Below are 144,179 nucleotides of genomic sequence, written 5' to 3'. Positions count from 1 at the left end.
CAAAAATCAACAGTTACACATAAAACCAACAGAAATCCTTGATAGAATGCATCACCATTCCCTCACAGTAGAGCTCCAATAGCACTACGGATGGCTGACTTTGACATTTTTTTTTTACTTTGACATTTTGATGAACAAGGTAGAGCCAATGAAATCCATAGTACAAACCACCCTTACATAAATGTTAATATGACATAGAAAAAAAAGTATTGAAAGAATTCCTCTTAACTCTTATTGCTAAATAGCTAAAATGATCACACTGCTGTATAGAATATTGGTCAAAAACTTTCAAAATGGGGGGCGCCTGGGTGGCTCAGTCATTAAGCGTCTGCCTTCGGCTCAGGTCATGATCCCAGGGTCCTGGGATCGAGCCCCACATCGGGCTCCCTGCTTGGCGGGAAGCCTGCTTCTCCCTCTCCCACTCCCCCTGCTTGTGTTCCCTCTCTCACTGTGTCTCTCTTTCTGTCAAATAAATAAATAAAATCTTTAAAAAAAAAAAAAACTTTCAAAATGGGAAATTAGTGTTCTTGATGATAAAATCAACTCTCAAGTATCATTCCAATAGAAGGAGAAACAAAATGATAGTCCAAATCAGTAGTAGTTATTCCCAATTCCCATTCATCTTGATTTGTTCTCATAGAGCATTGGTTTTCAGCAGATTTATTTCCTTAATAATTTCCTCTATCTTCATATTAATATTGGTTTACATTGGCTTTAGCTGCTTAATGCTATTATAGTTGCTTATCCTGTTAGTTTGCTGAGATCTTGGCACCTAAAACTTTTCCAGATTCACTTGCTGATGACTATATAAAGTTCAGGATCAATGATTTTCAATGGTTCTTACATGAGTGAATACAAATACTGATTAAAGACTGGTAATGGAATTTTACAGTCTTGCCTGTGGATCTCACAACAATTTACCAAGGATCATTATATGATCTTATAATGTTGAGGGCAAGTGATTGTGTCCACATTTGCACATGGAGCTGTGAAACTCAGGGCCCATTTCTCTTATTGCGTTATGCCCCACCAAGCTAATGATAACCCTGGGAACTCTTGAGAAATCAGCAGGGGGCCAGTGGAAGCTCTGCACTGTAGGGGGTTAGGGGTTAAGCGATTTTCTGGAGGTGGAGACTGCCATTCAGTTGTCCCACCAGGAATCACACAGCAGATTTGTTACTTCCAGATATTAGCTCCTTGCAGTTGAATAAATGGATATTCTTTTAGGTCCAACCAATAGTTCACATTTTGGAGCTGTTGACTGAGATCCTACCCATTCTAAGACTCCACTCTACTGTTGGTCAGGTAGAGACAAGGAGAGCAGGATTGATTTCACCCACTGATTCAGTAAGACAAAACTTGAGATTCTGCCTCCCTCTCACAATAACTAAGGCAGAACTCTGCCTCTAACCTTTTGGTTGCTTTCTCTTTAATAACACGATGTTTTCTAAGTATAAAAACAATTATCAGCACAGAAATCTTGAAAATAGGCAAAAGCACAAAGATAGGAACATTTAAATCATCTGTAATTCCAGCCCCCAAAAGTAAGCAGTTAACATTCTTTAAGTATTTTCTTCCAGTCTTTTTTCTATATAGTTTACATATAAATAATGTAACACACGTAACGGAACAGAAGCTATACCATATGTGTGATATACATTGTTTTGGCTTTTGCATTTAACAATACATCATGAATAATTTTGCAGGTAAATAAATATTCTTTACCACATGATTTCCAAAAGTTTCACAGTAGTTACCATGAATCATAACTTAATTTACAAATCATTTCACCACTGAAATTTAGGTCAATTCCAAGTTTTCATTATTATAAATAATGCAGCTAAATACTTTTGCATGAAAGTTGTTATACACATATATCTCTGATTGTTTTCTTTGGATCCCATTGAATTAATGGATTAAAGGCCATGAACATTTTTAAAGTCTTTGATACACATTACTTAGTGTGTCACCACCCCTTTTAAAAGACTGTACCCCATTACGCTGTGATTAGCAAAGCATAAGTGTTCCCAAAATGTTCTATTGTCATCTCCCCCCCACACACACACACTCAAGTTTGCTCTTAAATTCCTTTTAAGGTGATTTTTTTCTGGATAGAAATATGGCCAGGGGGTGGTAAGAGATATTTAGAACACAGTGCAATTTCCACCAAAGCCCCAAGCCCTTTAAGGCAAGCAACACTGAATTTGAGTTTTTATTTAGGGAACTTTGGGAAAATCAACAGTATGGGACGGAGAGTCCACCCATGATTTTGCTCCACTCCCAAACAAAAGGGGCTCCGAGACCAGGGCTTGCCCCATGGTTTCCTACATTCAAGAAACAACCAAACACAAATTTGTTCTGCTTTATATAAAGAATCGAGTCAAATGAATCATCTCTCTACAACTAACTTGAAATACTTTTTTCTCCCTGCTCCTAAAGAGGACAGCTTTCTTATTCTTCAACCTGAGTAAATGCTTCAATGTTTCTATTTTTCTCAAACTGTCATGAAAAAGATTCATTATTCCTCGCACATATACTTCTACAATTTGCTGTGAAAGTCAATATTTATTGCACTTTTTTTCTGCATTTCTTAATGGAACATGTGTGTGATTATTGAATAAACATGAATGTATTGAGTTTTGCAACACTTCTTCTCCAGTAATTTGTTGGGATTTTTTCACTCTTCTAACTCAAAACAGATTTATTTTTCTAATAAGATTTTGCAAGTTCTTCGTCCACGGTATCCACTAGATTTATTTCATTTTCAAAATATAAACTGCTGCACCTGGGCAGCAATTTTTTTTGATCACTCCAAATGGTTTGTAATGGTTTCTAGCATAGAGCAACGGTATGCATACTCACCAGATGTACCTCAGCTCATGCATTACTTTTTGGTTCAATATTTTTTGGTCTGTTTATCCCATCTCAGCCTCCCTGACCGCATTCTCAGGCTTTATTTCATCCTCATTTGCCCATCATGCAAGAGAACATTGCAGCTGAATAAAGAATCTTTTGAAAGGTTTCACATGGAGATGGAAGATCTAATAAATTTCTGTTGAGAAAGTTTATTATTGTTGATGTAATTATTATTTAGCATGGATGAAGTATTCCTATGATACCCTCAGCTCTAAAGAACCTTTATGTGATATTGTCTTCTCTCCTAAGGCATCCTGGGGGTATTCCTCAATCATTTTCTCTACGTGAATCCAGTGGCCCAATAATTAGGAATTAGAGACTGTTAAAAGGAAACTTCAATTCTAAATTTTTTAAACAGTGCCATGATTAGGCTAATATGTTTATAATCTGGCTTTTTCTAATGAGCTTAAAATATTTCATGAATAAGCAACAAGACTTTCTTCAATGTCCAAGTTTATAAGATCTTACTGACCCAAAAAATACCCACCAGACACCTTCTTATATTTCATTGTAATAAAGTGAATCCATAGTAGCAAATGCAGGCATTTACAATACACAAGGCCTTGAAAATTTACAAATTAGTCAATACGTTCATTTTTGTTAATGTTTTTCTTACTGACATAATGGTGTTTTTAAGCCTGGAAATTTGGTTGATGGTTAAATAGTCTTTTCACAGAGATATCAATATTTGTAGAACTTTTGATATTATTAGTAAGCCACCTAAAAAACACACAGGTTTTAGAAATCAATCCACATTATATAGTCCTCTATGCTAAGTACGTGCCTAAGTTTATTATTTCCAACCATGACCTTTGCCCTGGTATCAGAATAATGACTCCCATGATAGCCACCCACTTGACATCACCACTTGGATGATTGATAGGCAACTCAAACTTAATAATCTATTCAAAAAATACCTAAGATGTATCAAAAAATACCTCAGATCAATCTCTTCTCTAGTCTTTCATCTCAGCAAATGACAAAACCACCTGCTCCAACTAAAACCCTCAGGGCCATTTTTATTGTTCTGCCCCTCTCTCCAACATCTAATTCAACACCAAGTCCTGTTGGAACTAACTTTAAAATATATGCCAAGTTGGTAGCCTCTTTTCCACTGGCACCATTCTCGTCCCAGGCATCATCACACCTCATCCAAAATTCAGGAGCCTCTCCATGCATTTCTCTTCATTTCCACTCTTGATCCACTATAATCAGTTCACTACAGAGCAAATCATAAGCCAGCATATGATACTCCCCTGCTCAACCCCACACAGGCTTCTCGTTCCACCCAGAATAGAGCCCACATTCTACCATGGCCTGCAAGGCCCTACATGAACAAGCTCTGCCCCCATCTCTAACCCATCTCTTGCCACATCCCCTCGCTTTCTATGATCTTGACTCTCTCATCTTTTGTTCCCCAAACATGCCAAGCATATTCCTCTCCTGGATCTTGTTCTTTTCTGCTTCTCTGCATGGAACTCTCTCCTCTCCCTCATCTTTGCATGACTGATGTCTTCTCATCAGTTAGGTCTCAACACAAATATCATGTCCTTAGAGAGGTTACCCTGGACCACCACCATTCTGTCTCTCTCTCATCACCCTGCCTTATTTCCTTCCCAGAAACTATATCTCTTTAAAATTATCTTCTTGATTTGTCTATTTTTCAATAGCTTAGGCCCCCCACTAGAATAGGAGCCCCATAGGAGAAGAGAGCTTCTCTCTCAGACACCACTGTATCAACAATGTAAATCTTTATGTGGTAGATGTTCAATAAATACTCATTGAAAGAATGAGTTTCTCAATCAATAAGAAAGCCAAACTCATTGCATGCCATTCAAAGTCCTTCACAACTGGCTCTAACCTGTTATGGTAGTCTATCTCCCAATACACTACATACAAGCCATTTCAGACTAGTCACTGTTTCTTAAACACGCAACGAACATCATGACCCAGTGCTTTTTATTAGACTGTTAATTAATTCCCAAACATTCTTCCTTTCCATGCCCCCACACCTCCTCCCACTTGCACTGTGTTAAATTCTACTCAGTGCTCAAGCCCCAATTCAATTGTCTCCTTCTCCACTAAGATACTACAGTTTTCTCTGCTGGATCCACAACAATTTGTCTCTCCATCAGAGGGTCTATAACACAGCCCTCCTTTCATAATTAGATGTTTCTATCTCTTGCTTCCCTAAGATATGCTAAATTCTTTGAAAGCAGAAATTTAGTCATCTCCACTTTCTTCATAATACATAGTCTAGTCCCTGGTAGGGGTTCCATAAATGTTTTTTTTTTCTTTTTTTTCTTTTTTTTTTTTTTGTATTGAACTGAACTGAATTGAACCAAACTAGACTAAGAGAAACATATGATCCCCCAAATTAAACTATGTGCCGCCAATCAGGATCTTTTAACTCTCAGCTGATTGTGAAATAAATAGCTCTCTAATTTAATGAAGGAGGTGGTAGAGTTCTGTATGATGAGGAATTGTCTCTGAGTTCGCTCTGCCTATTGGAAAGAGAGGCATGGTCAGGAATCATCAAACTTGTGTTTTCAGTATCTCTGTTTTAAATCACCAGCTGCTTGTTTAGCCTTTATCCCAATGTTTGGCAGAAACTGGGTTGCTTCTCTCACACATGTTTTTCCTTCAGACTGTTGATATTGGGCTGTATCCTATATGATAACAAAATACCAGACTTCTTGGGTCATTAGTTTAATGCAGCTGTGGTTGGTTGAAGTTCATGAAAGTCACCACTTGTCATTTGTTTGTATCACTGCCCTAGTGAATTTAGGGCTTTTCTTTGCTAGAGTTAGAAACAATATCCCTAGACCCATAATACCCCTTCACTTCTTGTTAACTGGAATGAGAATGGGAATAATGTGGGCAAGGCATCCCATGCATGTTCAGCAAAGACTCTGTAGCAACTTAGTAGACAGCTCAGGAGGTGAGAGACTTATAGTTCTTTCTTGAATTAATCCACTCTTGTTCCATTAGAGTCAGAGAAAAGCCCATAGTGTAGCAGCCTGGGACATTGTCTTCTTAGACATAGCTGGCTAGAGAAAATATGTTCCCAGAGAACACAAAAGAATCTTAAGTATACCAGAAGGAAAGTGGTTGTATCCAGGCATTTCTGCAGCTCTAAAAAGCAGGGTCAAGGCCTGGCTGAAGAAGGCAACAGTACAGCACAAGTGTGAAAAATGCAATCGGTTTGGGATAGCCCAACACCAGCTAGCTTATAACTAAGGAACATCTCCTCCTTGACTTTGGTCCATAAGTCTCCAGCTACATAAGGGACATCCATTCCTGAGATGCCCCCAAAAGACAGAGAAGTCACTATTCTAGAGGAAATACAAGGCCTAATCAATGGCTGAGAGTTGACCAAAAAAGCTCTGGTTCCGCATGGCCCACGAAACTTACAGCATGAGGAAACAAAGGAAGGCTAGTTCAAGACTAGCTGACGGTGCCTTCAACTCAACTTGATTTGGTTCAGTTCGATTCAATTTTTAGGGTTAGAGAATAATGGGAAGAGGAAAGTAAGAACATTCAAGGCTGAACAGCTCATTGCTCTATAGAGTGATATGGTTACTAAAAGCTTTGCCAATGCTTTGCCACCTAATGGGGTCTCCCCTATCTGATCCTGATTTGAAGGTCAGTCTGGCTGTGCTCAGTCCCCTTCCTTCCTTTCTATGTCCTGATAGGCCAGGATACATAAACACAGTTGATCATTTTAAATATGCTATATAAATTAAACATTGGAACGGATTATAGAGGTCACCACCCATCATCACACAACTAGTCAGCTACTGACTTTTCTCTATTTTTCTCCATTGCAATGAAATTTGAAATGTGTTTCCATGACTTTATGTCAGTGAAGATCTGATGTTTGGGAATTTACCTCACTTCAAACAAAACAAAGCAGCTCCACTGAGATGTTATTCCAGAGGTCCTTATGAGAAACTCCTCCCACCATCTACCCTGGTGTCTGAGAAGGAAAAGGCAAGAGGGCACCCCCTCTCTTAAGACACATTAGCTTAGGGGTGCCTGGGTGGTGCAGTTGGTTTAGCATCCAGCTCTTGGTTTTAACTCAGGTCGTGACCTCAGGGTCCTGAAATTGAGCCCCACCTCAGGCTCAGCTGGGAGTCTGCTTGAGATTCTCTCTCACTCTCCCTCTGCCCCTCCCGCTCATGCTCTCTCTCTCTAACATAAATAAACAAATCTTTTTTAAAAAGACACGTTAGCTTACACTAATGGGTAAAATGGGCCCTCTGTGTGTGTGTGTAGTGCATATGCATATGTATGTGCACATGTGTGTTTGAGTGTATGTGGGAAGGTATGTGGGGGTTATTTATTTAAAGGACTACCTGCTGGGTTGCAAGCTTCATAGAGAAAAAAGTAAATAAGAAATAATGAATAGTAATGAAATGTGTTGAAATAGGACCTTATCATCCATCCTGCCAAGCTCTGAGAAAAATTTGAAAGCATGTTTTGCCAAGAATAATTTACAGGGGAGATATTCAGTCCTTCAGACACTATATTATTGAGACAAATGCTAGATGCTGATCTCTTGTAATTATTTTCTGTCAGAAGGATTTAATATCGGTTTCTCATTATATGGAGTAAAACAATTATATGGAATTCCACCAGACTCCATCAAGGTTCCCTAAAAACAGCAGGATGATCATTTGCATGAATGCAAATATCTCCTAGAAATTCCCCCTGAAGTAAAAGTCTACTTCATCCCAAAAAGACAAAACAGCTTATTTTAAATGAGAGAAGAAATATATACTTAGGCCCAGGATAGATTGCATAATAAGAAATATTAAGAAGACAAACAAGACCCCTTGGGTTTTTGAATCAAATATTATGAAAGTAGCATAGAGTTTGCTGCCAGGTTTAGTTCCTATAAAACATCAAAATTATATTGGGAGAAAGCAGGTGTAGGTAAATGGGTCACATGCATTTGGATCCTATAATTACAATGTTCAGACCAAGAGAGCAATATGTACCTGCACTTTGGTTGGTTAGTCACACCTGGAACTAGGTTCAGTTCTGGAGGCTACATTTTGAGGGAGAACATGTACATAAACCAGAAAGGCTCCAGAGTGGTGATTCAGGAATTCTTTTATGAGAAGCAGAGTTGGGGGGACTGGGACTATAAATCTGGGGGGAAAAAAAGAATAGGGAAGGGAGGAAATATGAAGGCCAAATTTTCAAATTTTTAAAGTTTTTCATTTTGCATTTTTTCTATTTTCCCAAGTACACTCTGAGCTATCTATATATCTTCTACTTAAAATGTTCTTCCTCCGTCTCCTGACTATTGATTCCTCCAGATCCCACTCAGCATCACCTTCTCCAGATAATCTTCCAGGAGTCCCTTTTCCCTTTCTCTTCCTGCCACAAGCAGAGGGCTAAAAAGTCTTCCTCTCTGCACCCTATCATGAGCCAGAAAAACGCTTTCATGTTACATTAAAATTTTGCATCCCAATGTCTCTCTCTCTTCTCTCACCCATTAAGCTGTGGGCAGGAAGTGGATCCTACTTTTCTTTCATTGTTAATCACCCTTTGCTAAGTATCTGCTATGTCCTAAATATTGCACTTAGAAAAAGGAATATAAAGACAAAAGACTTAGACTGACCTGGTAGAATGTAAAACAAGAAAGACAGATGCAAATATTAGGAGGAAGACAAGGACATCTTCTTTCACATATTCTCTTCAATGTTGTACTGGAGTTGCCAGCCAGTGCAATAAGGCAAGGAAAAGAAATAAAAGGAATTTAGGTCGTAAGGATAAAAGTAAAATTATATTTGTTTACTGATGACATGATAGTTTATGTAGAAAATCCAAGAGAATTTAGACCTAATAAATAAGTTTGGCAAGGTTGTATCTTACAAAATTCACATATAAAACTAATTGTACTTCTACATAGTAGGAACAATGGCAAATTGACATTTAAAAATAAATATCAACTATAATAGCATCAAAAATATAAAATAAATAGGAAAAATCTTCACAAAAATATGAATGACTTGTACACTGAAAACTAAAAAATACTTCTGAGAGAAATTAAAGATTTTTTAAAAGAAAAATAAAACTAAAAAGATTATATCAAATGTTGGCAAGGATGTGGAGCAGCTAGAATACTGACACACTGGTGGTGAGAATGCAAAATGGTAGCATTGCTTTGGAAGACAGATTGGCAGTTTTTTCAAAAGTTAAACATACACCTACCATATAATCCAACAATTCTATTCCTACATATGTATCAAAGGGACATGAGAGCATATGTCCATCCCAAGACTTGAACATTAATGTTCATAGAACTTTACTTGTAATAGGCAAAAACTGGAAACAACCCAAATGTCCATAAATAAGGTATGATCTATCCATACATTGAATTACTACTCAGCAATAAAAAAGAATGAGCTATCAATAGTCTCTACAACACAGATAAATCTCAAAACAGTTCAAATTGGGGGAGTAATTATAAGGAGAACAAGAAAGCTTTGGGGGGTGGTAGGTATGTTTGTTATCTTGATTTGGGTGATGATTTCACAGATATAAACAAAAATTATCATACACTTTAAATATGTGCAGTTTATTCTTTGTCAGCTATCCCTCAAAAAAATTCTTTTAAAAACAAACTGAGTAACAATAGTTTTAGGAAGTTAAATTTTCAGTGGGCCCAGAACATAGCAGAGGCCCAAGATGTGTTGTTGAAGCATTGAAAGCATGGGAGTAGTCTTTATCTTCTATTAGAGGATTAGCTTAATCCTCTGTTACTTTAAAGTACAAAATAAGGCCAAGAAGGAAGATTTTAGCTTAATATTCTAATATTAGTTCTAATATTAGTTACCTAATAATGGAACAATCATCTCAATTAGGAAAATGAAGATGAAGATGGTTATCAGAGTGATTATAAGTCTGAATGTGGAGTAAAGAAGACTCGAGTTCAAATTCTGGTTTTGCTTCTTACTGTGTGACCTCTTGAGTAAGCGACCTAAATTTTCTAAGCCTTGGTTTTCTCATCTAGAAATCAGAGACAATAATAGCACCTACATCATAGATCTGTTAGGAATAGTCATGAGACAAAGCAGATACAATATATTATTGAACTGACTGTTGCACTAGGTGGAAGGTTGAGCCAGTTAATTACAAGTTGCCAAATAATTTATAGAAATGGGGTTGACGTTGGTACTTCATTCAGGGCATACAGACACTTATTCAGAAGTACTGGTCAGAGTACCTCTGATGGAGGTGATGGGGTGAGAAGGAAGCTCAAGTAAACTCAAGGGCGAGTCTTCTCCTCATTTCTGTTTAACCTGTAATCACCCTAAGGGTTTACTCCATGAACACTAGCAGCACCGACCTCTTCCTTGCTCTAACATTTATAGCCCATGCTACAAACTCAGGTCCCCACAGATCTTACACACCCCTCCTCCAAGGCATAATGATAAAGTCTAGAAAGCCCAATCACTTTGCTTGTAAGGATCTGAATTTTAGGATGTGCCTAACAGACAAGTATATCCCAAATTCATGTGTGCAGAAACTTTTTCCCCACAAAAAAAAGACTACTTTTATATTACTGCTATAACTCACTGTGGCAACAAACAGACCAAAAGGGATTTTAAGGCACCTATTTTGATGACACTCTTTATTAATGGGTTTCTCTTTGTTGAGCTTCCAGTTATCAATGTTTACATAAAATCGTGATTCATGAAAATGAATTCAGCGATTATAGAACTGCCTTTTTGAAGGCTCTAATTGACCATACAAGCTGTGAAAAAATGTGTAATAGGCATGGTTGCTTAGTGTTTCCTCCACTTTATAAGCCAGGAAAAGGAATAATTTCCTTGTCCTAGTCCACGTAGAGAGTGCTGGAAGTCAAAGGAACTCCGGAGCTTCTGATTGCCGATCTCATATATGATTTCCCAGGGCCCAGTGGTTCTCACGTGTGTGGCCAGTTAGCTTTTTGCTCACCTGATGCTGGGTTAAAATTGAGGACTGCCTCATTCCAGGCCCAGCCTTTTCCTTCTTTAGACTGATGATCTTACAACTACAGACACATGATGCTTACTTATCAGGAGGACATGGGTTTATTTTTCTATTTTTGAATCAGCAGGTCTTCTCCGAGGATGTGCAATCACAAATCTGGCAGGCTGTTTCATTCCACAAACTGCAAGAAGGCTACAGGAAGTATTTCCATTCTGAATCGTATAGAATTTATGATTTGCATGCACCTTCTGAGTCAAAATCAAACATTTGCCCTGTATTGGCCCGAGTTTAATTAAAATGATGAGAATGTGTGATAGGCATTTGGTCTAAGGCAAAAAGGATGCACAGTATTGAAATTTGGAACAAACATTTTTTAAAAATGAGAAATGCATGGTTGGCAGTGATAAGAAATGCCAAGACTATGTATTACACGGGATCATGGATTGAAAATAGAAAATATCCTAAAAATTCTGGCACACTGTGAAACTGTCATAGGAAGGTTTGGATAGGATTACATGCTTTATGGATAATGTCCCTGTAACTAATACTATAGATGTTTATAATCTTTTCTATAGTCTTTTTGTGGCTCACCATGTATAGTTGATGGGCTGTTCATCAGTCCTGGCAGATTTTCCCATTTAACCACCCAGGGGAGAGGCAAGAGGATTTTTATCTTGAAGGGTTAAGCTCTGCAAAATTGATGATCATCCAAACACACTGATGACAACAAAGTCAGCATGAAACAAAATCTAAATAGCCAAGCACAGAAAGTGGATAACTAATCATCTGAATTGAGGATTATGAAAATTGACCACTGTTCCCATTGCAAAAATTCTAATGTGACTGTGATATTTAAGAGTTTTACTATTATAATCTAAGTTCTATTTAAATAAATACACACATATATTGTTTGCTAAACAGATTTGTAAGTACATATTTCTTGGACTCCTGAAGTAGTTGAATTAAGAAAAATCTGAGCTATGGATACTCTCTCCTTTTACAGGACACCTTTAAGCTTAATAGTTTGCTAATTAAATACTAAAATTCCTAAATAAATTACTTAAAATTATCACATTGTGAAGACACACTATCTTAATAAGTTAAATCAGCCTCACAGAAGAGATCTCAAACCATTCTATAAACACTGAATAGAGCTGTTCCCATAGATGAGTAATCTAAAGTTTGGTCTAATTAGGATCAATCATTTTGCCCAATTTTCACCCCAAAAATGGGTGATTAAATGGCCTCCTATACCATCTCCATGGGACTCAAATTCCCAACTTGAATGTTATCTTGAAAGTCTGCAAGTCTGGCCTTAAACCCTATAAACCTCAACCCAAAGAGGAGTAAGAGAAAATAGGGTAGACAAATGGCAGATGGGTTGCACACTCCTCCTTGAGAAATAGCTCTTGAAAAATGGAACTAGTTGAATTTCCATTTAAACTGTAAAGAGAGATCCATGCTCTGCCTTGCTATCTCTAATAATGATGTTTGTCTTCCAAATGCATCTACCCAAGTTTCAGTGTTTAGTTTTAAAATAGTACCAGAGTCTGTTTCTGCATCCTCAGGGAGCTCAATAACAATGTAAGAAAAAGCTTTTCATTCAAGCCTGACCTCTTTCTTCTATTTACTCCATACACTTAAAAAACAGAATCTTGGATTTTAGAAACTGCCAAATTTGCAGTCCTACTTTGCCAACATGGTTGTATCTTACATAACAATATCAAGGAAGAAGTGATGACAAAAGATCACCAAATACCCCACACATGAAATTGGGGTACAAGTCAGCAATTTGATCAAAACTCCACATCAGTTCAAAGGTACACAAAGGGAAGGATGACTGCCTTAAGTTCAACAGAGCGAACATCTGTTCCAAACATCCTCTCCTGGGGGAGTTAGACTCTTCTAAACAACTTTATATGCCAAATACATTTTATGAAAAGAATGTGTGGCTGAAGACCTCACGGAATCAAAACTCACACTTGTCAAGATTGAGCTTTCGTATGAATAAGTATAAAAGATACAAAAATATTCAACCCTTGTGGCTTCTTTTTGCTTTGAGACCGAATTTTAAAACATCCCCCTTTCCCCTCTCCCCCCTCATACATATGCAATCAAAATCATAGATACACAATAATAGTATTTATCACATCTAAATTCACTACCATATTATTTTTTTCAGCACTTTTTGAGACTAGCGTCTACCACCACCATTTAATGAATGCTCAGTTGATGCTCATATAAGAGTTAAAGAAAAATGTTAACTTATTCATTCATTTACAGTATTTATTGAGCACCAGCTATGAATCAGACATGCTCTAGGCAGGAGATTTTAAATTATAATAATGGTGAATGTTAAAATCCCCCTATCTGTCGTCATCAGAATCACTCACAGAGCTTGCTAAGAAGGTAAAAAACATAAGATGACAAGGAAGAGTCAATGACTCTGTATCCCAAGTTCAAGTGAGGTTACCAGGTGGCAATAACATCACACAGTTTATAAATCACTCAGCTCCCCCAGCTTTGAAATTATAGAATCATTTCTTAAGGCTTTTAACTTTTTTGGAATTCATATTATTTTTATTTCTGTGCATAAAGTCATTCATATTTTATATAATGCTATTGCAAATTTGGATGATTAAAATTTGCATGCTATGCAATCATGCTGGTTTGCCGGCTCTGCTCGTTGGTTGAGTTGTCTTCCAAATGTCACTGGATAACCATCTTAACTCTTTAATTAGGGAATCTAATCTGATATTTGTGTTTATATTTTGACATAAAATCAAAGAACTATAAATGCTGGGGCACTACACAGCCAAAAATTTGAATGAAAAAGTGATCTATGAGAGTACAGAAACTCACATTTTCCTTTTTAGTTATGTTTTATTCTATTGACCCTGTGTTTTTAAAGTTACAGTCTTCCAAAAAAATTCTTAAGCAAAAAAATTAACTTGTTTTCCAATATTTTAGTTATTACAGGCCCAGAAAACCATCAATAAGAACTAGATCATATCACAATAACAAGGACACTGAATGTATGAATGTATGTATATAACTTTCATTCAATCTCATTTCTGCTAAGCATACAATATCCATTAGGCTTTTTGACTTACATTAACAGGGCTTCAAACTCCTTTACTCCATTTGGGGGTCCCCAGGATCCCAGCACAGGTTCATGCAAAAAAATCTCTAGGTGGGAATGTGGTTGAGCAATTTTTTTTTTTTCTTCACTATAGAGCATTCTGCCTTGAAGAAAAATTGATGATGTTTGCAATAACTACCATCCCACAATTTAAGTAGGTGATTTCAAGCACCATGCTGTTTTACGTTCTCACCTGTTTCATACAGTTTCTGTGGTTTTCCCTTGTGAAATATCACCTTATGACATGGAGGGGCCCATTATAATAGGAGGATGTGAGCTTGGGATTAAAGAGGGAAATGCCCCACGCCATGTCTGAGGATCACACTAACCACCTGTAACAGAACAGGGTTCATCAAGATGAAAGTAAATGAGAAAGATTGACATGTGACTTTTGATTATAAATTCTTTTGTAACTATTTTTTGATTATAATCTCTTTTGTAATAAGAGTTTGGGATTTATTCTTTTTGGAGTTCTTGGAAGGAGAATCTAAAGCTTCCCTTCCCTTAGCCTGTGTAAAGAAACAAGTTTTGAAGTCTTTATTAATTGATTCTAATGCTTGAGCTTGTTTTCTGCCTGGTAACCAGCAAGCCCATTAATGACCCTGCACTGTCTTTTAAGAAAAATATATTGGAGAGTCTAAGGTAAGCATAATAGACACTTCTAGATGCTGATTGTAGGCATCTCAACACATGGTAAATGGAAGGAGAAATAAAAGCAGAAATATATTTTAATTGCAAAGTTTGCACATCACAAACCCTTAGGCTAAACATTGCTCCAAAATGAGTGGTAATACAATCAGAGAAGAGAAACCCCAAAACTTATAAGAATTGCCCTTTACCCACAGAACAAGTTTGGTGGAATTTCTGAAACACCTGCTCACACCCAGTCCTCCGGTTTCAGAATTTTCATGTTCTTAGCGCAGAGCTTGCTGCCACCAGGAAAACTTTAGTAAGTGACAAAGTCCTGTTCCTCCTCCTGATCCTCCTCCTAATCCTCCTTTTCCCCCTGAGCATCATTTTTGCCATTTCTGAAGCCTTCAGAATCAGAAATAGAGAATGTTCAGGATAAAAGTCCAATGCTCTTGGCACACTCCCACTCTGCCTTAGGTCATAGTGAATCAGGTACTGGAACTCTGAGCTTTTAAAGGAAGGCACTATTTAAATGCGGAATTTTGTAGATCTCCATTCCTGCTTCAAACTGGTACTTTCTCAGTCTAAATAAAGCTCTTCTGCCCTCTCATTCTCAGTGGATCACGTGTCTGCCTTCTCTTTGCCCCATCCTTCTCTCTTCCCACTTTACCTTCTCTACCCAGACCCGAATTTGGGGTCTTGCCTGAATTAAAGCTAAAGCCTGGGAATTTCCACAAGAACACCTAAGTTTCTTCTTGTAAAAGTGTGGAAAGGCCACCCCATGATGCTCTAGGCAGATGGCAAAGTTGCTATGGAAACCACCCAACTCCCTCTTTTTCAATTTCCAAATTCTGAGTTTTCTCTGAAATTAGTTGCCTCTAAAGCCTTTCCCAAGCATGAGCATGGATGTGGCTCTCAATTAACAGTGTTGCCTGCCTCAAATTGGTTAAGGAGTCTTTTCAGATTTAGAAACCAGATCAAAGGCACGGTGCTGGCAACCAGAGGATCAGGAGTTGTCATACCCCAATTTGCTGGGGAGAAAACTCCAGGTTTTACATCTGTGTTTTGCAGAATACCAAATGTGCTCTTGGCTCTTTGTAAATAAGACTAATTTTGCCTTCCAAATTACAGGCTGGGCAGATGTGTTAACCAGGCCCTGAGGTGCATTTGTCAACAGGTTTAAAACTCTAAGCACTGGGCTTTTCTGTAGGAAATCCCAAAGGGCGTGACCAAGCAAACTTGGAAGGGCTGTGCAGCTACTTGGACTCAAACTTCACCTGTTCTTCACTATCTAGTTGTAAATTGCTTCATTAAAACAACAACAACAACAACACACAAGATACATTAAACATTAGGGCTTTCCAGGCATATGAGGACATTTTCTCAAGTCTGGTTTTTTGGTTTTCTACTTTCCCTTTAGCCTGCCCTTCCTCCTGAGCCACGTTGACAAGCATCTCCCAGGTTGGAGCCATGGACAACAGCAGTTTAAGACCCTACGGTCTCATGGGGAGGCAGTTGCCTCCTGGACAATTCTTCTACCCCAGAATATACCTCCCACACCTGTTACTTCTGATGCCTCAAACTCTAAGGCCTCATTTCTTTTTTCCTTTTTTGAACTTTTGATTTCTTTTCAAATAACTCAAATATATTTGTTTCCAGGAGGGGTAACATTTTTGTTTATGTGTGAAGTTTTCTCAGACCCTTATCAGGAAACAGGTTTTGAAAAGAAGACAGAGAATGTGACTGGGTATGAGAAAGGGAGTCAGGAAGAGGGAGTGAGAAAAGGGGAGGGAGGGAAAGAAGAAGGAAAAAGAAAAGAGCCTGGGAGCAGTTGGAAGGAGGGGAAAGAGATGCCATGGGTTCTAGAAAGAGGAAACTGGGGAGGTACAAGTGGTAAGTCTCACCTACTTCCCAGAGGAGACTAGGATAACATCTTCTACCTCCTCTTCCCAAACATTTATTACTGAGAGAAATTTTCCAGACCCAAAGATCTTGAGTCCAGTCTGAGCATTTAGATTCACAAGTCAACTTTCCCTGAATTGCTGAAAATGAGTCAGGTCCACAATTATCTCCAGGCAGAAAGTAAAGATTCTATTGGATCCTTTTAAAATATAACTTAAGTAAAACTCCCTGAGTCATTTCTCTCTTGTCTTAGTGTTTTATTTTTAAGGTCATATAAATATTTCCTTTGAAAACAGTTGCCCTCAAGAAGCCCATGCTGACTGCTGAAGACTGATGCAGACCGAGAGCGGCCATGCTCTGTTCTATCCCCTTCCCACTGATTCCACCCTGAGGGTCCTGCTCCGGGGTTGAGAATCAGGTAGCCTCTCCAAGGATGCTCAGCATGGAAGGGTGATACAATCTGAAGTAAAAATACCTGATTTTAACCCTTGTCCTGAGAGTCGTTCAGAAGACTACTCATAGAAGTTCTTCTTATCTGATCCTTCCAAAATATTCCTTCTCAGAAAAGAAAACAGACTGTAGTTGGCTTCAGTTTGGTGCCAAATAGCAAAGACTTCCAAGGACATAGGCTGGTCCCTGAGGTCCTACAGAAACAGTAACATGTGCCTGGCTGTGGGGTGAGGGTCCCTTGTGCTGTGATCATAACAGAATTATTACAAACATGCAAATTTCTGTTTTCAAATCTTTCCTCAGACGTGATGCAAAAATATCAAGATATTCACCAAAGTATTACAAGTCGCAGTTTGAAGCATCAATCTGTCCACTACGACAACACAGGTTTGGTGTTTTCAAGTGCTGTAAGAACATTAGCAATAGTTTCTCAGGGAACAGCTCAGCTTCCAAAGCAGCAGGAATTACTATGGCATTGAGACAGTAATAATATTCCTCATTCCTGCTAATGCAAAGCAGTGAGGCCTGAGCCCTTCTGTTTTACGCTGCACACTGATTTGGAAGCAAATATTTTTCCAACAACATCACCAAATTGAAAGCATTTTGAAAAATCTGAAGGCTTCACAGAATACTGTTTTAGAAAAACCAACTCTCATGGATCTGTCAGTGACATAAGCCATCCCCTTCAGTTTAGCTTGAAAATGAGAACTTGCTGTGTCAAGCATCTCTAAATTATATATATTTGCTGATGTAAACAAAGCACAGGCATTCCAAGAGACAATAAAAGGGTGGGGGAGTGAGGGTAGCAAAAAAAGATCTATTTTTTCATTCATCTCTTCTTACTCATCAATAAAAACAATGACATGTATTCCAGCTTTTCACACTGTTTGGGTACATTTATTTGTTCATAAGGCATCCAGGCACAATTATGAATCTGAAATGTTCAATCAGGTATACATTTTTAAAGTTATAATTCACCCCATACCCAGACAGTTACTAAGGCTGATTGCAGACTACACTCTGTGCATGATCCTGGGACAGGTTTAAAGTTATTCATGAAATGAGGTTACCCCTCTATTAGAGAAAACCAATCATTAAAATATCTGAATTACAAGACATTATTCCTTTTAAAAAAAATTGCTTGCGGCATCTTTCTCTTTTCTTCCTGAGTTTGTCGATCTGAGCCAGGCATCAGAATCACTCATGGTCATCCTGAATGTCTCGACCTTGTCATTTATCAATATTTAAGGGAAAGTTGTAAAATAAATTATAACTGCCTAAACACTACGCTTTTCTACCTCAAGCTCTCTGATGAAACACTCCAATACCTAAAAACCCCTCAATTTGTCACATTGATTTCTTCCCCAATCCTTATGTTTTTATTTTCTTCTGGAACATTCCAAATATATACAAAAGTAGGGTGAGTATATACTGCACTCCTGTGTACCTTTCACCCATTCCCAATGACTAGCCATGCTTAGTCTATCTTGTTTCTTCTGAATCCTCTTCAGCGTCTCCCCAGCACACAGGCTAGATTATTTGGGGGCTAATCCCAAACATCGTATCATTTCTTCAGTAAATATTTCAGTGTTGTCACATTAAGTTTTACATTTTATTTACATTTTAATGAGTCCCTGATATTTTTAAGTATTAATCAGGTGACTTCACATCTTACAACGTATGCTAATTTTCATTCTATCAACACATATAAGTGGTAGAATTGGCCCATCTATTTTAAACAAATTATCATGGAAATAGTCTATAAGCATCATCATTTTTAATCATCATGGAGCTTTTGCACAGCTATGTATCTGAGTTTACAAGCTCGCACTTTGTCAGTCACTTCCACACTATTATTTTGAGCATGTTAGTACTTGCCATTTATTTATTTAGAATATTTTTATATTATAATGAGTTTCTCACATTCTTGTTGTCTTTCCTGCTCTGAGGCATTGATCTATGAAAGCCCCTTCATTCCAGGGAATAATTATTCCATCTTATAGGAGGGAGCGATGCCCAGTTCATGGGTCTTCTTTCCAGGTGGCATTTAAGGAACGAAAGTGTCGAGGTCAAAAGAAATCATCAAGAAAAGCATCCCAATACCTTGGGGATTCTTATAGAGGAGAACAAGCTCCTCATGGTGGAATCAGTAAGAAAGTAAAAATTGTATCATGAGGTTAAGTAGACAAGATGAATTGAAAAGCCAAGCTTTTTCACTCTGAGTGAAGAACTGCACTCCTAAGGTTCACCTCAATTGGAAGGTGAAGGTTCACCTCTATTGGAAAACGAAGTCTCACATTAAAAGGCTCAACCAGAGTATAAAAGGGGAAAACAAATTCCCTGGTGCCAATAAGAAGTCACTCTGTGTTAGAGTCTCCTTGCTACCCCAAAGTAAAAGAAAAATTTTCAAGACATTCCATAATAGGTCAAAATAACATTCTGTGTTCTGCACACCATATTCCAACTCAAGCAAAATGTCTACGGATTTTTTTTTTCTAATTTCAAAGCCTTTTGATTAAAGTATACCAGAAGGGCACTGACAGAGCAGGCTGTTTCTGTTCTTCTGCGGAAGGTTTCAATGGCCGCCGTATACTCTCTAAATCTATTTACTTCAAGGCTGGAATGAAACAAACATGACAGATGGTTTTAAAAAAAAATCAAAGGGGAAGTTCTTGGAACACATCCTTCAAAATAAAATTTTGTTTCTTTTTTTTTTTTTTTTTGAGCAGCTGAAATGATTTTTCAGAACATCTGATGAGCGATTTTAATACTTCAACTTTCTCCTCCATGAAGTAAGCCCATTCATTTGGAGACTTCTGTTCTTTTGTTTTATTTCTGTGAGTGTCTTTCTCTGATAGGACATAAAGTCTGAAAACGACAATATGCTAAATGAATGGACCCAGAGTATATTTGGCTACACAAGGGCTGCTGGAGCATACTTTGAATTTTGACAGGAGAACAGAATGCTTAATGGAAGAAATCTTCAGGAAATAAAAGGGAAAGGTAATGAGCCACCATGTCTGTTATTGCTCATGTACGAGGGGCCAAGCAAATTGCCTTCACTCATTGCAAGGACAGTAACTAGAAGGCTGATCCATTCTCCCAAAGGCCAGCAAGCTTGGTGGTCAGAAAAATGCCAGACAGGTCAGGAGAGGGCTGGGGGCTTGACGGAGGGTGAGGAGGGGGACTGCTTCCTCCCACCCATGACCAGAAGAGCACTGACTTCACCCCTGGGATGGTCTCACTTACAAAGCCGAAATTTAACTTTAGGAAGCGTGGGAAGCCAACCATCCATCATTAGCCCAGTCTGTCAAAGTAAGTAATAGCCCTTGCTTGGTTTTGGTATGGACTGGATGTGAGGAGAGAAAGGAATCAAATATGACTCCCAGGTCTCTGGGGGAGTGGTCGCTGGGGGTGGTGCCTTGAATCATTGACTTTCAAAGGCACATCTCAACACATGAAGAATGAATGAATGATGAATGATGAATTTAGAAACCATGCACATCTTCTTCTCGTAGCTAGAAACTGGAGGACTCAGAGCTCCACAGAAAAGCAGCATGAGAATATTATCTTAAAACACAGACTATAGGGGCACCTGGGTGGCTCAGTCAGTTGAGCACCCAACTCTTGCTTTAGGCTCGGTCCTGAGATCGAGCCCCTCATCAGGCTCCACGCTCAACTAGGAGTCTGCTTGAGAGGCTCTCCCTCTCCCTCACCCCTCCTCCTGCTTGTGTGCTCTCTTTCTCTAAAATAAATAAATAAATCTCTAAAAAATATATTTTTAATTAAAAAATAAAACAGACTTTGAAGTGAGAGAAACCCATAAAAGATCTGCTTCACCACTTCCTGGCTGTTACCTACAATGAGGCAGCACAGCCTTTCTGAGTTCTGTTTCTTTCTTGTCCTCAAACATTGATCATCGAATATAGGTCTCAGGATTTTAAGAGACTCAAAAGAGGTAATGTGTAGAAAACCTCTATCATAGAAATAGGCCCTTAATACAGCTTTCCCTTTACTCAGGCCCTATAGTACTAGCCCAATAGAGGGATCCTATGGGGTCACAAAGACCAGCCCTGACCATAACCCCTACCTAAGAAAACAGGGCATTATGTTAAGTGAAGTGAGCCAGCCACAGAAGGACAAATACTGATCTGTATTTGTACTGATTTCACTATGTGAAGTATCTAGCACAGTCAAATTCATAGAAGCAGAAAGTAGAATGATGGTTGCCAGGGCCTGGGCGGGGAACATGGAGGGTTGCTATCAATGTGTACAGAGCTTTGGTCATGCAAGATGAAAAAGCTCTAGAGATCTGCAATATTACAATATGCGTATGGTTAACAATACTGTACTATGCGCTGAAAAATTTGTTGAGGGTAGGTTTCAGATTATGTGTTTTTTATCGGAAAGGAAGGAAGGAAAAGAAAGAGAGAAAGAAAGAAAGAGGAAGGAAGGAAGGAAGGAAGGAAGGAAGGAAGGAAGGAAGGAAGGAAGGAAGGAAGGAAGAAAAGACAAGAAAAGAAGAAAACAGTGCTGCCAAACCCCTGTCAGGTCCCCCCACGGTCCCAGCCTTTAATAGCAATGCTACAAGAACTGCCCCAGGAAGCTCACTAATAGTTATTCCAGTTACAAGCCTACAAAGATAATAACAATGCAAAGGCAAAGTGATAAGCACTAAATGCTAAACAAATAATAACAGAAAATAGTTTGAGTTACAAGAGTAATTACTTCCATCAAAGCAGTAAGAAGATGAGGAAGGACAAGAAGCAGCTAGCTTTGACCAAATGCTCGAAGCCAGGCCCTATCCAAAGTGTTTTTAGGGGCGTCTGGGTGGCTCAGTCATTGAGCATCTGCCTTCGGCTCAGATCATGATCCCAGGGTCCTGGGATCGAGCCCCACATCAGGCTCCCTGCTGAGCAGGGAGCCTGCTTCTCCCTCCCCCACTCCCCCTGCTTGTGTTCCCTCTCATGCTGTCTCTCTCTCTGTCAAATAAATAAATAAAATCTTAAAAAAAAAACAAAACAAAGTGTTTTTAGAAAGTACTGTTATATGAAAAAGGAAAATCTAGAAATAGAGCAATATGTCCCAGCCCTTAGGACAGTTCCTGGCCCAAACAGTGTTTCATAAACATTTGGTGAATGAGTGCAAAATCCAAATTTCACAGAACCACACCTATTACAAGTTTTACTTATTTAGCCAACATGTTCATGACATATTTACAAAGCTTACAATGAAGACATTTGGTTTCGTAATTCCAATTCACAATATCTTCCTTAAAAAATTATTGTACACACACACACACACACACACATACACACACACACATCCTACACAGGGCACAGGGAGATATGAACAAGGATGTTCATCACAACATTGTCATGACAATGGCTGAATAAATTGTGGTATACTTGTACTATGGAATACTACACAGCACTGAAAAGGAGTGAGCTAATCTTTTAGAAAACAAGAAGGATCACCTTTGGATCCCTAATTCTAAGTTGGCAGTGCCACTTCTTCAGAAGAGTCTTCCCTAAGACCCCTGGACTAAGTATGATCTAGATGGACAGCCCCCTAAACTTCTCTATGGTACCCCTCATGGTCATAACTGGTCAATCCATTGTCAATGGCCAGCACCCTGCACAGAGCCTGGCTCACAGTAAGTGCAAAGTCATCATTTGTTAAAATACTGAATGAATAATAACACAACAATGGCATATAACATTAATGAGAGCTTACCATGAGCCAGTTTTAAGAATTATAACAGTATTAACTCATTTCATGTTTGCAGCACCCTCATGAAGTATAAAACACTATGTTCATATCTTATATTGGAGAAGATAAAGAGGTCAAGAAAATGCTTGAAAAAATAGAAATAGAACAAAGCCTACTAATCCATACATCTGGGATGAGACCCAGTAAAATTGGCCTTTCTAACACTGGGCTTTAACCAACTAAGATCATCAGACCTCTACCCTCCTAGAATATATCACCTCCTTTAACAAACTGAAACACAAGGAAATATTCATTCCCTCTGAGCAAGATGGTGCCCTCTATAATTAGAATTTTCTAGTAATAAATAATAATGCCATTGATCCAGAAAGCAAGTTGAAAAGCAAACAAAAACAAAAACAAAAACAAAACACATAGTCTGGCAATATTGCAAAATTGCACATGGGATCATATTGCCACACCATGCAAGGTAAAGGAACGTGAAGGACCACCCTGAAGAGGAAGGCAGATAAAGTCCAGCCCTCTGCCGGGAATGATATAGGTCTGGCCATGACCATGGAGCACAGTCTTGTCCTTGGGAGAGCCCCAGCTTCAAAGAACACATCTTCCCTCCACCCCTGGGTTAATAAGGATTATTCTCCAGCTGAGAGAAAACAATCTGGTCACTTTGGTGAAGCTGATTTAGACAAGGTTTCTAGTCCGAGAAGCACATGACATTAGGGGAAGTGCAAGAAATAACAGAAATAGAAGGAAAGTTGAAGCACTCGTTGGACAACATGGTAGAGGAAACCAGACATAAAGAACACATAAACTGGTGGCATCACTAAGGAAACCTTAATAAAGAATGAGGTTAAATGTAAAATGTGGCCAGAAGGACCTGGAAATAGCAAGATGATGTCTCTCTTCCATCATAGTTTCTTCCAAGCTTTGTAACCTGGGTTAGTAGCTGCACGTTCTTAAAATCATGGTATACGCTACAGCTTTCTACCAGAAATTGATGTGCCAAACAATTTCTCCTTAAGGAGTGATTAGGTCATTAGTCTTCTCATTCTAGTAATTAGTATAAAGCTGAGAAAATCTTCAAGATAACTCAGGGATTTCTTTAAGCACTTTGGCTACTAGCTATATAGCAAACAAAAATTGTTTTAGAGAGAAATTTCTGAGTATTTTATGTCTTAATTATTATTTGGCATTATATATACACACAACACAGAAGTAATTGGATAGTAAGATTCAGATTATGAAATCTGGGATCTTTTCCTCTCTTCCTCCCATAATTTTTTTCAGCTTTCCTGGAGTATACTTGATGAATAGAAATTGTCTCCCATAAATGATGTACATGAAAACAGCGTTTGCTTACTAATGATTTTTTAAATTTTGTCTGGTCATAAGGTAACAGTAATTCTCAATTTTTGTGTCAGTCACCCTGATAGGATGTCAATTACTTCAAGAGCTATCTCAAAATTCTCAAAACTATATTATTGTTCTTTCATTTTGGGTACTTTTCTTCCATCTGTTTAGTACTTCAGTAAAGAGAGTTGAGGCTGCAGCAAGAAGTGTCAGAATAAAATGGACAGTTTCAGAGTGTGATCACTCAAGACTGGTAATCATAATGTCAAGGACCCATTATAGCTGACTCGTCGATTTAAATTAATTGAAAGCAAGGTCCTTGATATGTTATTCCTTCCACAGCACGCTTAGCACTGCATTTCATTGATTCTTTCAACAAATATTTATTGAGTAACTTCGATGTGTAAGACTTCTACTTGACACTTTGGGGCGGGAGGGTAAGGAGGAGGCAGAAAACAAAATTAAATAAGACACAGAGCTGACCTTTTGGAATTTACGCTCTAATAAGGGACATAAGCCCAATATATAAATACAACGAAGAGAAAACGTGCAAGAGAGCAATATGCCTATGGCTCTGATGTGGAGGAAAGATGACCTTCAGCAAGGCTGGTGTTGGGAGTCAACTCGGGGATTTCTTAGAAGATATAGGTTCGAACGAAGCCTTAAAATGTAGCTGGAACTTTGGTAAGCAGAGTTAGGAATAGAAGGGAATTCATTCCAGAAAGAAGCTCATTTGAGGGAAAACAGGATTATGTCAAGTATTATAGAAAGTCCCAACTCAAAAGTCTCTTATTAACTACTCATCTCTTTGAAAACCACAGGTCTCTTAACAGACCCAAAAATGTTATCTTGTGCATTAGTTGTGAGACTATCTACTTACTGATTCCTTCTGGGTGATTAAAATGAAATTTCAAGGCTCCAGATACCACCCCCCCCCCCCAGACAGCGCTCCCCTGGTTAGTGTTCCTTCAGGCTTTCCTTCACAAAATAAAGCTAATGCATTTGAGTTACCAGAATCTTCTTCATATCACTTTAAAAATGCAGAGTAAACATTATGTTGGCTCCTTTCTGCAGTCAATTAATGTATCCTTCTTGCCAATGTCATAAATATAACTTTTTTCAGCTGATTCTTCTCTTATTGCATACACATGCTATTGATAATTACTCGTTTTTAAGTTCTTAACCACTTGTGCATGGAAATACATCTGAGGTTTAAATGTTAGGACTATTACATTACTAAATGTCTTACTTTATAAGTGAATAGGCCATCACAAACACTATTCGATGCACTAAAATTGTACTCACCAAAGGACTCCATTTACCATACTGAGATCCTAAAACAATCAGGCGTTCTTGTAAGAAAGTTAATACAACAGCTTCCGTGCCCTCTCTGTAAATCACTTTCCTTCAGCTTCTGTATGACAGCAGCTGAGGAAATTCTCTGGTTTTATTTTCTAAGCATAGATAAAACAACAATGATTCAATTAAAGATGCTCGATCTTGAAAATGAATTTGCAGGAGGTCGTGTTTGGGTCTAGAGTAAATAATTATGGCATTCTTCGATGGAACTCTGAGGGGTCATGGGAGTAGGGAGGACCAGAACGAGCAACGGAATAAATCAGGGTAGAGACATAAGGTCCCCATATTAAAACACTTATGCCTGTCTCTGCTCCTGCTTATGGCAATGAGCGGTGGCCTGCTTGTCTCGGTATAGCGCAACCATGTATTTCCTGCTAGACCCCCAAGGAAAGAGGAAAATACAGTTGGTTTTTTAAGTGTGAGTATTGCATCTTTTAAAAGAGCACTTGAGGTTTCGAGCTTAATGGGCTGTTATTCCATAAATTTGTGGGTGACATTTGAGAACATCTCTTCCACTTCCTCTGCTGAGATCAGCACCTAGAGCCCTTGACTTTAAAACGAGGTGGGGTGCGTTTCCGTCTGCTATCACCCTGGAGTGAATGTTCCAGTTGGCATGCATGCCTGATTGTTTTTATGAAATGCACTGCAGTGACAGCTAAAGCAAATTGCCCATAATAAAAATTAAAACAGTAATAATAATTCCAGGATTCTGACTCCTTGCACTTTTAATGAGCCCACGTGTCCATTTCTTAAACCTGAATTGTGTCAGGTACTTTCAGACCCACATGGCCTCGCAGGTTTTCACTGGGAAACAGTTTGTTTATTTGGCCTCGTCTTTATAACAGTAGTACTCAGCTTTATGAATAAGGAGAGGCCAATGGATTACACCACAAGAAATAAGCTCAAATTTAGATTTAGACTTAGATTTAGATTTAGATTTAGATTTATTGGGAGGGCCTGAATGCATTTTTTAAAGTATGAATTATACAATTTTGAAGGAATTGACTACTAATTATATTATTTTTAGCTGTAAATTTGTAAATTATTACAAAGTAAAGATTCTCTGATAATAAATGCACGTTTGTATTTTGCATAATTTTCCCATTAGTTACTCAAATGCAAGGATGCTCTTAGATGACTGCTACATTATTACTCTCAAATAGACTCGAGCCTGGGGTCACTCACTTAGTAAACTCCTTGTACAGTGATCAGGCAAAGTTGACTACCAGTCTTCGTCTAAATTACTAACCTTAATTTAACAACAATGATGCTGTCTTAATAGCAAATTTGCTTTGGCTCAGGAAGACATTTCAGTGAAGTACTTAACCACACACATAACCTGCCTTACTCTTAAAAATGGCATCAGAACTGTTTTAGCCCAGCACTGTCCCACAGAGATAGAATGTGAGTCACATAAGCCATCTTAAATTTTCCCAACATCCACACTGAGAAAAGTATAAAGAAACAGGTAAAATTGATTTTAATAATATAGTTTCCCTAACCCAACGCTTCCAAAATATTATCATTTCAACATACAATCAATACAAATACTACTGAGATGTTTCGTGTCCTCTTCACCAGACTCCAGGTTCGAAATCCACTCGGCGTTTGCCATTTGCAGCCCATCTTAGTCTGGATGAGCCACACGTCCAGTGCTCGGAGGTCCCTGGCAGCTGGTGGCTGCCGTACAGAACAGCACGGTTCTAAGTAATTACAGTACTTTTCACAGCTGTCCCGTAACACTACTTCTATTTGGATTTCTAGCTTGGCACGTAAAACTCTAAAATCACCATCCGAAGAAACAAAAAAGAAGGAAAATAAGGGAAGAAAGATGACTTGGCTCCAGTTTCCTAACCTGACTGCTAGGGGCGTCATGGCCTGGCCCCTGACCCCCATGCCACCTCATGCCACCTCCCACCCTCCCCCTCCCCCTTCCTGAGAGCTCGGCAGTCCAGCCAAAGAGCAATCCTTTCAGAGCTCCCCAGTGCCAGAACCACCTGGACTGTGTCCGCTGAAGCCATCCCATGGCCCATCACTTCCCTTTCCACGTGACATTGATCCACTTGAGGCTCTGCACACTTACAGCTTTTTAAACTGTCTTCCCTGCTAGACTTTCAGCTCCACCATGGCAGGAACTGTGCCTTTTTTTTTTCTTTCTTTTTTTTTTAAATCATTGCCTTCCAGTTTCTAGCGCACCGCTTGGTTCGCTAAAAATTCGGACTAAATTTTGTTCAATGAATAATGAATGAATGGATGGTGGAGAAAGAAACAAACATTGGAACTCAAGATAAGATAACAATGACTTCTTGCAGAGTCAATCACTGTGTCATGCTGGACACGGTGCGTGGATCCCGACATCTCCTAATGTACACAGGTGCCATGAACTGCTTGGTTTAACCTGCATCCTGCTGTTAAGTGGTCCCATTGGATTCTGCGGGCTTCTAGTCCTACACTAGCTAAATGACTGATTCCTTCTAGAACTAGACAAGAGGACAGGCACATTTGAACTTATAGAATATCAGACTCCTTAGGATTCTTTGGGAGGAAAAGGGTCTGTATCTGTTCAACTCACTGCTTCCTGAGGGTATTTAAAATGTAATGCAGTGAAAAGCAGCACATCAAATTGGGGTTTTATTTTTGTGGTCGAAGGCCTTTACTTTCTATCCCATACCTATCTCATATCCACCAGTTACAGAGATTTCTACTCTGTTAGTCAAATCACCAAGTTTGCTATTCCCCAAATGCATCCCAAGCTTCCCCGCTTCTGTGCCTTTGCTCCTCATGCATCCTCCTTCCGGAAGGATTTTCCCCAACATCCATCTGTCCAACCCTTCTCATTCAATGCCAGCCAGAGTTCACATCTTCTTAAGAAAGTTTTCTCTGATTTCCCCAATTAAAAGCTATTCGTTTCTCTCCCAGACTCCCTATAGTACTTTATGTCATTACAGAGGTCCCAATCACATTCTGATTTGAGTTATATAATGACTCACTTTTGTTATCTCCCATGCTGGAATTTATTAGAAGGTAAACTAAGGCATTTTAGGGGCACCTGAGTGGCTCAGTTGGTTAAGTGTTGGACTCTTGGTTTCAGCTCAGGTCGTGACCTCAGAGTCCTCAGATGGAGCCCAAGTCAGGCTCCGCTTGGGGCATGGAGCCTGTTAAGATTCTCTCTCTCTCTCTCGGGGCGCCTGGGTGGTTCAGTCGTTAGGGGTCTGCCTTCAGCTCAGGTCATGGTCCCAGGGTCCTGGGATCGAGCCCCACATCAGGCTCCCTCTTCAGCAGGAAGCCTGTTTCTCCCTCTCCCACTCCCCCTGCTTGTGTTTCCTCTCTCGCTGTATCTCTCTCTGTCAAATAAATAATTAAAATCTTTAAAAAAAAAAAAAAATCTCTCTCTCTCTCCCTCTGTCCCTCCCCCTCACCCCACTCTTTCTCTCAAAAAAAAGAAAAAGATAAACTGAGGCTTTATAAAATCCTAATTTTATTTGAGCAAAAATTTATTTGAGCAAAGGTTTATTTTGAACAAAAATTGATTCAAATCAAACAGCACAAAACTGGAAGTGGTTAGACGCGCTCTCCAGGAGGAGGCAGGGGAAGTAGTACGGGAACAAAGAGAGGAGATTATCTGATTGGCTGCTGTTTAAAGCCTCGTTGGCGGTTTGTGATTGGTGGTTGTCAGGTTTCAATTTCAGTACTTCGAGGCATGTAGGGGCTTAGATTTGGTTTGCATAGGTAGGCAGCTGTCGTACTGGAGCCGCCTCAGTGTCACGGCCTCTTATTTAAGCAGTTTAACGATTTATAACTTCTGGAGAATGAGGCTAGGATGCTCGCACTGGTACATATCCTCCCAGAGCCCAGCACAGTGTCTCACCCGCAACATTATTCCATAAACATCTGCTGAAGAAAGAAGTGCATCAAAGTGTCTTCCAGTCCAGAAAGTAGAACCATATATTGTTATAAAAGTTCTCAACAGTTTTCTAGCAAGAACCAAAGGCTAATCCTAAACTTAAACTTTAGGTCAATCTAGCTTTAAAAATATCTGGTCATAATCCTGGTGTATATTGTTTTCCAAAAGAAAAAAGATGGACTTTTTCCCCCCCATCCTTTACTGCCTTAATGAGCGCCCTAATAAGTACGTGATTGTTCAAGTTCTGCAATTGAGTAGCTGCATCATCTTGGATCAGATTGAGCCCCTTTCGGACTAGTTTCCTTATTTGCCAAATTAAAGAATTGCATTAACTAACCTCTGCTGTCTCTTTCAGCTTGAAAACCCCAGCGACTTATTTTTTTAAGAGCACTCTTTTTTTGCCTTGATTAAAATAGGATGGGTGGATATAATTCAGGATTTCAGTATGAATGCAATACCCAGGGAGGATGAAGAAAAATAAGCATCCAAATTCACCACTAGTTTTAGGCATTCACAGAAGCAAGCAGCAATATCAATCATGAAATGTAGGCATAAAGCTGAATTCTCTGTTGATTCATCTGGGCAAAGTTTTTCTTTTAAACTATATGGGTACAATATCAAGACTTTGAAGGTCAGAGAGCTTCTGGCTTTGTTGCCTATTGATTCATCTTACACCATTCCACTCAAGAGATGGTTTTCGATGCATCAGGAGAATTCTTTCTTACATAAATCTCTCCATCGTGTTATCTTTTGGAAAATTCAGAATATAGTGAGAATGGTAACATACACAATAGGGCATCGCCAAAGATTAGAACCAAAATTTAAGTGTTGATTCATTTTGAAGGAGTTTTTTGTTTTTTGGGGTTTTTTTGGAGGGGAGAAGTGCTTTGTGGTTGCTTTTGTTTTTTTTAAAGGAACCTAGTCTGAATACCTCTTGTTTGCAGCTGAACATTATTTAATATTCACTATACACCTTCTGCAAACAATGTGCAAGGCAGAGCCCTCGCTTTTTTGGAAATCAGAGAGAATTCAGGGAGGAGAGAGAGAGATAGGATCTACATCATGTAAATAAAATGATCTCTAATGAAAACATTTTCCTTGAGGCGTGAACAAGTGTATTAACTACCAATTCTGTGATATAGCAATCAATCCCTTTCCAGCCCTGAAACCCTCTGGTATAACAGCCCTATAAAGACTGCTGGATTTAAGATTTAAGAGTTCTTCCTTCCTTGGCCCCACAGCACTGATTGCAAGCTGTACCCCCAAACCTATAACCCTACATCCCTTTCATAAGGGTTCCTGGATCTACCGTGTAGGAGTCCAGACACAGCCAAAAGATAGGCCCTTGTTACTGCACCCATTTATGTCACTATTTTTCTTATCAGAAAGAACAAGAGTCCTTTTTGCCTTCCTTCTCAACACGGTCCCTGCTGGTCAAATATATTGCTTATATGTGGATCTTGTCAAACCCTTTGGGGATTATCATTATTATCAGTCATGATGTTAATGGGCTGTCATCGTTGGCTGAAGTTGACTTATTCTAGATGCTTTGTTTACTCAGCTAACAAAAAGGCAGCTTGGAATTAAAAACGGAAACGTGCCAAGCAATTAATCCATAACTTGGTTGGAAGGCTTTGGGGATTTTCTAACATTTCTTTTATTGAATTTTTGTTTAAGTGCAGTATCCTTTTTTCCTCTGAAATTTCATTCTGGAGTTTTTTATTACATGCCATTTCTGCAGGAGGCACATTGAGCCATTGGGACCTTCTGGGTAAATACCACGTGTTTTAAAATATTTATCAATAATGAGGCTACTTGCTCACACATCTCCTGAAAATGCCAGGCTGTGAAGCCAGTTCATCGCACAGGTTTCAAAAAGATATCAAAACGTTCATGCTCATAAACATTTTTGTTACAAGGCACTTGTCTTTTGGATAGCATACCAAAACCACAATTAAAAAAAAAAACAAAACAAAAACACCCTGCAATTAGAAGGATGAAATAGAACTAAATCAGTTGACATAGAATTAACTATACTGTAAATATCAATATAGAAATTACTTAAATGTTAGCAGTCCAACAGGCAGTATGGAAAGACCTCTATGGATAGATAGTAGGAGTCATTTATTAAGCACCTGCTCTAGGTGCGCTTCTTAATTTTCTTAAGAAAATGCCACTCTATCTTTTGGCTTGGTTGGTTGATTGCCAGAACATAGGAATCTATCCTTAACCAGCTGCACACACACACAAAATCTCACTGGATGATTTTTCCAGAGCCTATCACCTTGAACTCTTTGCTGTCCAAAGAGTCATATCAAAAGCTTGGTTGTGAAAAATAATATTCCTAGTATATTGCCTGAAGAATATAAATTCTATCGATTTCTCTAGATAATCTACATTTGCCCTCAGTTCAAACCAACCCATCAGAAAACTGCATGCTTGGATTGCATTGATTTGCATCCTAAAATAGTTTTATTAAATTTTGCTTTGGCTCGATGCCAAAGTTTGCTTTGACAGCACAAATAGAATCATCAGTGAAACAATGGAACAAGGGGATAACAGAACAAAATTCACCGCTGTATTTATGGTATTTACTGAGGTTGGTGTCGAAGATGGTATCTTACTATGTCATATTGTGCCCTCCTTTGGGTCTCGGAAAAGCTGTGCTTCCGGTCAACTGTGTTTTGCTTTGTATTTTTGTGTGTGTTTGTTTTTTAAACTTAGGAACACTATGTCACTTTTTAAGGGATCATTTTCCTTTGAGTGTTAGGATGTTCAGAGCCCAAAAATGTGGCTCAATTCTCACAAATACACAAGTCGCACTATAAACATGTCATGGATTTTGTACACTAACTCCCCCCTTAGATTTATTCTATTTTGTTTTCATATTCTCCCTTTGCCCTGATGTTCTCATTTATTTACCTTTGTATTTTTATAAATCACCTTTTGTGTTTTTCTTAGCCTTCTTAAATCAATTTTAGGGGAAAGATGAATTTATACATCAATCTATAACACTGGTTCCATGCTAGGTCAGAACCAGACATGCTATAAGCCCAATGACTCAGTAAAAATTAGAATAGAGGAGAAAATAAAAGTCCAAGAATTAGCATACAAGGCAATAGAATGAACTCTGAGGACTGACAGAATGCATTCCTCAGTCGAACGCTTAAACTGGGCGGAGTCTATGGCTTCAGCTACATGGTCAGCACCTCATTCCAGGGGGCTGCGAAGAACACCGGATTCCAAGTGCATGTCAAGGACAAGCTAGAGAGGCAGGATGTGTGGGGGATTGGCGGAGAGGCATCCTCTATACCTGCATTCACTTACCTAAATCCTAATCTTGCATGTGTCCTCTGCACTGCTAGTTTGCTGGTTCAGAGTGAATCAAACTGAGAGCGACCTCAAGTCCAAATTTTCACCCTTTCTGCTCTTAGCTCAGACCCGGCAGCAGACATTACCAGTGCTCTACTCCCATGCCTTAGTCAGCCACTCTTCTAATATAGCCACACCATCCCACTACGGCACCTGCAGTTCTGCCAGAGAGATGCACCTGGGCTGGGCTAGAACTTGGAAACTTTCTTCTTTCTTCTTCAAGAACTTGGCAAAAACATGTTTGATGTTAATAGCTATCGCTTTTTTTACAAATGTTTTTCAAATATATTTATCTTTCAAATGGGATAGCTTTAATGTTTATTACAAAAAGTAATGTGTGCTCATCACAAATAATTCCAGAATATGACAAAAAATGACAAAACTATAATCTATCACACAGACATTAGTATCTTTAATAGGTTGGTGGACATCAGCTAAGATTTTTCTCCTTGTACACAAACTTACATGTTTTTGTGATTCACCTATTTATTTTATTTTTAAAATCACTTTATTGAAAACTTACATGTCTTCCTATAAAGGTGAATTCTTATATCTATACAAACTGCTTCATGAAGTATCTTTTTACTTTGTGGACACCTTTCCATATGATTAAAGATAGATCTACCCAAGCATTGCAACGGCTCCATGGTATTCCATTATATGGATATAATATATTTTAAGTCAATTCCCTATTGATAGTCATTTGGGTTTATACTTCCTGCAATTGAAATTATTGTCTTTGTTTCATATATTTTATAACTTTCATAGGAAAAATTTTATAATTAAAGTCAGTAGATGATAGAGTACCCTTGCCTGATTATCATTCATAATGACTGCATAATTTACATCCCCAAAACAGTAGATTGTTCATTATCTGACACTTTCACCAATAATGCGATTGATCTTTTCTTCATCTTGTACAATATGATATCTCAATATTTTCTTTCATATTTCTTAACTAATTTGGGGGGGTCTTAGAATAAATTTTTGTGTAGATTTCCTGTTTATATCCCTTTTCCCATTTTCTTATTGGAGTATTCATCTTTTTCTTATTGAATTGACAGACTTCAATATGATTTAAAGATAATCCCTCTAACATGTATGCTTCAAATATATTTCTTACCCTGTCCTTTTTTTGTAAATGGTATTTTTGATCATATAAGAGTTTTCTTCTTGTATTTTAGTTTTGTTTTGTTTTGACCATATGTGGTCTGACTTCTCAATCTTTTCTTTTTACTATTTCTATCCAAGGTATCAGGTGTATGAAGGCCTTTTCCATCTCAATATTACAGAAATATTGCCTTAAATTTTATTCTGGTTACTTATGGCTTCACTTTTTATATTGCAAATCTTTAACCAGAACTTAATTTAGGTGAAATATGTGAACTACAAATTTAAATTTAACCTTTTAGATCACTTAGTTTTCATAAGGTGAAATTTTAGAAATTTTAATAATTTAATAATTGGTCAAATGTTCTAACGTCAATTATTTAAATCATTATTTCCCCATTGATTTGAAATATCATCTTTATGATATGATAGCTTTTATATATAACTTAGTCTGTTTCTGGACTATTTATTATGGTTTATTAAACATAGATCTTAATGATTTTATTCCTGACTCCCTTTTCATTTCATCTTAAAATCATTCATTACACCTAAATTATTAGATAAATTTTTTAAAGACTATTGGGTCACCTGAAGAACTCTTACTTCTTATCTGTTACAAGCATTTCTTTTGATTCAAACAAGTCCAGCACCATCTCCTCTCAGTTTTACTGAGGCAAATATGACATAGCCCCTGTCAAGTTCTAGTAAAGGTGCCAAATCACAATGTTTTTCATCAAATATAGGAGTCATTATTTCCCAAGCCTTTCCTTGTTTGCTTTACAACTGTTTCTTATGTCTGGCCTTCTCTTTTGGTTTTTCTTTCCTTCATTTTTCCTACTTATCTGCCTGAGCCTAAACCCACCACCATCACCCCACGAATATCTACATTCTCGATACTTCCCTCTTTCCCTACCTAGCTCCCCCTCTGCTGCCCCTCTTCCATAACCCACCCCCCACAGCCCTTGTTAAATGCAAATGATGCAAGAGACATTTAGGAAAGATTCAGACTCCCTTCACCTACATCAGGAGTACATAGGACCTTAGCAAAGACCTAGTTCTGCTCTCCCATTTTACAAACGAGAACTCTTGAGTTCCAGCTATAACAAAATTCTGCTTGCTCTGACCTATTAGATACTGGAAGCCAGGTCTCCTTGCTCTCAGACCAAGATTCTGAGTCCCACTCTCAACTGTCTCTCCATAAAGAGGTAGGATGACTGGAGTTACCATCCCTGGAATCGAAGCCCTCTATTTTGGACCTTGAAGGCCAATGAGCACATGGAGTCAACACATCACTGTATTTAAGAAGGTAGGACACCTCCATTAGATTCCCTTCACACAGTCAACTTAGTGACTGTCCCTTATGGATGGAAGAAACAGCAGGGGTCACCCTTAAACATGAGAGTTAGACAGAGACACCTATGTAACTGCAGGATATCATTACAATAACATTAGCTACCAATTACGTAATGCATTATGCATCAGGTGTATCACATGCACTATCCCATTTAATTCTCCCAATAGTCCTGGATAGCAGGGTCTCATTAGCTTTATTTCACAAGAAGGAAGGGACAGCTCAGGGAGGTTTAGAAATCTGCCCCAGATCCCATGAAGAGGGAGCTGTAGAGCTGGCTTTGGGTTCTAGCCAGTAGGAATGCAAACCACTCCCTACCATACCTCAAAGGTATAGCAGGATGGTCAAGCCTCCAATCTTTATCATCAGCCTGCCTGAATCCAAATCTCAATTTTACTACTTACTTTACTATGTAAACATTGGTGGGTATCTTAATCATGCTAAACCCTAGTTTCTCCATCTGTAAAATGGGATAAAAAATATCTCTCCCTCTTATGATTGTCATGAAAATTGAATGAGGTAAGAAAGCAAAACACTTAATGCCTGCTAAGCAATGGAAAAACATTGGCCGTATCGGAGAGTGTTTCTGACACTTGGATACTAACAGTCCAAGAGCGGCAAGAAGCCTTCAAGAGCACACCTACACACCACTGGTTCTCAAACTTATTAGTAGGTAGGATTAGTTTTCTCATGTAGCAAGCATCAGACTCAACAGAAAATGATCTGCTGTAGAAGCCACACTCTCACATGTCCTGCTGGAAGGATGAAGTATCTGGGATTCAGCATAGCTATGAGACCCATGGTAGTTTTGTTGGCTGTGATGGCAAATTTGGCATCTTGAACAAGCACTCAGGTGAACCCCTGAGCACAGGGGAAAACTGTCATGCCCTGAGCAAAAATTATTTTTTCTGACTTAGAGTCTCTGTAGAAGAAAAAAAAAAGAAGAAGAAGAAGAAGTGTTAAGCCAAATCTCCTTGAAGAGGCCTCTGGGCCCTTCTGGTTCTAAAAAGAACTCAGAAGGAGTCTTTAGGCCAATCGCTACAATTTTCTGATCTGTCTATTGCTGATTGCCCAGGTAGTTTGAATTTGCATCATTAACGCTCCCCAGGATACATTGTCATCTTAGAATGCAGAGAGGAGAAATCATACATGTGCATTCTAACAATACAATCATAGAAGCAATTTATTTTGAACATTACTTTGGAGTGAGGCCTTTATGCAACCAGAGATTTAATAAATACATGGATATGAGACTGCATTTTTCACTTAGGTTCATCAAACACAGAGAGATTTCCCATTATGGAGAGAGAGAGTTTGGAATCAGGCTGAGGTTTTCCTTGCAGAGATTAAAAAGACAGATGGCAAGGTGCTGTGCTCAGGGAAAAGGCTTTTATAATCAAAGAATTAGAATTTATTCCTCAAGCTGGCATTTAGGTTCAGCCTCTATGCATAGGGTCAACTCATATGCTACCAAAAGACTCCATTATTTCAATTTCCTGTGGACTATCAAGCCAACATTACCAATTCTGTGAGTCTCAGGATAGACACACTTCAGGAAATTAAAATATCTATTTCAATGGTGTTTAATTCCATTTCACAGATGTATGCATATGGATACACATACAGTCAATAAATGGCACTTCCATCATAATGACAATAGTTCCTATTGATTTTGTCTTTGAGCTTTCTATACATTACTACATTGAACCATCTTGATAGCCCTATGGGGTGTGTCATCCAGATGCTAGCTGGTCATTTGTCTACTTGTGCTGCTCTGTTTTAGCCCTAAGGCAATCTGGATACAAAACCAGCTCTTTCACTGGTTTCCACAAAACATCCAATCATATCAAGTATTCTATAGTTTTATTTTTGTAATTATTCAAGAATCACAGGATCTTGACAAGGAATCTCAATCCACAATACTGTCTCTTATAAAAATCAGGGAGGTTGACATTCCCTCTTCCTGGGTTGGTAGAATTTTCTAAGGATTCATTTGGTGTGATTAACGAAAGTAATATGAGATTCTCTGAAAACGTGACCTATTATTTGGAGACAATCATTTCCATTTTGAGAAACACATGCATTAAGTGAGACTATATCACAAGGAAAATCCCCACGGGAAATGAGTAGCATTTTGCAGTTTCAACGATCTGTTCGTTAAGTGCCCATTGTGCACCATGCTCTGTGTCACTGGAGAAAGAAACTCTCCCTGGCCACAAGACATTCCAGATCTTGTTGGGGAGATATTATGAATATACACAAAATGTTCAGGAGTTAAACAACAACAAAACAAGTTTGTCTCAAGTTGAGACAAATGCAAATGGACGTGCTAAAAGGTCATTAACCAGAGCTGAAAAATCAGAAGAGGAGGAATTCATACAACAGAAATGAGTAAGTGCAGGCCTTGGAGGTAGGTGGAGTTAGGATGGGCAAAGAGAGGCGAGGGAGGAGAGGCAACCCACCCGGGCAGACAGTGGGGGGTCAAGCAAACCTGCTGTTCATATCAAAGACCCAAAAAGTGGGAAAACTTGGGAACCTTGTAAGATCCAAGAAAAACAAACCAGTCGATTCATCATTAGGGTTCCTTCCAGCTCTTCCAAAGCCCTGGAATCAAAGATTCTAAATCCCATGTAAATTCACTTGTCCATATTCTCTTACCTCAAATTTCCTCTGCTCAGCTGTGCTTTTTGGTAAATTGTTCAAAGGTGGCAAGGACACTAGAAGAGATGGTCTCTGGCTAGAGCTAAAAAAACCATCCTTCACACCCTGAATGATGCCACAGTGAGCTAAAGCGTGTAAAGAGCTTTCGAAAATGAGCACACTACATGATCACAACATCAGTCAGTCAAAGTATACTGGGACATACTTTCTGCCAAACTCCTATAATAACACTAAAAAGCACCTTAACATGCTAATTTATCTTTCAGATGCTATAAGGAGAAATTGAAAGAATTGTGCCTTCTTTACACATGGTCAACTCTTCTCAAAAAAGGAATAAAAGGGATGTTTAAGGTACTTGTTGTAGGTTAAATGGTGTCCACTCAAAAAAAGATATCTTGAAGTCCAAACTCCCTTGTCTTAGTCATTTGGGGGCTGCTATAACAATGCCATAGACTGGGGGCTGAGAAACAGCTGAAACTTATTTCTCACAGTTCTGGAAGCTAAGTCCGAGATCGGGGTGCTGGCAGATTCGCAGATTCGGTGTCTGGTATGAGCAGCTTTCTGATTCTTAGATGTTTGTCTCTCAATGTGTCCTCGCATGGTGGAGAGGGGAGAGAATTCTCTGGTGTCTCTTCTCTAAGGGCACAAATCCCATTCATGAGAGCTCCAGCCTCAGGATGTAATCACATCCCAAAAGCCCCTCCTCAGATACCATCACAGTGGAATTAGGTTCAATATATGAACTTGGAGGGGGGGGTGAGAGTGAGGGGGACAAAAAGATGCAGTCTAGAACAGTCCAGTACCTCAGGATGCAAGCTGATTTGGAAATAGAGTCTTCACAGAAGTAATAAAGTTAAGATGAGGTCATTAGGGTGGGCCCTAATCCATAGGGATACGACTGGTGTCCTTATAAAAAGAAGAAATTTGGGCACAGCGACAGACATACACAGAGAGACAATGATGGGAAGACACGAAAGGATAGGATGGCCATGTAACTGGAATGATGCATCTACAAGCCAAGGAACACTGTAGGCTACCAGAAGCCAGGAGAGTGACCTGGAAGATCCTTCCCGAGTGCCTTCAGAGGGAGCAAGTCACTGCCGACACCCTGATTTGGGGCTTCTGGCCCCCAGAACTGTGAGACAATAAATCTCTGTTCTTTTAAGCTACCCAGTATGTGGTACTTTGTTACAGTAGCCCTAGGAAACTAATACAGCACTCTTTTAAATTCCTTTCTGAAATCATTTTATAAACGGTAAAGGATAGTAGGCAAATATGCATGAATCGATCTTTAGCCATTTTAATGCTAGGAATCCTTCTTTTTAGGGAATATTCCAATAACCAAAGATGCTGTTTTTTCCATCACTGGGTTAAATTCCACTCTTGTTCCAAACTGCAAGGAACATTTCCTTATTTTTACCTCCTATTACTGTTGGAGAGGGAAAAAAACAAAACAAACAGGGTTCTTCTGTAAGTCATTATACTCTGAAGATATTTAGTATCAGGCTGATTACTGAATAAAAAGATCTGGTTACCATCACATCTAATCCACCAGAACTGAATTATCTCCATTGCATGGCTTTCTTGTCCGTTTCCTCTAATTTCCCCCATTCAACTACCTTTGACTGCATTCCAGTTTCTACCAAAGGCTGCTGAAGCTCCAGCTATTTTCCTTAGATTATATAATTTTCCAGAAAATTCAGAAGTTGATCTGCTTCACAATGTATTCATTTTTCCTCTAAATAAGAGTATTATTTTCTATCTCTAAGAAAGTGAGCTTTGTAATATTTCCTCTCCAATTTAAAAAGAAGCATTAGCCAGCTTGCACTGAATATTAAAGAAAAAAAAACCTGAATGCTACTCTGATTCTCACTAGAGTGAAATATTTTCTCCATGTAACCAGAAATAATGATGGAAAATCTTTTCCTTTTACACAATATTTGAGCATAATTGGTAAAAGCCTTTAATTATGGAGAAAGTCTTATAAGAACTGGTCTTTCTCTCAGCAAAAACTCTAATCCATTCAGATTTATGTGACTCTATCAGCTGAAGTCTTTCTGTTGAGTTAATAATATAAAATGATTTTTAAAAGTCTGCATATAGTATCTCTCATGAATGTCTCCAGCCATTTTCCCTGTTCATCATAAAATTTAGATGTAATAATACTTTGCACCTTAGTGCTGTGTTATGGAAATACTACGCTACAAGTAATTTACAACAGTACTCTACAAATTGAGTCTAAGCTTGCTCATCAACATAACAGAATTGATGAGATAAATTAGCTTAAATAATCAAGCATTATAAAAAATAAATTATTCAATACAAGATAATCTTTAAGGTAAATCTTTCCCTTTTTTCATAATTAATAAGGAAAGTTAACTTTGAACAGTGCTTAACATAACCTATAAGGTCTGCGACACTTAGTTGAAGGAGCTGGGTGGGAATTATTGGACAAATCATAGGACTGAATCTTGATTCTTATATAATTTCCTGTAAGGTCTTGGGCAAATAATCTCATCTCTCTTTACTTTCATTCCAAGTTATAAAATAGAATAATAATATCTACCTAATAGAATTCTTAAGATGATCCAATAATATAACATGCAAAAATATAATACTGTTGATTTCTCAGGCTTTATAAGAATCAAAGTGTTTGTGCACACACACATCAAAGTTGTGATGCCGGTTATTTACAATGAGAAGTTTCACAGGCATACATACTGAATACACTGATGCATATCAATACGTTTCCTACAAAATCGTGGCACTCTAATCCAACCTTCCCACCAAGGCAGGAATAGTCCCTACAAAACCCTCCAAGGTTGGTCACCATGCTACGGTTGTAAACAGCTCCAGTGTTGGGAAGCCCATTTCTTGTTAGAACAGCTCCAGCTACAAGAAAGTTATTTTGTTGTATGCTTTCTAATTTTCATGGTCTAGATCTATGCTCTAGTTCTATATAGAAAAGGTCTGATGTCTCTTCTACATAACAGCTCTTTGGTTATTTATAGAGAAATATCTCCCCCCACACACACACATAATAAATAACAGATACCATTGGATCCTTCATGTGGAACCCAGTGTAGGTGGTGTATTTATGTTGCTCACAGATGCAAGAACTGAGGCTCAGAGAGGGTAGGTAACTTGTCGAAGGCCTCACAGCTAATAATAAAAGAGCCAGGCTTCCAAAGTCTGCCAAATTCCACAGCCATGCTCTTAACTGCTATACCTTCTTCAAGCCAAACATACTTTAAGTCCAGTTCCTTTAGTCCTTCCTCAAATGGAACATGTTCCAGACCTTTCTTCAATCCTGTTCCATTTACAAAACTCTCTTAATACTTTTGCTAAAATGTATCAACTTCAAAATGAACCACATACAGTGATCAACACCCATGTCAACCATTCTAGACAATCTTACTATAGCACCCTGGGAGGTTGGTTTTCCCACTCTTGCAAAAGATAATTTCATACTTTCTCCTTTCTAAAACCACCCATACCTCCTCTCCACCGATGGTCATGCCTCATAGGCCTCTGAGAAACTAAATGCCAACCTGGAGCTCCTCACAGTCCCATCAGTTAACATAAGAGCTCCACTTGCAAAAGTGTCCACACCCTCTCATATTCCTTCTGTCACATCTCTGCCCCACCTCCCTGGCCGGCCCTTGCATTCTGCCTTCTCATGAACCACCCTCCTGGAATGTAATCTTCTTTGCCATGTACGTTGTTCTCCCTCCATCTAAAGATTCATCCCCATCAGAACACCAACAACCTCTAATACTGCCCACTTAAAAGAAAAAAGGAAAGAAAGAAAGAAGGAAGCAGAGAGGGGAGGGGAAGTCCGGTCTCAACCCTACTACTCCATTTCCCACATTTCAAAAGTGATATCCTCATTTCCTCCTGTCCTATCTGCCCATGCCACACTCCAACCAGCTTCAGTCCACAGCATGCCCTGTTAAGTACTCCTACTACTCCATTCTTATTTTCCACACTTTTCTCCCCGGTTCACTTTGCCTCAGTCATGTATGTCTTCCCTAGGTCTTCCAAAACCTTGTCATGCTTGTTGCCATGTTACAACTTCATCTCATGATTCAAGTATCAGCCTAAATGTCATCTTCTCAGAAAGGTCCCCCTTCGCTCCCTAACCCAGGCATATTCCATCACAATCTCCCAATTTCATTTTCTTCATGGAATGTATTATTCTCTGAAATTATCATATTTATTTGTCTCTTTGTTTATTCAGTCTTTTCCCACTAAAATGGGAGTCACAATTTTATTTGTTCACCATCGTATTCCCCAATGACTACAACAATACCTAGCCTATAGTACACACTTAGTAATTGAACGAGTGAATGAAATCAACAAATTAACCAACAATATTTTATAATGCAACAATTGTAACCACGACCGTTGTTTCAGATTTGATAGTCATTTTTTTCAATTATCATTCATTTCTTTAAATTAAATGTAATTTAACTCAGGACAAACTTATTAAGCTTCTTACTATGTACAAAGCACTGTGGTAGATGTTTTGTGTGACATGATAATAAAATACTGTCACAGTCTCTGCCCCTGTTGGGAATGGACAAGGAAAGAGCTATCCAGTAATAGTGGGGATATGAAAAGCTTACCCTCACGGAATTAATAATTTTGAGTGTTCTGAAGCTACAGACAGGTGATGCGACAACCATAATAAACAGAAAAGCTATTAGAAAGATACAAAATACTACAGAATTTCAAAGGACATTGAAAGAAATTCCTCTTGGGGGAAATTTGGGTAAACTTTTTGAGCTAAACTTAGGATACATTTGTCTTTCGACAACTGCTTATTCTAAGAGGAGCGAAAACACAACAAAGACTCACAGGTATGAATGACACTGTTACTTGCAGGGTGGACTATTTTCCTGACCCTTTCTCAGTGACCACCAGTGATCTGACCCTATGTGTAGGGTCTACAACAGCCTGAAATTCCATGATCTTGCACAGACCATTTCCAGGTTCCAAGTTCTCCTCAGAACTTAATTCAGATCCTAGAGATGTTCATACCTGGTTCTATTTTGAGGGGGACTCAGGAAGGATCTTCTCACTCAGGAACACTAGGTTCAGATAAACACACTCAGTCACACTCTGAGACAAATCTAAGGAGGAAGCTTTCAGAAGCATTTTTGAAGAGTTAAAACCACTGTGTTAATGTAAGGTGTCATTGCTGTTAAAGAAGTAAACCAGTTTATGGAACATTCTCATTGAATGGCTCCAATATCAGTGATTTGGGATAAGTGAGTCCAAAGAGATGAAGCATAGTTAATGTAATTACACATCCATTTCTTGTGATGTATGACTATATGAAGCATTACTAATCCCCAAACAGATACCTGCCGGGAAGACTATCGAAAACAGCTGTTTGGTCCACAAGAAATGAACCAAGTTAATCCAAAGTACTGCGGGCATTCAACTGGCGGATTCCCAGAGTCAGACCCTGTCCACTAAGCCCAGGATTTATAAGGAATTAAAGAGGATTCCATCACAAGGTACATTTGTTTCAGGCATAAATCACCCTGCCAACTCATTTATTATTGTAATAACCTCTCTCAGCATTTCTATTATTGGAGAGGACTTCTTTTCAAATGAAAAATGGCGTACCTGATTACTTGCATGGGAGTTGGCGTCATACTCATTTTGGCTTCTTGTTTGAGGCAGCGAGAGGGCCAAGGAAAGGCCTTTACATCCTTGCACGCATATCGATTACAGTTAATGGAGTTCATAGGTTTATTATGTGTGGGGAGTTAAAAACCAAGCACTGTAACAACGGGAGCTGTACCAATCCCACTGGTTTACCCAGGAAAGCTTCAAGATTTCAAGCACTAAAAATAGTTAAAACTATTTCCGAAACTGTTTACATTCAGCAAGGATAATTATATGAGCCGGTAACTCCTTCCCATCATATTAGAATACTTTAATAACCTATATTTTATTTATATCTAGTTGCTGAGTTTATTAGTGCTTATTATAGGATATGTTCTTAATTTTATGTTTTACAAAACAATTTGAATAATCGGAATTACTTTTGTGGATCTTTTTCCACTTGCAACAAGATGAGTGAATTATAAAAAGCCATTTTCTAAACATGCTAACAGGTGCAGGAAAGATTGACAGAGTGATACGAGAAAGTATTCTTAATGTAGGCTTTCCAAGATTTTAAATGGAATTTCTTTAATGAGTGCATATCATTTTTAACGGGCCAGGTTTACTACTCAGGTGATGCTGAACACAGGATATAACAGTATATTTCGTTTAACAATAATCAAAATCAAAGTTACATGACATATAGATGTGTGTATAAAATGAGAACCAATTAGAATCAGAGATTAGTTATCTAAGAAAGATAAATAAAAGCAAACACTAGCAGAAAATGTAAAACAGTAGAAACTAACAATTTTGGATTATTGAAGGACAGAAACTTCAGACTACAGGTGTAGATAAAAAAGAGAGAGAGAAAAAAAAAACCTGGCTCCACAGAGGCAGAACGAAGTGATGACTTATAAGCTTTCTTTGTGCCTGTAACCACGGCCCTGTCATCAGATGACTTATTATTTCAGCCAACTCTTCCTAAGCACTTACTCTGTGTGCTGGGGATATAAACAGGAAGAAGGCACAAGTTCCTACCAATGAGAAGCTCCTCTCAAATATATAACCTCTCTCTACTTGACTGGGATGTGCCATGGTTATTTTTAAAATCATTGTATATGAATCACCAGAATTCCTTCTGATTTTCCTTCACAGTCTTTCACACCAATATATATATATATATATATATATATATATTACCTGAGTTAGGTTCTCAGAACTGAACTCTGATTCGAGGCCTCTAGGAAGTAAGTCGCCTTTAAGAAATTCTGAACATAAATTGAATTACCAAGAATTCTATTCATTGAAAAACACATTATATTGCAACATGTCCTTTTCAAATAGAGTGAAACTTGCTTATATTAAATTTCTAGGAACCAGAGGAAAAAATTTGATATAGGATGGAATTTGATATACTCTAGAAATATTACATGTGCGTGTAATAGACCTGGATTTCCAATTTGATTGCTATATACAGGGATTCAATATAGTTGGGTTCAATATTATAGAGTTTCATTGAATTTGCATTTGTGTTTTTCAGGACATATATGGTATGTGTTTCCTCACGGCAAAAATCAGATTGATTCCTGAGTCCAGGAAAGCTACACATTCATGGAAACAGGAATTCTGAGAGGAATTTGACAAAATGAAAGTTGTGTAAGCCATCTAGGTTAGCTGCTTTGCACTTTCATATTAATTTAATTGGCTGGAGTTTAGACTATTGAATTCTGGAATGGCAGGCATCTTTCTCTTTCCCAGCTCTATAATTCTCTGGCCTGTAACTTCTCTATTCCCTTCTTTCATTTAACATTTTAATATTCATCTGAATGGAAGTGTTCAAAAGAAGGAATCACCAAAAGGTTTCAACATGTGAAGAAATTTTCTATTCCTAAAAGTGTCTCAAGTCTTGGAAAAATAAAAAAACTAACAAAAAAAAATAGTGACTGTTATAAAACTGACATAAATTAATATTTGCATAAAATACACCACCCCCCTTAAATTATACTGAAAATTATTAGCATTTTTGCAGAAATTTTTATTGTTCCCTGGTTTTTTCTTTGTTTGTTTTAATGTTGAACCTGAACACCATCCTTCTAGAGATTCACACTTGGGTGGGAGGAACTGGGATTTAGAAATCTTTTTCTAAAAGATTTCTAAAAGTCTCCCTATGGAAGACTCTAACCCAAAGGACGCCACGGAATCAATGCTCTTCACTGAAGAAGTTAATGGGTGAACAAAGTATTCCATTGAGAAACCCTTGGGTACTTTGACATACTACTTTTACATGAAAGAACCAAAAGCTAAGATCATAGAGTTTGTCACCACACAGCTCTATAATCATTTCTAAATTCTACTGATTTCGCCCTATGTTCCAAGTAAGCAAATGTAATGAAATAAATAGAAACATATGCTTTGAGTACCATAACAGATTGGCTTCCCAACAGATTAGGAATGCTGAGCTGTTTGCTATTACAAACACAGGTCATACATACATACAAAATAATACTAGCCTCTTTCACCTGAAATATTTTACATAATTGCCTCAAAAGTCATTTTCATCATCCAGAAAGTGCATATTTATAGCTAGCTAAGCTCTTCTTTATACATAAGTTTGTGTTAGGGACCCAGCAGTTTATAGAGGGAGACTCTGCTTTCTTAGGCTCTCCATACTTAGTTTATACCACAAAAGAATCTCTTTATGAGGGAAGTCAAATCAATTGTTGACTTAAATGCCTGGTTATTTCACTGAAATGACAAGGCACCTGTGCAAAACCATTGATCCAGTAGCATCATATAACCCCAGCTTCAGGTACATCCAAAGGAGGCAAAATTGACATATCTAAAGGAGATATTGTTGAATGAATACACACAACATATGAAAATGAATTAAATAGTTGAATAAATAACTCAGAGTTAATGCAAGCTTTACACATCGGCTCCATGAGAAGCGCTCCTGTAACTGCCCGCTCTCTCTCTTTCGTCCCACCACACGCACACGCACACACGCGCACGCACACACGCATGCACGCGCCAGCTGCAATGACTGAAATGCTGCCTTTGGAGATGCATTCTTTTTTTTTTTTTTTTTTTTTTTTTGGTTGCCCAGATATCTTGTTTCTAACAGCAAGTTCTTCTGGGAAGGCGTTCATACATTCACCTGCTAACAGACATTTGTGCTTTCCTGTGAATTCTCCACGCCCTTGACCCTAGAGGCATCTAGCTGATTGCTGCAATCTGAAGGTAGGGAAACAGGAAGAGAAAGGAGGAGTAAGGGGAAGGGAAGGAAAATGGGCCCCCTTGAAGAAGGGCGAGGCTGGCAGGCACCGGGCGTTTGTGCGAGAGAGGATGGCCGGCGACAGTAAGCACCCAGAAGAGAAACCAGCACCCAGAAGAGAAGATCTGCATTTCCTTTTCAATTTCCCCTCCAGTTTGTCCTGCTGCTCTGGGGGGAGCAAGCCCCACTGGCCAGAGCTTCCAAATGTCTATGTGGGGGCCCTTGGGGTTGTAACTCTGCAGAAAGAGACATCTAAGGGGCTCATCTGGAAGCAGATCTATATAGCAAGTACACTGTTCTTACTCCAGATACAAATACTTATAATGACTTGGCAATTATTAGAGGCCAAAGGGCCCCCAATCTTCCCCTCTGCCGCTGGCACTGACCATAGGAAGTAGCAAAGGGACTCTGTTTCCAGGAAGTACCAGAAAGAGGGGAACTTTGTAGCTGCTTGGTCATTGTCCTCCAATTCTAAAGCCATTTGCCCATGTGGCTTTGGACACCCATAGATTCAGTCGCCTCTGTGCAGGCAGGCTGTGCTCCGCGAGCATATTGGGTCCAATGCCTGGCTGATAGACTTTTTCTTTAGAGAGGGAGAGAGAGAGAGAGAGACATGGGTGGAGGGGTAGAGAGAGAGAGAGAGAATCTTAAGCAGCCTCCACACCCAGTGTGGAGCCCAACATGGAGCTCGATCTCACAACCCTGAGATCATGACCTGAGCCAAAACCAAGAGTCAGACGCTTAACCGAATGAGCCACCCAGGTGCCCCTTGGCTAATGGACTTCTCTCCTGCTCTTGACCACTCTATCTTTCAGACCCGATTAAAATACTCAGAGCCTGTGGAGTGTAATATCTCAGATGAAGGCACCATCTTGAGCCCCTTCCTCCACAGCACTGATAACTCCAACTTGGACCTTTCAAAGGAACTGAAAAATCTGTCATTTGTCAAGCATGCAGTCATGCATGAATCTAAATTTGGGTTGATTTTCTGCTTCTCTAAGGAAGGTGTAGGATTTTATGAAATAATGTATTTATAAATTAACATTCTCTTGACCATAATGACATTGACTTTTTTACAGCCCCTCCCTCACCCAAATACAACTGTTGCTATCACAGAGCAGAGGCTGATTTAAGGAGCAATTGTAAATCAGCTTTTTCTGAATACAAAAATTGGACAGACTCTCCTGAAATTTCCTCATGTAATCACTGCTAATATTAACCCCTTTATTTTTTCTTTAAGTATGTAAGAATGTAAAGAAAACTGCTTAAAATACTTGAGAACAGGGGCTCCTGGGTGGCTCAGTTGGTTAAGCAGCTGCCTTCGGCTCAGGTCATGATCTCGGGGTCCTGGGATTGAGTCCCACATTGGGCTCCTTGTTCAGCGGGGAGCCTGCCTCTCCCTCTCCCTCTGCTGCTCCCCCTGCTTGTGCTCTCTCTCTCTCTCAAATAAATAAATCTTTAAAAAAATTAAAATACTTGAGAACAAATTCTTTTTAATATCCTACAGCAATTCAGAAGTATACATTCACTTCAAGTTTTGCTACTATCAGAGCAAGTTTGATCAGTCTTCTGCATTCAGAGAGTCCTTTAATGATGGCTACTTAACACAATTTTTTAGCCCGGTTTTGTGGTGTTTAAAAATAATTAAATGGCATTTGGCAATCAGCCTGGTGGTGATTTCCTTCTGAACAGGCTAAATTAAAGTGGGAGAGGCAGAAGCAGCCCCTCTGCAGAGAGTCACACTTCCAGAACCACCTTTCTTTCCTCCATGCGTGGCCCTCACTTTCCCTCGTGGCTGACACAGGACCATCATGGGCCAACAGCAGGAGAGGCTCTGGGCAGAGGGTGTGCATAAGAAGCTCCAGCCTCACAGTAACTTCAGGCTTCTGTCCTACATCCAAAGCCTCAAATCCGAGTTCTAGACCTGGATCACTTGTTGCCAAGACTCTGGTCTGGGCACCTCACTAAACTGACTCCAAGTCTGCCTTGACTCGGACCTTGGTCTTGACCTCTATTCAGTAGCTTCTAGCCTCCTTTCTCGGGGGTTCTTTCCTCCTTCATCCTGATGCTCCCAGAACCAGCCACACCCAGCAGTACAGAGCCCCCAAGTGAAATACACTAAAGTCCATTAAGAATCACCTAAAATGTCAACACAATTTGAAAGCAGCTATTAACAGTGCATATGTGAAGTTGGTGGTACTTGTGATAAGCAGGAAAAACAACAATGAATACTAATGTCTTATATTTGTATAGCACCTTAGAGTTTCCAAAGTGCTGTCATAACACTCTTGAGATAGGCAAAAGGGGTATTATTTTCCCATTTTGCACATGAAAACATTTGAGTTCAGAAGGGCTAAAGGGATGAGACAAAACAAGAACTCAATTCCTGGACCCACAAAGTCACCGTTCTCTGCACTATACAGGATGCCCTCTGGAAACCCATTGGAAGGTACTTGAAAGATAATCAGACTGGGGCGCCTGGGTGGCGCAGTCAAGCGTCCAACTCTTGGTTTTGGCTCAGATCGTGATCCCAGGGTCGTGATCTCAGGGTCCTGAGATGGAGCCCCATGCTCATGATGGAGTCTGCTTAAGAATCTCTCTCCCTCTCCCTCTGCCACTTCCCCTCCCTTTCTCTCTCACAAATAAATAAATAAATCTTAAAAAAAAAAAAAAAAAAGAAAGATAATCAGACTTTGGGAATTTGCCTTTATAATGCTATCAATTTCTCCAATGTGGTCATGGGTCACCTACCTCAGCAAGAAGGACCACTCGTCATATAGACATATTCCCAAGCCTTGCCCCAGAAGCAGGGGCAGGATTTGCATTTTAACTAGCACCCCCCATGTAGCGCTGACACACCCACCCTACACGAAGCAGAGTGTATGAAAGAGCCAGTCCGCACCTGGACAGGTCTTTTACTGAGCGCTACAGAGAAGCATGGTCAGCGTGCACTCTTATTATGAGGAAAGCCAGTGAATCAGGATGGCAGGATGGCATCGAGGGCCACTCATCAACCTTTGAAGCCAAGTAGTATGAGAGCTTTACCCATGAACAAAACCCCTCAGGGGTTAAGAGCATGGACACCAGAAACAAACTTCATAGGTTCCAACCCCAATCCCACCACTTATAAGTGACCATGGACAAGTCACTTAACCTCTCTGTGCCTCAGGGTTCTTGTCTGTAAAATAGGGATAATAGAGTTACTATTATACTTTATGGGATTGTGAGATTCAATGAATTTAGTTGAAGGAAAGACTTCAGAACAGTGCCTAGCACCAAATAATTGTTGAATGAGTATTGGATATTAATAATGGAAAGGCTTCTTTGAGATAAGAGAAAATACATATATTGGTCCCTGCCCCTGGTTCTTGCACAGAGTTCCTAAAACTCTTGTAAATTCCTAAGTGGTAAGAGCACTAGGAGCATCTTTTGTTCTAATGAGGTGACTCCTGGATGGCTTCTGGATTAGGGATGATCACCAGAAAGCCCAAGCCATGATTAGAAGCTTGAAATTTTCAGTCCCGCCCCTTATCCTCCAGAGGTGGGAGAGGGGTTGGAAATGGAGTTAACCATAGATCATGCCTACGTGAGGGAGCCTCCATAAAATCCTAAAAGTACAAGTTTTGGAGAGCTTCCAGGCTGGGGAACACATCCAAACCTGGAGGATAATAACACACCCCAACTCCTGCACTCAGGACCCTCCCAGAGCTTGCCCTGTGTATCTCTTCATCTGGCTGTTGATTCATATTCTTTATTGTATCCTTTAATAAACTGGTAAATATAAATAAATATTTCCCTGAGTTCTGTGAGCTACTCTAGCAAATTAATCAAACCTAAGGAGGGGATGGAGGGAACCTCTGATTTATAGCTGATCGGTCAGAAGCACAGGTGACAAACTGGCCCTGGAGCCTGAAGTGTGTGTGTGTGTGTATGTGTGTGTGTGTGTGTGTGTGTGTGTGTGTGTGTTGGGGGGTGAGGTGGGAGAGGGGCTGAGCTCTTTACCTGTGGGATCCAACATTATCTCCTGGTAGATTCCATCAGAACTGAATTAAATTGTAGGACACCCCCCTGCTGTCACGGAGAATTGCTTGTTACAGGGAAAGCCATTCCCACATTTGGTGACCAGAAGTGAAGTGTTCTCTGTGAAAGGAAAAGAGATACACAAGACAAAGAAAGACATGATAGAGAAGAATTGTGTTTTCCCCTACACAGGAAGAAGGAAGATTGAGTTTTCCCCGTTTACAGCTGGTGTCAGTGAGATTTGCTAGATTGGTCCTGGCTCATAGCAACATGTGGTTTGGGAAGAGAATGGATGAAGGGATGAGGAGGATGAAGGACATTTGATTCCTGGGTGGCCAGACGGTCACCCATTCCACCCATGGTATGGAGCAGCTGCTCCACAAAAGTGTTACCCTGATCTATCATGGTAAATGCTACAGTGAAGGGGGGTCCCTTTCACATGGGCACCCCATATAACCTTGTTACAGAACCAAAGGACAGTTTGGGAAACCTTATCAAATGTCTCAGCTTCCCCTCATGGGCCTTACAGATGCTAGTAAAAAATTAGCTTCATTAACAAGAGAATAGGGAAAGGCAGAGGAGAGAAGAGAGAGTGGTTTTAGGAGGGTGGAAATTTTTAAGGTTATTAAGGAATAAGGTGAACAAAGCAATTACTAATGGGGCAAGACAAAGGGGAAGCAGAAAGGCAAGAGTCATGGGACTCATCAAGCAGAGTGGAAATTTTTATATGGTTATGAAGAAATGGGATGACTAAAATGGACATCGAAGGGTTAAAACAAAGGTCTTAGGACTGCACTACCAAAGGTTGTGTGGGCCAAAACTACCCTGACTGGTCTCCCAACGTTAAAGGGCCCCAAACAGTCCCTTTATCCCAGTTGGGAGAAGTTTTAAAAACCTGAAGGCAAGGATTACAATGAGGAATCTGGCCAACAACTTGTGTCTGTGGCATTGGTTAAGCAAATTCAACAAAAGGGCCAGGGTCCCTTGACTCAGCCCCTCACTGGGGACCCAAAGCCTTTCCCACAAAAGTGGGTAAAACGATCAGGGGGTGCAAAAGAGAAGTTTCCAGGACCCTCTGATACAGGAGCCCCATGCACTGTGATACCAAAACCCACTGGTGAAGCTCTGACTCAGGCTACAACTAGATTGAGAGAATATAAAAACGTAAAGATTGATAGGATTGGGAAAGCTAGAATGTGTAAGCAGGCTTTATGGGAGGTGGTTGTGTCTCCCTTCCTGGAATGTTTTATGGGAAAGGGTATCATGTGTGAGTATACAGGGGACACACAGAGAAGAAACCCACAGTAAAGAAGAACTGGGATTTCCCTGTATCGGAAGGGAAAAAAACAACTTTTGCTTCTTAGCTTCCTTTCCTGATTATATAGATCCTTGAAGGGACACACATTGCTAATAGCCAACCGAGGGGTTCAGACTGATGGGATTTCCAGCACCTGGCACGATATCCACAATTAAATACTTGCTGGGGTAAGATTCAATACATACTCAATGTATATAAAATGGAACACGTCCAACATTTTACCTGGATGGACAATTTAGAAATGAACTAGATGGAATCAAGCATCTGTTCTTCAGTCCTACAGCCCCACCCAATTTCCGAGGTCCTTAAAGTATGTCCTGAGAGGCAAGCTATATTTTGTGAATTTTGTTTTGTTTTAATAAGCTAAATTCTAGCTGAGATCAGTACCATTAGCCTTTCTGGAGGCAAAATAGGGGCTCCCCCTGCTGAGCTGTGATTATCCTGTGCAAACAGGCACTTCAGCAAACTTATCCCCCCACCACTGTCTTCTCTCTCCCCCACCCAACAGCAGGCAATATTCACAATCTACCTCTGCTGTTTATATCTTCCTAATTCAACTTCCCTCAGACATGTTAGACAGCAACCCAATAAAGAAGATTCTCTAGAGTTAGTATTCACTTTCTAATGAACAATTGAATTGCTGATATGGAAAAAGATGTTTGATAAGTTTTGAGTGCTTCTCGACTTTAATGCACACATGAGTCTACCTGACATTATTGTAGTCATTACACTCTTTGAAAAACAAAGAGAAACTATCATTCTGCACATGGTAAAAATGGCAGCCATTTGGAGCCACCCATGAAGATGTTAAGGCTGAGCTCTTAGAGAGTGGTAGATAGTTCCAGCATGGGCAGGAAAGAGCAAGTTTCCCTAAAAGAAAACACATTGACAACAAGGGAACAGGTTGCTTCTATTGTCAATGCCCTAATGACTTTCCTAAATTAGCTTTTTATGGGAACCCTTTCTGCATGCTTGATGACGCTCAGACCACCCAAGTTAATTTGATACAAATGTAATTTAAGAGATTCCATGTGTGTCTTAAAGAAGGTTTTGGGTATGTGGGGTTTGAGTTGTTTCTCCCTCTCTCTCTCTCTCTTCTTGTTTCTTTTTTTTTTTTAAACTTGATACAAGTTCCTTACCATATACATGCTTTTTAAAATGAGGATTTTCTGCTTGGTTATTACTCACAATCCAAGATAACATGTAAAGTAAATGAATTATACAATATCCATTAACATCACATATAGATCAAGAAGTTGGTTCTTCCATTGAAGCATGTGGACATAATTTCAACCGGAGTCCATAGGAGTAACAGATTAGGGATATTAGTGAGTAGGTGATGTACTTAAACTTCATATCTTGGGCCAAGAAAAATAAAAATGTCTTATTTTACGGAAAGCTAAAAGCAGAGAAAGAATTTGAGTTGTTCAATTGCAACCTAGAACATTTAATCAGAAATTCTGTAAAAGAAGAACTTGTAGGGTGATTCTTGATTTATTTGATTTATTTTTATCCATCATTTTTAATTGGCAGTCTTTTATTTTCTTACGTGTAATATCAAACTCCTAGCATAAAAATTTACAAGGCTAAAATTAGTCTAACTTTGCCTAACATGCCACAAGTCGAGATTTGCTTCTATATTTTAAACATCCATAGAGAGAAAGGAGAACGAAGGCTTTGGAGTCAGATATTTCTAGGTTCAAATCCCAGTTCTACTACTGATTCTCTTTGAATTCTCAATGTTAGTTAATTTCTCAGAGGGTGAGTTTTTCCAGCTGAAAAATTGAAATAAGGCCATGGTTAAGACTTAAGTGAGGTAAACTTTGTGAAGTACTGAATAAACAGCTTTTAAAAAGTGGTGGTGGGTCAGGTGCGTGGTTTCTGCTGAGAGGTCTCAGTACCCTCAGCATTCCCAGGGTGTGCCCAGCCCGCCCCCACCCCCAACCACTGATCACCGAGTTTGCAGATTTATTCTCAGTGTCTGGCTGAAAGTGAAAGAAAGTCTATCTCTTCACCAGGATAGATTATTTTATACTACTTTGACAAGGATGAGACTGGAAGAAATGATGGTCCAAAGAAGTGGCTGGAGGGAAAAAGCAAATCAAGAGTTATATAGATACATGCAACATGAAGAAAAAATATAAAGGTTCACAAAACTCTCATATGCTTTACTCAAAGAAAAAAAACTGAAAGAAATATGCCCCAAATTTAAGGACAGAAGGCCATGTGTCAAATTGGGACTGAGAGGAAAGATGAGTTATAAAGCTGTCACGATAGGGGCATCTGGGTGGCTCAGTTGGTTAAGCGTGTGACTCTTGGTCTCTGCTCAAGTCTCAATCTCAGGGTCGTGAGTTCAAGTCCTGCATTGGGCTCCATGCTGGGCATGGAGCCTACTTAAAAAATAAAATAAAAAAATAAAGCTGTCCTGACAGAGAAGCTCCACATAAGACTTTGTTAGGTCAAGGAAAAGCAGGGGTCAAGGAAAAGCAGGAATGAGGGCTTGGTGAAAAGATGTCTTAGGGCAAATGATCAGACACACCTTCAAGTGGAGGCCTTTGGCTTAGTACCCAAGTAAAACATACAGGAAAGGATTCTCTCTAATGCTTTCCATGAAGTGCATCATTTGAATGAGGCTTAAAAAACAATGTCACAAAAAAAAAGCGAGGAAGAATATCTAAAACCGAAAAAAGAAAAGTTTTTTAGGACAAGTGTCCATATTAGTTTGAAGTCCCATCTAAGGCCAAGTCTAGGATATACCAGGCTTTGACCTTTCTTGACTGAACTCCACTCAAATAAGGTTTTTGAAATCTGTAATAATCACACATATGCAAAAATAAATTCATTTCAAGATGTTGTGGTTTCATGTCTTATGTTTAAAACTTTAATCCATTTTGAGTTTATTTTTGTCTATATGTGTAAATACTATTCCACCATAAAAAAGAAGGAAATCCTGCCATTTGTGCCAAGATGGATGAAACCTGAAGGCATTATACAAAATGAAATAAGCCAGACAGAGAAAGACAAGTGGAGTATGGGTTGCCAGGAACTAGGGGTTGGGGAAAGTGGGGAGATATTAAAGGGCACCAACTTGCAGTTATAAAGCAAATAAAGTTCTGAAGATCTAATGTACAGCATGGTGTCTATAGTTACTAATACTGTATCGTATATTTGAAATTTGCTGAGAGTAGATCTTAAGCACTCTCGCACACCCGCCAAAAAGTAACTCTATGAGATGATGGAGATATTAATTAACTTGATTGTGGTAGTCATTTCACAATGTGGAGATATATCAGATTACCATATTGTATACTTTAAATACATTACGATTTGGTTTGTCAATTATACTTCAATAAAGCTGTAAAAAAATTTTTAAAGAAGAAAATTAAAGTGATGCCTGGCTGGCACACTGACTCTTGGTTTCAGCTTAGGTCATGCTCTCAGGGTCATGAGACCGAGCCCCACATCGGGCTCCGCGCTCAGCACCAACTCTGCTTAAGATTCTCTCCTTCTGCCCCTCCCCCATGCTCATGCACACATGTTCTCTCTCTCTCTCCCTTTCTCTCTCTCTCAAAAAAATAAATATGTCTTTAAAAAAAAGAAGAAAATTAAAGACACCTAGTATATTACCTTGCACATAGATTGCACCTAATAAATGAGAAATTATTATTATTATTACTAAATAAATATCTCAACAGTCCAATAATAATCTTCATTTCATTCCCTCTCCGTGACCCTGATCCCCCCCACTACTGTTTAAGTCTATTTAGTCATTAGCACAAAGGGGCATAAGCAATTTAACAGTTGTATTAATATTTTCTCATTTTTGAAGCTCTCAATATAATTGCCTCTGCCTTTTATCATAAATTTTGTTTTCTAATCCTTTAATCTCTTTTCTGGACTTTGTCCTAAATCCTTTCTGTCCTCCCTACATGTTCTTTGCAGACCGACCACCACTAATCCTCCCCTTCTCCTATCCCAGCCCTTTTCACTGCCTGTACTTTTGACACCATTGACCACATCCTTTCCAGTGGATTTACTCCCTCCTCCTATTCAGTTATCCATTCATCATCCACTCTTGTTTTGGTTCAATGGTTCTCAAACTTTCCCATCTCAAGACCCCTTGACACTTAAAAAATTATTTAGGATGCCAATGAGCTTCTGTTTATGTGGGTTATATCTATCAGTTCTTACTGTATTTGAAGTTAAAACTAAGAAATTTTAAAATATTTACTAATGCATTTTAAAGTAACAATCATAATCCTCTTAAGTGTCAACATAAATAACATATCTTCATGAAAATTAACTATACTTTTCAAACCAAAACAAAGGTAGTGGAAAAGTGACTTTTTTTAAATATCTTCACAAATCTCATTAGTATCTGGTGTAATGGAAGACAGTGGGATTATCATATCTGCTTCTGCATATAATTTGTTGAGATATGTTCTATTTGTTGAGGTAAATTAAGAATATCTGACCTCCTAATACAGTTGGAAAATGGAGAAGTATTTTCATAGCCTTTTCTGATAAGTATGAATTTTCTTCTTTGACACTATACAACACTCAACAAGAGTAGCTTCTTAGAGGTCAGTTGCAATATGGAATGTCTAACCATATCAGTCAAATGTTTACAATCTGTAACATTAAAATCAGCTGGTCTATCTTGCATATTAAATGGATCGAGTGCCCATGCATGCGTTTATATCATCAGCATTTGTCATTTGGAAAATATTCGTTCCCCAAGTTGTGTAGATCTTCCAAATGTTGACACATTTAATTATACAATATCAAAAAATTGCATTTGTTAATATCACCACCAATCTTATCACAAAAGTCTTTAAGTATTGTGAAGCTGTCAAGTTCATGGTGGTGGATAGAAGTTTTCCAAAATTCTAATTTTCACTTGAAAGCCTAAATTTTTATCATAGGCAAGAAACACTGTCAGTTGTTTCCCTTGAAGTGACAGGTTCACTTTTTTCATTTTTGAGAAAGTGCCTGCCAAATACACAAATCTGAATAAGTCTAGTTTTTCTGCCAGTCATTATTTCAAGCAAAAACAGTATTCCATGAAAAAGCAACTCGATCAGTTCACAGCTCAAACAATCTCATGAGGACTTTTCCTCCAGGTGATGGTAATACTTCAGTGACCAGCAGAAGTGCTTCCTGTGTCCTCCTCATTGAATTTTATGAAATGGTAAGATATACTCAAGAGCTGAGATTCACAAAATCTCTTAATTTTGTATTACTTCATTAAGAACATCTGTAAGTACAACTGGCTGATGCCCCCCACGAACATGTGACAACAGCCAAGACCATGATTACCAGTGCCCTTTGGCCCCAGGGACTTGATTTATGCTAGGGTATCAGCAGTGTCTCCCACACTTGAGTCCCATTGTTTTATATGTCTCTGCACAGTTTTTTAAAACCACATGTTTCCTTCTTGATGAGAGCTTCAAGATAGAGATTTAATAAAATTGCTTCTCCCCCCTTAAACTTGTGCATACTGATAGATCCCCAAGTCTCTGAAGAGCTTGTCTTGCCTTCATACTTTATATTTAAGTATTTATATGAAGCATTTAAGGGATATAAACTCTTGCTGATTGCTTGATTGATTTTTTAAAGGCTTTAAAAATCAACCGCACATTTACAGATTAGAGTACACCTGGCTTAAGAGTTCCAAGTGACTGACTCATTAAGGAGGATGTTGGAAAATGGAAGCATGTCCAGGAGAGCTCAGCCCAGTCAGTGGAATGACAGAAACCACTGCCTATGAGTACCTGTGGCAAGAACCAAAGACGCTCAGGCCAGAGGTCTCTTGGCAGGACAGAGAAGTTGCCCAAGAATTGTGTTGTGTGAAAAAAGACATTAGATGGCTTCCTAGTAGTTCCAGACTAGAGAAGGACACATGAGTGAAAGTTACAGAAAGATTAACTTCAATTCGAAATTTAAAAAAAAAAAAAAGATTTTTCTGAAAATTCCTTCTGTCCACCAATGGGATGGATTATGCTGGAAGAAGCAATCACCATGCTCAACAGAGGCTAGAAGATGCAAAGACATAGAAAGAGGGACTGAGACCCCAATACACAAATGTATACACACTTTTAAGATGGCCACAAACCCAGGAAGATGCTGCAGGCCAGTCACTTCTAAAGTCCTCCCCAACTCTCAAATTCTATAATTCCATAAATTCCATAAATGTTGGCACTAGAGCGCCTTAATGAACTATCATTTTTATGATTTCTTGTTCCCTTTGTTATGAGAGAAAAAAGAAATGTGTGTTGAATTAAAGCTGGGGTGATTCATTCTTCTGTATGGCGAAGTCAAGATGTTACCGCCTTTTGGACAGTTGGGGAAGGGGGCTGTCTCCACAGTTAGAGATGTCAAAAGGCCTCACAGTATGGTGGAGACATGTGGGGGTTGGGAGTCAGTCGGTGATAGAGTCAGGACTTGTATATTGGTCTGCATGTCTTAAATCCCACCTATAAAATAGAACTGTGTGTTTTCACACCCCTCATAGAAATGTGGTTACAAAGTAAGTGACATTTGAAGAAATCATTATGTTTTTTTCCCCACAATAAAGCTCAACCATACCAACACTAGGACTTATTAAAAGTTGTTTGAATGCTTGCCTCAGGAAACTATTTGCTGAAAAAACTGAAAAATTAGTCGGGCAAAGGAAATGCAGCTAATACTGTGTGATTAGAGTGGCACATCTGACACAGCGCTCATTAAATGTTCTTTGATAAATTCACTCAGATTATCTTGGTTATGACTTATGACAAGGACCAAGAAATGGCTTGAAGGCCCCGTGGGCCAACGTGCCAGTGAATGGTCGTTGAGTTGTGAGAAAAGGCAAGGGGAAGGGGTGGTGGGTGAGGAAAAAGAAGAGTGCTTCGGGGATGGTTGTTTGATCTGGTCTTATTTAATATCTTCATTAATGATCCGGAAGAGGGATAAATAGCCTGTTAATTAAATTTGCAAATGAGACTAAATTGGGAGATGTTGTAAACACGCTCAAGGACAGAGAAGTAACAGGAAGGCACCTTGAGAGTCCGGAAGGAGGGGCCTGAATAAAAAAGCCAAAGACTCTGTGTGTTCTAGAAGGAAATGGTGGGTGAGAAGAAGAGCCCTATGTGCATGTGTGTGTGTGTGTGTGTGTGTGTGTGTGTGTGTTCTCTTGTTCCTTCATTTATCCAGTCAGTGTTTATTATAGCAGACACAGTTGATACCTGCCAGTCCCACGTGTTGGCTTTCACTCCTCCACACCTTGAAGCCTGCTCACTGATTCTGACGGAGGGTATATTCTGGCCACAGCCACAGCATAAATGAGAAACATGGGCAAGTTAATGCCTCAGAAACAATTCTCACCGACTATGAATGGGGGTAGGGGATAAATGCCCCCACCTTCTTTGCCCCTCAATATGGGTAACTCTGGATATCTCTAAAAATCCCCCAGCAAGACTGAGTTCCAGCTGACCACAGAGGTAAACTGGCTTGAAGTCACACCTATTATTCACTTCCAGCCCGTGTTGAGTGGACACACCTCCTAAACACATAACTTGCACTCAAATCCTTGTCTCAGTCTCCTTCTGGGGGGGAGCCAATCCAAAGCATTTATCAGCTCTTTCCATGTGCTAACACTGTGTTGTATAAGATAAGGTCTCTGCCCTCAAGGAACAGGCTTGATCGGCTAATTGAAGAGCAAATGTCAAATCCATGTTACTATCTGTAATAAACTTGTGTCTGCCATAGGACCTAAGGGAATCTTGATGTCTGAATTATTCAGTTAACTCAAGAAAGTACAGGACATTCCTTTCATCACCCATTTCACTAGGTTCTCAGTAATTTTTCTCAATTGTAACACTCTTCTCCATTTCCACATCATGGTGAGGACTCTAACCTCCCTACTGCCTGTCATGGATCTGAGACAGAGGGCTTCCAAGCCCTACACCCAGCAGTAAAAATCCTCCCTCCCTCAGCTAGAAGTTCATTCAGAGCCCTCATCAGGAATTTGGGCTGCTATTTAAATGTCCTCTCTCTTCACCCATTGGTCTCCATTTTTCTGCCCACAACAGCCTACATTTTTGCTTCTCCCTGCCTCTCCCTGAAACTGAACTATTTGCCCCATTCTTAATTTTTGCTTATTTCTTTTCCTCAAAAGGACTTTCAAATGCCTCTTCTTCAAGTCATTTCTTAATCTTTTGGGATTCTACTAAAGAATCCTCTCTCATGAAATCTAAGTTAACTGTTCCCAACTCTATTATCCAAACTACTAAAATGCCCCCCAAACTCTAACATGTTAAGAATATGCATTATAACATAATAAAATTAAATTAAATTTTAAAAAGAATGTTTTATATACTAATATAATACTCTCACAAAATTTTTATGAAGTTGTAATTAGATGTATGTAAAAATTCTTTGTAAATGATAAAGCATGGCACTCTCATAAATATGATTCCTTGCTTTCCTCCTACTTGTTTGTTTGTTTTGTGGTGGAAAGGATAATGATCGTGTTCTCTTCTTTTATTTTACCTTTTGGATATTTAATTGAATACTTTCTTAAGTCAGGAGCTAAGTCTATTTCGCTTTTGATTTTCTCTACCTCTGTATACATGCTCAGCATCTCAGAATGTGTGCAAAATGTTAATGATTGATTGGCCATCCTGTTGCTCATGAATACCATTTCTGGTGACTTACTAAGAAATGCACGCCAGATTTTATTTTCTGAAGATGGCTGCATACATAGATACACATAGATACATATGTATATATACATATCACATGCTCTTTTCATGGCATGACTAACATTCTTCCCACTGAAAGGTAATGCTTATTGTCTTCTGATCAACACATTTTAATTGTCTCCTTAAGAGAATGTGGGGAAAGTGATGCTGTAGGATTTCTGAGGCTAAGTCATAAAAGACAATATGACATGGCTTCTGCCCAATAGTCTCTTTGGTTTTCTTTTTCTGTATACATACATTCACCCTGGGAAACCAGCCAGCATCTTGTGAGACAGTCCCAGTTATGGCTTAACCAACAACTAAGATCAACTCCCAGAAAGATAGTTTTAGCCCCTCAGCTTTGAGCTGTCTCAGAGATAAACCAACGCTGCTAAATCCTACCCAAACTGCTGATCTGGGGGCAAAAGGAAGGTTGACATTTTTTTAAGTCACTACATTTTGGGCTCATTTGTTATACAGTCATAGTAACTAGAACAAAGTGCATTGTAGTGAGTCAGTGAGACACATACAGAAAAGGTACCTAATACACAGTTAGAAATGTCAAGCCTAGATCTCATAGGACAGGCCAGACCTAGAGTTCTGTGGGTGATAATTTAGTCCATTAAAGTAGGTGAGATGACCCACAAAGAATAGACATCCATTTTGATGGCATAAAGTCAGAGTCGGGGTTCCACCTGAATTTGAAATTTAACTCAGAGTCTAATCCTCTGCCACATTCAGAGCCATTCCTGGGACCAAGACAAATCACTTCCCTTTTAGAGATGCAGAATGTGTATTAACAAGCGTACGTAGTAAATCCGGAAATCATTGGCCGCTGCGGATCATACAGGAGATCTTCCATCCTAGGACCGCTGTGATCCCTTATCTGGTATCATGAAGTTACCTTGGCTGGGTTGGGTATGACCCAGGAATTCATCTCCAAGTTCTTACACCTCAATTTCATGTGACTCCCCTATGGGTGCTATGATTTAGATGGGCAGGACTGCCAAGATGAAAGCCTCATCCAAGGCCAGATCAAGCAAATCAATCTAGTCATCAACTATATTCCATAAGCATACATCTCATTCATTAAATGGTCAAAGACTTTGGTGGCAACATCAAATACCAAATGGACTAATTTGAGAACTGGAGACCAAAACCATGGCAGAATTTCTACAGGAACCCAGGGAACATTGGCAACAGCAGGCTCGGTTCCTTGAAGAGGACACAGCCTGATGTTTAGGGCTAACATCAAGGAAGTCAGTCAACTGGGCCCACCTTTCCAATTTGACTCATGCTTCTGAAAATACAGTACAGTATGGAACACACGTTCTCAAATAATAGTCATTAAACCAGCAATATCAGTATCACCTGGGAACTTGTTAGAAATGCAAATTCTTGAGCCCCACCCCACATCAACTGAATTAGCAACTCTGAGAATGAGTCCCCTCAATCTGTGGTTTAACGAACCCTCCAGGTGATGCTGATACTTGCTAAAGTTTGAGAACCATTGGCTCACCAAGATTGAACTAGACTCAACATACACCATGGGACCTTAAGTCGGTGAAACACATCTCCTGCCCTTGGTTTCCTCATCAATGAAAAAGGGGATAATAATAAAACCATCCCAGGAGTGGTGACACCAGAGGAGTCACAACAGGAGCATGTTGTGTGGATTGAACAAAACAATGTTTGAAAAGCACCCAGTGTCTCATCTCTCACACTGTGGCCTCACAGTAAATGTCAATTCCTTTTCCTCCCTCCCCTTTCCCCTAAGACTCCCAGATTACAGGTCAGAGAAGTCTTTAATTCCAGGGACATGGCTCTAATTTAAACTAAGGGGTACGGTGCTTTGCACCATGGACTTTTTAAGAAGAAAGGAACTCCGTAACTGGCAGATTAGACCGAGAGACAAGGGGGCGGAAGGTACGGGCACTTTCCAGCATAATGTTGCTGGAAACATCTTTGGCCATACTGAGTCCTTCTAGTTTAAGTTAGTGCCTAACTTTCCCCTGATGTAGTTATCATCAGGACAGACATCTGAGATACCAGAGCCTCCACAGGTCCCATGAACGTTAGCACACCTGCAGATAAGGCCAAATCCCAAACAGTGACCTCTTTTCTTCAACCCTAGGATGGTACTCCTTTTGACTTTCTCATCATTATGTAACTTAACCACATGTCCCTGGCATCCTCAGCACTCACTTGAAGGGCTAATTGGTTTGTTTCCTTGCACTTCTTATGCTCAAAAGAAAGGCATCATGTCCAACATCCCAATGTCCCAACCACAGAACAAGGCATTCTAACCTCACCATTTGTCATGGGGCAAGAAATCAAATGTCACCTCAGTAAATATTAATGGAAATGAATTGACTAAAGAAACCAAAAACCCATGGGACATATGGAATTACACTACACTTTGTGAACAATGGGGTGATAATGGTAATGACCTACGTCTGAGGAGAGTTTTTCAGAGAATTGAAAACATTTTACAATTAAGTGCCATGTTGGTGCTAAATTTATTAGGGGGTAATTGGACACAGCCTTAGCAAAACTCAGACTGGACAGTACCGCCCCTACCCAGTGGGACACTGTTCTTTCCATCACTACCAAATAAGCTTCTTCCAGCATTCTCCATCAACAGAAAAACAGAACAGCTTCCAATCTGAATTCTAGTTAGCCACATCGAGGTTATCTCAAAAACACTACAACTAAACATTTATCTATCTTTCCACAACATAAAGAGATAATCCACATTCTAAGAACTATTTTTTTAGAATAACAATGGATTCAGTGGGAGTGCTATATCATACAGTGAAGTTAAAGCATCCTTTTCAAATATATTCGAATCTCAATGCCAAGGGCACTGAATTCAACTCTGTCTTTGATCCTGAAGAATGCTTATAGGAATCACAAATAAGTGGTTAAAATGTCCATAAGAATGCAAAACATGCAATTTCATTATTGTACGATATGAGAATTATAGAATATCAACACGGTAATGAAACAAAAGAGAAGGTTCCGCATCCCTGACTTAGAACACATTTAACAAGTAAAATCTGGATAAAAACAGAATTACTTATAGAGCTATAAGAAATGAAAGAAATCACTCATGCAACATATTTTGTTTTCATGCATCTAACTGGTTAAATTTGGTAATCTGTATTTGAAAACTAACTGAGAAATACACCTGCAGACTTCCAACTTAACATTGCAACTGGATAATAGCTGTGGACACACCACTATCAGCCTTCCCACAAAAATACCTATGAAGACCCAGAAGATGAAACATCACAGCAGTAAGAAAACTGTGATTTGCAATCAAACTCTTATCAGAATCTTAAGGAAGTTCTACTACTTAAGAAGCAGATCAAACCAGATTGGAAAACCCATTTTGTGACTCACCATGTCTGTGCCTGATTGAAAATATTCCCCTATTGTCCACCAAGATTCAGGAATTCAACATCTGTGTCAATGACAAAATTGGACAGCTGCCTTTCCACCATGGGGTGCTTCTCTTCAAAGCTATCAGTGCGTTGTTTCATACCCTCCACTCCAATCAATGCCTCTCTTTATACCTGTATTCAAAGACAGAATAGTAATATTAATAATAACAGCAGCTAATATTTAAAATTTATTTATAATGCACCATGCTAAGCACTTTACAAACATTATCTCTCTTTAAACTTGCAACACAAAATAATAGCATTATCATTATCTTCATTCTAGGAAAGTAAAGCTCAATGATATGAAGTAATTCAGCAAAGTTCACAAGGGTGGCCAGAGGTAGAACTGGGGTGTATACCCAGATTAGGATGCTCTCAGCAAGGAGCCATGAGATTATACCACAGCCCCTATTAGATATTTTTCAAGAAATACAGAGAAGCTGGAAGTAACACCTAATATCAGAGGAGATAGCATCTTTCCAGATGATGTAATAGAAGGGGGGTGGGAGCAGGGACACGGAGAGCTCTAGGAGCAGTACATACTAGGAGATTTCACGTCTGTACATTCCATCTTTTCAGAATATTAAAACCAGGAAGCATGGAAGGAACTTCCGTCTCAGTCCTGAAGAGTCACCCTGGAAATCAAATCAAGCTCGACCTCTGAGAAAGAGATGTGACCAGCACCAGAGAACAAGGCCAAGAGTAAGTGAAATATCCTTTCTATTGAGGATAAATCAAAAAGAAAAATATTAAAACATAAAGAACAAGGGAAAATTGGATCAAAATATGAAAGAAATCATTACAAAAATTCAGAGGATGAGCAGATTTCTGAAAAATATTTATTACAAAAACTGGAATTAGGAAAAAATGATCTGGGATTAGGATTTAAATAGAGAATGACCTGCACTCCATGGGGCAAAAAGAGAACATCACTACGAGAGAAATAATTGAGGTGAAAAGCCAGCAAAAGGAGACTAAAAGTGACATGGGTCAGATATTAAAGACTTTAGGAAAATTAGAAAAGCAATAATGGAACATAATTGGAGGCAGCAAAGGACATAACTGTCATTGAAGAAAATTGATCAGTAATACAGAGGACAAATTCCAGTACTTCTCCTAGAATCCAGACAAAAATTAAAATGATGGTAGAAAATATTAAAAACATACATAGAGGGGTACCTGGGTGGCACCATCAGTTAAGCATCTGACCCTTGGTTTGGGCTTAGGTCATGATCTCAGGATCATGAGACAGAGACCCACTTCAGGCTCTGTGCTCAGTGGGGAGTCTGCTTGACATTCTCTCTCTCCCTCTCTCTCTGCCTGTTCCCCTGCTCATGCACACACACACACTCTCTCCCTCCCTTTCTCTAAAATAAATATATAATTTCTTAAAAAAAATACATAGAGATCAAACTTAAAAAGTATAGCAATTGTAATAAACACAATGTCCAAAATCAGAGTTAAAGAAAATCTTCCTCCAGAGGAAAAAGAAAAAGAAATAGTAGTGTGTTGTTCAAACAGCTCATCATGTTCCAAGGAAATCATTGGGGTGGGGGAAACCACCAGGGCTGACCCAATCATTCATAAATACTAAGATAAAGTTTTACATATTACATATTTATAGACAGAAAAGAAAATCAGTTTACACACAAAGAAGTGAAAGTCTGACTGGCCTCTTGACTTTTTAATATTAAATGCTAAATGACAATGAATCAATGAGTAACATATTTTGAGGACAAAGTTGTAAACCAAGCATATTATACCCTGCCAAGTCATCTTTCTGAGTAATGGTACAGAAATATAGTCTTAGAGAGGCAAGGGGTCTGGTGATATATCACTTATCTGCCTTTTTAAAAAAAATTTAGAATTCAAATTAGGAACTCAACACAGGGGAAGTCCTAAAAAAAAAAAAAAAAAACTGATGAGCTATCTAGTGGGGTATCCCTTTAAAGACTCTCACCTAACTACCTGTGGAAAGTGGCCTTTCTCTCTGGATGAAGCTTTTCAAAAACGCTTTTATAATGAGTTGTTACTCTCGCAAGTCAGATTTAAAGAAATTATTCTGGAAAAGGAAATTCAGAAATTCAAATAAAAATAAATACCATTATGCAAAACAAAAACAAAATACCCACCCACTTCCATTTAAAAAGATTGGGGGGGCAGATTTTGAGATCATCTTTAATGGATAGAATATTGTTCCTTTTCTTTTTATTTGCCACATTTCCTTTAAGAAGCACATATTATTTAATAAAAAATAAACTATTTAAAAGAGAAAATAGCACATTCAGAATCCATCTCACTTCCTCTAAGAGGATCGATATGTCTGGCTTTGCTTTGCTGGTGTTAAAGCTTTCCAAGTATCTATTTTAAAGAAGTAGGACACTGCTTCTGCTGGTTGTGTTCTCTGCACACGGGTGCACGAGTGAGTTTGATTATGTGACCTCGATAGCCCCTCTTCAAAAACGCAATGGCTCTTCTAACCCAGGAAACTCGACCAAAGCAGGTGGCCAATCCCGTGGTGTATTTCGGAAGCTTGCTTCCCCTGGTTTTTTAAACAACTTTTTTTTTTTCTCATTACAAATGTAGCCATGCTTATCACAGAAAATTTGGAAAACTCTAAGATATACAGGAGAAAATAGAAATTCTCCCATACTCTCATGATTCAGAGTTATGATTTCTTATTTCCAAAACTGTTGGGAAGCAAGTCATTTAAAGGCATGACACCAGTCCCCCAGGGGGTCAGCCACGGTTTCCCTGGCTCCATTTTGGAAACCAGACAAGGGACCGTGCAAGCTGGCGCACGAGGTCTCCTCGTCTGAGCTGACCGCATGCTCCAAGGTCAAATCCAATCTATAAGATAACATCCTTGGAAGCACTTTATAAACTCTCAAAGATTATACAAATGGCACTTGTAATTATTCTCTGGAGCAAATGGGTTGGTATCTTGGTATTGTCATGATTGCACAAAGAGGAACTGGTTTCCAGGGAACGTTTTCTCAATTTTCTGCCGTTGGAGGTGTCACTGCCATTCAGCTTCTCTTTGTGGTAGCAGGCTGCTCCCTGGCATTTCATCTCCCACAAGGATCTGGCAGGGCCTGTGGTTGATCCTGGCAGACACACACCTCGTCTCAGGAAATCGCTGCTCTGTTCACAGCTCGGCACACTGACGTATGGTGCTCAGATCTGTTTTGACCCCAAAAAAGAATACCACTTCAAATGCTTCATTTTAAAGCACACCACCACAGGCAATAAAATTTTCCTCCCAGAAGAATGTAGCACGAGCCCAGCACCCTTACGAGCATATGCATCAATGCATACATGCCTCCTTACCGTTGCACATCATTTGCTCTCGAGAGATGTGAACATTAGAGTAGAGCCTCTCAAGAAAAGGCCAAGGAGAAGTTGTAAGTTGTCAAGGCGCAAGGTTCCAGGGTATACAAAGATTCCTGAGAGCCCCCTCACCTTAGATTTCTATACTGTCTGGGTAAAGCTCTAGCCCATCTTTATTCTGGAAATACTCTCTTCTCTAGGCTTACCTAACGCCATTCCCTCCCCGTTTTCCAGCCGCCTCCCTGGTCATTCCTTCCCGGTCTCCTTGCACACTGCTTCTCCGCTCCACCTTCCAATGTTGGCTTATCTCTCCAGCTTCCAGAGAGCCAGGCTCTCCTCTCATCTGGTGGTTTTACTGCTGTATCCTCAGTGCTGAGAATCGCACGTGGCACTTAGCAGATGCTCACCAAGTATTTGTGAGTGAATACATTGCTGACAAACTCTCTATTTCCTTACCACCACATTTCCACAGGCTTCCAAACAATTTAGTCTCGTGCCCAGAGCCACCCACCATCAGAGTCATGGATCCACCTGCAACTCCAGAGCCAAGGACCCTGTTCCCTTTCTGAGGCTACCTACAGCTGTGAGGTCCATGAATCCCCTGCCTCAAAATCGACTCCCAACAAGGCACCCACCTCTTTCTCATTCTTCCAAACCCTTTTCCACCAAAAGAATTACAGTGTTTTGTCACTAGAATTTTCCCAGCCCTAATCAAAAAAGATCACACCCATCCCAGATACTTTGGCCTTCGGAGAAATTCCCTGAACATTTCTCCTCTATTGGAAAAATGCCAAAACAACTTTCTGCAAGGGGCACCTGGGTGGCTCAGTCAGTTAAACATCTGAATCTTGATTTCGGCTCAGGTCATGATTTCAGAGATCGAGCCCCAACATCTCTCTCCCTTTCCTTCTGACCCTCCCCCCCCACCACCCGAGCACTCATTCTCTCTTAAAAAAAAAAAAAAAAAAAAAAACAAACTTTCTGCAGGTTGGAGTCATGTAAAATTGCATATTTCAGAACCCATTATCAGCTGGGGGCAAACTAGGTCAATTTCCTCAGCCTCAAGTTTCCCCTTTGCAGAAGTGGGGAAAATAATGTAGAAAAGATTAGATACAATAATGCACCAGAAAGGGTCTAGAACAATGCTTGGGATACAAGAAGGATACATTGTCGTCCCAGGGAACCACACAAAACAGGGTGGTGCAGGAGTCCCCACTAGGAAAGGAGACTTTGAACTGGTGGAGAAGGGAGGCCTTCACTGAAGGCTGACAATGACCGTGCAGCCTAGGGGTGAAGGCATAGAGTGGGGAGGACAGAAGCAGGAGGGCGACCAGGCTGGATGAATTAGGTCCTCTGCACCCAGAGCAGTGCTGAGAGAAAACCCCAGATTGCGCTCGGCCAGTTTTCAGAGGGACCATCTGTGAACCTGGGACCACATATGAAAATTCTGCACCCTGATGCCTTGCCAGCCTCGGCCCAGTTCTGGCCCGTCCCAGTGGGCACCAACCTCAGGGAACAACACTGAACACCTAGAGGGTCCCACGTCCTTCATGCCCAGGACACCAATCCCTATGCTGTCAGCATCTGTGTGCTACCGACCAAAACTCACACCGTTAGCAACGGGCAAGGCACTGATGCCACCTTCCTATCCAAACCACTAAAGTGATGCTGGTTTATACCAATTAACATTTTACTACCACTCTGCAGTGCGAGAATCTGTCCTGTATTTCCGATTTCTCAAGAGTGCTAAAAAGAAGGAAATACGCTAACCCAGCAATAATCCACAGATCTAATTGCCTAGGAAATTCACAACAGAATACACCTGGCTTGGGCGTTACACCTGAATGCAGGTAATCAGCCAGATCACAACAGTCTTTAAAATTAATGAATAGTGTCTATCAGCAAGAGAAGAAAACTGGTAGAAAAGCAGAGATCCCAGTAAAGAATGACTTTATTAAGAACCAGTAACCCACAAGTTCTTCTATGGGGATATGAAGTAGAGAAAAAGTTCTTCTATCCCATTTCCTTTGTTTCATGGGGTGTTTATACATATATCTTTAATGAACAAGATTATCCTTAAAAGCCCAAAATATGAGGAATGTGAATATCAGATATGCTTAAATTAGAAGCAATCGTAGGCATTGTTAAGTCTACCACTTTTAGCTTAGGATTGAGGAAACCGAGTCCCAGAAAGACTGTGTTATGTTTCAGCCTGAGGTCTCACAGATGAGCCGTGGTGAGAACCCAGGACTCTCCCACCCTTGTAACTTTCCCCCAATCTGCTTATCATTCCTACATTGTCTGCTGAAGAGTCCTGGCCCATTTTTCCTTATAGACATTCATTATTCTAAATGGAAAACCAGCGCCACTTGCCATAAATAAAAGGCGACATACACAGAAGGAGAATGAAGGTGAAACAATGTTAAATGCTAAATAAAAAGGCTCTGAGATCTCTTCTGTTTAGTGAGTGATACTAGCAAGCAAAATGTCTTCATAGTACAAGAAGTAGTATGAGTAGCAGAAAGAGAATCAAGAAGGCAATGGTTTCCTCAACATGCGACTTGATGCCATTTAAAGTTGTAATTGTGTATCAGCTCCATGTGGTTTCATTCTGGAAAGCCTATGCTACCCTCTAATGCCATCCAGGAGGCTCACCTCCTCCAGGCAACCCACCAGAATCCCACTTGTCTGTGAAATGAGCATTATTTTCTTGGTGGCTACATATTCTGCCCTTTCACTTTATTTTGGAAATTGAAAACTGTTCTTGAATTTTTGATGAGAATTATTAGGAATGTGCTCAGGGAGTTAGGAACACACTAGAAAGGGAAACTCACTAATAGGTTACAAAATAAAAACTGATTCTCTAATTTTAACCACTGAATTAAGATTCAGATTCTTATAAAAGAAACAAATATTTAGGGGCACCTGGGTGGCTCAGTCGGTTAAGCGTCTGCCTTCAGCTCAGGTCATGGTCCCAGGGTCCTGGGATCGAGCCCCGCATCGGGCTCCCTGCTCGGTGGGAAGCCTGCTTCTCCCTCTCCCACTCCCCCTGCTTGTGTTCCCTCTCTCCCTGTGTCTCTCTCTGTCAAATAAATAAATAAAATCTTAAAAAAAAAAAAAAAGAAACATTTAATGACAAATATGCAACACTGTGTCAGGCAAGTCATATGCTTTATCTCACCTAATATCATAGCAATCTTATAAGGCAGGCTCTATCGGCTCTATTTCACACATGAGCAAAGCGAAGCTCAGAGAGGTTAGGTCACTTGCCTCAGGACACAGCTAATGATAGCAGGATTCAAATCCAGATCTTTCATGCCAACTCTGGCTGCACATTATAATCAACTGGGAGTTTTTACAATGATCAGTGTCAGAGCCTAACTCACACCAATTCTTACTAAATTAACCTGACACGGACGTCTGTCATTGTATTTATTTTTAAGCTTCCTAGGTAGTCCCAGTGTGCCGCTAGTATTGAGAAACTCAGGCTTCATCCGCTACCTTTGTTTGCTATTATTTTTTCAGTCATTTGTAAAATCTGGTTTCCTCTATTTCCTTTTCTAATTTCCTAGTGAAATTTCCGCGAGCAGGAGAGACCAAATCTAGAAGAAGCAGGTCGTTGTCCCATGGTGGCGCTGCCCCAGGCTGAGAGCGGGGGGGTCCTGGGTGCCAGCCCTGTTTCTGATCTGATTTGCCTGGGACCTTAGGCAAAGCGCTCGACCTTGGTTTCCTCATCAGCAACGTGACAGGGTTGGACTTGGTGACTGCATCTGAATCTCTATGATGGGGTTCCAAGTGCTCAGAGCCAGCTGCAAGCCCCTGTGGATGCACAACTTCCCTGCCTTTCCAAGCCACTTGCTTTCTTCCTCCCTCTGATCCGTTTCTATTTAATGAGCTTTGGCCCGAGTGTACCCTGCCTGTCTCCCAGTCCCCTTGGCCTGTGCCTAGGTCCCTAGATTATTGTTTACCCTGGGACCAGTTTTTCATTACTGATTTGCTTCTACTCTTTTACCCAACTCCCCCTTCACTGCAGGCTATGCGGACTTTTTAAATATACCCGAGTGTCCTTCCATGGATCTTAATCAAGCACAATCATTTTCTAAAATTCCTCCCAAAGTAGAGGCCAGGGCCCAGTGGTTCAGGGTAGGGACAAACATGTACAGGAAAGAGGCAAGTCATTAAGTTCATTTCAGGAGAAATGTTACTATCAGATTCACCCCAAGATCAGGGAAGTTAAAATTCAAATGTGTGCATATGCATGCAAACACACACATATACACATACACGTATCTCCAAATTTTAAAATACTTTCAAGATCTCTGTTCTGAATCCATTTTCTTCCATAAATTATTTAACACAGAAGAATATTTTTCAGAATATGGATCGTTTCACACTCTCTGGAATTCTTTTACCTATTTCTGCTTGTGCATTTTGTTAGTTTGTTTCTTAAACATACAGGCCTCAAGATACATCACCAGGAAGCAATTTAGAGAAAGTCAACACACAGGTTAATACTTGCCCCCGTGCTATGTTGTACCTAAATCGGAGCGCGTATGTAACGCGCAGAGTTCCAAAAGCCTGAGCCAATTCCAAGGGCCGGCGTGAGCCGTGGGTCCCGCCCCACCGACGGGCTCTCATGGCGCGCGCACACTTGTCTGGGCCCAGACTGCTTTCGTCATTAGCCCCAAATCCTCCTTAATTGCAAAAGGCCTTGGAAAATGTGTAACGTTAAATCTGAGTCTGATTATTCCCCAATGACACTCAGAATTTTTCGGGGCATGACAGACTCCATGAAGCATTTGAACCGCTCCATGTCCCACAGGAAGAAAGAACGATTTCCAGGCTGCACCAGGCCGGAGCATGGGGAGCATCCGACAGCTCTTCTGAAGGAAACAATTCTGTTGATTGGAACAGTATTTTGCAAACGACTATTTAGTTTTCATGGGTTGCAGCTTTTTAAAATCTCCTAACATCAGTTTTACATTTATCCTTGTTGTTGTTGCTTTTTTTGAGTGGAACTAATAATCAAGGCTTTGAGGGCAAGTTTATTGTTCTGGATACAACTCTTCCTTATCCAACTCCACACAGCTACCTTCCCACTATTAGGTGGGAAGAAAAGTTCTCAGTTCCCTTCATTATTCGTCCTTTGTCAGAAAACCACTGGTGTGTTTTTGATTTCCAGAGAGAAAGAAGAGTGTGTTTATGAGTTCGCCTTTATTTTTAGACTGCGTTCTCCGATTCTTCTCTAACAGTGTATATTGTTACAGCAATCTCAAGTTCTAATTTATTTATTGTTAAAATGCTAATTATGCATTTGCCTTGTTTTTATTGAAACTAAATAAGTACAAAGTTAACTAAGAACATTTCCGAATACCCTATTTATGTAAAATCCCGAGTTCAAATATCAAATCAAGTCATGACAGACAGGGGGGCAGAAGCCCCACTGGGATTTCAAAACCAGGGAGTCACTTTTGGATAAAGGTCTTTAGTCATTTGAAGGGTGAGGCCCCTAACTTATTCCAGTGGCTACTTTTAATTTTAAAAAGCATATGGGCCGCAGGGAGGGTATGAGCCCCTCAATTATATTCCACCTTCATAGGGACAACAGCAAACAGTGCCATCAGAGAAAACACAGGAAGTCTCCAGTCTTCTCAGTGAGCATGATGCGAGTGGCCCCTAAAAACCCTCTAGGACCCATGCCACCAGCTGTCCACTACCAAAAGGTCACCATTACATCAGAATGTTGGAACTGAATGGAACTTGGAGACCATGATTCCCATCTTACACTTGAGGAAACTGAGGCACAGAATGGAACTTAGTCTGAAACACTTAGCAAGTTAATGACATGGCCATTAGTCCCCAAACCTGGCCTCTTGCCCCTCAGAGCAGTGCTTTCCACAAAGTGAGTCCAAAGCCTCATGGACCTGTAACCCAGAGAGCCCTCCATTCGGTTCCTTTAGGCTCTGACCCCGTAAAGGAGACTTCCACTTTAACACATGCAGAGCTCCGTGCTGTTTTGCCCTTATTATCTCATTGAATTCTCATAGCAACACTGTGAGTAGGGATTACTGCAGATAATTCAACTGCAAGGCAGAAAGTTAAGTTGCCCAAGGTCATACAGCTAGTAAGCACCAAAACCAAAATTCGGTCTTGGGTGCTCTGTCTCCATAGCTCATGGTCCAACCCACTCCTTAGTCTGCCTCTTTATAACTGCTTCTCTCGTCTTTTCAATGCCAAACACCATCACATCCCACAGTCTGCATATACACTGCCCATGACCTTCTTCCCTGACCACAGAATTCTGACAATGAACTCAGGTAGCAAGCAGATATCACTAGATCTCAGGAAAGGTGGGTCTCTCCCCAGCACCACGAAGTAAGTACTAATTGATCCAACAACTCACGGTGATCTCATTCCCCTGCCCCCATGACTGTGTAGGGTGGTTGTATGATACCGTTCTGAACAATGAGAAGCAAATGGGAGATTTCTCAAGTCTCTCCTTACTGTCTAAAAAGACAGAACTTCTGTGGATAAGACCCTTAGCCTCTGGCCTTCAGTTTCTGCTTAGGATGCTGGCATGAGCACGTGATGCCAGGAGATGTGGCAGCCACATTGCAAAGATGAGGTGACAACCATGAGGGCAAAAAACAAATATACTGAGGATAGAGGAACAAGACTTGGGAAAATCCTGGCCCATGGATGTTTGAAGACATTGCTGAGCCATTGTACCAACCTAAGAGTACCTACCTCCATATTCCTCATTGTTTCAAAAACTTCCATGTCTATTGCCTAGGCCACCATTAATCAGATTGTCTGTTCCTGATGGCTAAAATTAACAAGTCAGGAAATGACAGATGTTGGCGGGGATGCGGAGAAAGGGGAACCCTCCTACACTGTTGGTGGGAATGCAAGCTGGTGCAACCACTCTGGAAAACAGTATGGAGGTTCCTCAAAAAGTTGAAAATGGGGCGCCTGGGTGGCTCAGTTGGTTAAGCGACTGCCTTCGGCTCAGGTCATGATCCTGGAGTCCCGGGATCAAGTCCCACACTGGGCTCCCTGCTCAGCAGGGAGTCTGCTTCTCCCTCTGACCCTCCTCCCTCTCGTGCTCTCTCTCATTCTCTCTCTCGCAAATAAAAAAAAAATTAAAAAAAAAAAAAAAGTTGAAAATAGAGCTACCATACAATCCAGCAATTGCACTCCTGGGTATTTACCCCAAAGATACAAATGTAGGGATCCGAAGGGGTATGTGCACCCTGATGTTTATAGCAGCAATGTCCACAATAGCCAAACTGTGGAAAGAGCCAAGATATCCATCAACAGATGAATGGATAAAGAAGATGTGGTATATATACACAATGGAATATTATGCAGCCATCAAAAGGAATGAGATCTTGCCATTTGCAACGACGTGGATGGAACTGGAGGGTGTTATGCTGAGCAAAATAAGTCAATCAGAGAAAGACCTGTATCATATGACCTCACTGATATGAGGAATTCTTAATCTCAGGAAACAAACTGAGGGTTGCTGGAGTGGGGGGTGGGGTGGGAGGGATGGGGTGACTGGGTGATAGACACTGGGGAGGGTATGTGCTATGGTGAGCGCTGTGAATTGTGCAAGACTGTTGAATCACAGATCTGTACCTCTGAAACAAATAATGCAATATATGTTAAGAAAAAAAAAAGATAGCAGGAGGGGAAGAATGAAGGGGAGAAATCGGAGGGGGAGACGAACCATGAGAGACGATGGACTCTGTAAAACAAACTGAGGGTTCTAGAGGGGAAGGGGTGGGAGGATGGGTTAGCCTGGTGATGGGTATTAAAGAGGGCACGTTCTGCATGGAGCACTGGGTGTTATGCACAATGAATCATGGAACACTACATCAAAAACTAATGATGTAATGTATGGTGATTAACATAACAATTAAAAAAAAAAAAGAGTGTCTGTTCCTGGAAGCCAGAAACATTCCTAACTAATAAGAGCTGTTAGCTCAGAGATGTGTGGTTTGAGTGTGTGTTCATTTGAAGTATGGGCTTCTGAGCCAGCAAAGCCAACAAAGAGAATAAATTCTCACTCTTTGAGGGCATATATCCCACATATGTGTAGCCCTATTTTAAAATTTATTTTATATCCACCATGGGTTGGTAAGTCACAAGATTATTAAGCACTCAATAGCAAGTTGATAAGGATTGAAACAGAACCCAAGTCTTAGCCCTTCAAGTCAGTCTGAACCATATACACCATAAACACTTCAATCTACAGATTGTCCACAGAAAGATTTTTTTTAAAGGGGACAATGCCTGAGAATATCTACAGAGGGCCCATCCTTGTAATGTTTCCCCTGCAAATCTACAATTCTTTTCTTTCAACCTCCTGAGAAGCATATTCTAGAATTGGTTTTAAATACATTCATGGGGGGCGCCTGGGTGGCTCAGTCAGTTAAGTGTCTGCCTTCAGCTCAGGTCATGATCCCAGGGTCCTGGCATCGAGTCCCACATTGGGCTCCTTGCTCATTGAAGAGCCTGCTTCTCCCTCTGCCTGCCTCTCCCCCTACTTATGCAATGCACTCTCTCTCTCTCTCTTTCTGACAAATAAATAAAATCTTAAAAAAAAAATAAATACATTCATGGTAGGCACAAATTAACATTTGCTGTTTGATTCCCCTCTTTTAAAACAATACTACAAAAGAAAACACTATACTACAGTACTTTATCACATAGAAACTTCTGTTCAATCAACAAACATTGATGTGTGCAGAGCATGGTGCTGAGAACTTAGGAAAGAGGACTCATGTGTGAAGAGGTTGGGCTGTGAGGTTTGTTCTTTTTCAGTGACAACACAAATAGAGGGGATCTTTGCATGAAGAAGTCACGGTATCCTCTTGTTCTTACCCAGGAATTCCATCCCCGGCCCCGGGAAGGGAAACCTGAACTGTTGATGCCCTGTTTTCTCTGCCGTCTTGTCAGGAAAAGAATCAGTATGAGCAAAGCATCGAGCTCAAATACCGTGAGACAACAGCATCACTTTCCTTGAGCTCGTTACTCTTCCATATGGACTTAAAAAATAAGAAAGGATAGAATCTCCTTCCTTGTTATCTGGATCTTTTGTAGTCAGCAGGTCCTTTGGGAGAAAGTTAGCTAAGTAAATGAGACAGCTCGCTTTGTACAATCCACTAGGAAGAGACTCACTGAAAACACTGACCTTCTTGAGGGCACAGGATATATTTCTTATTCATTTTTGCATTGCACTTTGCATCCCCAAGCACCTAGGATAGTACCCAACACAAAGCACACGCCCAAAAGATGTGTGTATGTACGAAGTAAATGAGTAAACAGTGTTTATTATAATTATTGGGGGTTTTATTCCTATTTTTATTGTATTCTTCATCATCATCAGTATTATAAACAGGAAGATCTAACTTTGCACCTTTCATTTGGGATACTGTAAATCAAGAAACTTGGTCTCTAACCAAATGTGGTATTCTGGTCTAATTTTCAAGGTCTGCGCTACAAAAGCCTCACAAACTGTAGAGCTGTGTTTAAATGAAATCTTATTTTAAACTTGCATTTTAAAAACCCTGGAATGAAAAATCTAAGTTAGGAGCTCAACCTTGTCATGGAGAGAATTATTAGCGCCCTTTTTAATATACTCCAAAAGGAGAGCATGGGCTTGAAGACACAGCACCCAGTGTTGGGTCCTCCTCAGAGATCCCCGTCGAACAATCCCTAGGATGAAAGCACCTGATTTTCTGATCAGGCATTGTATTTGTCAGAAACGATGATTGGGGGAGCACTGACAGCAATTTTATCACATCTAACATTTGTTCATTTCACACTTCGGGCTCTCTCTCGATCGCAGGATTCGTTCCATTGGCATTTGTCATAGCTCGGCTATCTTCTTTCACCACTCTGTAGATGGTGGCTTTTTTAGGCGACTTTTTCTGAGCTGAGGATTTTTTTTTTTCTAGGATGCCAATCCAATCTGGTATTTCAAAATGCCAACACCATTGGCCCTGCTGGAAACCGATTAAACAATTTCTATGCCTAACAGCTCTTTTCAAGTTGCTGAGTTTTTGATTTTCATTTCTTAAGGCTAAATTTTCACACACACAAAAATTGCCCACTCTTTGCATGCAAATGAAGCAGTTTAGAAATGGAAATTCAAGCACAGTGAGCCCTGCATTAATTTACAAATCCATGGCATATTTAAAATATTTTTTCAAATTGCTTCACACGTTTTGGGTGTGTGACACATCGCCATTTAACTTAGTCAAAGTTATTTTGCTGATAAACTTTAGATAACTCTAAAGAAGGCATCTTTGAGAGAACTTTATTATCTATTCCGTTATATATATATATATTTTCATTAAAATAAAATGGGATCAAATTGGGTGAACCAGAACTCTCTGTAGAGGCAGGACTTCCTCGCCCAGGTGTGTCTTTTTAGCCTGGAGTGACTGGAAGGGTAGCGTGAAATGAATGTCCTTGGGAGTAGAAGTCCATGAAGGTGCGAGTGTGTATGTCAGTAACACTTTACATTTCAACTGTTTGATTTCTGGATCCTGTAAGAAGAGAACCCAAATGTATCTTCACACCTTTGTAAAGATAAAAATAGGCAACACCACTAGTCTTCAGCAAAGTGTATCCTAGCTTTCTGGTGTATATTTGCAAAAGAATGTACATTTGGCTCAAATAGAGCTATTGAAGGGAAAGACTTTTTTTTTTTAATCTTTTTATTTTCTTATAATACTCAATGCCAGCATATTTTAGAGTCAATGTTCCTGAGATTTTTGAATTTAAAGGAGGTCTTCTATTTATCAACGTATACCGATTCATATTCCAGTCAGACTTGACAACTATAGTGTGCCCTACCAGACAAGAATTATGAAGTCACAGAAAACAAAACAGTGGTATCGGTGCGTAGACAGAAAAATAGTCTCCTGGCCTGAATAGAGAGACCTGAGAAGGGCACCTGTCTATGGAAGAAGTGACAGTACAAATAAGTGGAAAAGGAGCAACTCTTAAGTAATGGTGCTGGGACAATACATTAGTAATTTTTAAAAAATGTTTTTTAAAGATAAAGAAGAAGAAAAAGAAGAAAGAAAAGAAAGCAGATCTACTCCTCACGCCGTTCACTAAAATCAATTCCAGATAGATCCCTGACATATGGAAGGGAAAATTTTACAACTTTTAGAAAGACAAAGAAAAACATTTTTGACCTCAAGATAGGAAAGATTATTAAACAATTCAGAAAAAGAACAAACTATAAGGAAAAAATATTTAGTGATTGATTCAACCACATTAACTTCCATTCGTCAGAAGATACCAAAACGAGAGTAGAAGGAAGAAGAAAAAGAAGAGAAGAAAGAAAAAACAAGATGCAAACTGCAAGAAGTTATCTACAATACCTATAATTAACAAAGCATTAATATCCAGAAAATAAAGAACTTTTATGTCAATAGGAAAAAGACAAACAACCCAGAAAGGGACAAATAGTCCACAGGTATTAAGAGATGAAGAGGCACTTCATAGATGAGAAAAATGAATTTCCATTACATACAGGGAAATGTTCGTTAACAATCAGGAAAATATATAATGAAACCACAATGAGATCCCATTCATTCCCACCTGGTGGCTAAAATTTTCAAGTCTAACAATATCAAGAATTAGTAAGATGTGGAACAGATCTATGGAATACCAGATCTCCCCCATACACTGTTGTTGGGAGTAAGCTGCCACTTTGTTCCTCCCACTTTGGAATACTATTTAGCATCACATAGTACGATTAAACATGTGTACGCCCCACAACTCAGCAACTTCGCTCGCAGATGCAGAGCCGAGAGAAACTCATGCACATGTTTACCAGGTGACATCTACGAGAATCCTTATAGTATCATTGTTCTTCAAAGCAAAACAACCCAAACATCCGCAAACAGGAGAATATATGAATAAGTTATGACAGAGTCGTACAACGGAATGCAATATGGCTACATATGAACATGATTGAATCTAAAATGTATAATGTTGAGCAATAATAAAGCAAATTTTAAAAAACTACATGCGATATAATTTTATTTCCCTAAATTTCCAAAACAGGCAAAATGAAATCATATATTGTTTAGGAATACCAATACATAAAGAAAAGCAAGAAGGTGATTCACAGAAAATCCAGGCTGGTCAATATCTCTGGAGCGAAGAAGGGGTCAATACCATCTGGAGATATCATGCACATGGCTTCAAAAGACCAGTACCATTTTTCTTTTGACTGGATTTATTTTGCTATTATTCTTGAAATTATACAATAGATGTTAAACACACTCTCTTGTACTTATTATGTATGTAACATTCTTAAAAAGGTTTTTAAGGAACTTTGATGTGCGAGGGCCAAATCAACAGTACAAACACAAAGTACCTCCTCCCTTCACACTCTATCCCAGTTTGTCTTAAATAGTTATTTCCAAAGCTGTTCTCCATAAGTCATGTGGCTTCCTCCTCGCTACACAGCTGGAAGGAGAACAGAGCTGGGGACAGCGGCATCCAGAGAGCAGGGAGATCCCCATGCGCACACACGTGCTTCTCACTGGGACTGACGCATTATTGTTCTTGCTACTGTCATCGATTTTGCTCGTCTTTCTGCCATGTCGTAGGTTGAAAAACAGAAACGTTTGATGGTTCGTTGACTTGATTCACCAGCCGCATTTTAATAACTGCTACAGTGGCTGACATTTGAAACAAGTGTCCACAAAGAATCTTGTCCTGAAGTCTCAATTGAGCACTTGGGGGAAACAGGTATTAAAGGAAGTTTTTGCCAAAGAAGGATTTTTACCTGGTGTGTTTTTGTTTAGTCTATGCTTGTTAGACCCCAAATTTCCTTATGTTCCAAGAAAATGATGAATATGTATTCCCTCAAATCATAAATGCACTCTTTGTTGCTATTTTAACATCTCTGAAATCAGAATGCATTTACAATCTAAGACATGACATAGTTTGACAGTAGTTCCTTCTTTCTGAGAATGCAAAATAATGGATTGTCTTTACATGGGTGGTTTCTTAGATTCTCTGGCATATAACATCCAGTTCCAACAGGGATTCCCGTCAGACAAGGGAGAAAAGCAGAGGTCCCAGAACAGAGAGATCAAAAGCTGCCACACTCCCTAGAGACTGGAAGTGACTGTCTGGAAAAACCCACACCTGCGAACCACTCATGTTCCCTCTTTAACTAGCTCGCCCCAACCTGGCTTACCAGTTTCATTTCAGTAACTTGGTCACCAATGTATAGAACTAAATTGAGGATTGACCAAATGATGTGAAGATATTTTTTTATATAAGGTTTCTAAAAAGAGTTATTTGTTTCTACAGATCCTTTGAGTGCTTATGAATTATTTGATAGGTTACAGTTTAGAAATTATATGCTGTGTTGGTGGGGTTGGATACCAGTTTTCCTTGGGATATCAAGGTAAGATGCTCTTCTGTGTTCCGCAGGAATCACCTAAACCATGGGAGTGGCTTCAACAGCTCTCCGTTTGCTCATGGCAAAGCCTCCCTAGACCAGGACTTTCTAGAAGTGGGGCCGTGCTTATTTGTGTCTGATGTGTTATGATGTGGATGTGATATATGATGTAGACCCAAGCGCCACACCACCTACCCATGGCACTTAATAAGTACAGACTCTTCAGAGTTTAAATGGATTCAATCTAGGCAGATAGGAAGAGCAGAAATCCATCAGCACATGTTTGGCTTGTTTTGAGAAAACAAGGACGTTCCTCTGACCTAGCATGGTCCACATTGATGTGGTCCAACCTGTTCACGCTCACAGTCTAGGTAGCTCGTATCCCATATCCCTGAGGAAAATCAAGATCGAGATTTTATGGCTTCCCTTAGAGTAAAGCAAACTTAAGCAGAGAAAGAATTAAGGTAGGTAAAAACATCAGCAGCCTGAGTAGCTCTTTGCCACCTGGCCATTGTAACGTCCTCAGACTCCTTGACGATGTCAAGCTTTCTTTCCACTCCACGGAATAGAGTGCTGGAATCCGATACTAGGTGTTACTTTGCCTCCAGTGCCCTGATATGTGACAGTTTCCTGCATGGGACTTTTATTCTTATTTGGCATTTGAACTTTTAAATGACTCAGTGATTAATGCTTCGATGCTGCACGTGATAATTGCCTTGGCAGAAAAGGATGTCTTTGTTCTTGCCCACTCACCTTTTGTATGGAGTTTCCCACTCCTGTTCCTCTATTTATGACTTGTTGACGTTCCTCTATATTTAGCAAGTGTTTTGCTAATATCCAAGGAGTCATCAAAGGTGCAGCTGCTCTGTCTCTACAGGAAACCCCCGCTTTAAGGGGCTAGCTCTACTCTATGAGGATCTGCTCCGGAACATTCCTCTGCATGAAGATGAGAAATGCACTTCTTGATTTTTAAATTAGCTGGCTTATGCTTCTATCTTTCCCCCCATTTTTGGAGCTCAGTGAACTCATATGTTATTCTTGGTTGGTTGTCAAACCAGCGAGGATGTTTTTCTGATAGTCTTTATGTGGAGTTATATTTGGCTGTTTTTTCCTCTCTTTTCAGAGACTCCTTTCTTCACTGTGTGGACACGTGATGTTGTTTTTGTGTTTTCAGTGTCCCAAGCTAGGAAACTTGTGATAGTCCTTTCCTGTTCCTTCTTGAGTCACTGGTTTGTGTCACAAATGCTTGGCTCACTTCCTCCAAGTCCTGAGGAAGGGGGTCCTCCAAAAACAACCCCCATCGCTGCTTCTCTTTGTGTCCATGAGGAAGCACGGGCCATGACGAGGCTCATCCTTTTTCAATGCCATCCCAGTCGTGTTAATTAACAGCGTACTCAGAATAGGCCATTTTAAAGGGATCTCGCTGTAAGACAATGCCCCTCCAGAGTTCTCACAATACTCCGAGCTGCCTCTGTGCAGGAAAAGGGAACACTCAAAGATGACTCCGCATAAGGCCTTGTGGGTCTCTCCAACAACCCATTTCTATTCATCCTTAGAAACAGAAAATACGTATTCCCCATTGGTCCCGGCTTCCAAAAATCAGGAGGAAAAATCACCCTTTTCATACGCACCTTAAATAAAGAGAATTTCAGAATAGATTTCACAGGTTCTTTTGAAACAGATAGGAATCCACCAGAGGAGGAAAACTCAACACAAGAAACTGGAACGGATGGAGGAAGGGGGGCATTCAAAGGGGAACATTCTGCTTTAATTCTTGCCCCTTCCATTCGGCATCCATCTGTTCTTGGGGCCACATCAGGGGAGGGATGGGAACGAGGAAGCCTGCCGCATGTGCTAGAACACACGTTATGGGAGACAGTGTGGTGCAGGGATTCGGAGCTCAGGCTCAGGAGCCAGGTTTGAAGCCTGCCTTTACCACTTACTTCTGAGCTGTGAGCCCTTAGCCAGTTATTCCAATCCTTCAGGGCCTCAGCTTCCTCATCTAAAATGGGGGGAAATGGGGATCCTAATAGTACCACCCCCATGGCATTAGGAGTAAATAGGTTGATATTAAACAGCGTCTGCACAGAATAACTACTATATAAGCATCTGGTAAGCCAAAAATTAACTTAAACAAATTAAATGAATAAAGCCATCCGATCCTCACAATCCTCCGAGCTAGATATTTGTCACAAACACTATTGGTTGCTGGCTCAAAAGCCACTCCTCCTCTCCCTTCCTGCGGGCAGGGCTCTCCTCCACTTGATGGGGCCTGCAAATGCCCTATGCGGGCTTTCCCAGCATTCCTTGCAGCTGAGCCAAGAACATGGAACCCAACCGTGGCCATTGGAAACTGAGGAAATTTTTGCTGGTGTCTTCTGGAAAGGGTTTCCTGCCTTTAAACAACAAGAAGCCCCCTCCCCCATGCTGCCTGTCTGCTGACATCCTTCTATGGCCATCATCTTGTGACCACAACGAATAAACCAAGAAAAGCCGATCTAGTTTCACTGAACCAATTCCAGAACCACCTTTGCCCAGGCTTCTTGTCAAACATGATGTTGAGATAATATATGTCCTTCCTCTGGAAAGCCACTGTCAGTCAGTTGTTTGTGGCCAAACGCATCCCAGGTAACACGATGTTATTTTATACAAGGAAACAGAGTTCAAAAGGCTGAATAATGTTGCTAGCCAGACAGGCGGGGGAATGAGAATCCAAACCCCATCTAGCTCTAGCGCTTGCGCTCTTACTGCGGCATCAGGAGGCTGCCCCAACTGACAGGCTCGGCAGCTGCACCTGCATTCAGGAATGACTCGGGAGCAGAGCAGGAAATAACAAATGCCTTACAATGCATTATTCCTTTGTTTGCAAGACACTCTCACATCTAGAAATGCAGAACTGGAAGGGAGCTCAGAGACCATCCCATCTAGATGACAAAACTGAGATGAACGAAGTCACACACCTGGTTAGTGACAAAGTCAGATGAGAACTGAGGTCAGGACCCCATTTTACAGATAGAGAAACCAAGGTACAGAGAAGGTTATGTATCTTGTCCAAGGACACAGACTAGTAAGTGATAAAGCTGGCATATAAAAAATTAAGCCCCATCTGGCTCCAAATTCCTCAATCACTACAATGTATATATACTCTATGGTGGTCTGCTTCTGTATTTGGGGCCTGGCTTAGAGAGATGGGCTCTCATAATTTGAGGGAGGGGTGTAATAATACTGTAATCAACATCACAGATGCCAAAAAGGGCAGCTCCAAAATCATGAGCTCCCCAGCCTGGCTGGCCAGCAGAGAAGCCAGCAATCACTGCTGACATGCAGAGCAGGGTTGCCCAAAGGCCACACGAACTCATGCAAAGAGCACCAGGGAACTAGGGGCAACCAAGAAAGGAGAAAAGCTCAAGTTGGAAGACTTTACTCCAAATTTTGTGATTAAAAAAAAATCTGAAAAGACATATTTTTAATTTTAGCATGTAGGTAAGCTCTGTGCTTTACAGTTATGTACTGTCACCCCAGCTGTGACCCCAGACACCTTGGAGCAGAGAAGAGCCTTCCCTGAATTTCTGATTCACAAAAATCCATGAGCATAAGTTTTGGGGTGGTTTGTTACACAGGCATAAATCATGAGAACACAATCATGTCACAGGAATCAGTAGTTTTCCAAGTTGGGCTAATTTATCTAATAATTGCTTCAGAGCTTCAAATCCATCCCCTGTCCCTCCCCCTGCAACACTGCAGTGAAATGCGATTGAACACTAAGCCACCCCAAGTTAGGGCCAGACTCCACAAGTTCAAGGGCCCAGTCCCTAGCAAGACTGCCCTCACTTCGGATGCCAGTTGCAACTTTGGGGTTGCTCAGGCCACCTGCACTTCTGACCAATTGGCTATAAATCCAAGGGATCCCACAAACCCCCTCAGGTTCAATAATTGGCTAGGATGACTCACAGAACTCAGGAAAGCACCATACTTATGATTACAGTTTTATTATAAAGTATACAAATCAGAACCAGCCAAATGAAGAGACACAGAGGCAATGTCTGAATGGATCCCAAACACACAGCTTTTGTGCCTTTCTCCATGGAATCGGGACACATCACCCTTCCCACACACTGATATGTTCACCAACCAGAAAACTCCTTGGGTCTTTGGTATCCAGTTTTTTGGGGGGTTTCATTAAATAGGCCTGATGGATTAAATCATTGGCCACATGACTGCTCAATCTTTAGCCCTTCTCCCCTCTCTGGAGGTCAAGTTCACTTGAAGTCCCAACCCTTTCATCCCACGGTTGGTCGTTCTGGTGACTAGTCCCCATCTGAGTCATCCTGATAGCATAAATTCAGGGGTGATCCAAGGGGCTCTTGAATAACAAAGACACTCCTATTACTTGGGAATTTCCAAGGATTTAGAATCTTCCTTCCGGAAGCCAGGGACAAAGGCCAGTCATATTCTTTATTATACAACACCCCGCCCCTCACTTCCCCACATTCTGCTTTGTGATGTTTGGGCTGGGACGCTGCAAAGCACATTTTTTCTTTGCCAGCCAGCTCCCTGTTAGGCTTTGCCAAAGGCTTGCTAAAAGAAGACTGGAAGGCAGAAGGAGGGAAGAGGGATTCAGTCTTTTGTGTTTGCCTCCTGTTTTCTTCCTGTTTCTGCGAGCATGACCCCAGGCACACTTTCTACAGATACGGTAGCAGTTCACTCCAGTACGTAGAGTTGATTCCAGGGTTCAGTTTTTCAGCACTCCCAGAACCAGCCTTACCATGCCCTCTCGGAGACAACAGAGCAAGCCAGCCATCAAGGGTCCCCTCCTCTACTTCGAGGTCTGGGTCACGGCCCCAGGGAGCCCTCCCCCACCAGCTCAGAGACACCAACACCAGCTGAACAGCATCTCTTCCTCAGAGGTCTGTGTTCCAGCGCCACAAGACTTCCCTTCCAAGTTCAGAGACACTAGAACCAGCCAGCTGGTGCCCTCCAAAAGTCTTAATTTAAAAAAGAAAGAAAGAAATGTCTTAATTTTAGCTCCACACAGCCCATCTCGAAGCTTCTACATTTTAATCATTCTGACCATTGCACTTTGTTTCCCAAGCCCTGAGAATAATACTTTAGCTCCCTTTTGCCTTTTTATTCTCCAATATCTAGCTAACAGTTCTTTATATTTAATTTATTCTGTTAAAAATAACTAATGTGGTTTTTATCTACTGACTGGTACACAGATTGTCCAAGATAATTCCTCTCCAGAAACAGATATTGCCTGTCATCTCAGAAGTTCACCTTGGCCCCCTTGGATTTACCACATCATCATAACATAGCTTTAGACCTGTGCTGTCCAATAGAACCTTCTGGGATGATGGAAATGCTGCAAATCAGCACTGTCCAATATGGCAGCCAATAGCCACATGTGGTTTTGAGAACTTAAATGTGACGAGTCCAATTGAGGAACTGAATTTCTAGTTTTATTTCATTTTAATAAAGTTTAAGTTGCCACTTTTGGCTTGTGGCTAGTGTATTAGACACCAAAGCTCTATAACCTAGTTTCTATTTCTCTTCCCTACTGGAACTTATCCTTCTATGAAATACTTTTCATAGCGTATTTCAACTATTTTTGTGGTAGCCTCTCTTACCAATTGTAAATTCCTAGAGGGGCCCTCTGATGGTCTTGGTGCTGGATACATGGCAGAGGAAGGTGCTCAAAAATGATTCATGAACTGAGTGTAGTGTCCAGCCGGGGTACAGCAGTGCACAGCCTGAGGCCCCATGTCAGGGAGGAAAGACATGGCCTTGGATTGTAGAATGAAACTACTAGGACAAAGAACTTACTTCTTTGTTTTCACTTCCCTCATCTGTAAAATAATTTCTATAGGATAAGTTGAGCTTATTAGGAATCATAATACCACTTACAAAGCTGGTCTGAAAGCTAAAGATATTTCTTGGCATTAACCTCGACATTCTATCTCTCAAAACTGGGTTTAATACCTTATCCACCTGCCAATGCTCTGGATCAACTAGGTCTTTAGGTTGGGAAGAAAAAAGAAATCTGTCTCTGGAGCAAAAAACACACAGAGAGTTTAGAAAAATTTGTCTCTGCCCCTTGGTATGAAGGAAAGAATGAAGAACTCCATTTCCTTCTGTCATCCAATTATCCAATTGGTCATCCAACAAATAATTATTACACAAAAACCACTATAATCCCAAACTACTTTGAGATTATGTAAATCAAATCTCTCTGCTAGTTTTTCTCATGGCAGTTTGTATATCACGTATCCTACAAATTATATATTTGTTCTATGTCCACCCAACCAGCATATGGGAAGCTAAATGAGGATGGAAACCATACCCGTCTTTTCACACCTGCATTCTCAGCAAAACAGCAGCAATATAGGTAGCTTCAATGTAGTATGTAATCACTAAATCATTTTTTAATAAATAAACAGAAAAAGAATTTTATATAGTTTTTGAAAATTAGTCACCAATGCCATAACCTGACAAGCATTGATAATTCCATTTACCAAGTTTTCTTAAGAAAATTGTTGACCCAGAATTAGAGATTCAAAAGCCCCAAAATGAATCTGGCAGGATAAAACATGAAGATAATACCTGGGTTTTCTTTTTCCCAAAATTCCCTCATTGCCCCACAGTCCTCCACTCACTGAGTCAGCAAAAAACAAAGAAGTCAGTAGGGGACATAAACAGGTGTTTTAAATTTTAAAAAGGAGACAAGAGTCTTGAAAACTGAGTCTTTTCATTACAAGAGCAAGGCTTTTTGAAAAAGAAAAGGAGCTTTGATCTTCAAAAAGCTAACAGTCTGAGGAACTCAGGGCATAGCGATTACCCCTAAACCAGAAAGGAGAAGAGAATGCCTGATGAGGTGACAATAGTTTCCTGGCTCAAAAAGAGATTGATGTTGAATAGCACAGAGAAAGAAGAAGAAGCTAACAAGGACCCAAGAAGAGTCTAGATGTTAGGGGACTTAGATGGCATGCCTCTTCCCTCTGGACCAAGCCCTGGGGTGGGGAAGAAATTCTAGAAACCCCAAATAGGTTTAGAGGGAGATCCTCCAAGCAGAGGCTGATGCTTAGGTAATCAGCAGTCTCATGGAGAAGACCCTTGATCCACCATAGCTTTGCAACAGTCAAGTAGAGATGGCTGTGGGACATGTCTTCTAAGGGGATCTAGAACAATACCCTGTGTCTTCCACAGTACTGGTGAGGCAGAAAGGGCATGTGAAGTTTCCTGTGCACACTGAAGAAAACTGATCGTGAAGCTGAAGAAATTTAAGTTTCAGTGCCCTCATTTGCATGCCCCCTCACAAAGCCCCAGAAAGGATTCCAGCAGTGTGTTCACATAGTCCCATATTTTTAAAAGATTTGCAACAGTAAGGGAAACTTCACCACCAATTGGTTGAGACCATTGTCTCCTTCCATTCCAACTTCTCCTCTGACACACTTCCCCCGTCAGATAATGTTGGAGTAGCTGTTGGCATATTTGGGATGCAGCTAAGAGGAAGTTGAGTTGAAAATACACTTATATTTGAGTTTAGTCAGATATATTTATATGGTTCCCAGTCATTTCTGTGTCTAATTGTTTTTGCTAGCCATCCAAGTATACAAATGGGTGCCAAAAATCCTCCTAGCATCCACTGTGCCAATACCCAGAGTCAGGGCACGAAGTTGCAGAGCCAGAAGTTACAATATGATATGAACATATCCTACAGCAACAAGAACCAGAGCGACATGGATAGTGGAGGAGAAGGGTTTTAAATGTGTAGAGACAGATGCTAGCCCATGGAAACTTCTTCTAGTCATGAGAAGTGTGAAATTATAAGTGAAGCATTCGGCTTCCATTGATGCCTAGTCAAAATGGAAGTTCTGCTCAGCCAGGAAATATACTCAGCAGTATACTCAACCGAATAAAATCCTAAGTTTATGTTCTGTTTCCTAAAGGTAGCTCCTCAAATTAAATTAGATCTCTATAAAAGCTGGATTCTTTCCTGCTGCACCCAAGAGGAGCCAGGAAGTGCCGGGAGTGGACCTGTGGAGACCTGCAGTGAACCATTGACAAACATGCAGGCGAACAAGAACACAGAGGGACCTGCGTGGCCAGAAATAAGGGGCCCTGAATACTCTTCAGCAATAAATAGAGAAAGGAGGGACCAAATACCTACCCCTGATGCCAGAACAGTACCTAACCCCCTGGTACTTTGATCAATACTGAAGAAGAAACGACCCAGTTCTGAATTGAAGGAGTTCACATACTCAGGTGACCAATATCCTAAATTGGTTAAGCTGACATGGAAGTAACTGATATATAGTACCCCGACATCAGTGGGAAGGAGAACATCATACCTTAGTTCAACTTAGTTACAGAAGACGGTTAATCTTTGCACACCTGAGTTTTGTGACTGTAAAATTAAGGCCCCATAAATAGATCCAAGAGAACTTCTGCCAAAGTGGCTGAGTCAACTCAACCTACCACGTTGCCAATGACAAGGTTAAACTTTGTCTGAGTCCTGTGCTCCTGAAAACAGCAGTGGCTGAGAAACCCCCCTACCCTTTTGTGTTTCAGGCAAAAGCTAATTGCAGCAAACTCCCTTTCTCTTCCATAGTCAAGATTAGACATGTTTCTATCCTTCCTCATAATTCCCATAAGATTCATGGATGACTTCCTTGTTTACTTGCCTCCAAAAAACCCCATGCCCCCTGCCTTCCCCCCTCCCCCGCCGCCCCACGGAGACATTCCTCATTAATGAAATACTCTGCAACAGATTGAACTTCACTGTCTTTGCATCATGTCTTTGACACTGTCATGTTCTTGCCAAATGGTAACCCAGAAGCTAGTTGGGTGTGTGTGGAGTTATAATCACAAAACCAAGATTTTATAAGCTTAGAGAAGTGGGGCATATAAAGGATCTGAACATCCCTTCAGTGGAGAGGACTCTTCAGAAGTTAAAAAAAAAATAAAATTGCAGACTTCCAAATGATACCAGTCATGTTTTATTACCTATAGATGGAGAAAATAATGACCAATTACCCTGAATTTAGAAATGCTTTATAATAAATTTTATTTTATTAATTTCTAGGGGGACCTCCATACATTTGATAAATTCAAACATATATCCAGGTCAAAATAGTTGTTTTGGTTTTTTTTTTCCTGTTGAAGATCCATGCAGTCACACATTTTTTAAGTATCTCCATGATCCTCAGGGATATGTGGACCATGAGTTTGGAACAACTGGCTCAGATAGTTTCAGGTGAAAATGAAAATGTAAAGAAAGAGAGGTTGACTTGGCTTCCTGGAGCCAGGAAGACACAGAACCAACCACTTCTTCCAGGTTCTCCTTATCGGGACCCACAGGGAGGTATCACCCTGAATCCCACTTGCACCTCCCCTCTTGTCCTCTCCCCAAAACACATGCATGTGTTCACACCCATGCACACACACATACACACACACACCTCATCTTTGGCTCCATGCTTAGGACCCCACTCCCTGGTGACTTGACTTTTAGAGGAAGGAAAAGAAAAGTCTCTTTTTGGATAAGATGAGAGACTCCTCTCCTGGGGACCCACCTGAGACAGAAAAAGAAAGAGGGAGCCAAGCCAGGGGCAAATCAGGGCCGCACTCCGCTTCCTGGCTTCATCCTTCCTTTGCAAGCTGGAGTCCAGCCCAAGCTTTGAAAATGCCAACAGAAAAGGAATATCTAAATTTTTGAGAACACAGACAACATATTTGTGGATATTCCCAAATTGATTTTAAGGCACGCCTGGCGAGCCCTTTTACAAATGTTAGGAGGGGAATCGTGTATTGGTCATATTTGTATACAGTAGCAAATGTGCTTATTATCTGTCCTAGAAACCACACTGACAAACCCACACATGTATTACAGTTTTCTATAGAAATGTAAGGAATATTAATTTAATATCCAGTCAAGATATCAAAAACTAGCTTCCATGCCGTTTGAAATACATGATCATCCCACGTGCAATGTTGGTGGCTCTCCAAAGTGGAATTGTTCATTATCTTCTTGCACAACACCATCCCATTCCCATCCAGGACTTTGTTTTAGATCTGAAGTTGCCAAAGGGAGTTAGGACGTTGTCTAATTTTCAAAAACTAGACAACCATACATTATTCTTAACTCTCAAAATGCATTTCTCATAAGGGAGGTGGGATTTTTAGAGTTTGGGTTTTGAGGCAACTCTGACGATTTTTTATCTCAATGTCTGAGTTTAATTTCCTTCCCCAAGATCAAAGTGTCCATTATTGTGATCGGTGTGGAAAGCACTGAATGCAGAGAGATGAAAATATCCTACGTGCGTATTAGTGATTTATGTTAGATACGGAAATGAATTGTGATTTTACGGATGGGAATTATTTCCCCTTCTGTTTAATATGTAGGCCATGTCTCCTCTGGCATCCTAGCCGGTTATCTTTCTCCTCCTACTTCACACTTTCCATAAGCCTTCTGGTTTCACAGCGGACACATTGTAAATCTTCCCCTTCTAAGTGTCCCACATATGTTTCATTAAAAGTGTTTGTTTCTTTGATCAGCTTGACGTTTTTAATGTGAAAAAAATAATAACTCTGTCGCCTGGTGCTTGGAAATGTATAGGCCCAAAGTGAGGAGCAGCGGAGCTGACTGCAAGTGCCTGGGGGCTCAGGGTCCGCCATTCAGGCTGTGCCAGGATAGGGGAGCTTCAGCCAGGTTGGCATGGGAGGGCTGAGGTAGGAAACAGTGTGTATTGGTCTGCGAAGGCTGCCATAACGAAGTACTATGGACTGGCTGGCCGAAAACAACAGAAATTTATTGTCTCACTGCTGTGGAGAGTGGGAGCCTGAAATCAAGGGGCCTCTTCTGAGGCCTCTCTCCTTGGCTGGGAGACAAGCACCTTCTTCCTGTGCATTCACACGGTCTTTCCTCTGTACACATGCATGTCTGCATCCCAATTTCCCTTTCTTATAAGGACACCAGTCCTCTTGGATGGGGACCCAGTCTAATGACCGCATTTTAACTGAATCACCTGCTTAAAGACCCTATTTCCAAATACAGTTACATTCTGAAGTACTGGGGATTGGTGGGGGAGATGATTTTTTAGAGCATTTTTAGATTAACAACAAACTTGAGAGAAAAGTGGAATGATTTCTCATAAACCCCTTTCCCCCTACACATGCATATCCTCCCCCACACTGACATTCCCCACCAGAGGGGTACATTTGTTACAAGTGATGAATCTACCTTGACATGTAACAATCACCCAAAGTCCATTGTTTACCTTAGGGTTCATCTTTGGTGTTGTACATTCTATGGCTTTAGACAAACGTATAATAATATGTATTTTAGAGTATTTTTACTGCCCTCACAGAGAGTGACTTCTCAGGGACTTCAGGCCCTGCACTAAGGGGCCTACACTCACAGAGGCTCAGTTCCAACACTTCAGCAAGCAAATTAAGCCATCACAGCAAGGGCAAGGCGAGCTCTGAATCATGGATGAAGGTCTGTTTGGATCTCCTTGCCCTCTGAGGTGGCCCATTTCCCAGCAGGGGTAATGGCACAGTGCATGATAAGGCCGATCATTCCCCACCCTCCTCCTCCTCCACCTCCTCCAAGCCATCATTGTCAGTGGTGATCTCAGAATAATCTCACAAGAGCCAACATGTACTTGTAGCCCTTGTCCCCAGGGGTCCAAATGACTAAATTGCCATTATAGCTCCAGAAGCATAATTTTTTTTTTTAATTTTTTTTATTGTTATGTTAATCCCCATACATTACATCATTAGTTTTCGATATAGTGTTCCATGATTCATTGTTTGTGCATAACACCCAGTGCTCCATGCAGAACGTGCCCTCCTCAATACCCATCACCAGGCTAACCCATCCTCCCAACCCCCTCCCCTCTAGAACCCTCAGTTTGTTTTTCAGAGTCCATTGTCTCTCATTTTTACTACACAAAAGGGCACGCCATTAAAGTACTCTGCCCCTAGGGAATTGATTAGTGTGCCACCCATCCCACCTCCAATGTCACTTTCTTCAGAGGGTCATTAGAACCCACCCATATCGGAATTCCTGGGCTCCAATCTGAGGCCTGTAATAATCTCACACCAGTTTGCATACGGAGTCCTCCCCCTTGGTTACCATTTTTGAAATTGCTTGCTAGACTGCAAGCCAACACAAAAGTTGGCTTGAGTTCTGGAGAGGATTTCACGTGTGGAATTGGGTTTTATTTGTTTGGATGAAACCATTAAATTTGTCAAGTCTATGTAGAGCACTATTTCTGAATATGACTCTTCTCTTTTTACTTTGTAGCTTGAAAGTATACACAAGGACTTAGGAAAGCAAGTGGCATAAACATTACCACTACCCACAGAAAATGTAGGTGCTCACCTAGTAGGGTAAGGAAGAATATTAAAGAAGAAATGGCATTTTTGTTAGAACATCACAGCTCCCAGTCACAACTTTATCACATCATATTCCACAGTACATATGCCGTTGTCCTCACCTTTTCTGACACTAATGGAAACCATTTAGGGGATGAGAAATGGCAGATAAAGAGCTAGCTACCTTTCTTGTTATTTTACATTCCACAGCTCTATTCATCCAACACTGTCCAATAAAGACACACTTCACTTTTTTACCCTGTAAACACAATTATCATAACTGATAATTACTAATCCAATCCTTTCCTCATTAACTTTAATCATAGCAAACAAAGGGAAAATGTTTTTCTTTATCATAAGATACCTTATATAATGCTATATATGCAACCAGACGGGTGGCTACTCTGACTCATAGTCTCGTCAGAGCTACACAAAATAGAAGAAGGATGGTTTCCCAAAGGAAAGGATGCTGTGCAGACAAAAACTCTATCAGCCCAGCATGATTTGGGGGCAAGGAGAGAGGGGTGGATTCTGTGGAAGGAAGTATAAAGCCAAATAGTATGTGATTGATTTTTATAAAATTTCTGTAAACAGGAAAGAAAAATTGATCTATGGGGCAGTGATTCCTAGTCCAGATGCTAATAATAATTGGTTATAAAATCTTAACAATCCTCTTCCTCTCTAAGCTAGTTTCTTTATCTGGAACATGAGTACCTTAAACTACATCATTTCCAGGCAACTTATAAGTCTCAGATGATCTCTTTACATTACTCAAATGTAGGAGATGCAACTCTAACATCAATGAGCAGTGTGAACAGGAGAAAGTCAATTAACCTCTCTAAACCTCATAAGTCAAGAACGATGTGGTAAGTCACAAAATGAAATTTCATGTGCAAAATCACATGAAAAATAAGGAATATCAATCGCTACTATTTTTGAGCATCTTCTATTATTAAGTATTGCAGTAAGTACTTTCTTGTGGCTATATCACATTTCTCTATTTCTAATGAAGACCCATCCTTTTTTAAAAAATTATTTTTAAAGTTAGGCTCCCAGCAGTGCCTTGGTAGCTCAGTCAGTTGGGTGTCTGGCTCTTGGTTTCGGCTCAGGTCATGATCTTGGAGTCATGGGGTCATGGGGTCAAGCCCCACATTGGGCTTCATGCTCAACAAGGAGTCTGCTTCTCTCTCTCTCCCTCTCCCTTTCCCTCTCCCTCTGCCCCTTACCCCATTCACATGCCACCTCTCTCTCTCTCTCAAATAAATAAATAAGTAAATCTTTAAAAAGAATAAATAAGTAAATAAATAAATAAAGTAGGCTCCCCAGCATGGAGCCCCATGTGGGATTTGAACTCAGAGCCCTGAGATCAAGACCTGAGGTGAGATCAAGAGTTGGAGGCTTAACTGACTGAGCCACCCAGGCACCCCAAGACTCATCCTTTACTTCCTTCTTCTTTAACTCAAGTTACTCCAGTTTATTCTGATATCTATATAGGTCAAGATAATCCAATGTTTATACATGAGTAGTCAGAAAAACTTAATGGACTTCACCCTCAAGAAAATAGTAAAATACAGGGCAATGAAATAGGAACAAAAAATTGTTAAAAAAGAAAAAAATTGAGATGACAAGAAATTAAAATGAAATAAAAATGAACACTGGTGAGGCAAGGATGATTATTATAAAAAAAAAAAATGCAAGAGCAAAATTAAAACATGCCCTGGAACCAATACAGGGAAGATTTTAAAATTCAGGAAATAAGGTGAATAATGCAGAAGACATACCTGATACACTCTCCCTGAATTTGGAGAAAAGATTAAATAAAGATGAAAATTAGGAGAAAAATAATGGGTTTGACCTTTGTTCTCAGTATTTTAGAGCTAAAAATCTTTACAAAACGAAGTTACAACTATTGAAACTAAAAAAATAAATGAAGACAAAGTTATAGAAAATTTCTTGAACCCAAGAAAAAAATATTGAAAGGAGTCACTACATTACAAGCAAAATTGTGAATAGATAACCATATTTAGACTGATAGTCATACTTTTTTTAATTACAAGGATTTTTTTTAAAAACATCCTATCCAAATCTAGGCAGAAAAAAATTAACCAGAAAAAAAAAAACAGAAATCGAAGTGGACTTGTTAATTTGTTTGCAGCACTAAATGCAAGAAGTTAATGGAGCAACATTTAGAGAGTTTTGAGGTTGAAAGTTGGTAAACATGAATTTTTATACACAGCCAAGTTATTGATTTTGTATAATGGGAACCTAAAGACAGTGTCAGATACGTACAAGCTCAGGAAAATATCACGTCTACCTTCCTTTGAGGAAAGCCACACTACAACTGACCAGCTGAACAAAAAGATAAACCAAAATTAAAACCTCAAAAACTGAAAACTATTGATATAAAAGAACTGATTTTTTGCTTTTCATCATCACAGACTGCCACACCTAACCCAGATGAAGCAATATGGCAGAGGGTAGCATTTTCCAAGTGGCCCTTTGAAGTCTGGGGCCAAGAAGTGATTGAGAAGTGCCAAGAAGGATGAGTACAAGCTCTGCTAAAGAATCCTTGGTCCCCCACTCCCCCACCACCACAGCAGCTCCACGTTCATCTCCTTTCTATATTATGGTTCTGCAAAATTTGGTTTGGGGAAAAAAAAATAGCTTTTAGCTGGTTTTTTTTTTTTTTTAAAGGATTAAAACCCATCTGAAGAGTAGAAAGACCAGAAGTAGAAAAATCTGGGTTTGAACGCCAACTCCATCACCTACTAACTATGAGATGTTGGGCAAACCATTAACCTCTCTGACCTTCAAGCTCTTCAGTTATAAATTTGTACCATCTACCTTGTAGGTTCTTGTCAGGACAAACTTGAGATGAGATGAGAAAGAAATTCTTAATGTGCTACTTTTACCCAACTGGAGATTTGCACATTTCCAGCCAAAACTACATCATAATTTGTACTCTTTTTTTAGAGTATGGGCTTACTGAATGTTGCGTGTTCAAGCTCATGCCGCAAGCGAGGGCTCAGCAGGTGAGACAGCTTGTCACATAAGCTGGGCTTCCAGACCACTTTCAATGTGACACATTGAGACTGTTGCTTAGGGAAAACAGAGGAAACTACTTGTGGCCCAGGGGCTCCAGCCACTCAGGCTTCACCCAGATACCCAGAAGGACTAAAACATAAATATTCATAAATATTTCAGCCCACTTATAACCCATTCATGACCCACCAAGTTCAAAGATCCTCATTTCTGTCTCTTAATGTAGTACATTCTAGATTTAGGTATACTACAAGCATCTCTTAGAAAGCTACAACTCTTTTGGGGTGCCTGGGTGGCTCAGTCGGTTAAGTGTCCAACTTTTGATTTCAGCTCAGGTCAGGATCTCAGGGTTCTGAGATGAAGCCCTGTGTCGGGCTCTGCACTGAGTGCGGAGCCTGCTTAAGATTCTCTCTTTCCCTCCACTCCTCTCCCCCCTTTTTTCTTTCTCTCTCTAAAAATAAAAAAAGAAAGAAAGAAAGCTACACTCTTTTGAATTGCTTAACAATTCTTCCAGAATCCAAACCTTCCAAATTTAATTTCCTCTCACCAACCTAAAGTTTTCAAGCACATCATCTTTCTGTACCTTCACCCAAATCTACATGTCCCCCATGCAGGTTAGGCTGTATTCTGCAGGTTATGCTGTATTCTACAGGTCGGCACCACATTGTATCTCCTATATCTGTGAGTATCCCCAACTCAACTCCAATATCTCTGAAGAAAGTGACATTTTTCAAGGGTTTATAATTACATGGAAAATGCTGGTGTTAAAAATGTGGGGGAAGGTGTATAAACTGTATATGAATTATAATCTCAATTTGTAAAGAATATACACTGAAAAACTACTGAAATAGTCCACCAGGTTAACAATGATTGTCTGAGTAATAAATTATTTTTTCTCTTTCTACCTTTCTGTATTTTTAAATATTTAATAAGGAGTAGTATTGCTAATTTTAAATGAGCTATAACTTACATAATGTACCCAAATCTTAAGTATACAATTGGACCAATATTTATAGATATATACACACTGGTGGCCACCATCTGAATCATAACTATTCTCATCTCCCCATAAGCTCCCCCATGTTCCCTCCCAGTCACTGATGCCCCCTAAAAGTAATTGTTATCCTGACCTCAATCATCATGCAGTACCCTTACAAGGGAAGAAATAATAAACTTCACTTTTTTAATTATAAAAAACGTAAAAGATTGAAATAACAGAGTGTAAATATCTTATATTAACACAGATACAAGCTCTTCCTTAAAGTGCTGTCTGATACTCATGATTGTTCTGTGCCTGCAAAATAGATCTAGGAAATGGCCACAGTGAGAGAGAAATAATCTATGTGACTTGAAGGTGAACCTTGATGGGTTCTGTAGGTTTGGTTCAGAACAGCAAGCTCTGTCCTAATTGGCACATGCAAAAAGTTAATATTCATATGAACTTGCAGAGTTTTTCAGTTCCTCCAGAGAGACCCTGCATGAACAGACTCCCCTTTGAGATTACTGATAATTATCAATTCTCAGTGAGCGGAATTCACTTGCTCTAAGTATCTTCTTTCTAAATATAGTTGCATAGGCTTGTCACCTTCCCAAGCTGGCCAAAATCTGAAGAAGTGAACGAAGAATTTTTTAAATTTCCCTATAGGATCCAAGAGGGCTGAAGACATCTCCTGTTTGAATGGTTGATACAAAGTGTTCTCCATAGAATGACTTTCTGAAGCTTTCTTTCAGATCTAAACACTGTCATTAAGAGGAATCGCCTTCTTTTGTGTGATCAAGTTCACCGTACCATGGAGTTTGGCCTTTCCTCTCTAATATCTCCTTAATGGACGTAGCTAGTCCTGTCAACGTGCCTTATTTCATAAACCTTAATATAGCTGAAAACGGTTGTCAAAGCTCCATTCTGAGTTTAAATAATTTATTCTTCTAACTTTTCCATATGGAAGTGATTTTGTATAACTTCAAACATTTCAGGCTCTCCATTCCTCTCTAGACTCTCCATATGTGGGGAGGTGTGGAACAGAGTTTCAGGGTGAATCGGAGCGGCACTCAGATAGAAAAGAGGATGGTTCCCATTTACCGTGTGCGTCTCCATCATAACTATGACTATGAGCCCCTTTCAGCTGTGTGCTTTTGCTTACTGACCTCCCCTCGCCGCCAGACCTCTTTTCCTCTGCACCAAACAACATTTGCTTTTCTTGATAGCATTATTTCTGGAGTTTCAACATCCTCCCTCTAACCCTGTCAGCTCCCCCGAGGGGTTTCTTTTCCCTTTCCCTTTACTAATAGTACCTTCCTTTTCCTAAACATGTTTTGGCCAACATTTTTGTTCTGTTTTTCAAATCTGGCTCCCTGACCCTGTTGGATGCATCAGCCACACCTGCCTCTGATCGCTGATGGATCTTCCATGCTGTGTCCCCACCACACAGGACATAGCTCTCTCTAAAAGCAAATCTCCACCACACCCAAAAACTATCTCTGCCTTGGCTTCTCAGTGACTGCTCAAACAACGTGCTCCAATATCCCAATTGCCTGTTTAGCTCACACATTGTGGGTTATTTTCTGGACACATACACACTAAATGAGAGAGAATGATGTTCTACCTTCCCCCTTAGGTGTCCAGCCTTGTCCCCTGCATAATATTCTACCCATGTAACAAACACCTGCCTATTTTAATAGGCTTACATAATATATTCAAAATATATCCAGCACTGCAGTTTCCTTATCTCGAGAGATTGATGAGAACGACTTCACAGGACAGTGGGTGGGCAAAACAAGGAAAGCTAGTCTCCTACATAGAGTACCTGCATGGTGTCTGACACATAGTAGGAAGTGGGGTGGCTTTTTTATTTGTTTTTTAAAGATTGATTGATTGATTGATTGATTGATTTTAGAGAGAGAACACAAGCGTGAGGGGCAGAAGGGAAAGGAAAGAGAATCTCAAGCAGGCTCCACAAGCCTCGATCTCACAACCCTGAGTTCAAGCAAGTGGAAACCGAGAGTCAGGCGCTCAACCAACTGCACCACCAAGTGTTTTAAAATTAGTTCTGTAACCAGTCCTTTCTCTATTTTTTCTTTAAAAACAAAATGTTGACATTGCATGTGCAATCACACACACACACACACACACACTGCCATTAACCTAAACTCTCAGCTCCCTGGACAAACCCCAAATTAAGTTGTGTCTCCTCCGGGCCATAAACCCTGTCCCTTCTTCCTTTTCTTAAAGCAACCATCCGTGATGAAATCTCTCTCCTCCCCTAAACTCGTGGCCTGATATTGCTGCCACAGCCACGCTCTCTCACAAACTCCAAGTTTATGTAGCCTCTCTCTATCCGCACCGATAAGATGCCACCATGTGTTTTGGTCACTCCTCGACTTGAGGAGTATAACTGTTGTCCAGATGGCCTCATCTCCCTATGTGCTTCTCAAGTCTAGTAAATATTAGACCTGCTGCCAAGATTCTCTCTCCCTCTGGTCATTCCGATCCCTACTGTTGCTTTTGTATTCATTTTGCACAAAATTCAACACATCTACAATGAGGAGTGAAAGCAGTGTCCCCTCAAACATGTTAGGTTACTTGTTACATTCTTCTAAATTTTTACTTTTGTAGGGTGTTTCTACTCCTTCCAATTTCCTTTCTCATTCTTCATGCGCCACGTGGACTTTTTCCATTCATTCTATAAACTTTCCATTCTTCCTTCACAAGTGTTCCTAAAGCTCATCTAAAAATCCAATGATACCTAAATTATGACAAATCTGTTCCATGGGTACTATGCAGACTTTAAAAAATGAGGTAGTTATTCTGGTGTAGAGTAATACACCAGATATACCATTCTTAGTTTGGGGAAGAAAAGGTATGGAAGAGTATGTATAGCTCGATCCTTTTAACATAAATATATATATATATATATATATATATATATAATACACACACACACATCTGTGTGCATGTGCATATACACACACAAACAGACATATTTGCGTACTTTTCTGCAAGCATATGCAAGAAATTACTTTAAATGTTTACTTCTGAGGAGAAGGACCTTTTTCTACTATTTGAATTTTCTAGCTATGTGCTTTAATTACATTTTCCCTGATACCATCAGGAATAATCTGGACAGTGGAACTATGGGCAATTATTCTTTTTTTTAATATTACTCAACATATTAACATCTAAGAAACATTACATTTAAGAAATAAAAGTAATGATGCCCCTACTCTAGAGGCTCCAGCCTAGAAAGGATTATTAGAAGCTAATGCAGGCCTGTCACAGCCCATACGTTGAGAACATCATTTATTTTCAAATGTCAGGAGGGCTACCATTGTGTTTGGCACTGAAGTGGGGAAGTAGAATTGCACCGGGAAAATAAAAGTGAATAAAAGATAGTGCCTGTCCTCAAGTGCTTTCTGTATAAATGGTAGAATAAAGTGCTGTAGTCGAGGCAAGACAGGGTACTGGCAGAAATCAGGATGGGAAACCCGCTCTGGGACATAACAAAGAAAGCTTCAGAGGAAGGGACAACTGAGTGGACCCCATATCGATTAGGATGGGTTAGGTTACGCTGCAGTAAGAAATGAGCCCCAAAAGCCCAGTGCCTGACACCGCTAAGGTAGGTTCTCGCTTCCATGAAGAACATCACCACAGGTCTGGGCAGCTCTCCATTTTTCCTGCCACGGGAATCTCAGGACGGTTGGCCATCCACAAAATGGTAAACTAGGCAAGTCAGTCTTCTGGGTCCTCTCACTTTTCCTTCCTTCTTCAGTACAATTTGTTCTTCTTGCTCTTCACTGTTGACGATTAGCTTCTTCGCACCCCTCCTCTCCTCCTCTCCACCCAAGGAATCCAGCAGCCTCATGCTTATACTACACATTTGAATCATGAAGCCTGCCCCCACCCTGAACTGGTATAACTGCACCACCTCCTCATGCTTCAGACTCCTACTAGCCACCCTCCCAGGATCACAACTTATTTGAACTATGTCTCACTTTCGGCTATTTGAGAGGTGTGATGCGACACAGAAATGAGGAAACTTGGCTCTCGCTACTCAGTGTCAGAAACAAATGAATGAGGGTCCCACTGAAAAAGACCCTGCCACGATTTGCAGCAAATACAGAAAAAGGATTCGATGAGAAGTGAGTATCCACTCAGAGGAGGACTCCTCCTGCCCCTCTCTGAACAAGTTCCGGGCTCCCTCTCCTAACATCAGAGGCAAAGATCTGCAAACATACAGCTGCTCAGCTGAGCTGCGATGAACACATTTGTAGCAGACCTGACACCAACCGTGCGGATTGTTCTCTAGTGTGCTCTCCAGGCCCATTCTTCCCCCTTCTCTGCTCTGCTCAGTGATGGGAAGGTTCTCTGTGGATTATAGCACTGGTCTTCCTTGCCCTCTGGCTTCAGCCAGTAGGAATTACTAACATGCAGTCAGAGGATGGGAAAAGAAAAAGACCAGTGCATGGATTCCTCCAGCTTTTTACCTGCCTTGCTGCAGTGGGACAGTGACTATATTCCCCCCATCTAAGGGCACAGTCCTATTGAGAGTCCCTTTGCCCATGGCTACCGCACTCACTGGGTTCCAAGAACAATCACCTTTTCAGATGTGGAAGTGGTAGCAGCTCCCCATCACTGCTGGGCCCTGGCTTCTTCACTATCTTTCATTGCTTTCCTTTTTTTTTTTTTTTTTTTTAAGATTTTATTCATTTATTTGACAGAGAGAGAGAGCATAAGCAGGGGGGCGGCAGGAAGAGGGAGAGGGAGAAGCAGGCCCCCGCTGAGCAGGGAGACCAACATGGAGCTCCATCTCTGCACCCTGAGATCATGACCTGAGCCAAAGGCAGATGCTTAACTGACTGAGCCACCCAGGCGCCCCTTTCATTACCTTCCTTAACCTTATTCTCAATTACATTGCATTATCCCTTCATTAACCCCTCTTCAATTACCCCTTAAGTGTGCCATGTGTTTTCTGCCAGGATCTACCCATCTCAGTATTTCAGCATTCTCCAGGACAAGGGACTATACCCGAAGCTCAAGGAAGTCAGGTCAACCGAAAGAAGCAAAGTAAATTCCTCTATTGGAACTCTTGTCCACTGTTAGTGGGAATATAAAATGATGTAGTCACTCTAGAAAATAGTACAGCATTTCCTCAAAAAATTAAACATTGAATTCCTGTATGATCTAACAATTCCATTTCCAGGTATATACCTAAAAGAATTGAAAGCAGTGAGTCAAAGAGATATTTGTACCCCCATGTCTACGGCAGCATTGTTCACCATCACCAAAGGTGAGAGCAACCCAAGTGTTCGTTGACAGATGAATGGGTAAGCAAATGGAATGGAATATTCCATTTACATACAATGGAATATTATTCAGCCTTTAAAAAGAAGGAAATTCTAGGGATGAATCTGGAGGATATTATACAAAGTGAAATAAGCCAATCACAAAACCATAAATACTGTATGATTCCATGTATGTGAGGCCCTTAGTCTATTGGGAAGGAGAACGGTGGTTGCCAAGGGCTGGGGAAGGAGGGACTGAGGAATTGCTCTATAACGGGTATGGAGTTTCAGTTTTGCAAAATGAAAACAGTTCTGGAGATGGATGGTGGTGATGGTTGCCCAAAAATGTCAATGTACTTAATACCACTGAACCATACCATTTAAGATCACGGTTAAGACAGTACATTTTGTGTGTATGTTGTCACAGTTTAAAATAATAAAAATAAATTTCCCTGTGCCCTGATAAAGAAACTTTTGCTTACAAGAGCAAGCATCAAGCATGCAACAATCCTACTGGCTCAGGCTGGACAGGAAGTGAATGGATACGCCTTCCTACAAGCTTTCAGAAGCACGAGGAACCCAACCGAACTAACGCTGAGTCAGTCCAGGAAAGCCAAAGCCAATGCCATGTGGAATGCCTGGAAGCCCCACAACATACCTATTTATATGGAAGGCTCTATACCAGAACTGAATGCTGCTCTCAGGCAGTAGAAACACAGCTATGGGGTCCACGGTCTCCTCCAGCAGCCTCGTGTAGAGATTGAGCTCCCTGCCCCCAAAATGAGGCAGCCTTCTTCACTTCCTCTTCCACCTGGATAGAATAAAAGCCAGAGGAGTCTGAATCAAGACACTGACTTTTAAATTTGTTTTGTTTTGTTTTAATTGTGTCCCTATAGAACGCTTCAGTTCCCGGGATCCATGGCATCCTCTATTTTTATTCGGAAGCCCAGGATCCAGTCACAAGGAAAACTGGGATAAAGCCTGATAATATCTCATTACACAATAGGCACAAAAGGTCTATGCTGGAAGGAGCTCCTGGTCCCACCTCCTGGGTGAAGCAGGGCTAGGAAAGCCCAGCTGTAGCTAATTGAGAGAAACTTCCATCAGGCCGACAGCATGAAAACAAGTAACAGGCTAGACCAGTGCTTCTCAGAAGTGTGGGTCCCAAACCAGCAGTGTCCGCATTACGCAGGAACTTATTAGAAATGCAGATTCATAGGTCCTACCCGAGATCTGAGTCAGAAATTCTGGGAGGGGGCCCAGAAGCCTGTGTTGTAATAAGCCCCCCAGCTGATTCTGATGCCCAACCAAGTGTGAGAGCCACTGGTCTACACCCACAGGTCTCAGCCTAAGCACTTATAAACAGGCAAATCCCCAAGCTCAATTCCAGAAAGTCTGATTTATAAGTTAGAGGCATAGTTGAGAAACAATGTTACACACTAGCAGGTTGTGTGTAAGAACTCTAGCAACAGAAGGTGCTGGTAGGCAGGCGAGCTTAGCAGTGAGCAATCAAGGGACAGAGTTTATCCTGGGGACGGTGGGAAAGTTTGCATAAGTGCTGGCAGAGCTCTAGCCCCAGCACACGTTTCAGAAGAATAGGTATTAATTCTTCTTTAAATGTTTGGTAGAATTCCCCTGGGAAGCCATCTGGCCCTGGGCTTTTGTTTTTTGGGAGATTTTTGATTACTGCTTCAATTTCCTTACTGATTATGGGTCTATTCAGGTTTTCTATTTCTTCCTGGTTCAGTTTTAGTAGTTCACATCTCTAGGAATGCATCCATTTCTTCCATATTGTCTAATTTGCTGGCATAGAGTTGCTCATAATATGTTCTTATAATTGTTTGTATTTCTTTGGTGTTGGTTGTGATCTCTCCTCTTTCCTTCATGATTTTATTTATTTGGGTCATTTCTCTTTTCTTTTTGATAAGTCTGGCCAGGGGTTTATCAATCTTACTAATTCTTTCAAAGAACCAGCTCCTAGTTTCATTGATCTGTTCTACTGTTCTTTTGGTTTCTATTTCATTGATCTCTGCTCTGATCTTTATTATTTCTCTTCTCCTGCTGGGTTTAGGCTTTACTTGCTTTTCTTTCTCCAGTTCCTTTAGGTGTAGGGTTACGTTGTGTACTTGAGACCTTTCTTGTTTCTTGAGAAAGACTTGTATTGCTATATACTTTCCTCTTAGGACTGCCTTTGCTGCATCCCAAAGATTTTGAATAGTTGTGTTTTCATTTTCATTGGTTTCCATGAATTTTTTTAATTCTTCTTTAATTTCCTGGTAGACCCATTCATTCTTTAGTAGGATGCTCTTTAGCCTCCATGTATTTGAGTTCTTTCCAACTTTCCTCTTGTGATTGAGTTCTAGTTTCAAAGCATTGTGGTCTGAAAATATGCAGGGAATGATCCCAATCTTTTGGTACCGGTTGAGACCTGATTTATGACCTAGGATGTGATCTATTCTGGAGAATGTTCCATGGGCACTAGAGAAGAATGTGTATTCCGTTGCTTTGGGATGGAATGTTCTGAATATGTCTGTGAAGTCCATCTGGTCCAGTGTGTCATTTAAGTCTTTATTTCCTTGTTGATCTTTTGCTTAGACGATCTGTCCATTTCAGTGAGGGGGGTGTTAAAGTCCCCCACTATTATTGTATTGTTGTCAATGTGTTTCTTTGCTTTTGTTATTAATTGCCTTATATAATTGGCTGCTCCCATGTTAGGGGCATAGATATTTACAATTGTTAGATCTTCTTGTTGGATAGACCCTTTAAGTAGGATATAGTGTCCTTCCTCATCTCTTATTACAGTCTTTGGTTTAAAATCTAATTTGTCTGATATAAGGATTGCCACCCCAGCTTTCTTTTGGTGTCCATTAGCATGGTAAATGGTTTTCCACCCCCTCACTTTAAATCTGCGGGTGTCTTTGGGTCTAAAATGAGTCTCTTGCAATAAAGAAAATTTTAAAAATTAACTTTGAAAGACTAAAGAATCATGGTAAAAAAGCCATGGATTCTATGTGCAGTATTCCCCTAGCGCTGGAGTTCTGCCGTTCTCATTGACCGGTAAACTTGGTCTTGGCTGGCTGTTCTCGCTGATCTTCTGGGGGAGGGGCCTGTTGCCGTGGTTCCCAAATGTCTTTGCCGGAGGCGGAATTGCCCCGCCCTTGCCGGTCCGGGCTAAGTAACCTGCTCGGGTTTGCTCTCCGGAGCTTTTGTTCCCTGCAAGCTTTCCATCCAGCTTTGGAGGCGGAGAGTGAAAATGGCGGACTCCCAGTCTCCACCCCAGAGGAGCCGAGAAATCGGGGTCCCGCTCCTCAGTGAGCCCCCAGAGAAAAGCCGCCAGTCACTCCCGTCTCCCCGGTCTCTGGCCGCACTCCGTGCTCACCCGGCCTGTGACCGCGCATTTCTATCTCTGGCACCCGACCCCGGGTGGAGTCTCCAAACCCAGCAGATCCCTGCGGTGCACTCCCGCGCCGCTCCTCCCGGGGGAAGAAGGTGAGTCTCCCCGGATCTGCTGCTTGTTGGGTCCCTGCTGGAGGAGCAGTGGCCCGACTGTGCCGCGGATCACGGTTTATGGCAACCCCGAGCTGAGAGCCCGCACCTCGGCTCCGTCTCTGCAGCCGGCTTCCCCGCTCCGATACCTGGGAGCTCTGCCGCACTCAGGCACCCCCGGTCTTTCTGTGACCCCGAGGGTCCTGAGACCACACTGTCCCACGAGGGTTCCACCCCCCGCTTAGCCACTGGAGCGACGTCCCTCAGCGGAGCCGACTCCTAAAAGTTCCGATTTTGTGCTCCGGGGCTCTATCACTTGCCAGAAGCGGCCGACGGAGGCCCCTCCCCCGCCGTCTATCCTCCCGAATATCGCCTCGGATTCACTTCTCCGCACGTCCTACCTTCCAGAAAGTGGTCGCTTTTCTGTTCAGAGAGTTGTTGCTCTTCTTTTCTTCAGTCTCCTGTTGAGTTTGTAGGTGTTCAGAATGGTTTGATCCCTATCCAGCTGAGTTCCTGGGACCAGACGGAATCCAGGTCTCCTACTCCTCCGCCGTCTTGCTCCTCTCCCTCTCCAGTATAGTCTTAAGAAGACCCATCAGGCCAGGAGCAGATCTGAGGCAAGCCACCCCAAGATGAAATGCAGTTTCTCCTGAATGAGCTCAGCTGGCCCTGGGAGTGAAGGTAGGGGAATGGCAGGTAGGCAGCCTGGCTCCACAGCGGGGATCTACCTGGGCTGAGGGGGAGCTGTGGAGATGGGGAGCTGTGTGCTCTGGGGGCTGATACGTTTTCTCGCTCAGAGTTAGCACTGCGATTCTCATGACAAATGTGTGGCAGTTTCCCTTCAATCTTAACTGAAATTCATTTATGTTCATGTAAAACCTTTTTACCAGGCAAACAACCAAAGTAGTTAATCCCACCCATGAATAAGCAAGTTATCATGCCTGCACAGATAAAATAGATGCCCCCTACACACACCCAAACCGAGAGTTTATGTGGCATTGACAAACATCGAATCTTCCAAAGAGAGCCTGGATTCAAATGTGACAGTGCTTTCCAATTCTCTCACTTTTTTCCCATACATCTGCCTCTTTCTCTGTATTTCAAGGCTACGGGAGATGGCACGGCAATAAGCCTTTCCTCTTGGGTCAACTCTCTTTCCTACAGATAGACCCCCTTTCCCACCCCATGGCTGTTCTTGACTCCCACATCCCTTCAGGTACCGTGAGTCCCAGAATAAACCCCACCACAATACAAGTCAGTTACACATATAACACAGGAAGGTTTTCATTGTAATTTGATGGAACCCTATGATGTCTCTTTAGGACTATGCAGTAATAGTAATGTAACCATAGCTTCTGTATTGTATACTACACACAAACACACACACACACACACACACACACACACACACCAGACTCCCAGCTGAGCCTCATTTTAAAGGAGGGAACTCCTGAAGTTGTGATGTCTTAACCCAAAGAGTCAGAGCTCCAATGGGAGGAACATGAAACACTTTGTCAGCCTAGATGAGTAAAGACTGGGGACACTGAGAGACTTCCGCACCCTTCAAATTATATAAAAGAGGAAGCCCCCTTCTCTTCCAGTGAATACACCAACCTTAAACTCCCAACTTTCGGAGAAGCTCCATGAAGGACTCTAGGCTCTCTGCCCTATCAGGAAGACTATTTTAGGTATTTACCATTTGCCACACAAAATGGCTCTCTCTTGAACTGCCTTAGAGGGAACAGAGGAGTGGCAAAGTGTCTTCATCAAAGGAACGGCTCTTTATCTCCAAGAAAAACAGAAAATGCTAGCCTGCGAAGAGTTTCATCACATTAATAGATAGATAATGTCACTGTGTTTCCACAACTGTGGCATTAATTTTGACCAAAAATCTGCTCCAAAAAGCATCCCAAACACAGCACCACTGCTGAAGGGCTTCCCTCACAGGCGGCTCAACTCCTGGAAAGCGCAAGTCATCTAGATTGAAGAGGCAACCGGTAAGAGACCTCCCGTGGCTGCCTCATCCCTGGTTGTCTGCCTGGAGCAGCCGTGAGGGAGTGCCATCCATCAAGCCCAAATCGTCCCACAACCTCCACGACAGCGTGATCTTCATGCGGCATCTGTTCCTTCCTGTCAGCAAACAGGGATGATGAACTACCAAGGACAATAATGTCTAATTGCTGCTTTTTAATATCTGGGGTTGGCTTTGAGGATTCCCCAGTGAAAAGTGGAGAAGGACGATTCTACCACCCAGCCAGACCATAGGTTAATTATAAAATAAGGGCAGATGTCTTGGCCTTTGACTCTTCTCTTGCTGCCATCACTCCCCACCTTTTTCCTTGACTGCTCCCCTCCCCCAGGGACCTAGTGACCTCAACATCACTCTGTCTCCAAACGGCTAAAACATACTCAGCAAAAGTAATGGTAAAAACAGCAGAGTGGTGGTTAAGGGCAGAGACCATGGAGCTAGAATGCATGTCTACCCTCTGGCCATGTGAACTTGGGCAATCTACTAAAATCTCCTGTGCTTCAGTTGTCCCATATTAGAATAGGAACAATGATAGTAATATTAATCACCTCAGTTGTTGTGAGGATGAAAGGAGCTGACATTTTTAAACAGGAATAGTGAGCACTAAGTAAGTGCTTGCTAACCAAATAGCAACATGTGTTACCAATTAAGAAGCACTAAGCCAGCCCCTCTCATGCACCTCATGGGGAACAGGTGCTATGCAAGACACACCGGACTAGAGGTGTCCATGCAGCATGGGCTCATGACCATCATGGAGCTCTAAAATGAGCATTTCTAAAGACGGCAACTTTCCTAATTGCCATCAGTGTTCTTGGTCATGGGTATTCATGCAAATTGTTCCTCTGCTTCAGTCCTAGGCATTCACTGCTATTTGCTCTCCGTGGGATGACCTTGGGCCCACTCTTTTCCCAAAGCCAATGAAGAAGCCAGTTAGTCATCTAGAACAGGTGTGGTCCCCAGTTTGCAGGAACAAGGAAAAGCAGGGTGCAGCAAAGTGCATGTGTGCACTCATTGCCAAAGTCCTCTCCAATCTGCCCCGCTCTGGACCACTTCATCGCTAATCACCTCTCCTTGTCTTTTACACAAGGCCTTTGGTTGGAAACTGGGCTGTTAGAACTAACTGCAGCCTCAAAACTCCACATGGAATCTGGTTTCTCTACGTGTGCACCTCAGCCAATGAGTCTGAAGATATGTCATACGCTCCAGGCCGGGCCGGGCCTTGTGGAGGTCATGACGGGGCACAAAACATGGCGGCCACCAACCATTCTCCAAGCAGTGCGGGAAAACATGAGGCCAGAGAAACTGTGTTGAATAGCCTTGAGGGTCTTGGGGAATTCACAAGAGAGGGAAATAAATAAGTGCAGGTATAATCAGTGCAATATTTGGTGGGGGGGTGGTGTTGAATGGAGTTTAAAATTTATTTGGAATAGCTAGAGCAAAGAGAGGGCATGAGGAGCTAGGAACCGAATCTAAAATCCAGCCTCCATCACAGCATCATGGCATATCTGTGGAACGGCAAGATCAGCACCCACCCCCCCACCCCCCATCGTGGAGAACAAAGTAGGGGCGTGAAAAGATGGAGCGGGCTGCCATCATTCACAAAGGGCCTCTGAAAGCTCAGCTCGGGAAGCCAGATTTGATTAAGCGTTAAATGAACGAGATATTCTTTTCTACAAGCTCTCTTGGAAGCCGGATAAATACATTCCCCACCAGGACCTCTGGGCCAAGCTGTTTCTCTAGAAGCTCCCCCCTCTCTTTTCTGCTCTCCTTGTGCTCATCCTACCAGGCCGATGCCTCGCCTGGATCATTGCAAAAGGCTCTCGACTGGCCTCTATCATGCACCCTTCGTCCACTTGGGCCCACCCCACGCCAGCTGTGAGGCTCGTCTCCCTGCAGCTCACCTCTCATCAGAAGCCCATCCAGTGTCTCCTCACAGCCAATTAAATTATATCTCAACTCCTCGCTCTTGAATTTAAGGCCATCTGAGCTCCAGCCTCAACTTACTTTTCTCATCTTTGACCCTATTTCTTCATACCGCAGTCAGGACCGAGTAGACAGGGGTGCTTCCCAACTCCACCTGCTTGACCATCTGCAAAACAGTCCCCCTGGAATGGTCTTCCTGGCTGCAAAATCAAGTAGGAAATAGCATCCCGAGACCATGGTGATAGATACAGTTTGTGCAAGCAGAGGGGCAGGGAAAGACCTCAGGAATTACCGAGAGGGCGTGCAAACAGGTGTGTGTGTGTGTGCGTGTGTGTGTGTGTGTTACTTAACCATTTATGCTTCAGTTTCCCATCTAGAAAGTTAGGCTACTGGCAGCACCCTACTCGTAGGGTTGTTAATGAGAATTAAATGAGATAATATACATAAGTATATAGCACAGTGCAAGGTAAACAGTGAAGGCTACATAAGTGCTTACATTGTGTTGTAGGCAGAACTCAGCAAATGAGAGGGAAAATAGGCAGGCACATTTCTATTTCCACATATCTCCATATTGATCATTTCTCTTCTCCTTCACTTTTCCAAAACTAAGTCCCTCAAAGTTCTTCTAGGATCTTCTTTCATCGCATATTCAATCCTTAGCTTTTCATAAGATGTTCCTTTTCACCTGACCCTATGTAGCCCAACACCTTCCATACATGCTTTGTGGTAAACCGCCAAAGTGTAGACTGAGTGAGAGAAGGTTTAGGGCTGGAGTCTGGGGGTGAAGGCAGGGTGGGAAGTGTGAATGTGGAAGATGTTAGCAGAAAATTGGCATCATTCAAATAAATGAGCTCTCTGAAGAGAGAAAATACAGAAAGGAGCAAAAACTGGGAATGGAAGCTTTAGAAATGTGCACCAGGAATCAAGGGACCTGCACGTGAAGACAGGTTTCTCCCTGAGATCCTGACTCCTCCACTCCCTTACATGGAGCCTCATGGCCAAGGGTCTGTCCTTGGCCCTCCCCTCCTCACTCCTCCACTTTTCTGGCTTCCTCTGTTACATCATCACAGAAGACACCTGCAACTCTGTCTGATATCTCACCCCAGTGTCCAAGTTCACCCTCAGGTCCCTGGCCTAGAAGTCCAACAGATACATGGAACTCATCCTCCAAATATGTTGAAGTGAAAGTAGAGGGAGGTGGTCAGTAGTGTCAAATTCAAAATTGTCTTTTAAGGCACCCTAGAGGTGAAGTAACAGCAAACGTGCTTGTCTGTATGGTTGCTCTATTTTCAAATGTAGTGAACATCCAGCGTAACTTCAAATACAGACTTCAGACGATGTATCGGATTAGGCATTACATGTTTTCTTTCTTTCTATGTAGGTGAACTTCATGCAACCCAAAAAGAAGAGGAGAGTCAGCAGTGATCCATGATGGCTGCATTGCATGGGCAAAAGGACCAAACCAAATAAGCCTGTCTCACCTGGGAATGAGCTCTCAGATCTCTTCTAGCCCCATCTTTGTAATATATCCTTTTATAGCTAGACTCTGCATGTATATTTATAGTAGAGAACACGAATCGTACAGATAAAAACTAGTAAATTTTTACACGTGAATACACCATGTGACCACCACACACATCAAGACTGTAGAATAATTCCAGCCCCCCGCCAGAAGGTTCCCATATGGCCTTCCCTCAGTCAATACTGCCCTCCCCTCGAGGTAAACACATCTGACTTCTACCATCAGTGGTTACTAGTGCTCACTCACAATCGCCTAAATTGAACCATCTAGTATGGGCTTCGTTGTTTTAAGCTTTTTTGACTCAAAATCATGCCAGATTCATTTTTCATTTATATTGTTGTATGTCTCCGTGGTTTGTTCTTCTTATTGCTACGTTGTACTCCATTGTATGAATGCCACAATTTATTCATCCTTTCTCCTGTTGATGGACATTTGGTTTGCTTCCAGTTTCTTGCCATTGTGAGAAAGCTAGTAGGAACCTTCTTAGATATGTCTTTAGTTGGTATGCAATTGTTTCTCGTGTGTGTGTGTGTGTGTGTGTGTGTGTTATCTGAAAGTGGAATTCTGTGTCATAGGGTTTGAGATACTGCCAAAGAGCAGTCCAAAGCAGCCCAACTTTTCTATTCTCCCACCAGCAGTGTTGTAGAATTCTAGCCATTCACATGCCCATCATGATTCAGTCTTAATCCCTCTATACCTTCATTTACAGCAAAAGAGTTTATGGCTTTCTTGCTCAGATTTTCAGAATCAGGTTTTCTTTCAAGCATCATCTGTCTTCCAGAAGGAGAGTATCAAGATTTTTATCTCATTCGCCAAAGAGGAGGTGATCATTTTTTTCACTGCTTCATTCTGTAAAGATCTTGAGATGCTTCTGAAGAGGTGTGGACCTACATAGGAAAAGACAGAAGGGAAATAAGGATTTGTAGAGCACAAACCTGATTTATCAAACTCCTGGCTTAGGGAAGTGTTCTAATTTGCTACATATTCCACTGGTGAAGTAAAACCATTTGGTGACTAGGAAGCGATTGTCTCAGAAGGCGTCGTGGCTCACAGAAGAGCAGACCCCGAGCCCACAGGCTGATGAATGATCGGCAAGGCTATGTCCCCCAGCCTGCTCGGTAAGCCACTCTCGTGTGGATTTTGGCATAAGCGGGCTTTTTGTTGTCATTAGGAGTTTTCCTCCCCCTGGCTGTTCAGAAGTTTCAGATGAAATTTTTCTGATGTTTTTAATGAAAGATGATATTTGCTTACCCATCATAGAAGATATTTCCTCGGCAGGAATGCTGTCGAACATGTTGCATTCACCACATGACACAAAGTCTAAAAATCACAGAGAGACTAATTACTGGAGGAAAATTACACCAAAAGACCTATTTCCTCATGATGAAAATGACAGCCTGGTGCCCCGTTACCTGGCCTGATCGGGCAAATAGCCTGAGCAACATTGTTTCAGTGCTTGGCGTTACAAGCCACCAAAGAGGAAAGAGGCACTTCGGAACTGTAAGCAGCTCAGCGAGAAATCAAGGTGAGCTGTCAGTTAAGTGAGGTCTAATTATAAGTCTCATTTCCAGTATTTATGAATGCGACAGATAGTAACCGGGACTTACCCGCATCCATATGTGGGGCCACTTCAGCAAGTCCTTCTCGCTTTATGCCAGCAACTGAATGATCATCTGGAAGCTTTGACATTCCATGCTGACAGCCAGGGTCTGTCCCGGCCAACAGTGTGAAGTGAGGACCACCCCTCTCCGCTCACTCTGCTTTGCCTCTTCTCGCCAGGTCCTACTACCAAAAGGGTCCATGCCTCCCCTGATCAAAAGCCTATTTAAAGAGATAGAAAGGACTCTTTCCCTCCTTAATATGAATTTAAATCACTGCCAATCACTTCCCTTTCTGGTCACAAAAGATCACATGTTGCATGATTATGTTTATATGAAATGTCCAGAGTCGGCGAATCTACACAGACAGAAAGTAGTTTGGTGGTTGCCTCGGGCAGGGAGGGTTGGAGGGAAATAGGGGTGAAGCTGCTGATGGGTTCAGGTTTCTTTTTGGATCATGAGAATATTCTAAAATCGACTGAGGCGATGGTTGTAGTATATCTGCGAATACACTAAAAACCACTGAGTTGTACACTTTCAATGGGTAAGTTGTACGGAACGTGAATTGTATTATCAGTAACACTGTTTTTAAAAGTCGCTTCTTTCTATCTGTGGTCTTTTTCCCAAACGCAGAAGATTGCAAGTGTCCAAGAACAGGTGAGGACGTTTGGGAGTGGAGAGTGGACAAGGAAGAGGTGAAACCATTTTTGTTCCCCTGAAATCACACGTAAGAAGGCCAGTCTTGGTTTATATTAGAAAGGGGGCGGGCGATTTTGCTTGATATGAATTGGTGTTGCTCCAACTTTTCAAACCCATAACCGCTTTTGATAAACATAAGGTCTCATGACTTCCTTTGAGCAATTTGAAACTTCAAAATAAATTAAATATTACGATTACAGGCAAAGCAAAGCAATTATAACACGACCTCTCCAAGATGCTTCTACACCCTCTTCTCTCACTTGGAATTGCGATACAGAGGGAGGAGTACATTTTGTTACTAAAACTGCCTGTAACTTTCTCCCATATTATGTCACAGCTGGAAGCAACTTTACGATGTTCCCTTTATCTCTAAAGATACTCATCTGCCAGCTACGCACTAGGACCTGGGGTTGAGGAGACGGGGCTTAAATCAGATGGGGAAATACAAAAGGAAGAGAAGGAGCTCCTGGATATTTCTTTGCTGGGGGAAGGATAAATTTGAACAGAAAAGGGTTTAGAAATAGAGGGGGGAGTTCAAGTTCAGATATGACCATACCCTAGGATATCATCATTGGGAATATTTCGGTCAGGCGTCCTCCTCCTCTAGGAAAACATGAAATGTTATGTTGTCTAAGTAATTGACAGTATTAAGGAATTGTTATTCATTTTTTGTAAGCATGATAATGCTGGTGTGGTTATGCCTTTTAAAAGAGCTCTTATCTTTTAGAAATGCATACTGAAATATTTACAAATGAGATTATCAAATACATGGGATTTGCCTCAAAGAAATCCCAGTAATCTTCCCCAGGAGAAGCAGGACAGTGTCTAGATGAAAGAAGCCTGGGCATGAGTTGATAATTGTCAAGGCTAGATGATGGGTACACAGGGATTCATTATGTCATTCTATCTAATTGTATGTATGTTTGAAATTTTCCATAATAAAAAAAGGGTTTTAAGAAAAACAATGTTTCCAACCACATGGAAGACAGAAACTGGATTTTTCTTTAAAAAAAATTAGAAAACCAAATATATATATATATATATGATACAATTGTTTTCAGACATTGAATCATAGGCAATGCATGAAGAGAAAGAAACTAAATGGGACCTACCATTGCCCCACCATATTGCCGGAAGACAGTTTCCATGAAGCCCAGAATTCTCACTGGAATGGAGAGGACAGGATTGGAGTTCTTTCAGTTCTTTTTCTGTAGAATATACAGAGCAGAGTACTGGAGAAGGAAGTGCTGGAGGGAGGGAGACAGACAGATTGAGAAAGAGCTCCAGAAATCCGTAAAGAAGTCCCATTGCATGCTTGAGAGGAAACTACACAAGTCCAGTGAAGAAAACACTGGAAAACAGTAGGTTGAATGCTTCCGTGAACCACAACAAAAAAAGCCAAGTAACATACAGGACATAAGGCCGAGTCCTCAGGAGGGTTTTGCCTTAGTAATAGAGCTCAAATAACCTCAACCAAAGGCAGATTTGGAAGTGATCTAACAAATCTTAAAAACAACACTTGAAAGAATCAAACAGCTTCCAAGTAATTTAACTGCATGCCAGAACAAAGTCCAACACATTTAAAGAAACACAGCAAAAGCTAAAATGCAACAATGTAAATTCAGAGTGTCATCATCCGATCTGAAGCAGCCAGGCTCACAAAGAAGGAGGAAACTATGATCCATACCCAGGGGAAAGATCAACCAATAGAAACAGAGCAAGACACGGCAGAGATGATGTAGTTAAGAGAGAAGGGTGTCAAAACAGGTGCCCTAAATATGCTCTATGTGTTTGAGAAGGTAAGAAGAAAACATGAACATGATGAGAGAAATGGAAGATACAAAAAGAATTAAATGGAACTTATCGAGATGGAAACTACAGTATCAGAAAAAAACTTTAAATTCACTAGATTGAAAAGCACTGAAGAAGCATCAGTGAATTGGAAACTATCCAAAATAAAGCAGAGAGAAGAAAAGCTGAAAGACAATGAACAGGGGTACTGGTGATCTGTGGGAAAATACCAGAAGTCCAACGTGCTTGGGAATTCAGGATAGGAGAGGAGGGGAATTAAAAAATACTTGAAGAAGCAATGACCAAAATATTTTCAGACTTGATGAAAGCAATAGACTTCCAGATCCAAGAAGCTCGATAAACCTCAAGCAAAATGAACATGAAGGAAACAACCCCAAGGCTCATTTTTTTAAAAAAAAAATTTACAGAAAACCAGGACTAAAAAGAAAATCTTAAGAGCAGCCAAATGAAATAGATACATTATATACACAGGAACACAAATAAGAATTTTCCTGTGAAAATCCGTGCAAGCCAAGAGGCAATGGATAAACTTATTTAAAGTACCAAAAGATAGAAAAAAAGATGTCAATACCCCCAAAATATATTTCAAATCTGAAGGTGAAAATAAGACTTTTTCAGACAGACTGAAGCTGAGAGAATTCACCACAATCATCCATCCCTACACTCCATGTATGCTAAAGAAATCTCTTTAGGCAGAACAAAAAGGAGATAGACGCTGGATGGAAATCTGAATCTGCACAAATGAATGAAAAGCAGCAGAAATGCCTGTGATTCCCTCTGGGACCACTCCTGCTTCTTTGTCATGGCAGGCATTGTTCCCTCTGTCTAGAAGGCTACCAGTCCTTGGGAAGACTACTCAGATCTCTGAATGATGCTATGTGAGCCTCCCTGCAAAGCCTTCCCTTACCACCCACCCTCTCAAACCCAACCAGGCACTCAGGTGCCCTTCTTCGCCCCCCAGATCCCTGCATGTTCCTCAAATGTGCTACTCGTCCCACTCCGCTGTGATTGCTCAGTCCGTCCCCACCTCAGATCTCGGACATCTGGTGGCAGGACTCCCTCTTAGCTTTGTGAGTAGCTCACCAGCTCCTGAATGAATTAAGGTTGGCCGGATGGGAACCTGAGCGGAACACTGGCAAGACATTGAGCAACTCTGTCCATATTTATTCTCCACTCATTTATTCATTTGTTGATTTACTCTCTTATGGAATGACCTCAAATTCATCAAGGAAAGAGGGAGTTGATCTGTATTCTACTCGTGAAAAACAAGCTGGCATTTGCGACCCCTCTCCTGTGATAGAAACCACAAGCTCACCGAGTCCTTGCTCTGTGCTATTTGAACTGCACACCAATTAAGACTTTCTGAGAAGCAGATGAGGTTATGGAGGAAAGGAGCCAAAGTGAGCAAAATCTGTTCCTTCATTAGAGTCAAACTGGATAAAACACACACATTTTTTTCATATAATATGAAGTTGAATGCTCTCAGCTCCCTACTTTACTTATGTGCTTAGATTGCCTCAGAGGAAATTGTTTAACCGGCTGTTCTACTCCTTTATTGTGAAATAAACAAATATGATGAGGTAACAAAGCATAAAGTTCAAATAATATCTCTGTGCTGTTTATAAACTTGTTTCTGATTTCCTTTGCTATTTTTCCATTTTTCCATTTTTCTATTACTGCCTGAGTAATCAATATCCTATTTATTTAAATATGCAATAACTGCATACAGTTTTGACCAGTTCATGAGAGTCTCAGAAATGAAATACTAGACAAAAATTTCTAGTCACATTTAAAAGAAGTTCTAATTTACATAAAATTTAAAAAAAACCATGGAGATTAAAACCTAGTTAAGAAGTTGGTAGTATAGTTATTGGAAGTTGCTTTTTGGATTTATTTATTTTAAAAAGTTGCTTACCGGCAACCCCCATTTCTAAGCCTTCTCCTTTTTGAAAGCAGAAAGCCAAACTTCATTTGTAAATCTTTTTCTCTTAATACATTAAGTGGTATTGTTATTACATATTAAGAAATGAAACGCTTTGCTATTTGAACAGCAATTTTTCTGATTTTTTTATTATTAACTGTTTTAATAATTTGAAAATAACTTATTTATTTATGAGTATTAAACGTTTTAACAATGTGCTTGGGTTTGTGAGTAAAGGTTTCAATGAGGCGGGGATTTTTGTCTGCCTTTGTTGTAGTTTGCTGTGAATCCCGAGAGCCTGGACAAGGGCCTGGAACAGGGTCCATGGTATCACTCCGTAAATGGTGCAATGAATGAATGAATGAGTTGTGCTCAGCCCCAGAATCTTTACCTCTTGGACCACCAGCCTTTGGAGTTAGCTTGGAAGTGATCTCTGGCCATCTGTTCTCTCTCATTCTGTCCACCTGATCTGTTTACAATATGTTAATGTATTTGATGATGTTATCCACCTTTGACTAATCACTTACAAGTAGACCCCAATGATTATAACAGGAGACCTGGGATGCATTCACTCACATTTGCAGAGACTTCCTTTACTCACTGGGCTCTCAGATTTCCATGACTTTCAAAAACAGTCACGTTTCACTGCCACCACGGATTCTGAACTTGAACGTTTTCCTCATTTCCGACCACTGGTTTTCATGTGTTCACTGGGGCTTACCCTTGAGAGTCACCCAAAGCCAGACTATATTCCACACTGAAATATCCCACAGCAAACCTAAGCCCAACCTAAACTCCAGAAATGCTGGCCGAGGGGACCTGGGCACAAAAATCCACTTGCTCTTTTGCAAAGTTTGTCTCATCTGTCAGGATCAGAGAAGTTCCACCAACAGACAGAGAAGTTTCCCTGAGCCAGGGGAGACGCCTAGTTAACTTCAGCGTGGGCTGTCCACAGGTTTCTGACATGGGACCTTCCCAGACACCAAACCCCAAGACCAGTGAGACACACGTTGGAATCAGCTACGGAAATTCCTCCTTATTCTGGCTTACATTCTTAAGGATCCAGAAACCCTAATTATAGATGAGATGTGTTAATGGCCTGTAAGGTGAGAATTTCGAAGATACAAATGAGTATGAGTGAATCAGCACCTTTTAAATGTCTGTAATGCAGAATACCCACATTGTTTGGACCAAACCAGACCAAACCAAAGCTGCAGCTGCCGACGCGACATTTCTATTAGTTGCTGGTAATGATGTTAATTTACGAAATATCATTTCAAACACTGTGCCCACTCATTTTTTTTTTAGAGTGATCATGCAACCCAAAAAGTACATTTATTTCAGCAAGGTGGTTTGGTTCAGAGAAGTTTTAAATATTCTAGTCAAAGAAGATCACTTTTTGCTGTAGTTGCAAAAAACTACCCATTTCCATCAGAAGGGATTTCCAAGCTGTAAATGAAGTGAACTTTTTAAAAGGACACTTAGGGCACCTATGTTTCAAAGAAGTCTCCTCCCATCATTTCAATGCATAGCTTAGAGAAAATACAAACATGGATATTTTAGGGTCTTACGTACATTGGCCACAGAGCCCTGTGGGATTTTAAGGAGAAGGGTCTCTTCAGTCCTCTGCACGGAACACCTTTTAGCATTTTCTTGTATCAATTGAAAATACCATATTTTTATAAGCTTCCTGTGAAAGACAAGAAATTGGGTGTATCGTGTACTTATATATGATATATTTCATATGATACATTTCATACATTTTTATGTGGCCTACAGTGAATTTCAGCTTCATGAATATGAGAAAAAAATCACAAATAGTTATCAAAAACAATAAGTGTTTTATTCTAGAGTTTACTTGCCTAAATTACTTAAGAAATTTGCTTTTTTAAAATAATAAAATTCCCACAAAAAGTGAACAATATGGGATTCTAAATCCACTCTCCAGACTTGCTTCCCCTGTAATATCTGTAATAGAACAATCCTGAATTAGCTGCTACTTTCCATAATTCTTGTCAGCAAAATCTATCAGTAGTTCTAACTCTGATTATACACGCTGGTAATGTAATTAAACGTGTTTTAAGCCTATCTCTGATGTCACAGTTTCAAATATAGCCACATAAATTTTAGCTATGAGTATTTCATACATAATTTATATATACAAATGTGTTTGCATGTGTACCTGGATTAAGTATAATAAATGTAAATTATATAATTTATATCTATATACGTTTAACTGTGTTTAGTTTCAATCAGACAATGGTTTGATATATATTTTTAATGAGGGAAAATCCTACTGCAATATTAAGATTTTGTGTTTTGCAGACTTCATTTCTTAGTATTTTTTTAATTAAAAAGACAAATGCATTTCAATGTTCTTTTTAGTAAATGTTATGCTTCCTGCTCCAAAACAACCTTAAGTTTATAAATAAGAGTTAATGAATCCAAGAACCATGTTATTCCATGAGCTTGTGAACAAACGGTTTAGAGTCAAACTACAATTCTTTCCAAGTTGTATTTTCACACGATACAGTTTATAAACAAGTTTCGGGGGAAGAGGGATTGCTTTTGTCTTGTTTTGTTTTTCTATATTTTTAATAAACAAAATTAAAATTCTGCCTTTGAAACGACTTAGAGACGAGCTGGATTTCTAACCCATCACAAAAATGGACTTGCACTAAATTGAGGGATTTCTCGGGCCGTCAAATGCTCTTCTGTGTTTTTCTCTTTGAGGGCATTCCAGACAGGCGTGGGGATGGTTCTGGAACAATCTGCAGCCTCACGTGACACTTTCCTCATTGAAGAACGAGGAAGCCTCCATGGCATCCATTCCTGAGAACTTGATCAGAAATAGATCCTGAGAGAAGTGACACTAACCTTGGACTCTCTCACGCCGTAAATTGTCTCTTTTGTAATTGTGACAGACACTCCCCCAGGTTCTTCCTTCCATACGACTCCCATGATCACTTTATCCTTTCTCTTGCTGCTGCCAAATGGAGTGGAGTTCCCGGAGTTTTGACACCTTGTAAAGACATTCCAGTGGATTCTAGCACACCCAAACAGATGGTGTGAAAAGAATACAGGGGAAGAAAATAGAGCCCTCTGCCAGATTCTCATGTATTCTAGGTAACATCATGTTCCAGCAGAAGAAAAAAAATAAAAAGGAACTGATATCATTGTTACTGCCTGCTTCCTGAGCCAAGCCACCATGCTTCTGCCAAAGATAACAACGTCTTTAAGATGGCTACAAAAACTCCTAACATTACGTGAGGTAAAAGGGCTAGACCTATGAGGGGGTATAAAACAATAATCTGTATTATTGTTATACTGTGTTACATTGACGCTTACACAAAACAATTTTTTTTTTCTTTTTAGCTAAGAATGACATCCAGCTCAAAATAACATTTCTACTTCTCCTTGTCCAGTGTGCTGGAAATCTCTACTGAGCTTCTTCTCTGAGGCTGGCATTGACTTTCTCCACATATTAAGGCTAGTGACATGAGAACAAAGTATATGAAATGAACATTAAAGAACAAGTAAATGTTTTTTTCCCCAGACACAACCATACACACACACACGTACACACAAGCACATGAATAGATGTTTAATATCATTAGCCATTAGGGAAATGCAAATTAAATCTACAGTGAGATTCCACTATACAACTATCAGAATGTCTAAAACAAAAAATAGTGATAATACCAAATTCTGGCATGGATATGGAGAAACTGGATCACTCCTCCATTGCTGCTGGGAATACAAAATGGAAACAGTTTGGAACTTTGGAAAACGGCTTGGCAGTTTCTTTAAAAACTAAACTAGCAACTTCTATACAACCCAGCAATTATACTCCTAGGCATTTATCCCAGAGAAATGAAAACTTATGTTCGCACAAAAACCTGTACACGAATGTTTATAGCAGCTTTATTAATAATAGCCCAAACCTGGAAACAACCAGATGTCCAAAGTGTGCAAACTGTACTTAAACAAACACTATGAAGGGACGTGGGGGTGGCTAAAATGGGGCAGCAGGAGGGCTCTGGTGGTGATGGGAATGTTCCAGATCTTGACTGCATCCATGTCAACATCCTGGCTATGAATCGTATTTGCAAGATGTTACCATTGGGGGAAACTGGGTAAAGGGTACATTGGATTTCTCTGTGTTATTTCTTATAATTGCATGTGAATCTGTGTCTCAAAACAAAAAGGTAATTAAAAATATGACTCCTGAGGTGCCTGGGTGGCTCAGTCATTAAGCGTCTGCCTTCGGCTCAGGTCATGATCCCAGGGTCCTGGGATCGAGCCCCACATCGGGTTCCCTGCCCGGCGGGGAGCCTGCTTCTCCCTCTCCCACTCCCCCTGCTTGTGTTCCCTCTCTCGCTGTGTCTCTCTCTGTCAAATAAATAAATAAAATCTTTTAAAAAAATAAAAAATAAAAAAATAAAAATATGACTCCTGTTACAATAAAAAAATTAAATCTATATAAAGACACAAAGGAAAATATGGATCTTTTGAATAGATAAATTTGAAGACGATAGTGATCCAGATTTAAGCCTCCACATTAAAATAGAATATATATATACACACAACAATAGATTACTTAGCTTTAGTCAAGAAAGGAGTCATAGTCTCTTTATGTCTTCATCAACCTATTCAAAGGATTGGAGAAAGAAAATTATGGGTACTTTATCAATGATATAATGGATGGATGATACAATTAACATTACCGCAGCACGATGCTCTTTGGGTGTGCAAAGATAAAATTATTGAAGCACCACTCTCTGGTCATAAATCTGGCTTGTCTAGAGGCCATGCATGCTCTCTCATCCATGTCCCTTGGGACCAATGACATGAACTATTGAATGGCTAACCAAAAGTAAGGTACAGAATATAGTTTAGAGCTAGTAAGTGACCCACAGAGATATAAAACTCGTGACCTTGGTCTCATTGCTTTTTCTGCTTGTCTGTCAAACACATTTGATTTTAAGAGACTGAGAGGCCACATCATATGAGTAGGAGAAGCCACCTTTTTGCAAGACCTCTGGTTCTTGAAATGCTTACCCAGATTCTCATGCCCACTTCTCATTTGCCATCTTGCCTTTTCTCCAACTCTGGCTCTTCCTGGCCTGCTCATTTCTCTTCCTTCTTATATCTTCTTTTCCTCTGCTTCTCCCTCAAAGTTCTCCACTGACTCATTCCTTGTCCTCCCTTCCCATACCAAGGCCTTGCTTCCTCTCCAGCTCAAGTGCCCCTGCTCAGCTGCTGATTTCTCTTTCTTGTATTTGGAATTTCCTGACTCCACAGTTATATCATCCAGAACTCAGCCACACATAGGCCTACGTAGAAAGGAAATTATTTTGCTCTTTAGTAGATGCTTTTAACTCTACAAAATTCCATAAATAGAACTGTTTTTTTTTTTTTCTTTTGAATTACATATGATAATCCCCACAGTGCTCTAGAACACCTTTCTACTCTGGGACTTTGGCCAGAAAGTGTTGATGAGGACACGTATCTTTCCAACTGCCTGCCCCCTATTCATCTCCCTTCTCCTTTCTATAAACCCCCCTTCCTCTTTCTGTCTTACCCAGACCTCCCCTGTGTAAAACTTCATGGTTTTTTTTTTTTTCTTTTTGTTTCTTACCAAGTATGACACCACACATTTTGGTTAGAATCACACACACACACACACACACACTAGCAGCAGAAACAGCAAACTTATTTTCAGGTAAAATCAATAAATGATGATCATCTTGTGCTATGATCTCTACCTCTCTGCCCCAACACATATTCTCATGTACTCTGGGCTCTAAACAGCAAATAACTTATGCAGGGAAGGAGGGGTTCAGGGAGGGGTCGTCTAGGAGCTACAGTCACATAAATAACACCATTTCCACGAGGGGAAGCTACGCAATGTGATTTTGTTGCTGCGCCTGACCATTGGCACTAAGTCTCTAGCCCCGTCATTGGTAACAGAAACAGGACAAAAGCAAAAAAGGGAAAAAAAAAAAAAAAGGGGGAGAGAATCTCTGGTTTTTAGCACACCCTCTTAGGCATGGAATCCCTGTCTCATTGTTTGACTTTGTTTTATTTTTCGCTCAACCATTTTATGGTCACTGTAACGACATAGTCCAAACAGAACCATTTAGAAAACAAAATAGTCAATAAATCACTGAGACTTCTTAGATGTAAGGCCTAGACCATCCCCTTACAATAAAGCCACTTGTGTTTTTCACTCTGGATCACTTTCCCTGGAAAAGAAACTTGCCTTATTTATCTGAGGTAAGAGAAAGGCAACAAATTAACTATTTATGTGAGCATCATAAAGTTGAAAATCTCATGTCTAGATCTTTCCAGACCTGGAGTCTCCTCAAAAAAGTCAGTCCTCAAAGTGAGTGCTTGGACCACAGACTGCCCTCACTGGTCAACTGGTGATATATGTGTTTTCTGTGGGATTCTGAGTGTGGAAGCAACAAATTAAATGAGAGATAGTGATAAAATAGCTCAATGGTTAAATAACTTCAAGATTTTGAGTGGCATGTGGGAAATCTTAGAAATTTGTTTTGCCTATTAATGCCCAAGGGATAACATTTCATTAATTTATTGTTTAACAGACCTAGTGGTTCAAAACAATTCATTATTGCTCACAATTCTCTGGGTTGGCTGAGCTCAGCTCTTCTGCTCCATGAGGGAGAAGCTGAGATCACTCATATGGTGGTATTCACCTGGGAGCTCAGCTGGAACTGGATCATCCAAGATGGCACCTCATCTTCCAGAACCCCTCTCCTGTGACTCTTCATCATTTAGTGGTTGACCTCAAGCTTCTTTATCTAACAGCTAGAGCATCATAGAGAGGCTGGAGCCAAGGTAGAAGCTGACAGACCTCTTACAAGTGAGGCCCATAACTGGCCCAGTGTCACTTTTGCCACAGTCTGTTGGTCAAAGCAAGTCAAGGCCAGACCTCCTCTTGAAGGGAGGAGGAACATGCATGGTCATAGATGGGAGTTTTTGGCCATCTTTGGGGACAATCTACCCCTGATGAACAGGAAAGAATGCAGACTACTTCTCCTATAATATGTCACATTTAAAACAGGGTGATTTTAGCTGATACTGATAACATTTGGAAGTTAGTGAAAAATAATAATGCTTGTTTCCTTGCAAACAATAGGATCTATTTTTCTAAGACTATTAACAAGAACTCCTTACTGGCCTGCCAGTGGGCCCCCAAATCCCCAGTGTTAGAGCCATTCCTTTGAGTTACGCCATCTTTAGGAGGCTGCCCCAGATGCAAACACCTCTGGTGTTGATTTAGTGTCACCCACGATGCCTTTGAGTGAATCAGAAATTAGCAACCAAGTGAATAAGAGACCTTTGGGGCAGAGTTCTTAGTCCACAATCCATGGTTGGGCTTTGGGCATTTAAAAGACCTTGAAATCACTTTCAAAATGTTGTAGTTATTGTGTGCATTTTTCTTCAGTTTCTCAAATGGGGCAAATACCAAAAAGGTTAAGACTCACTATTCTGAGGGCACGGTCACAAATAAGTCTCCCTAGGGAAAAGGCAAACCAAACAATTCTCTTTGGTGAGTACTTCACAATGTAGCAGGTAATTGTCTTCTGATTATCTGACATCTTCCCCTATGTCTCCCCCCAGCACACATTCTATCTTTATATGTGGAAGGAAAGGTCTTCACTTCTGCTCACATCCCCCACTGAGCAGAATCCTTTAGAGTCCTCAACGTGTATCTAATCTAGTTCTCAACTCATATTCCTCGGGATCCTTCTAGAGCTAAATGAGGCCAAGAAGGAGCATGCCTCCAGGGAGAACCCAGGGGGTGAGTGGGGTCAGGCTTGCCCCCATTCAAACAGAGCAACTCTACCTTCCACTTGGCCTTATACTTACATATACATTTCCCTTTGAAGAATGAGTCCTGAGGCTAAAAGAAGTTTGAGAATTACTAACAAGCCCAATGCCTTTATTTTCCAAGGAATTAAAAAATGGTGTTCAGTGGCTTTAAATATTTTTCTCAAAGTCTGGAGTCAGAGCTAGACTAGAACTGTAATTTGTGTTTCCTGACACTTAATTCTGTAAGTGTTCTAGTCAACACACTATCCCCCACCCACCACCACCAAGGACAGACCCTACCACCTTCTCGGACACCAGAGTGTGCCCTCCCCAAACTCCAATGCATGGTTTCCTCCCACGCCACAAATATCTCCAGTCAAGGAGCAGCCAGTTGATGAGTCAAGAACTTAAGATAAATCCAGGAGGAAAGCAGCCTGGGCTAGGCAACAGAGAGGGAGGTGGGATGGAAGAATAGGAGAACTCCGAGGAGCCCATGGAAGAGGCTAGCTCCATGTTGGTCTCACTATTGGACTGTGACCTCACCTTGACTCGTCCTACATCTTTCTTTTTCTGCCAAAGAATGAATTCGAAGGAGCAACAAACAGCCTTCTTTTTTCTTATATAATGCAAAAACACACTGTCCCTGATCACTTAATTCCTGACAGCTAGAAAGTACATTTCAAAGTCATATACATATTCCAAGCCTTCCAAAATGCCTAAAGGAGAGAATGCTAGACAAACCCCAATAAAGATATGTGTATAGATTTCTATACTTGCAGTGTTAATGGGCCTTGACGAAGACCACTGTGATTTTAATGCATTGTATTGTTTTATTCCTACTGTATTTTTAAATAGAACATTTCAAAACAATTAGATTAATTAAATATCCACGGGGATGCAGGAAATGTTTTCTTACCACACTTGGGGACTTGACCAGCTCAGCTCCTTGGATTTTTTCAGAATGAAGGATTCTCACTCCATCGGAGCCTTGACAACTATTTCAGTCTGTCATCAGGAAGACCATTTCAGGACCTGGAAAATTTTAAGACTTCTTGAGACTTAAATTTGCCAAACGTAGCTGCATAGTTTAGAGGGAAGCCGTCCTTCGCCACAAGGGGCACACTTTTAACCTCCCTAGCTTATTGTCTGAGAATGCAAAGTGGATCGTGGTCTTGGGGAGTAAAATACAGGTTAGAAAGGTTAGAAAAAGTCACCGAGCAATTTTTATTGTCTATGTTTCATCAAGATACTGAAAGTTGAAAATTTCACCCCGTGCTAATAACACAGTATTAGTTACACTTGACTGCTTTGTTGGAGGCAACCCAACCTCACTTCTGTTCTCTCAAGCCTAAATTCCAAGAGCGGCCAGGTTTTTAAGAAAACAAAAGCTTCCATAATCTCTAGTAGAGGCTGGTGTCAAACCACAGGAGTTCTAGCAGAGACCACATGTTATCATGAGCTGCAAACATTAAAGAATTCTGTGGCATGACAAGCTCTAAGAAAGAAACTCCTAAAAGAGACTCATTTTCCTCCACAATGTCAGCTGCAAGAATAAACTAGCAATGAACAAGAGGTTGAGAGTTAGAAACGAAAAGACCATGGGTTCCTCTGTTTCATGGCCAAGTTGTTTTATAACCTTCGGTAAGGCATTTCATTCATCTAAATGTCTACCCTGGGACTGGCTGCTTATGCCCTTGGTGAATGGTGAGTTTGCACAGTTGCATGAGAGATTCTTTTTCCTTTTGTAGGATGATAGGGCTGTCAGTGTCCACCAAAGACTACCACTTCTCTGCTGAAGCGGTATAGCCTACTGGTCAGGAGCACCGACTCAGCCCCGGATGACAGGGCTCCACCCACAGCCTGGCTTTCTCCCTTGCAACTCTGTGACCTTGGACGGGCTATTCCAACTCGCTGCATCTCAGTGTCTGCAACAGTAAAATGGCAATGATTTAACTATAGTCCTACTGAAAAGGGTGTAAGGATTAAATGCATTAATGGCTTCAACCATTTGGAACAGTGCCTGGCATACCCAAAGTGATACAAAGTAGCCTTTAGCCTGGGTACTCTATAGCTTAAGTCAAAGGAATCAAACTATTTCTCTTCAGTGTTTGAAGACAGTAGATTTCAGGGCCTCCTGCAGCCTGCCCCTAGCATTTCAGGATCCTCACTGAGGAAATGAGATTGTTTAAAATAAATAAAAGCCTGTTTTTCTTAGAAACCTCTAGCAACTACACTGCATAATATAATAGGTTTCATTCAAGCATGCAGATCAGAGATGAATTACAGAGAAGACCAATTCTTTAATTTTTTTACTGCTTAACCACCTGGGGACTCTGAAACCAACTAATCCCATTGTACTAAAAAAGCGGAATCCAGGAATGACCAGAGCTCATGGTATTAAAGAGGTAAGGAATATTAGCAATCATTTAGCCCAAACTCTTAGTTTTACAAATGAGGAAACTGAGGCACAGAGCAGAACATGTCTCTGATTCCTTTAATATACCAGAAATTATACTTAATATCTAGTGGTTTCAAAAAAATAATTAGTGGTATCCTCTCGATATGTTTACCTAGATGGCTATAATTTATTCTAGTATTACTGTGATTATTGGACTGTGTTTCTGAACTTTTTGCTTTTCATGGCTTGCTTAAATAAGAAAATCAGCATCTATACTTTAATACCAGGAGTCATAAGGAATGATGGAAATGGATCTTATCTCTGGAATAGACCAAGCAAAGTTGTCCTTTGTGGTTACCCACTCCCTAGAACCCAACAAGGGTGAGGAGATTTCTCAACCATTACACTGTTCTCTGGGAACACAGGGCTCAGGGAAAGCTCAATACCTTCATCACAAAGATGGTCGTATCTTTGAGGATAATAAAAAAAGAAAATGTACTCAAGCTCTTAAGACCACTAGCTGCTCAGTCCACTAATGTGATCCCCTTGAAGTCTGTCATTTGAATATTGTATGATCTAGATGGGTTTTTTCCCAACTCATTTTTATTATCTTGTATCTGACAATGACATCATTTTTCCTGGTGACCCCTTTCCTGCATCATTTATCTGAAACTTTAAAAAACAAAAAGATGCCACACCACTGCTAAAGCAGTTCAGCACTACCTGGACACGTGCACCTGAGAACAATGAGTAAACCTCTTATCTTCCATGAAGCCGTCTTACTCATCTTGTGTATAAATCTTGCATTCTTCAATATAATAATCACTTTCCATATTGGGAATAGAAAGTGTGATGAACTGAATTTCTGAAATTCACTTGAGTCTTGAACATAGAAATAGTTGGTTCAATATCAATAGATAGGGATACTGTGTCCAAAATAGCATCACTATAATTTCCCAGTGATAGGGCTTGACATAAATAGTGTGTGTGTAAAAATTGAGAGTTTGAAATTTGATTTTCCTGACTAGTTAATTCATTCAGGTTTTCTCTGCCTCTCATTGTCTTTGGTTAGGCTATTTAACAATTCTGAAAAGATAGAAGTCAAATTGTAGGAACCTGGTAGTAATGCAACTAATTCCTGTCCATAAAAATGCAAAAATCTGGGGGCCCTGGTTGACTCAGTCAGTAGAGCGTGTGACTCTTGATCTCAGGGTTGTGAGTTCAAGCCCTATGTTGGGTGTAGAAATTAGTTAAAAATAAAGTCTTTTAAAAAAATGAAAAAAATCTGTCCAGTGGAAGTTTGACATCCCTTTCCCATTGTGAAAGAAGTCAGTTTTGCATTTATTTGCACAAATTTATTTTGGCATTCCTAATGACCTATAAATGTATCTGGTCTTTGGATTCTACTTTGAACCAGTTATAATACTTTTCTGGTTCTCTCATTAATTAAAAAGTTAAATAAAATCTTTGACATGTGTTCATTTTATGTTCATTTAAGAGTCATGGTTTTACCTTTAAGAAAATCCTTTAACATATGTAGATAAACATATGTAAAGTATCATTAACTCGGACTTATTTTAGAAGGGAAAAAAAGCTTTCTGATTAGATTATGTCCAAAGAAAATTTCAATGCTTTTAATACATTCAAGTTTATACTAAGAGATATCTAATAGAAATCAATATATAATAAATGACTTAAAATGAGTATATAATTTTTCTAAATAAATTGGTGTTTCTAGAGCATTTAAACACAGCAGCATATTTTAACTGATTTTAAAATCTTCCTCTAATTTTATTTATACTCTCTTTAAAAAGAAAAAATATGTGCTATGTAATGAAAAACTTCAGCCCAATTATTCCAAATTACAAATTAGTGAAATCTCACTTTAGTGAAATTTTACATATGTAAACTGATAGAACACTGATTCTTAGAATGCTTATAATTGATGAAATTGACACCTAAAACATCAGATAAACCACAATGCAGGAATCCCTTCTAAATTGATCTTGATGGGTAATCAGCCAGGCTCTGCCTGAACACATCTATTAACAGGAAGCTCACTCTTTCAAGAAGGTCATGTCATCGTTAAAAGCTTCTAGGATTTGAACATTTTCCTTGTAGTTCATCAAAATCTCCCTCCTTGAAACCACCACCCATTGGTCTTAGTTGCAGTTTCTATATAAATAGACACGTAACCTGTCCTTTATCTTCTTTTTCCTCTAATGACACAATTTACCTGCCACTGGGGACCCTTTGGGGGACAAAACAGGTCCAGAAGAATTATCATAAACTAGGTCTCCTATACCACCTCAAAGGCAAGAACTAACAATTGGAAGCACAGATGCCTTGGCTAGTGCTTTAAACTATTCAAACCAACCCCTCTTAAACAGAGTCTAGATCACATAGAGGCTATAGTGCTTTTCCTTAGTTCTCATGGGTATTTCTCTAGGTATTCTGTTAAATCCAGAACTTTTGGCTGAAAATGAAAATTCCCCCACAGCCAAAACACCTGATTCTTTTGAAGCCAAAACAACTAACAATAGAATAAGATGTCGCCCCATTCTGCCCTATTACCCTATAATTCTAAGAATGTCATAGAACCTTTTCTGTGCAGATATTTTAGAATACTTTCATAGTTTGTCAGAGAAATAGCCAACCTACCTCTTCAAATGACACCATGATACCAAAAGGGTTTAGAGAATTCTTTTGTTGTGGCACCCTTCCTCCAATGTCAAGGTTAATAAAAATAATGTAGAGTTTAAACACTAAGACATCTTATAGTTTCCTCCATGACTTTCTCCTTTCATCCATCTCTTTCCTCAAGAGGAAAGAGTCAATGTATGGACATATGACTAGAAATAGATTCCCTTAGAGAGGGGACAAGCTGCAGAATGCAGGATCTCCCACTACACCGGCAAGAAGAGAGAAGTTCCTGCAGCTTTTATGGATTATTTTGCTAGGGAATAAAGAAAATCTTGCCATGTTCCCTATGTCAGATGTAAAAATAAAAAGCATAGAGGAGAAGAATGGGGCCATAAACTTGATACAACGTATTGCAATAGAGTTTCATCAGATAAACTACGGAGACAGTTTCGATGATGCTCTTGTCAGAAAACACATGGTATGAAACACCGTATATGTGCCAGATAGCTTCTGCACTTTCAGAAATGTCACTTCTAAAAATGTCTATCCATTTGGAAAATAAGTATGCAATAAATCTGTAAATATTTATTATAAAAGCAATAAGAAAACAGTAAAGAATGAATGCAGTTTCTGACAACACTGCATAAACTGTTAACAACAGACCTTTGGAGCCAACAGCTCTGTTTCTAGATCAGGGGCCAGGGCTCGAATGTCGCAGTAACTGGGGCCATATCAGTACATGCCATCCCCGCCCTCCCACGCTAGGAGGTCCACCTGATCGAGATGCCAAAGATGAGATGGAAAATGTATAGATCTTGTGTTCCTGATTCCATATGTCTTACTTGATCAGTGGACCGAAATAGCTACTCTTTGGAATTGAAAAGCGGTAAGAACTTGCTGCTCTTCTTTTTTGTTCGCAGTCCGATAGGAAAGGGCTGGGAGATAAGAACAGGAAGAGAACCTCCCAAAGACAAGAGAATAGTCACACTTCTGCAGGACTTGGGCCACCCGGAGGCTATTCTTTGAAAACACCCCTTTCTCCTGGGCAATGAGCTCTCTGTTTTGCCTGGTAACCCAATCCTCCTGAATTCATGGAGGAAGGATGGTTAGGAACAAATTGCTGGAGGCATGAGGTATTAATGACCTCCTCTTAAAAAAAAAGTTTCATATTAGTACACCTTTTCTTTCTTTTTTTTTTTTAAGATTTTATTTATTTATTTGACAGAGAGAGACACCACGAGAGAGGGAACACAAGCAGGGGGAGTGGGAGAGGGAGAAGCAGGCTTCCCGCCGAGCAGTGAGCCAGATGCGGGGCTCAATCCCAGGACCCTGGGATCATGACCTGAGCCGAAGGCAGACGCTTAACGACTGAGCCACCCAGGCGCCCTGGTACACCTTTTCTAAATAACTGTCTTCTGGACATCTTAGCTCAACACTTCTTGACTTAATCCACAGAATTAGAACATCTGCTCCAAATCGAAGATTTACGGAGGGAATTATACCTACTCCATCTAGAGATTGTTTGCCTCTGATGTCATTCTTGATTAGATGATTTTGGAATTTTGATTGCTTCACATTAGATCATTATGATTTCAAAATGCAGCTTGTAAATGTATTCAGTTCATCAAGGGCTATAAATATAAATCTTCAACTACAGACTTCTCCCTTGCTTAGGTCCTCTTAGATGCTCTCAGGTTGGTGGGAGACCAAAAGAAGTCTCTTCAAGAAAAGGTGAGAAAGTCCTACATTAGAAACAATTTTCTAAACATCTGGTCTCATATTCAGGAGTTTGATAATCATGAGCATTTTCTGGTTTTAAATTTAAATTAATGGCTATAGGGTAATGAAGTCTGGCTCTTTGGAAAAACAGATGTAAAAAATGTAAGGACTATTCATGCTCTGTTCAGTATAACAAGTACATGATTAGATAATAAATTCCTCTAGATTTTTCTACATGGTTTTGGGGTCTACCTTCAACTTTCTATTCCAAAGCTAACTATCCATTTCCTATTCATACACCCTTGCACTATAGTGAGATTTGGATCCAACATGGTGGTGGCGGCGGGGGCGGGGGGGGGGGGCGGGGGGGGAGTGTTATATCTATTTATAGGGAAAAAAGAGATTTCAAAATTCCTGAATTAAAATTCAATTTAATGTATTTTAAACCCCAAATTCCCTGGAACTTGACTTACTTCTTTCCTGATTTTAATCAAGTATATATACTCTAAAAACTTTTAGATTCTAGGATTCTACAAGTTTTATGTGAGTTCTACATGAAATCATGTCACTGCTTCTATTTGTGTTTAAGAACTCTAGGAAAGATGGGTGGCTCAGTCATTAAGCGTCTGCCTTCAGCTCAGGTCATGATCCCAGGGTCCTGGGATAGAGTCCCACATCAGGCTCCCTGCTCTGCAGGAACCTGCTTCTCCCTCTCCCTCTGCCTCTCCCCCTACGTGTGCTCTCTCTATCTCTGTGTCTCAAATGAATAAATAAAATCTTTAAAAAAAAAAACAAAAAAAGAACTCTAGGAAAGAGGAATAACAAAACGTGTACCAGCAAGCTGGTGGGTCAGTTTGCAGGGGAAGGAGAAAGAAGCATCATTTATTTCCACAAGGCTGCAGTTCAGCATGAAAACTAGCCTATCTGACATGCAATTATGTGTCATGAGTTACAGTGGTAATTAAGTCTCTAGAACAGCAAGCTACCTCGAGAACCCCCTAGGACTTCAGGTGGCTGGCTCCCAACTCCGAATCATCTAGTACTTCACTGTGGATCATTCGTCTACATCAGTCCTTTATTTATCACCACCCTAAGCCAGGGGACTGCACTTGGCTCTAAAGCACATTTTCTTCTTTGCATGCCTACTTGCCCATGTTTCCATTTCCTGAACTTCCTTTGAAAAGGAAGCCTGATATCTCAGATGGGATAAAACCGAGTGTCTTCATCATTTTCTTCTCTTTCTTTGCCACCCCTCCTGTCTGCCTGACCAAGGAATTGAGTCAAGGCATCAGTAAGGGTCAGTTACATCTACCTCTTTTCGGTCCCCCTTGCACATCCCGAGAGTTGGTACATATTGCCGGTAGTACTTTTCATTCATTCATTCATTCAGCAAATATTTACTGAGGCACCAACAGCTGAGGCACATAGACTAATTATCCGAGAAGGGAGAGAAAGAAGGAAACAAATGAATAAAATGAGAGCCATAAATCCAAAGGGAGATGTGCTTTTATAGGAACACCCATAAAGCCAGGCTGTTTTCGAGCTTCTCAGTCTCTGTGTGGCCCTTCTTTGAATTTGGCAGCCCTACCCGCCCCCTTGATGGAGTCATATGTAAAGAATTAAGCATCAAAGAGGTGTCATGTTATAGAATGTATGAACTTTTTATGTACTCACCCAATGAGAATATGAAAGAAAAATGAGGGAAGAAATGCTCACACCATATCCAGTGGATCCATGTCTTGGTGCATGATAGGCAGAAGCAAATCAGTCCAGGTTGTGGCTGATGGCCCACTTATGTGTACTCTAGGCCCCATTAACTTATACTAGCAGTTTTGGAGAAGTAATTTCTTCTGCCAGATGGCAGCCCAGAAGTAGCTCTCTTGATGAGTGAGGGAAGTCGCTCCCCACTTCCTTCCTTGGCATCCCCAGTGCAGCCCCCTCACCTTGTCCCCACAGGCTGGGACTGGGCAGTGGGATCCACGCAGACCACGATTAAATGACTCATGTCCTTAGCGTGACTTGATTGTAAAGGTTACTCACAACAGCAGCAACAGCAGCAGAGCCCCAACTCTGCAGTGGGTATTTGTCACAACTCAGTCAAGATAATAGGGAACCATTGAAGGGAACACCTACTCTCGGGTAGGAGAAGAGTAGTGTTTGCAACCTGAGGTGATACTCAATTGAACACTTTCATCTGCCCTTTGGAAAAATTTGACCCTTACAACAGAATCAATTCTTGGTTTACTGCTAGTTACTCAGTTGAGACCACAGACTCATTTCTGCCCATGACTTTGCCAATCGTAATGACGTCCACCCCTTCAGTCAAATCGATAATGCACCCGCTCTGGTTCCCTGGGTCCTCTTGGTGCTGCCAATTATGAGAGGCGGTGAGAGAGTAGCAGCCCCAAACCTCAAAGCCAAATTAATCCTAACCCACTCAATTTCAAAATCATCAAGAAGAAATTAAAGAACATAAAAATCAGCAAATCTCTTAAGTGGTGATTTATATTTAAGGAAGGCATATCATAAAATAAAACAAAAGCAGCCTGTCACAATCTTTTGTTGCCAAAAAAAAAAAAAAAAAGGTTTGGAATTGTTCAATAGACAACAAAAAAAGGAGTAGGGAATTATTAGAGATGTCCTCTAAAGTTGCTATAACAGATGAGTAGCTCTAGAGGATGATGGGGAATAATTGGCCCAGTAAATGACTCAGAAACTAATAGCAAGAAAGGGGAGCTCACATTTGTTAAGTGCTAACTTATGTCAGGCAGCCTGTGACTACACAGATCATCTTATTTAATCCTTAAAAGAGCCTTCTTTGGTAAATATTACTATTCTCAGTTCATAGTTAGGAATATTGGGACTTGGAAAATATTAAATATAATATTTAATATGTCTTATATAAGTATGGTGAACATTTGCTGAGCATTTGTCCCTTTTTGGCTCCCTGGCAACCAAACATTTTGACTATTTGAGAGACCCTTTCTGGGTGATTCTCAATGCTCCTATTAAAGTAGCCTCACCAACGAAGGCAGACACTCCTTCTTCCTCCTGCTGGTGCACAGGGCACAGGAATGTGACAGGTCCATTTCAAAACCCCAGGACTTGCCTCCTGAGTTAAGATGCAAAGGTCGCCCAACAAGAATATGAAAGTAAAATGAGGGAAGAAATTCTCACACCATATGCGGTAGATTCATGTCCATGGCAGCCTGGAAAGCCTGGTTATAAGGCAGCACTGAAAATTCAACAGCAGAAAAATTAACAATAAACACTGTGTATGATTAAATACCAAGAGGCAGTATAGGTTATCAGCAGTGGGAATTCTGAAATAGAACTCCCTTTATGAGTTAGAATAGTCAGGGAGAAGTTGATGGAGAAGCTGGGGCTTCGATCACACCTTAGAGTGAAGGTAGGATTTGGAGAGGGAAGGTCATTACTGATTACAGGAAGACCGCATGAAGATGAGCACGGTATGTTCCAGGGATCTGCTTTCAAACAGGAATAACACTGGGAAGGCCAGAGATTCAACCTTGGGATAAAAAGTCCTTGGGTGCTACTGAATGTCATTCAGCCAGGGGACACATAAAGGGGAGCGGTGTTTTCAAAAGATTGCACAGTGTCAGGCAACATGAATTTAAGGAAAAAGAGCACAGTGACAGGGCTTGTGTTTCGGGAAGAAGACCCAGACTCTATTTGGAACAGAAGGCCCAGTTCTAGATGCTCAGTGACGTGGGGAAGACATGATGAAGAAGCTGCTACCAGCAGGACTGGCTTGAGGGAAGAGCCACCAGAGTGGAGAGCCAGGAAGAGGCAGGAGCAGAGGAACTCTTCCTCTTTATTCCTTTCACAGGGTGCCCCCCCGACTCAGGGACTGGTCCTGTTCAATAGTCCTGAGGCTTCCTGAAGTAACCACTCCCCACACCACCACCCCAGAGTACCAGAGCTGAAATCAAGTCTCCGCTCCCAAACCCTGGGATCCATTTAGTCCTCACTAAATATGGCGGCCATCTGTTTCGCATGTTCAGGATCATCCTGTCTGCACTTGTATTTTTCTTTAGAATTGGCAAGACAGTTATAACTTCCCCTCTTCTCAAGAGAGGGACTTTGGGATCCAGAAAACAGAATTGCTCTCAAGTTGCAGATATGAGACATTTGCCCAAGGAAGAGCCTGAGGGTTATACTAGGGGGACTGATGATGCCAGGGGCGAGGGCAGGGAGGGATGGGGGATTTCAGATTTTAAAACCCAGACAGGCAGTTGCACAATAGTTATGTAAAATATAACCATTGGGGAAAATAGATAAAGGGTACAGGGGACCTCTCTGTACTCTTTTCACAACATGTTGTGAATCAGTATTATTTCAAACTAAAAAGTTAAAAAAAAAAAAAAGCAGCACGTTTGGATGTCAAAGAAGGGGGGAGGGAGGTGGGGAGAGACTAGCAAAGAAAAAGGCTCAGGGGAGCAGACCTCCAGGTCAGAGGCAAATCTTTCTCCAACTCTTCTCAGGGCACCCCTTGTCCCCCATGTGTCCAGCCACTAGCCTTACTCCCACTCTGCATCCTCCCTCCCTAAACCCTACAGTGCTTGCCTCTCCCTTTGGGGTCCTAAGCACAGGTCTAGAAGGAACCACTGTGTGTCCTGACTGTTCTGTGTTTTCTGTCGGTCTTCATAAATCAGTGGCAACGAATGACAGAGGGGTACCACTGAGTGTTGTCTCAGCCCTTCTCCTGGTTCATGACAAAGTCCCTGACTTTGTGTAGGGCACTGCGGATGGTAGAAGGAGCACTCAGACGGAGGGAGGGAGGGCGGAGCTCTACTCTCAGTTCAGTGGGGTCCCTGGATGGAAGAACCTCATCTCTTGGGGCCTCTGCTCCTTGCCTATAAAGGAAGGTGATCAATTACTCGCGAAGGGCTGTGCCCACCCTGAGAAGCTAGGATGTCCTGAGTTCTGTGCTTCTAAGTATTGCCTGACCTGCCCCACCTAATACTGGAGAGCTAACGTGAGTGGTGAATTCCAACGAAATACATGGCCCTGGAGGAATGTATACGTCCCTCTGTGAGTAAGCAGTGAACCAGCCTCTCAGACTTCAGGGACTTCAAGCCCAAGTCCTGCTCCCCCTCAGTGCACTCCCCTGTGTGATGATCTTTCCCCAACATCAAAACCCAGGCACTCTTCCCAGGCCTCTCCTTGGCATCAGTCAGTCTCTGCCATGAAGGTCATTTTCACACATGCCCTTCTCCCCTTGAGAGGAGAGTTATTCTTATTTGGGTATGTGTCCCCAGAGATGGCAATAGTAGATGCTCACTAAAGGTAAGCTTTGAGGAAATGAATGGATGAGTGAAAGGAGACGAAAGGTACTGAAGTACCTTAACTGAAAATTCCCATCTTTGTGCAGGGAAGAAGCAATTTTATCAGAGGAAGACAAATTTCTGGGTAAGTAATCAGAGAAGCACATTACACTCCACATGAATCATTTTGCCAAATGAAAGATGAAAGCTGCACGAAATAGACAATTATGGCAAGCCTGAGTCTCTGGACTATAAGATGAAACTAAAGCAACATCTGCCAATCCTGACAAATGCATCTACTCAGGCCAAGTTGGGAGCAGGGTCTCTGTCTTAGGGGCTGTGCTTAGGTTCAGCTGATCCTCTTTAGGAATAACTACAATATAAAAGAATCTCAGTTTTCTACTCTGTTTGTGGCGTATTAACAGATCACAACCACCAGTGTCCGCTTCTCCCCGGCAGGCACGTCTCTGACCTGCGTATGTGCTCATGTAAGTCACGTGAAATCAGAAAGAAAAAAAAAATCTACAAGACTGTTGCAGAATGCATTCAAAATCCAAAATTATTCTAAATGTGTTCATACTACCCCTATTTGGGCGAATAATTGAACGTTGACTGGGTTGTAAAAGGAAGATCAAGTATTGAGCACCGTCTGCTGCTACTTCCTGCCAGAGCTGATGGTTTGTGAAATCTCAAACAAACTTCCATCCTTCTACTATCCTCCCTGGCCCCCTTCGTTTCTTCCTTCCTAACGAGACATGGTAAATCCATACAATGTGTGGTTCTGAACTGGGTCCTGTTGCTATAAAGGACATTGTTGGGACAACTGGGAAAATTTGAAAAAGGTCTGAGGATTTGATATTAGTAATAAATCAATGCCAACTTCCTGATTTGGGTGGTTGTATCATAGGACATGGGAGAATTCCTCGTTTGTGGGAATTACACACTAAAGTGTTTGGAAGTAATAGGACATCAAGCTGGCAACTTGCTCTCAGAGGGTTCAGAATAAAAAAGTTCTTTATGCTATTCATGCAACTTTTGTTTAAGGTGGAAATTATTGTAAAGGAAATAGAAAAAATCTGAAAGCGATAATATTAAAAAGGAAGAGGAAGAAAAAGAAAGGGAGGAGGACGAGAAAAAGCTGACCCATAAGATTTTTCTGAGTCAGATTGTCGCTCTGGCACTTCTCTTCATGTTGGTTTTAGTCCCTAAGGCATCAGAGCAAAGCAGCTGGCCCGACAGCTCCATGAACTGTCCGGATGTCCCTCCCGCCAGAGTCCGGAAGTCCCTCCCACCAGAGCCCGCCATCTCTCTCCCCTCCTCACGGACCCCAGGTCCTCCCCACCAACCTCACCTGAGAACTACAGCTCATTCAGGGGTCTTACTCGGAGGTCTGGCCCTCATGCAAGGCCATACCACCTTCTCCTGGTGACCCCTGGGCACTTCTTCCTCCTTCCTTCTGAATGCCAAACCTGCTCATTCACAGGCCCTTTTCATGCACTAAAGTCTCCCCGCAAACTACCTCAAGAAATTTCTGTATCTGTCCTGGCCTCTCCTCCCTGACAAACCCCAGGTGCCAACAAACTGCTCCCTTCCTGCCTTCCAGAAAGACCTTGGAAACCCCTGCCTTCTGCTATCTGGAATGCTCTGCCCTCAGAATCCTCCCCATCCCTCAAGGTCCATTTCAAGGGCCACCTCCTCTAGGAAGCCTCCCCTGACCTGCCCAGCCTCCTCTGAATTCCAGACCACTCGCTGTGTCTCATTTGGCTCTAAACACACATGGCCTCCTATTGCAGTCTCCTTTCTCCCTCAACATCTTGGATCCTCCATTAGGTGACAGTTTTTTAGAGAGCAGAGATCATTGCTCACATCTCTGCAGCCTCCCACCATCACAAGTACCAGGCTGATTCAGAGTTTCCCATCCTGTATCAGCCTCTCCTCCCTCAGATCGCTAATGTCAACTGCTTATTGTGGGACATGCACAGACACACAGAAGACAGACAGAAAGACACACACCCACATACTTCAGACAAAATGGCAATCAACAGATATACCCTTCACCCCTCTTAGTTCTCCCACTGAGCCAATTAGATCCAATTTGTCCTTTAAAACAAAAGAAAGCCCTTGTGGGGGCGCCTGGGTGGCTCAGTCGGTTAAGCATCGGCCTTCAGCTCAGGTCATGATCCCGGGGTCCTGGGATGATCCCTGAGTCAGGCTCCCTGCTCAGCAGGGAGTCTGCTTGTCCCTCTGCCCCTCCCCCCTGCTCATGTTCTCTCTCTCTCTCAAATAAATTTTTAAAAATCTAAAAAAAAAAAAAGAAGAAGAAGAAGCACTTACGAATCCTTCTCTCTGATTCAGTCTGGAACCTTAGGAAAAACAGGATGTTTTGGAATCTTTCTGCCACCCACATCATGACTCTTTTTCTTAAAGAAGACCCATTCCAATCCAGTTCCCTCCAGGAGCTTATACTCCCTTCCTGGTCCATGACCGTGGCAGCAGCTGGCTACAACATTATTAGTTGGTGAGGTGATCAGCTCTCAGGGGAGTTTCATGATAGGAGAAAACTAAAGAATGAAAAAAATCTACAAAGCTCCATAAGTGAGGGATGTCAAAGAAAGAAGCAGTTAGCTACTTAAGGCAACTGTTGTTTCTACTAGCTCATTCTTATCCATATACTACACCCCAGAGATGGGGACTAGTTGAGGGGCCAACTAATTAACAGGAGAAGAAGAATCTTTTCAGAAGACAGAGCAAGAATGAACTGTGAAATTGGGAAAAAAAACTTTGTGCCTCTAAAGAAAAGAATGATTTCACAGATTTGGGGTGTGGGGTGTATCATGAAGCCCAACCAAACTCCAGAATGTACGTCACTGGGAGAATCAGCAAAAGAAGAGGCAAAGATGAACTACTGGAGCCCAACCCACAGCGGAGGGGGGTCCCCAGGTGGGATAGAAAGCTCATAAGGACACAGCTGTCCCTCTTGGCGGAGGGCAGCATTAGCGTATGCCATCTTCAATATCTATGATTCTAATTCAGGATTGCTCAAGGAAAACCACAACGTTCGGATCCATCTGTTCTTTACATCCCAACGAATATACTTGTGGCAGATTTAAACATAATTTCCAATACAAAAAAAAAAATTTAATGTGGCCAATCCATAAAACAGACTCCTAACTATACTCCCAAGTTTATTTGATAATATTTAATATGTCAGTGTCCAAATGGCAAATTTAATGACAGGGAAATTTTTGGTCAGATTCTGACATAAATCGCTCTTAGGGTACAGTATGAACTCTTGAGCTTCCCATTATATTTCGGAATCCTTCATAAAATAGGTCATTTGGTGACTAAAAAGAGTTCACACAGCCTTGCAGAAACATTTTCAAAACCCATTCTGCCCATCAGCTCTTGGAGCCTGCGTGAGTGGCCGTGGCCAGCACACCTGTGTTGACCTCTGCCTATTCTTACCCCGTTTCTCTCACCCAAGAGAAAGTAAGAATCCATCTACTTCAGACCTGTCCGGCCAGGAATGAGTCAATGTCAAACCACATCATGATTCCAACTGGCAGAGATGACTCTTCACAGACTACCTCCATCTACACGATCTCATCCGAGCCCACAGTTGCTCTCCCGAGGGTAAGGACAATGAATATTTAATGAACCATATGCAAAGCACTGCGCTGAGTAAACACACATTTTCCTTCATTGAATCTGCACAAGAACCCTCAAGGCAGGTGCTCAAATCCCCTTTGTTACAGATGAGGAAACTGAGACTCAGAGAGGTGACATGTCCGACATGTCCCATAGCTAGTAATGGTCAGGTCAGGATGCACAGCTGGGTCATCAGGCTCCAGAGCCCATAGCTGTCTCCCTGGGCCGTGAAGAGTCGGCAGATGGTGTCAGATCTGTCTGCTTTGCCACTCTGCAGTCTTGCTCAGTCTTGATGGGGCTTCCTCTAGGCCTTTGGTATAGACAATACGAGTAGTTTGGTGGAGAGATCAGCCTTCTAAGAGCTGCAGGCTAAGTGTCCACCTCCATTTTTCTGGCCGGAGGAGAGGTGGAAGTGCTGTTCTAATACATAATGCTAAAGTTTATGAGCAAGAGAAAGGGAGTGTGAGGTAGTAAGGAGAGACTCTCTCAGGTGAACAAGGCAGCAAGTGGGATTGGCAACCATCTTTGGCCCAAATGCCATAGGTATCTGAGTACTTGGGTCCTCAAAGCCACTTCATTGTTTCCATTGAGAATCTTCATTATAAGGCAATATTTCAAACTTCTAAGAAAATCTTATACCAATAAAACACTATTTGTATATTTTATAGATTGAGGACTTATATATTATCTACTTATGTTAAAAAAAAAAAAAAAGGTATCTGCTGCTTTAAAAAATAAGTTTGAAAACATGGCCCAGAGCAATAGACCCTTCAAAGACACCCCTCAAAACACATTTCATACAGTCAAACCTTTGATAAGTGAATTAGTTGGCGAGAGCTGCTATAACAAAGTACCAATACCAAAGACTGGATGGTTTAACAACAGGTTTTTGTTGTTGTTGTTGTTGTTGTTTTTCTCACAGTTCTGGACGCTAGAATTCCAAAATCAAGGTATCAGCAGGTTTGGCTTCTTCTGAGCTATCTTTCCCTAGTTTATAAGTGGTTGCATTCTCTGTGTGTCTTTATATGGTCTTCCTTTTGTGTGTGTCTTGGTCTAAACCCTCTTTTATAAGGACACCATATTGGATTAGGACCCACCCTAAGGACCTCATTTTAATTTAATTATCTTTTTAAACATTTTTATTTCCAAATACAGTCACATCTGAAGTACTGGGGATTAGGACTTCAGGGTATGACTTTTAGGGAGACATAATTCAGCCCATAACAATAAACATGGGGTAACCCTGAGCTAGTGTTTAAGGCTCCCCCAGCCACTATCTAAAGAAGGGATATTCTCTGTGGCCGGTTAAGAGAAATATGACGTCCTAACAGATAATTAACTGAACCAGACATGGAACTAACTCATAAAAATTGAAGGACTTGACAAGGACAAGGGCCTGAATCCAAACTTGTCCGGCTTCTGCTTGGATGCGAATGAAGAAGAAGCCCCAAGGAAAACAAGATACTTCCTTGTGCAAGTTTTTCTTCAAACAGTCTGTATTTCTGTACATACATGAGAATAATTATAAAAATAAATCTTTCTAAAATTACAGCCAATTGCATTTTCCAAAGATGGCCAGAACGATATATCCCATCATACATCCTCTACTTACAAAGTGATATTGACACTCCTCCCATTGAGAGGTGGGGTCTGCATTCCCTGCCCTTAAATCTCTGCATCTCTGCGGGGACGAGAGGTCATGTGACTTCAGGTTAGGTCCTAGAAGGCAATTCAGAGTCTCCCTGATTCTTTAGGACACGTGACTTTGGAGAGTGGAGCCCTCACCATCCTGAAGCCACTGTCCCACATGGGAGAGAGAGCTACCCCATCAGCTGCCAGCTTCACCTTCAGCCATACCCAACCACAGCATGTTAGACCCAGAGCCCAAGCCACTCAGCCAGGTGCCCCTCAAATTCTTGACCAGAGAATCCAGGAGCATAATAAGAGGATCGTTGTTGTTTTAAACCACAATGTTTGGGCTAAATTGTTACACAGCAATAAATAACCAGAACAAAAAATATTCTGGTGAAGTCTTTCTGCTGCTAAATTCACTTTGCTTCTTCCAAAAATTAGTCCAAATGAGTAAAATGATCATTGCCTCTTGATGGCTGTATAGACTTTTTAATCAGCATCTTCTACATCTGCAAGTGACAGGGTCAAATGACCTATTTGTAAAATCTGTTATGGACTGAGTTTTGTTCCCCCAAAATTCATAACTTGGGGAAACCCTAATTCCCAACATAACAGTGTTTGGAAATAGGGCCTTTAAGAAGGGAATTAAGGTTAAATAAAATCATAAAGGTGGGGCCCTAATCCAATGGGACTGTTTCCCTATATGAAGAGGAAGAGACCGGAGGAGTGCAGGTGCACAGGGAAAAGGCCGTGTGAAGACACAGGAAGAAGTCAGCTATCTGCAAGCCAGGGAGAGAGGTCTCACCAGAAACCACCCATGCCTGCACCTTGCTCTTGGACTTTTAGCCTCTAGAACTGTGAAGAAAGAAAGAAATACATTTCTGCTGTTTAAGCCCCCCAGTCTGTAGTATTTTGTCATGGCAGGCTATCCAAGAGCTTTCCAAACTTCCTAACTCCAGTTATTTTTCCATGATTCTGTTTAAAATGCAAAAACAAAATAAAACAAAAAAACATTATCAATCATGAATAATTTTTTGTGCATCAATCTGTCTAGACTTTTCCAGTGGGAGATTTCATGTGGGTAAAAGGAGAAGGAAGGCAGGTAGAGAGGTAGAAGCGGCAGAGGGGGAGGGAGAAGGACAAGCCGACTCCACGCTGAGCATGGAGCCCAACACGGGGTTCTATCCCAAGACCTCAAGATCATGACCTGAACCAAAACCAAGAGTCAGACACTTAACGGACTGAGCCACCCAGGCGCCTGGGCACCAGTTTTA

The 144,179-nt window shown here is 40.7% G+C and overlaps 3 long non-coding RNA genes across 3 annotated transcripts; all 3 read right to left on the bottom strand.

Moving 5' to 3' along the window:
• Positions 1-27,041: 27,041 nt before the first annotated feature.
• LOC118529047 (uncharacterized) lies at positions 27,042-103,541 on the bottom strand. The gene is made up of 3 exons (XR_004913923.2): positions 103,404-103,541; positions 64,229-64,401; positions 27,042-27,248 (listed from the first exon to the last, which is right to left on the bottom strand). It is a non-coding gene; the product is annotated as an uncharacterized LOC118529047 (long non-coding RNA).
• A 7,908-nt stretch (positions 103,542-111,449) lies between these two features.
• On the bottom strand, positions 111,450-115,223 carry LOC144379770 (uncharacterized). The gene is made up of 4 exons (XR_013443145.1): positions 115,115-115,223; positions 113,313-113,526; positions 112,957-113,025; positions 111,450-112,592 (listed from the first exon to the last, which is right to left on the bottom strand). It is a non-coding gene; the product is annotated as an uncharacterized LOC144379770 (long non-coding RNA).
• Positions 115,224-120,237: 5,014 nt separating this feature from the next.
• Positions 120,238-126,581, bottom strand: LOC144379769 (uncharacterized). Its single transcript, XR_013443144.1, has 3 exons — positions 126,494-126,581; positions 121,438-122,384; positions 120,238-120,781 (listed from the first exon to the last, which is right to left on the bottom strand). It is a non-coding gene; the product is annotated as an uncharacterized LOC144379769 (long non-coding RNA).
• Between the last annotated feature and the right edge of the window lie 17,598 nt (positions 126,582-144,179).

The sequence above is a fragment of the Halichoerus grypus genome, chromosome 13 (genome assembly GCF_964656455.1).
Source record: "Halichoerus grypus chromosome 13, mHalGry1.hap1.1, whole genome shotgun sequence".
NCBI lineage: Eukaryota > Metazoa > Chordata > Mammalia > Carnivora > Phocidae > Halichoerus > Halichoerus grypus.
This window is presented reverse-complemented; position numbering and strand designations above follow the sequence as displayed.